Source organism: Centroberyx affinis, unplaced genomic scaffold (genome assembly GCF_046629955.1).
Source record: "Centroberyx affinis isolate AG114_WGS23_722 - 3 ecotype Tasmania unplaced genomic scaffold, CSIRO-AGI_Caff_v1 ptg007379l_1, whole genome shotgun sequence".
In the NCBI taxonomy this organism is placed as follows: Eukaryota; Metazoa; Chordata; class Actinopteri; order Beryciformes; family Berycidae; genus Centroberyx; species Centroberyx affinis.
Genome location: NW_027283722.1, coordinates 1 through 103,641, shown reverse-complemented (window position 1 = coordinate 103,641; position 103,641 = coordinate 1). Strand labels below are relative to the sequence as shown.

The 103,641-nt window shown below is 42.7% G+C and overlaps 12 protein-coding genes across 20 annotated transcripts; 8 read left to right on the top strand and 4 right to left on the bottom strand.

The window, feature by feature from the left end:
- The first annotated feature begins 1,653 nt into the window (after positions 1-1,653).
- slc2a11b (solute carrier family 2 member 11b) lies at positions 1,654-5,657 on the top strand. Its single transcript, XM_071513622.1, has 12 exons — positions 1,654-1,725; positions 1,943-2,041; positions 2,407-2,567; positions 2,661-2,785; positions 2,980-3,109; positions 3,294-3,442; positions 3,823-4,010; positions 4,240-4,350; positions 4,453-4,554; positions 4,821-4,896; positions 5,017-5,144; positions 5,240-5,657. Exons 1-12 carry the CDS (start codon positions 1,654-1,656, stop codon positions 5,432-5,434), a joined length of 1,536 nt encoding a protein of 511 aa, XP_071369723.1. The 3' UTR covers positions 5,435-5,657.
- A 1,112-nt stretch (positions 5,658-6,769) lies between these two features.
- On the top strand, positions 6,770-15,329 carry rbm19 (RNA binding motif protein 19). Of its 2 annotated transcripts, none has more exons than XM_071513600.1 (24): positions 6,770-6,899; positions 6,995-7,177; positions 7,468-7,581; positions 7,878-7,925; positions 8,426-8,645; positions 8,730-8,989; positions 9,127-9,186; positions 9,321-9,399; positions 9,550-9,621; positions 10,187-10,396; positions 10,513-10,643; positions 10,779-10,906; positions 11,041-11,137; positions 11,312-11,422; positions 11,644-11,844; positions 11,936-12,005; positions 12,169-12,296; positions 12,562-12,622; positions 12,846-12,925; positions 13,020-13,075; positions 14,255-14,371; positions 14,478-14,583; positions 14,736-14,856; positions 14,959-15,329. In XM_071513600.1, the coding sequence occupies exons 1-24, from the start codon at positions 6,864-6,866 to the stop codon at positions 15,039-15,041; spliced, it is 2,772 nt and encodes a 923-aa protein (XP_071369701.1). In that variant the 5' UTR covers positions 6,770-6,863; the 3' UTR covers positions 15,042-15,329. The 2 variants fall into 2 exon arrangements, with proteins under 2 accessions (XP_071369701.1, XP_071369702.1); XM_071513601.1 differs by having other exon boundaries at positions 7,468-7,596; positions 8,730-8,953; positions 9,133-9,186.
- Positions 15,330-15,583: 254 nt separating this feature from the next.
- plbd2 (phospholipase B domain containing 2) lies at positions 15,584-20,252 on the top strand. The gene is made up of 12 exons (XM_071513638.1): positions 15,584-15,708; positions 15,933-16,026; positions 16,154-16,312; positions 16,404-16,504; positions 16,616-16,830; positions 17,037-17,131; positions 17,292-17,452; positions 17,893-17,988; positions 18,132-18,203; positions 18,308-18,460; positions 18,637-18,799; positions 18,949-20,252. The coding sequence occupies exons 2-12, from the start codon at positions 15,979-15,981 to the stop codon at positions 19,117-19,119; spliced, it is 1,434 nt and encodes a 477-aa protein (XP_071369739.1). The 5' UTR covers positions 15,584-15,708; positions 15,933-15,978; the 3' UTR covers positions 19,120-20,252.
- An 860-nt stretch (positions 20,253-21,112) lies between these two features.
- Positions 21,113-24,985, top strand: LOC139639539 (transmembrane protein 248). The gene is made up of 7 exons (XM_071513655.1): positions 21,113-21,252; positions 21,571-21,763; positions 22,076-22,346; positions 22,481-22,589; positions 22,804-22,945; positions 23,038-23,178; positions 23,503-24,985. Exons 2-7 carry the CDS (start codon positions 21,590-21,592, stop codon positions 23,521-23,523), a joined length of 858 nt encoding a protein of 285 aa, XP_071369756.1. The 5' UTR covers positions 21,113-21,252; positions 21,571-21,589; the 3' UTR covers positions 23,524-24,985.
- Positions 24,986-25,457: 472 nt separating this feature from the next.
- Positions 25,458-38,581, top strand: morc2 (MORC family CW-type zinc finger 2). 2 transcript variants are annotated; one of them, XM_071513635.1, is made up of 27 exons: positions 25,458-26,369; positions 28,258-28,311; positions 28,443-28,477; positions 28,582-28,650; positions 28,832-28,922; positions 29,034-29,142; positions 29,509-29,668; positions 29,814-29,925; positions 30,090-30,215; positions 30,316-30,395; positions 30,496-30,578; positions 30,925-31,010; positions 31,893-32,033; positions 32,135-32,289; positions 32,480-32,608; positions 32,712-32,817; positions 32,991-33,123; positions 33,207-33,293; positions 33,783-34,034; positions 34,239-34,466; positions 35,453-35,575; positions 35,944-36,001; positions 36,134-36,272; positions 36,373-36,540; positions 36,819-36,912; positions 37,157-37,345; positions 37,554-38,581. In XM_071513635.1, exons 1-27 carry the CDS (start codon positions 26,302-26,304, stop codon positions 37,620-37,622), a joined length of 3,144 nt encoding a protein of 1,047 aa, XP_071369736.1. In that variant the 5' UTR covers positions 25,458-26,301; the 3' UTR covers positions 37,623-38,581. The 2 variants fall into 2 exon arrangements, with proteins under 2 accessions (XP_071369736.1, XP_071369737.1); XM_071513636.1 differs by lacking the exon at positions 35,453-35,575.
- A 475-nt stretch (positions 38,582-39,056) lies between these two features.
- On the top strand, positions 39,057-46,757 carry LOC139639529 (acyl-CoA dehydrogenase family member 11-like). The gene is made up of 15 exons (XM_071513637.1): positions 39,057-39,156; positions 40,659-40,954; positions 41,873-42,096; positions 42,346-42,445; positions 42,557-42,674; positions 43,009-43,151; positions 43,342-43,494; positions 44,452-44,546; positions 44,660-44,759; positions 44,920-45,060; positions 45,160-45,252; positions 45,364-45,477; positions 45,586-45,757; positions 46,124-46,190; positions 46,305-46,757. Exons 2-15 carry the CDS (start codon positions 40,676-40,678, stop codon positions 46,417-46,419), a joined length of 1,914 nt encoding a protein of 637 aa, XP_071369738.1. The 5' UTR covers positions 39,057-39,156; positions 40,659-40,675; the 3' UTR covers positions 46,420-46,757.
- Positions 46,758-47,413: 656 nt separating this feature from the next.
- slc8b1 (solute carrier family 8 member B1) lies at positions 47,414-54,183 on the top strand. Of its 3 annotated transcripts, none has more exons than XM_071513609.1 (15): positions 47,414-47,837; positions 48,462-48,614; positions 49,205-49,257; positions 49,827-49,884; positions 50,090-50,195; positions 50,331-50,498; positions 51,108-51,221; positions 51,319-51,387; positions 51,509-51,639; positions 51,851-51,992; positions 52,146-52,267; positions 52,559-52,712; positions 52,836-52,916; positions 53,048-53,112; positions 53,297-54,183. In XM_071513609.1, the coding sequence occupies exons 1-15, from the start codon at positions 47,679-47,681 to the stop codon at positions 53,486-53,488; spliced, it is 1,767 nt and encodes a 588-aa protein (XP_071369710.1). In that variant the 5' UTR covers positions 47,414-47,678; the 3' UTR covers positions 53,489-54,183. The 3 variants fall into 3 exon arrangements, with proteins under 3 accessions (XP_071369710.1, XP_071369711.1, XP_071369712.1); XM_071513610.1 differs by having other exon boundaries at positions 51,108-51,226; positions 51,312-51,387; XM_071513611.1 differs by having other exon boundaries at positions 51,108-51,230.
- A 128-nt stretch (positions 54,184-54,311) lies between these two features.
- tpcn1 (two pore segment channel 1) lies at positions 54,312-66,620 on the bottom strand. 5 transcript variants are annotated; one of them, XM_071513604.1, is made up of 26 exons: positions 65,908-66,620; positions 62,932-63,065; positions 62,506-62,682; positions 62,252-62,365; positions 61,847-61,977; positions 61,419-61,507; positions 59,908-59,942; positions 59,706-59,764; positions 59,385-59,484; positions 59,022-59,138; positions 58,767-58,891; positions 58,623-58,671; positions 58,460-58,523; positions 58,273-58,317; positions 58,128-58,184; positions 57,994-58,047; positions 57,819-57,891; positions 57,147-57,254; positions 56,880-57,041; positions 56,554-56,669; positions 56,310-56,356; positions 56,131-56,199; positions 55,870-55,966; positions 55,333-55,472; positions 55,154-55,234; positions 54,312-55,059 (listed from the first exon to the last, which is right to left on the bottom strand). In XM_071513604.1, exons 1-26 carry the CDS (start codon positions 65,996-65,998, stop codon positions 54,934-54,936), a joined length of 2,460 nt encoding a protein of 819 aa, XP_071369705.1. In that variant the 5' UTR covers positions 65,999-66,620; the 3' UTR covers positions 54,312-54,933. The 5 variants fall into 5 exon arrangements, with proteins under 5 accessions (XP_071369705.1, XP_071369704.1, XP_071369707.1 ...); XM_071513603.1 differs by lacking the exon at positions 65,908-66,620 and adding an exon at positions 63,278-63,392; XM_071513606.1 differs by lacking the exons at positions 54,312-55,059; positions 55,154-55,234 and having other exon boundaries at positions 55,337-55,472; positions 55,870-55,904.
- A 755-nt stretch (positions 66,621-67,375) lies between these two features.
- On the top strand, positions 67,376-69,576 carry iqcd (IQ motif containing D). Its single transcript, XM_071513667.1, has 4 exons — positions 67,376-67,979; positions 68,162-68,395; positions 68,548-68,619; positions 69,198-69,576. The coding sequence occupies exons 1-4, from the start codon at positions 67,389-67,391 to the stop codon at positions 69,477-69,479; spliced, it is 1,179 nt and encodes a 392-aa protein (XP_071369768.1). The 5' UTR covers positions 67,376-67,388; the 3' UTR covers positions 69,480-69,576.
- A 555-nt stretch (positions 69,577-70,131) lies between these two features.
- cfap73 (cilia and flagella associated protein 73) lies at positions 70,132-72,514 on the bottom strand. Its single transcript, XM_071513598.1, has 7 exons — positions 72,459-72,514; positions 72,204-72,309; positions 71,939-72,043; positions 71,627-71,824; positions 70,567-70,788; positions 70,311-70,469; positions 70,132-70,209 (listed from the first exon to the last, which is right to left on the bottom strand). Exons 1-7 carry the CDS (start codon positions 72,512-72,514, stop codon positions 70,132-70,134), a joined length of 924 nt encoding a protein of 307 aa, XP_071369699.1.
- A 9,732-nt stretch (positions 72,515-82,246) lies between these two features.
- Positions 82,247-92,221, bottom strand: LOC139639534 (T-box transcription factor TBX5-like). The gene is made up of 8 exons (XM_071513649.1): positions 92,072-92,221; positions 91,442-91,536; positions 91,009-91,128; positions 88,792-88,939; positions 87,155-87,307; positions 84,806-84,897; positions 83,337-83,590; positions 82,247-82,836 (listed from the first exon to the last, which is right to left on the bottom strand). The coding sequence occupies exons 1-8, from the start codon at positions 92,210-92,212 to the stop codon at positions 82,247-82,249; spliced, it is 1,593 nt and encodes a 530-aa protein (XP_071369750.1). The 5' UTR covers positions 92,213-92,221.
- A 7,886-nt stretch (positions 92,222-100,107) lies between these two features.
- Positions 100,108-103,577, bottom strand: LOC139639532 (pleckstrin homology domain-containing family A member 2-like; the record flags this gene model as incomplete). The annotated part of the gene is made up of 4 exons (XM_071513644.1): positions 100,108-101,963; positions 102,127-102,204; positions 103,297-103,360; positions 103,507-103,577. Coding segments are annotated over 4 exons (651 nt in total), but the record flags the coding sequence as incomplete, so codon positions are not given.
- Between the last annotated feature and the right edge of the window lie 64 nt (positions 103,578-103,641).

Genomic DNA, 103,641 nt, shown 5'->3' with positions numbered 1-103,641 from the left:
GCTATTGACCAAGCAGTGTGACTCATTCTCCTGTTGGGAGCCCATGAACATCATGCTCCCCATGCAATCATGTTAAGGTCTGACTCACTTTGGGGCCCATCCCAAACATTTACGTTTTGTTTGGTTGCTCTATAGCTTTAAGTCTATAAAAAAAATGACGCCTCACTTCCTATTTGCACATCTTCGTGTTTCACAGTCAGACCCTTTAGTTTCAAATGTCTGTGTAATTGCTGTAATATAGGAAGTCAAAATATTCTGTGTGCAATATTTCGTGGAGATCGGATAAACTTTGTGGGAGAAATAGCGAGAAAGAGGTGTTACAGAAAATGAAAAAAAATATGGACAACTATCAAGGCAGAAATGTATGAAACCAGTATGTGAAATGGATTTAGGTTGAAAAAAAAAAAACATTCTAGGCTATACAGTTCACAAGTTATTGGCCAGCATGTAAAGTGGAGGACAAATTTGAAGACTCTAACATGAAGCAATGGGGATGATGCCTCCCTTCCTGTTTGTGCTAATTGTCGTCTAGCCTACTTTGTGTCATGACCAAACAGTGTATCAAAATTCTGTGAAATAGGCATGAACTATAGGCAGCTCAAATATGCTGTGTGTAAAATTTGGAGTGGACTGAGTTAACTTTGTAGGAGAAAATTAGAAAACATCCTATTGCAAGGTTGGCCTGATGGAGGCGCCATGAAGAACTGTCACGTGGTCTGACACAGAGAGAAATAACCGAGCCGATAGGGATGAGGATCGGATCCAGGAGTTATTTGGCTGAAACGGAAGGTTTATTATTATAGCGCCACCATCTGGCGAGCAGGCCTAGGTGTAACATGCTTGGCTGAGGTGTGGGAGATTTTAAACCATCCACCAAACTTTGTTGATCTGGGACTCTAATAATACTTAGTAGGCTATAATAAAAATTAGACTTTTTGACTGTTTTAGGACTGTTTTAAGGCAGAAAAAGGAGAAGAAGAATCCTACCAAAACAATAGGGTTCCAGCTTAGACCCCTAATAACAACAACAATAACATATTAACAACAATAATAATAATAGTAATAATAGCCTACATTTGTTGTAGTGCAAGTTAAGCCTACGGTATGAAATTTAACATCGAGGCAGTTTATTACATCAGTAAACCCAACCGCATCCTCCGCCTACTGACTGTTTGAGAGACCAGCATCTGTTTTCTACTCTGCATTTACTTTAATTCTTAAAAGCCAAACGAATTTTATAAAGGGGAATCACCACAACTTTTGAACGGGTCGGACCGCGTCACAGATATGGGGCATATTGGACCAGCAGCAGCTGTCTCTATAATCTGAATTATTTTTCTTTCTTACTTCTTCCAGGAAATCAAAAACAGCAAGAAGCATTTGGTTGCGCTAATACGAGCAGAAACCCCGTGCAGTCATGCAGCGGCTGATAAACGTGGAAAAATGTAATTTACACCCCCACGGTCACACTTACACAACAGATCAATTGTTGCCTATTATTGTGCATCGTCTCGTCCTATAAATGTTTCCCGTTGAGATTGAGCATGTTGTGAGGAGAGCGAGCTTTTTACATGTAGGATATCCTCCATGCGAACGAGAATAAGGATTTTTGGATATTAATAATTTTAACCATAGCCTAACATCCTGGACAAAATGCCAAATGAAAATGGAGATGAATATCAGCCCTTGCTTAATAACATCAAAGAATCTAAGAGGAAATTGAAGGTATGTAGTTTAAAATGATAAAACAGTTTTTAGAGAACACAGACATGTCAATAGCCTCTTCATCTGCAGTCTAACGCGTGTGGGGATGACAACTTTCTATCCAAGTCTTACAGTCAGCCAAGCTTACATGCTCATATAGCGATATTGCACGTTGACTGGCTATGAAAACGCTTGTTTTGAATGATGAATCTCTATTGTGTCTCTGTTTTGGTTACAGCTTCCAAACAAATCACTGCTACTGGCTGTTTGTGCTGCCTGTATAGGGGGGACCTTTCAGTATGGCTATAATATTTCCATCATCAATGCACCCACCAAGGTAACAACCACACTACTGGCTGCCAATCTGTGAATGGGATGAACGGTATGTGGGAGAATGCCAGACAATACAGCCCAGCATTTATGTTCCCTTGTAGAAGTACAAAATCGTTTGAATGGTTTTGTGTGTGTGTGTGTGGACAACCTTTTTGTACATTCAGTCAATAGTTCCTGGAAATAAAGGTTTTTTCATCTCCAGCATTCAACTCCACTGCACCTCTGTAATTAAACAATGATGTCTGATGGCCTTCAGAGTTAAAAGTTTAATTCATAGCCTACATTAGATCACGGATTAATTCGTTTTTTAGTTCACTTGTTAAACATGTAGCCTATTTTGTATTGATTTTCTCCCCTTTTTTCCTCTAGTCTGTGCAGAACTTCATCAACCAGACCTGGCTGGAGCGTTATGAAACAAACATCTCAGAGCAAGCGCTCACTCTGCTGTGGTCCACTATCGTATCCATATTCACCTTAGGAGGGCTTATTGGAGCATCTATTGGTGGAACATTGTCTATTAAGTTGGGGAGGTATGGACAAAAAGTTAAATTATTTATAAAATGGTCAGTCTTCTTTTCCATTTTGCTCCTTTGTAATAAAAATGTATATTCTCTCTGCTGCAGGAAAGGGACGTTGTTGGCCAATAATATATTTGCCATATTGGCTGCAGTGCTGATGGGCCTGAGCCAACCTACAGGACTGTTTGAATTGCTCATCATTGGACGTCTTCTCACTGGAATAAATGCAGGTAAATAATTCACAAATACACTTAAAGACCTCATTCCTATCTTAGGTTCTACAGAAACACATCTTTTTATAGATAAGATGGTTATCTTGAAAAGAAGATATCCCACCCCTTTTTCTCAGTGAAGGCTTGGACACTGCATGTAAAAACAATTGAGATGCTTAATCTTGGGTTTAATAATAAATTATTTTTCGCAGGAATTGGCATCTGTGTTCAGCCTCTTTACTTGGGGGAAATAGCTCCAACGCCACTTCGTGGTGCCACGGCAATGGGAACCTCCATTTTCATCACTGGTGGGATCTTGACTGGACAAGTGATGGGTCTCAAGTGAATACTGAACATATTTATTCTCTAACACCACACAACGTTCCTAAACACTTAACCTTTCACCAAAATATGGGTTCAAGGTTTAACATTGCTGCCATTGGAATTATCCCCTTGACTGCTAATTGAATTTCTATATTGTGATTTGAAAATTATGCTGAACAGAGATCTGTGTGTGGCTTTACAGAGAGCTGCTGGGTAAAGAAGAGTACTGGCCCATTCTGCTCTCCACCACCTGTATCCCAGCTATCCTGCAGCTCCTCGTCCTGCCCTGCTTCCCAGAGAGCCCGCGCTACCTGCTGATTGACAGGGGGGACGATGAAGGGTGTAAAAACGGTATGATGAGAGCAAAGCTGCCCTCCTACCACCTTTTGTTTCAGTGCAATGAAGTGAAAATATCACGGACGCTGTTTCGAAACGTATCAAAATCATTGTGGTGTGAACTTTGCCTGACTTCATGTGGTGCACATGACCGCATGGTTGGAAAGGTTGATGATTCCTTTGTTATCTGAGACCACCAGAGGCAGAAACATCAATGGTGGAAGTTTCCTCCATGGATATGAATTCCACCATGTGACCACATTCAAGTCTTATCGCAGTAATGAGCAAGGAGCCGGATTTCAACAGAAAACCTCATGAGATTCCCTGGCAGTGTGTGCAGAACAGTAGGTTGGCCACGTGAGAGTGAGCGTGTGTCTTGTGTCTCCCGTCTGCAGCGCTGAAGCAACTGCACGGCACGGACAACTGCGACAGCGAGAAGGAGGATATGGAGAGGGAGAGGATTATGGCGGCGGGAGTCCAGGCCAAGGAGCCTTGGGAGCTGTTCGCTGACCGCAGTCTGTCCTGGCAGCTTCTCACCATCGTCCTGCTCAACTCCGCACAGCAGCTCAACGGCATTAACGCTGTATGTCCGTTATAAACCTGCTGTCTCACCATGTTGAATCACACTGGTAGTTCCATCAATGCCCACTACACCTAGCCTACTTTAAAGACTTTACATATGATGAAACAAGCACATTTAAGAAGTAAAGCATAAGGAAAAGTTGAGTTTCTTGATTTGAACAGCAGCATAGTCAATATTGTTGCAAGGTGTACACATTTTTATATGGTGTTCTTGTCTGTATTTGCCACAGATTTATTTCTATGCAGGTTACGTGTTTAAACAATCCGGTATTCCCGATGATAAGATACCGTACGTAACTGTCGGCACTGGCGCCTGTGAATGCATCACAGCTTTAACCTGTGTAAGTATCAGTTATTCACCGTATTTTTAAGTGTAATTGCAGTGCTGCAAAAAGCCTTAACGTGTGTTTTTGGTCTGGTGACATGCTGCGTGTGTCTTACAGGGTTTGCTTATTGAAAGTCTGGGAAGGAAAGTGCTCATCACAGGAGGATATGTCCTGATGGGGATCTGCTGCATTTTATTCACTTTGACCCTCACCTTTCAGGTAACTAACAGGCATTGTAAAGAAATAGATACATGCAGCGTTGTGTCATGTATTTTCATATGTAAACTTTGTTGTTTTTTTTATTATTTCCTTAGGTTTACTTGACATTGCTTTTTGTGAATTGCACAATACTTCTTTTCCTTTATCATTTTTTCCCTTGGTATTAAATTGATGTTTTTCCTGCTGTGGAACCATATATAAAATTACTTAAATGAAAAGCTGGTTTGTGTTAACAGAGCTCTTTTATGTGATCTCTTCTCTCTCAGGCTGCCAGCCCACTTGTACCATACTTAAGTATGGCATGTGTTTTTGCTTTTATCCTGAGTTTTGGCTTAGGACCAGGTAACTGACTGAATTAGCCCTAATTCTACTCATCCTCCATTTAAAGCCTATCATCAGGAGCCACTCTGGCACTGTGGTTACATAACAGTGATTTCCTTTGTTGTTTCTTCTACTCTGTAGGTGGCGTGACTAACATCTTGAACACAGAATTATTTACGCAAACCACACGCCCTGCTGCGTACATGATCGCAGGGTCCGTGAACTGGTTCAGCTTCTTCTTCATAGGCATGCTCTTCCCTTTTATTGTGGTAAGTGTGAAGTGATGAGTTATTAGGAAGCAAGACCTAAAAGCTTGGCCGTTTGAGAGAGTTGGTCTGACTAGTTATATGTTCTGCCTCCATAGACCGGGCTGCAGCAATACTGTTTCCTGGTGTTCTTGGTCATCTGCTGCTTGGTGTCAATCTACATCGTCCTGGTTGTTCCTGAAACCAAAAACAAAACTTTCCTGGAAATCCATAATGAGTTCCAGTCCAGAGACAAGAGGAAGGCCTCCGGCAGCGATGGCCCGAGGACAACACTGTTGTCAACTCCCCTATGAAATGTAACTCATGTAGTCTGCCATTAACAACAATGTAAAAACACATTCCACATCTCAAAATATTTGTGTCACAAAGATGAAAATTTGTCATGGAGGATTTTCAGTGCTGTCATTTCCGTGCGTTTTTTATAGTCCAGTAAACACACCAGATACTGTTTCATTGTGCTTATACTCAACACAATAGATCACAATTCTGCATAATAATCAGTCATAGTGTAAATGATGGTGGCCGGCTTGAAGTTCAGAGATTACTGGATAATTCATAATTCATATATTCATAATTATATATTTTGTACTCTATAGTTCATTTGCATGCATAACTTGAAACAATCTCAACAATATGATGTAATATTTTGATAAATGTTATATTTGATAACTTTTGGAATGTACAACTCTTGTAAAGGGCACTATCCAAGACTTTTCAATAAAGATCAATTTATCAAATACATGTTAACAAATATCAAAAGGCTCAAAGTAGGTATTCTACTTTCACAGAGTTCATGCCATTTAGGCCGCCTGACTTTCAATTTTAATTGACAGCCTGTTAGCCTTTCAGAAAGGCATGTGACCTGGGGAACAAAGGGATTATTGAAGGCTGTCAGGAGGAAAAGGCTGGATAGCTGTTTAAGAAAGAAAAAGGGCTACAGAACGATTGATGCATAACTCTTAAGTAGATGTAATGTTTTGGTGCAGATTCCCAAATCGTATAGTTGTTACCTGACCTGAAAACTGTCCTAGACTTTGTAAATTAGTCATGAGGAAAGTGGGATTAGATTTGATTAGATTTGATTTGATTTCTTTCTTTCTTTCTTTCAAATCCTACATTGCCACACCACAATTCAAAACCTAAATTCCTCTGAGTTATTAGCATCTGTGAGGTTAAACTATGTGCCAGATAGTAGGCTAGAGCAACCAAGAGCCTTATTTTGAAGGAAATGACTCTTTGATAAGTACAACACACACCAAGTGGAAGCCATAAAAAATGTTTTAGACATACCAAGATGTATGAAAATTGTCGTCAGGAATTGTAGGTTTGGAGCAAAGCATTTAAATCATGGATTTACCAAGTGGAACATAGGAAAATAACTAAGAAGACTAGCTACAATGAGCCTGATATCCCAACTTGATGCAGCTCCAAAAAGTGAACAATCTACTGCTAAAATCCTATCATTCGTGGATGCTGGGCTTTACAATTCAAACAAACCTTCAGTACCGCTACCTGTTTTAAGGAGGATAAATCAAACGAGCATCATCGTACAGAATGATTTCGTCCGAGACTCTTGCTCCGATTACTCTAGTCTTACCAGTTCCCCGGATGGATCAAGCTCCTCCTACTCAACATGGCGACCTAGAAGAACTCCACGCTTGTTTGTTGACATCCCCCAAAATCCAAATCCTCGTTTATTTTGTGAATTCACAGTCTATAACCATGTCAAGACTCATCGTTAAAAACCTTCCCAACGGGGTAAGTAACACACCGAGATAAACGCAGCGAGGTGTGTGTTGCTGTGGTGAGTTTACAGTATCTGAAAGTGTGTGTGTGTGTGTGTCTGCCTGCAGATGAAGGAGGAGAGGTTCCGGACTATGTTTGCTGCCTTTGGGACCCTGACAGACTGCACCCTGAAGTTTACAAAGGACGGAAAGTTTCGTAAGTTTGGTTTTGTGGGTTTCAAAGCCGAAGAAGATGCGGACAAAGCGCTGAAACATTTTAACAAGAGCTTCGTGGACACTTCCAGAGTGACGGTAAGTAGCTCAGGCCGACCAGGGGGTTTAATGGACTCAGAAAGTTAATGTGGGCTTCACATATTGTTGATAATAACTGTATTATTATTGTCAACACACATACACACACTATACTACACTTTACTTTTCTTATTTAATATTGTGGCACTTGTATTCATGGCACTCTGATTTATCTGTCTACTTGCCCTGTTGATGCTTGAGGAATGTTCTCTTATTTTACTGTTGCACTAACTGTAAATTGCTCTGGATGAGAGCATCTGCTAAATGCCTAAGTTGTAACTTGTGTCCAGGTGGAGATGTGTAAGGCGTTTGGGGACCCGACTAAATCTAAGGCCTGGAGCAAACACACCCAGAGCTCCGGCCCAGGAACAGCCTCTGCTCCAGATGACAAGGACAGCAAGAAGGTAACGCTGCAAAAAGTCTGTAAAACCACAATAACTGCTAGTAAACCTGAGAAAATTACTTAGATGTGTCTGTTCTCTCTCCACTTAATGAGAGATTTTGAATTTAATTTTGAATTACAGACTAGATAGTCAAATAGATGATACACATGACACTTAAGGTATCACAAAATATACAGTGCTTCACTTGCCTTGTTGTTTCTCTCTGCAAAGCTACAGTATGTTCCAGTTGGTTGTCAAGTACCACATCTTTGTTGCTATTTGGAATAAAATATATGTCCTGTTCTTTCTGCCTTTAGAAAAAGAAAGAGAAAGCGAAAAAGGAAACCTCCAGTGTGCTGGGCAATGTAAGTCAGTCTCTTGTTCATGGTAGGATGCAATATGTATCAGTAACAACTGGGTCTTAGTGTATATTGAGCTTAAGTGCACAACATCTGTCTTTGGGGTGAAACAAATGTACCCTCTTCAATTTAAATTGTAGTTTTTGCTGCAGTAAAATGCTTTGCCCCCCACCATTTGAAAATTGAAATTGTGATAATAGGCTAACAGGCAGAGTAAGGTACACAGCATCCAAATTGGTGTTTCAATTTAGAGGCTGTGTTAGTCTTGATTTAAGAGTTGCCAGGTAAAAACAGTGTGTCAGCCAGAAGTTTATGAGGACTGCCACCACTAATTCCTTCCTAGATTTAGTACAATTCCCCAGTGTATGAGCCAGCAGTCTGGCACACTGCAGCAGCCTAGCACAGCCTATTAAGCATAAATAGATGTTATATGATATACAGTAAATGCCATTTGTTGTTTATGTGATGTTTAATCATTTGCATGTGCATGCTTGTGTGTTTGCCAGCTGGAGGAGGACCAGGGTTTCAAGGAGTTTATGTCAGTACATCAGAATCGCAGTCAGGTACCAACCTGGGCCAATGACTCTGTGCAACAATCAGCTGTCCCCGACACTGGAAAGGCAAAGACCCAGGTCAAGAAGAAAGCGGCCTCTGATGATTACCTCAACTTTGACTCAGAGCAGTCAGAAGATGAGGAGGAGGAAGATGGTGATGGTGAAGATGAAGGTAGGTAATGGTAGCCCCTTCGAAGTTTGGGTTGACAGTGTGAGTGTTTGTGCATGTGCAAAAATAGTCTTTTGCTACTTTCAGGTACCACTAAAGAAGCTCTGAAATCCGGCCTGTCGGATATGGAGTACCTGCGATCAAAAGTGGCGCAGACGGGGGACACCATGAGGGAGAGTGGAGAGGAGGATCATGGTGATGAAGATGGTGATGATAAAGACGATGATTGTGTCCCGGTGCATCAGGCAGACAGTGCTTATGAAAGTGGCGACAGAGACAACGTCCCAAAGACCAAAACTTCAATCTCCTCAGTGGATAAGAAGCAGGGCAAAGCTGCCAAGCAGGAGGTGACTGATCAGATAGCTCGGCCTTTTCTCTCTACATGTTCATCATTACTGCTCAATACAGCACAGTACTTGCTTTCAGTTTGTATTGGTTAAAACCCCTCTATCTGTTTCTTCCATCCATCCCCTGCCTTCCCCAGACTGAGCCCACTACAGAATTCACAATCAAACTGCGAGGAGCCCCTTTCAGTGTTAAAGAGGTGAGTGAGCAAGATCTCCTCAGTGTCAGAGGTGAGCTGAAGGGAGAGAAGACATTCCTTTTTGCAAAATGATCAATGTATTTCAGTATCTACATTTAAGACATAATGCCATTTGTTATGTGTGATGTCAATAGCAACAGGTACGAGAGTTCATGACCCCTCTGAAGCCTGCAGCCATCAGAATTGGGAAGAACGAAAGTGGCAATAGAACAGGTATGTGACTGAAAGTATTGGAAGATATACTTTAAGATTTTTTTTTATCAGCATATATATCTGGTGGTACAACAGTATATGTATGTATGTCTATGTATACTGTATTCAGCATATGTATCAGCACAGATATCTGGTGTGTGTATGTTTCAGGTTATATATATGTGGACTTACACTCTGACGAAGAGGTGGAAAAGGCCCTAAAGAAGAACAAAGACTACATGGGTGAGTAAAATATGTCCCATTCTTATTCATGTGCATATTCATGGTTGCTCCTGGGTGTATGTTAGAGGTCGGTGATACGTTTGACGATCTTACATTATCACTCATTAAAATTTTTCACAGGGAGATATGGTTATATTACTATTATCATAACTTTTGCTTTTACTATTTACATTCACTGCTTTCACCTAGCTTCTCAACCAAATCACAGTGCAAGTTTTCTACTAACCTTAAAGCTGAAAATTGTTTCAACAACTTGCCTGAGAGTGCTTTGTTGAGTTATTAATTTTACTAGTGTTTAATAAATTCATTACTACAGGTTTTTTTTGTTTTTTGTTGTTTTTTTGCATATACTTTCTGTAAAGGCTGCAAGTTAAGAACTACTTTTACTATTGTACTGTTCAGTAACTTGCAACCTAGTCTTAGAAAAGCAGAATGAAAAAAATTGTGATGTATATCGTGAATCGTGAAAATACCTGAAAATGTTATGAAGCTGTTTTGACCATATCACCTACACTTAGTGCATGTATGGGTCCTAAAGAGATGAGCCTTCTGTGTGTGTTTTCAGGTGGGCGTTACATTGAGGTATTCCGTGTGGACAGCTGGAGAGGAAAGGATCAGAGAGACAAACGGGGCAAAGAAATTGACAGAAACTTCACCAGGAAGCTGAAGGAGGATGAGGAGGAGGAAGATGTCGCAGAGTCAGGAAGACTCTTCATCAGGAACCTTCCCTACACTTGCACCGAGGAAGAGATCAAAGACCTATTTACTAAACATGGTGCATTAAAACACATGATGCCCACATATACACAAGCAAAAGTGCATGCATGTTTGCCCTCTAAAAAATAAATTCACTCTTATCTATCCAGGTTTATGATTCTATGCTCTCTACAGGTCCCTTATCTGAGGTGCTGTTCCCCATTGACAACCTAACCAAGAAGAGTAAAGGATTTGCTTTTGTAACCTACATGATTCCAGAGAATGCTGTAACAGCTCTGGCTCAGTTAGACGGACACATATTTCAGGTACTTGGATCTCCAACTGATGTTTGAAATGTCACTGTGCAGTACAGCAGCTGTAATGTCTCAAATTTAGTTGATTTAGTTGAACTTGATTTTGGGGAGGCAGATTGCAAACGTTTCTTTCTCACATACTTTCAGGGCAGGATGCTTCACCTCCTTCCCTCCACGTTGAAGAAGGAAAAGACTGAATCCTCAGACTCTGGTGGTGGCGGCTCCTCGACTTACAAACGGCAAAAAGATGCTAAAAATAAAGCTTCAAGTGCCAGGTACACATGCTCACATATTTGTATCTGCACGTGTAAATCCCTTTAAACAATTTCAGTTTCTTATGCTACATTGTGCTATCTCTGCTTATCTGTTTCTAATTTTCTTTGAATTTCCTTATTCTGTTCCTTTCTAGCTCCCACAACTGGAACACCTTGTTTCTGGGTACAAGTGCAGTGGCAGATGCCATCGCTGAGAAGTACAACACCACCAAAAGTCAAGTTCTGGACCATGTGAGCAGCACTCCCCCCTGTTGTCGTCTTGCACATTTATGCATGACCCCCATTTTACACACCAGCACAGCTCATCTATGTCCACTACATACACCTACTAACACATTATGAAGCAATAAGCATATACACATTCAGAAGCACTCTTAAAAATGTACTTGATGTCTTCTCCTGCAGGAGTCGAAGGGTAGTGTTGCAGTGAGGATGGCTCTGGGAGAGACCCAGATTGTCCAGGAGACTCGCCAGTTCCTACAGGACAACAGTGTGTGTCTGGACTCCTTCAGTCAGGTATGTTTGAAACAACTCTTCTTTCATGGTCTTTTCCCCAGAGAGAGGGCCCTTGCCCTTTGTTGCATGTCTCTCTGCCCTCACTTTCCTGTTGATCTCTACTACTACCTATCAATAAAGGCAAAAAGCCACAAAAAAACATTCCAAAATGTTGGTTCCAAAATCTTGGTTAAGGTTGTATATTTCTACTTCATGTCCTGTATGTGACTTCTTGCGTACAGGCAGCAGCAGCGAGGAGTACAACTGTGATCCTGGTGAAGAACCTCCCGACGGAGGTGGCAGTGTCAGAGCTGGAGGAGCTGTTCTCACCCCATGGCTCTTTGGGCCGGGTGCTGCTGCCGCCCTCAGGACTCACTGCCATCATAGAGTTCCTGGAGCCGACCGAAGCTAAACGTGCCTTCACTAGACTGGCCTACAGCAAGGTGACTACAGCTTTTCACCAACAACACTGTACATTCACGGGAGAGCAACTTTAAAGTCTTGTACTTATTACATTTCTCAATTCTTATCTAGTTCCATCACATCCCGCTGTATTTGGAGTGGGCGCCTGTTGGGGTGTTTATGGCAGCCAAACCTGAACCAGGTAAAATCCCACAAACACACTCACAGACATACAGTACTTGACACTCTCGAGTTTATTCTTCAACATTTGAGTTTGGCTTTTCAATTTCTCCAAAAGAAAATCATTTTTTGTAGATATGAAAGGGATTATTTGAATAATCAGAATGTCTTCTGGATCTGTCTAGTATCAGAAAAAGAGGCGGCAGTGGAAGAAGAGGATGAGGAACAAGAGGAGGAAGAGGAGTCTGCTCCGGGTTCCACACTTTTTGTTAAGAATCTTAATTTCAGCACAACAGAGGAGAAACTACATGAGGTGGGTCAAGTTAGGAATAAGACCCTCACTTTCATTGAATAACATTGAACAAGACTAAGAGTCTTACCCTGCGACGTTAAATTTTGTGGAAGCTCCTCTGCCGGGAATCGAACTCCGGTCTCCCGCTTGAGAGTCTGCAGTCTAACTCCCTGCAGGCCACGTGACCATAAAGTGGTGAACAGAGCGAACGACCAACATACCAAAGGGATGATGAATAGAATTGATAGATGTTGCATATCGTTTGTTTTGTTCATTTTTTTTGCAGACATTCTCCAAATGCGGCAAAGTCAAGACCTGCACCATCTCCAAGAAGAAAGATAAAACAGGTACTGAACATTCAGAGTAATATCTATCTCATATTTGAACTGACTTGAACATTCATTTATAGGCTTTTCCTGTCAAAAAGTAATAATTTATTAGAAAATGTATGATTCTGTTGTGAGGGGAAATCAGTATTCCTTGCATGTGTGTTGTCAGGCGTTGTGAGAGCAGTGGGTGAAAATAAGTTTTAGGAGTTAACAACTGTCCTAACTGTTGGTTTGACTCTAGGCAAGCTTTTGTCCATGGGTTACGGTTTTGTCCAGTATCAGACGGCAGAGGCAGCACAGAAGGCCATGAGGCAGCTGCAGGTATTGGACCCATTTCCTCAGGAATACACTTACAGCCCTTCTCCATGATCTTCTTGGTGGAACTTGGCTAATGTGGATTCTCTCTCTCCTCCAGCGCTGTAACGTGGACGACCACCAGTTAGAGCTGAAGGTTTCGGAGAAGGCCACAAGGTAAGATGGGCTTAAGAAGAGGCTTTGGCAGCTTTGATGGTGGTGAGGGACTAAGAAAACATCACTCACTTAAACAGAAGGTGCTGTGTATAAGCCTGAGCCTCACCTACACAGTTAACTCGTAATAAGCCGGTCATGAACAGTGAGTAATGGCATAACAGAATAAAGCAGGAATAGTGTCCATAAATTTACTTCAAAAAGATTCTCAGTATCTCAATATCGGAGTCTGATGAGAATAAAACAAATTGCACTGATTCTGCCATTGTCCCATTCTCTGTTCTCTTTAATTATCATGCAGCATGGAGAGTACACAGCAGCAGCAAATGCAGTTTTCTGACTAGTGAAGCAAAGCAGGAAACATATAAGGGAATAGGGGGGTGAAACAGCTGGGCTACTATCTTTAGAGATACAGGCGTCCTTGACTGTTGCAATGTTCTGGGAGACAAGTTGTATAATGACTGAAATAATAAGGTGAGCATACTAATACAATATATGGCAACTTTCTCCATAGCCTATCTGTAGTGACTGAGTGAAGCCTTGTTGTGCATTAAATTAGGATTTATTTAGGCAAAACTCTTCTGAAGACCTGTGTTACTTTTTATAATCATCCTTAACTCCTTCAAAAGACCTTGAATAATGTTCAACAATACTTGATTTGTGACAATTACATCTTAAACAGTAAAAAGCAAAATCTGTGAAGTCTTCTCCATATACTTCAAGGCCTTAAAACACAAACCTAGCATGAACCTGCTTTGTTCTTTTATTCCCGTTTTGAAGCATTGAGACGCAGGATGCATCCCACAGTGAGAATTATTTGTCTGTGACATTTCTAGAGGTTACAATAAATCCAGAGAGAAGATTTAGTTTAGGTGAGCATAGTCAAGGTAATATGGTGAAGGTTTCCTCCAGGATCTCCAGTGACTGTGACAGTTAGAAGCTCAAATGGGCAGAAAATAAGTCTTCCTTTTCCTTTCCAGTGATACTCAATGAATGCATATTGGACATATAATAAGATGCCTGTTATTGCAGTTAAACTGGGTTTATGTACTGGGGCAGGTTACTTTCCTAATCAAAGGGCTGGATGTAAGGGGGTTATGGTGCAGAATTCAGCTTGCAGGTCAGCAGCTGATCATCACTACCATTGCCACTCACTATTCAGTCCTGTTTCCCTGTGTTTAGGTCGGCTGAAGTGTCGCACAAGAAGAAGCAGGTTGAGAAGAAGCAGACGGGATCCAAGATCCTTGTGCGCAACGTTCCCTTCCAAGCCACTGTCAAGGAAATTCGAGAACTCTTCTGGTAACAACCACACACACATGCCTGTTTTTGTTTAGACTATTTGTGCCAGACATTCAGAGCAGGATAATGTTGATAATAACATGATTTCATCCCTCTGTCCTCACAGCACATTCGGAGAGCTGAAGACAGTCCGTCTTCCAAAGAAAGCAGCTGGGTCAGGGAATCATAGGGGGTTTGGCTTTATTGACTTCCTCACCAAACAGGATGCCAAGGTTAGTGTATGCGTTTTTGTCCATGTGTTTTTCAGATTTTGTGAGGCTTCGGAAGTTGAAGATATTGAAGAAATGTAGAGCCATATAGGCACTAGGTAGCAGTGCTAGAGTATATGTGCCCATGCTGATAAATGTTTCTGTGTCCTCTTCAGAAAGCATTTGCTGCACTGTGCCACAGCACCCATCTGTACGGGAGACGCCTCGTGCTGGAGTGGGCTGATGCTGAGGAAACAGTGGAGACGCTGAGACGGAAAACCGCCGAGCACTTTCACGGTAAATCTACCAACTTCAGCCCCATAATACAAATTGTAATTCACTGAAATAACCACAAATTCACAACCTTCTTTCTTCCCTCTCATTCATTCTGTGTCTCAGTGGCCCCCAAGAAACGACGACAGGCAGAGGTTTTGGAGGGAATTATGGAGAATATGGAAACTGGAGGCGCCCAGGAGGACTGAGATCCCTAAACACCATTACCTCTGTCGAGATCTTCAGACAAGCCTGAACACTGCTCATGTGTTATTCTGTGTTGACTGGACTAAGGACAAAATATGGACTTGAATGGCATATGCAGAAGGAGCAAATTAAATTCAGTTTATCAGCCAGCTGGTCCAAGTTTGACAGAACTTCACCTCTCAATTCCCTCATGTAATTACAAATTTGTAGCATAGAATTGTGCTTCTGAGAGAAAAGATGAGACTGATGTAATTTTTTTTATATATAAAATTTTATTTCATGTTATACAATACAGTATGTTGTGTCTGTTATTGTGTGCGTGTGTTATATATATATATAAGCGCTTTGAGTACCTAGAAAAGCGCTATATAAATGTAAATGGAAGGGGTCTTTTATTTTGAAAAGTCGTGTTCATGTGACTACTGACCCCCTATTGTCATATGACTGGCGTTATTTTGTAAACATGGCGTTCAGGATTCGAAAGGCGTCTGCCACAGTGAGGAATATTTCACTAATTTCGCTCGTTTTGTGCTTTCTGTGTGCGTCGGTCCGAGCTGAAATACGAACTGCCGTGATTGATAAGAAAACCGGACAGCTCTCTGTCCGCGAGGGATATCAAGACGAGTTTGTCGCTTGGGCGAACTTTACCGATGACATCAAAACCTCGGGGTGAGTTGACGTTAGTGTTGGATCTCGAGTCAATTTTGTTATCGATACTGAAGGTTTTCCCCTGATATTTGGTCTGTGTAGCTGTACCGCGCGACAGGAAGTGACAGGAACGTGTTTGTACGCAGAATAAGATGTGTAACGTTACATAAAGCACACAGACTTGCACCCACACACACATATATTTTGCCTCTCATTCATTTCATACACATCTTATCTAATTTCAGCTGGTCTTTCTTGGAGGTCACAACCAGCAGAAAGTACAATAACAGCATGCAGGCCTATGCAGCTGGGGCGGTGGAGGCTGCAGTCACATCCCAGGTCAGACTAGGCCACCAGTCTCCAGTCTGGGTTATACTTAGCTCACCAGGCAGTCTGGGCAAATCTGAATTTTGTTGCCTACACACTTCCCAGTTCAACTAATCTGTAAGATGTGTGTTCGTTTTAGCTCATCTATAAGCACTGGATGAACACTCTGATGAGTTACTGTGGGCCGTACACATTTGAGTCGGACTACTGCCAGCGCCTGAAGGCTTACATCACAACCAATCTGCAGTGGATGTGGGAACAAATAGAGTCGCAGCCAAATTTCCCCTACTGGCACCAGGTACTTCATAGGTGTATGTGGAGTGATATGGCAATACTGAACTCTTCAGGCCCAGAGCTGACACGTGTCTCCGTCTGTCTCTGCTCATCAGGTGCATCTGGCGCTGCTGCAGCTGAAAGGTCTGGAGGACAGTTATAACGACCAGCTGTCATTTCCCAAAGGGCCGTTCTCCATCAACCCATTTGGCTTCCTGTGAGTGATAATTCTGTATGATTCAGATATGTCTTCTCATGGTTTCTCAGACCAGAAACCTTGCCTCTTAACTCCTGTCTCACATTCTCCACCACTACTCTTCCCAACCAGACTTTTCCAAATGGGTGGGGATCTTGAGGACTTGGAGTCGGCTCTGAACAAATCCAGCCAAACTCGGCCCCTGGGATCAGGCTCCTGTTCTGCTCTCATTAAGCTGTTACCGAACAATAAGGAACTGCTGGTGTCACATGACACCTGGAACACATACCAATCCATGCTGCGCATCATGAAGAAATACAACTTTGACTTCAGCATGTCTTCTACAGGTAGTCCATTCCTGAATGCCTATAAGTTCCTTTACCCTCTTTTTTTTTACCTTAACCATAAGACCTACAATTTTTGCAAAAGGATGCCCCCTTTTGCAAAAACAAAACACAATTCGCTCCAAATTTCCAAGCCTCAGCGATGGACTGGCATCACAGTTGTACCGGTTCAACTCGGATAACTTTGTTATGTGGTCTGATGTTCTCAGACAATGATCTGCTTCCTGGAGGAACCCAAGCCTTCTCCTCTTACCCTGGATCCATCTTCTCTGGAGATGACTTCTATATCCTAAGTAGTGGACTGGTGAGAGCCGTTTGTACCTGACATGAGCACACCAGGTTTTATTCATTTGGAAGAATAAGCTGCAATATTTTGAATATGTTCAAAATGTAATCATTGAGAAATACAAAATGAGGAAGGCTGGATGATGTGGTTCCTTGATCTCAGTCTAGCTTGTCTGCAGGTTACCTTGGAAACCACCATTGGCAACAGCAATCCCGCTCTCTGGAAGTTTGTTCAACCCACAGGACAAGTCATGGAGTGGCTGAGGAACATTGCGGCCAATCGAATGGCTGCAACCGGCAAGCAGTGGGCAGAGATCTTCAGCATGTACAACAGTGGAACGTGAGTTTCACACACTGGGGTCTGGCTGCCTTTACTTTATTACTTTATTAACCCCCATTCTGTATCTTTACTATAGCACCATAATGTAATCTTCAGCCTAGGGTCCAGGCTCTGTTGAATTCTGCCTTATTTCTTTGTTTTGTTCAGATTCCCATATGAGGATTAGATTTTAGTGGGTGTAGACCATGAACTGTTCTATGTATGGACAGTAAAGGAGGCAAACAGGACGTATGCAGTCTCTTCTAATCAGCCGTCACATGGGAAGTCGGCCAGGTTACATATCAGTTAAGGGCTAGTCAGCTGACAGGGGTTTTCTTGTGAAATGCTGAGTAAGCTACTTCTACGTTCTTTTTATAGATCTCTCTTAAACTCACTGAAGCTTCATGGGCTAAAGGTTCATTCAGTTTAGACTGAGGTGTGTGTGTGTGTGTGTGTTGCAGATATAACAATCAGTGGATGATTGTGGACTATAACCTCTTCACTCCAGGGAAGACTGATATCGATGAGGGGCTCCTCACTGTGCTGGAGCAGATTCCGTAAGTCTTTGCACCCCCATCTTTAACAGGCTCCAAAACGGGCCCTTTAAATATTTCTGCAGCCTCTGAATGGCCTGCAAGTCCCATCTAATTCACTGATTTATATGTCTAAAATCAGCTTGTCCTATCTCTTAATGCTGCAGGGGACTAGTTATTTACACTGATAAAACTCGTGAATTGCTGGAGAAAGGCTATTGGGCGAGTTACAACATCCCGTAAGTACCCAGCGCTCTGTTTCAGGAACATCAAGTTTCATGTTTTGATTTCATGTGTTCTAATTGTGTAATATGTGTGTGGATATTTTCTTTTGTTCATATAGGTACTATGTGGAGATCTTCAATGCCAGTGGCTGCAATGAGCTGGTTAAGAAGTTTGGCCCGTGGTTCTCTCTCGACCAGAATCCAAGGGCTCAGATTTTCAGACGAAACCAGACAGCAGTTACAGACTTGGATTCAATGGTCCGCCTCATGAGGTAAGATCAGTGTGTTGGAGGAGTTTGAGGTGAACACTCCCGTAAGGTCCTGGACTGGTCCTAGTGATGCAAACACACTTTAATTCAACTTTAACAGAAGATTTTGTGTTGTTACGTGCATGATGATTACAGTTCCATCCATGTTTACGTATGAGGTGCCGTGTGTCTCCTTTCAGGTACAATAACTTTAAGGAAGACCCACTGTCGCGATGTGATGGCTGTAATCCACCTGGTAATGGGGAGAACGCCATCTCTGCCCGGTCAGACCTGAACCCAGCTAACGGCACGTACCCCTTTGGTGCCCTAAGGCAGAGACCCCACGGAGGAACAGACATGAAGGTTTGTATCTTTCTCATTTAATTTCTCGCCCTCGCCCATCTCTCGGTCCGTACTTCTACTTGTCCTCTTCCCTGAATGCTCTCAGTTTTGTGAAAGAGACAAGAGATGCTTCCTAACTCTGACCATGGGTTGTGTGTGTTCCTGTGCAGCTGACCTCCTATGGGATGTTCAGTGAGTTCGGTATGCTGGCAGTGAACGGGCCAACCTGGGACCAGGTGCCGCCCTTCCAGTGGAGCACCTCCCCTTACAAAGACCTGCTGCACATGGGTCACCCTGATACTTGGACATTCAAGCCTATAAAAGTCGCCTGGTCTCCTTAACCACTCTCACACACACTGACATACAGGTGGCTTCATAAGTGTACATACTATCAGCGGTGCTGTTAGCAGTTTTGATAAAAGGGAAATGATGCCTTTAATCCAATGAGACATGACATTAACAACCATGATAGTCATGGGATGTTATCCATCCTCAGTGGCCGTAATGTCCTGGAATCAAAGTATTGCACTATGTATAGTGGAAACGCAGAGGATCGAAGAGAGCTGTGAATGTGAGGCAATATTGCCTGATCTGGCCAAACAAAGAACCCTTGCTGCTAAAGTAGTAGCCTCTAAATTTGATTTATTTTTTATCTTTAGCGATTTTATTTCTTCTATTTGTTTGTTTATTTGTTTGTTTCTCATGCTAAAGGTATGAGAATTTGCCTTTCACTCGTTTCAGTTCTAAACGCCCTTAAATTAACTCATCACTGAAGTTTTAAAATACAGTATTATCAAATGACTGAACTTTTCTTTTTAGAAATCACTGCATACTTGTGTTGATTCAGGTGCAAATTTTCTGTCACAAAGTAAATCTCTTCATCATGAGGTCAAATTTATAATTCTTAGTTATTCATGCATGATGAATTTGTTACTTTTAAAAAGTATTTTTTTAAATAAACAATGTCCTTCTCTGTCTTGTTTTTAAAATAAATTGAAATTCCACACGGATTTATCACTTGGCCAGTTTTTGAAAGTTTTGTAAATTGTTCCAAACGATGCTGCAAATACAAAGGGGAAAAACAAATGACATATTGTTGTCCAAGCCACATGAACAATTGATATTCAAATTAAACTGTTGTAAAACATATTTAACTGGAAATGTTTGAAGTCGTCCTTGCTTTTTCAGATCACCAAAATTAATAGACCAGAAAAGTCTAGCTGGAGGAAAATAATGTTCTGTAATCATATTTTTAATTTGTTTACTATTACATGTATCATTTAAGGTCCTCACATGACTAATGAATATAATTTTCTTCAACTTATTCAATTGGACAATTACGTTGAAAGAATTCTTCACAAAACAACACCATTTTCAAAGCATCCTTGAGAGGAAAGTGCTGTTGAACTGAATATCTTTGTTATTCCATATTAAGTGTCTGTGTGGAGAGAAACTATGTGTATCAGCTAATGTACAAAATAAAACTTATTTATGAAATCTGGCCATGTCAGCTGGGATGTTATTCACTGAATAATAACATTTCAGTAGGTCTTCAAGGTCACCTGCTGTACTATAAAGGTGCTTAGAAATTTTTTTTCTTTTGAGCTTTATTCCTCTAAATGAAACTATAAAACAGGCATTCAGCTTTTTGGATACTTTTGTAGGCCAATTTAATAAAGACAAACTGATCTTGACATCTTTGACTTTTGATAATGGAACCTTTTCTGCAAATATAAATAATTTCAGAACCATATATTAAAACTTTTTTTCATTATATCAATCAATGATGGGAACAAATCACTACATACTTTTTAATCATTAAATATTATATCTAAGACAAGTGCCCTTATTGGAATAGCATTAATGTCCTGGATATTACAATCTTTAAACTGTAGGAGGGCAGACTGATGAACATTAATCTTGAGACCTGACACCACAGAAAAGTAAATACAATGCTCTGTCTTTGAAACATAATTTCTATGCTTTGTTAATAATGTTCTGTCACCTAACATATTCATCATTCCTTATCTAAAATACCTTGACATTGCCTCCTTTTAATATTTATCGCCATATTATGTACATTTATCGACATTCTGTGTACTAATTTCACTGAGGTTTTTGGCACCCATTGTGTTTTCAGCCCAGTCTAAAAGCAATTTCCAAAATGGAAATTCCAAAGATGTCCAAAGATATGTTTGGGGGTGGCGGTTTGTGTGTGTGACGTCACAGGATAAACATCCAATGAGGATGCGAGCTTATAGAACCTCCTTGGCTCTTACATCCAATCAGAGTAGAAGTAGGAAGTAAATTGATAATTCACTCTTCGCTCCCGCAAACAGCTGTTCGGTGTTGTCAGTTTTCTGCTGTTTCAACCTAACTTTAAACTTTTAGATGTTGAGGTCCGACTTACATAAAGCTGTAGTACTTTGTCAGAACTGGCGACGTAGTCGTTGAGGACTGTGCGCAACTCCAAGGTATGTAGTAACCTGCCTATGTCACAGGTTTTACTGATATGATAGACAAGTTACACGTCTCCCAATGGTCTGGACGGCAAACTAGATGCATGTGGCTCTTTTCACAAAGTAGCTATTTGTGTGAGAGAGGGCGTGCTAGTGCAGAGGGTCTTCCGCGGTTGTGTAAATGAAAATTGGCGTTTGATGCCTGTTTGTTGCATTTTCATAATGTCAAAACATTCACCAAGCAGATAGTACCGCCAAACTTGAATTGAACTAAACTTGCAATTGAATTGAACTTGTAATTGAACTGAAGTGGTTTTGTTATGCTGTTCACAGCTCACCGCATCCCAGGTGTATGAAGAGTTTGGTGATGGGTTTCTGGCAGCCAGTGACTAATCTTAGAGACTATGTATCCCAGAATCCTCCAGGGGTGACCTTTTTCCTGTGTTTGTTGACTCTGGCTCTGTCCTTCATCTGCCTCAGCTCTTACAGCCACACTCACACTCTGCCTAACCCTGATACAGCAAAGGTTAGTACTTGTTTATCCAAACTCTTTGGGCAATGGCAGACCAAAGGCACTTTCAAAATGTGAAGCATGCATACACACACACCTGCTCACACACCTGAAATGCACCTGACAGTTTAGTACAGCATGGATCCATTTATTTGCACCAAGCAGGTATGACTGAGGTTAAGTTAATTGTTTTTCTGTGTAATATTATCTTTTGCACAATGGGAAGGAGCATAATGTTGTGCAGGTGTGTGACTGCATATGTACATGTGTTTTGTGTGTATCGATGTGAAATTGATGTGTAAAACATAAACTTTCATCTCCCGTTAGGACTGGAACCACCTCCTGTCATCCTTGGCACAGCTCCAGCTGTGTGTGAAAGCCAATGTCAGTTCAGTAGAGCTGGTCTCTCCCATCACGTCCCCTCTGATGGAGCAGGACATGGGTGGGAAGCCGTCCGTTAACTCTACAAAGAGCCCTCCTCCTGTCACCCAGCTGAATCTGAAGGTCCCACTGGTTGTGTCACCCAGCTCAGCCGGTCGCCCTCTGAAAGGCCTGAGTCTGCACACTAGCTTGGTGGCCAGTCAGCTAGGTCTTGCAGGTTGGCATCGCATGATGGCTTGCATAAAGTTCATAAAGTACTTGGTGCATTGCTGGTATAGGAGTAATTTTGTTGTGAAGCAAAGTACAAGTGTATAGTAACCATTCATTTGATTTTTTTTTTTTACTCCCCAGGCAATGAGACTGTTAATGTGACTCTACATTTATTGTCCCAGCCGAAAGGAAATGACACCTACACCTGCCTCACCGTCAGTGCCCCAACATACCTCCTACCCCTGAGCCTGTGAGTTCACATTATGCATACACAAGTCTGTTTTTAGGCCTCTGATCAAGACCCAATGGAGGCTTATTTAAACAAAAATATATTAGTAGTATTATTATAGTAATTATACATTACAAATAAAATTACAAATTAATTAAATAAAAAAAAAAAAATTTTGTCAACACATGACTGAATCTTTTTTTGTGCTGTTCATGCATATTATCCTTGCATGAAGACTTCCTCCAGATTGTCCAGCAAATGAGAAAATCATTTCACCTATCCACGTGGAAACAAGCAGCGAGTCTCCTACAACGTCACACACCTGCTACAGCCTACAGTCCAAACATGACTCCACACTCACTGTCATGTTAACACAGGTACAATATTACACAGATGAAAACATCATTACTCTACCATACTACAGATACCCTCTTTTTTTCACTTTCTACTTGTTCTTTTCATTCTCTAGGAGCAGCAGGGTGTGGCTGGACGACATCTGTTGGAAGTCAGTGTGTGTCTGCTTGCCGTTTGTTTGATGCTCTGTTTCGCTGCAAGTCTGACAAACTCACTGGCACGCCGCTACCACGGCAACGGACTGGATCCGCACAGTGTAAACAGTTCATTCTTATATTACCATACCATTGACAGTTTTTGTCTGTTTTGTTTTTGTAACTCTGCCTATAGTCACTTGCAGTCTGATTTTGGATGTCTAACCTTGTGGATTATATATAGAGCTAAAATCAGATTTAAAATACATTTATCTAATGATAGAAGGATTCCAGCATTGGCTCATTGTCAGCAAGCTATGGCAGGTTTGAGGATGTTTCTGTGTTCACTACAATTAATAAGTCATTTATTGTGCCCCTGATTCCCATCAAGTTGTGAAATGTGTAGAGACGATTTAACCTAACTGGTTGTTCTCCTTTAATTGCAGGAACCTTTGATAGAGTCCTGAACGTTTTTCATCCACTAGATACTGAAGAAATCAATTGGTGGACAGGAGAGAAGAAGGAATTTATACTTTGTTTATAGGAGACTGAAATAATATATGAAAGACACTTATGGGCTGCTGAGGCTACTGTTGGTGAAGAAATTGGTATCTCTGCCTCTTCTATGGTGGAGTTCTCCCTGTATGATTGTTGAATGTCTTTGCAAAATGGTGAGTCTGGAAAGAAGCCCTTGCTCTTTGATTCTGAGGGACTGACACCAAAACCTGACACTAATGTTTTAGATAGCTGAAGAATCTTCTAATTCCATTGTAGCTACGCCGGAAATATTTCAATGTGATGTCACGTTGTATACATTTGGCCAGTTACCTGCAGGCATAAGAAAAATAGACCACCAAATAAGAAAATGGACCCAGAAATGCAAGGTCACTAATCACCAATAGCTGTTTTTTTTTAACAGTGTTTAAGTGTTGTAGGGTGGATTTTTCCTTAAAGTAGCAGCTCAGGGATCAGGTTGCCCTTTTAATATGGCTTTAATGAATCTATTCCAATACTTTTTTTTTCTACTCTGAGAGTAGTGGTATGATCATGATGATAACAGATTGTTAATCAGTTTCTAGTTTTACTAGACCTGAGAGCTTTGGCTGTGTTAGGCTAGTGTCTGTTTCTTTTACTGCTTTAATTTCCATACCTGAGGTTGAGAGGTCCTTGAAACAAGATGCATCTGTAAGTAATCAAGCATCCAGAGCCTGGCCAATTTCCCAGTCTAAGGGAGAAGAACCGAAATGCCAGGTGCAGTACATTTGAAATTCATATGCCTGTCCTCTGTCCTGTCAATGGCAATAAAGTGGTGCATCAGTCTTCCACCACCAAAACAGTGCTGTATCAGAGGTAGAACGTCTGGTGACTGGGCACTTGCCCTGCAGTGCTGTTGTCATATCATCTTGAAAGAAACAAACTGCAAGTGTGAGTAACTGGTCCCATCCAGGATTGTTCTGCACTTCCACTAATATATCAGAAACCGATGTCTGCAGTGAACAAGATGCCCTCTCTACAACAACAATTCTCATGCTTGCAGCAGGAGGGAAACATTAATGATCGTAGTCTGTGGTGGAAAATAAATGCTGGGTGCCAAATGTTGCCACTTGCCACTTTTGCAAGTAACCAACACCTGTTTCATCTATTGTGATTGGCTAGTTTTGGGATGTGCCACAGCCACTCTGTGGCCTGTGAATAATTTTTTTTTAGTGCACTTCTGTTTAAAGAAGTGGTTGGAATCAATCCATGCATACATTGTGTCTGGACTTGATGCACACATGCCATTGGTAATAAAAAACATTTTCAATTCCAGCAGTTGCTGGTGCCATGAATAATGTCAGAGAACTGTTGTCCAGCAAACTGGAGTAAATAAACTAACTTGGCTCCTACAGTAGGTGTGCAGTGGAACCCAGGGCCAGTGATAGCAGGAGGGGCCAGTGATAGCAGGAGGGACCAGAGTTGTAGAGATGTCCGTCTTTCCCACACAGCAGGAAGGATATAATTTAGCGTTTATAGTTTTAATATTGTGTAACTTATTTTACCACTTTTCAAAAACTGTAACCTGTATGTTTGAATAATTTAATATACACAGATTTGCATTTCCCTTCGTAATACAAGCATTCAACGAGTACAATCTGTTTTCACCGCACCTAACAATGTTTGAGTACTGTGTCATCAACTGCCAAACAACTTCAGGAATCCAGAGGTTCTTCAGCATGTTCTCCAGTCTCGCTTCCCGTTGACACCACCTCGTCCTAAATTGCAGGATTCCTCCTCCAATCAGCGTCAACAATACTCACAGATCGCTTTCCTATAGGCTGTATATCGAAAAATATAGGCGGGTTTTCTCCTTGCTCTCATTGGCGTGTGTGAGCGAGACCAGGGCAAAGTAACCATACCAGCGACTGACTGCTTTCCTCGCGGCCTGCGGCGGATTGTCTCATGTTATCGGAAAAGGAAACGTAACGTTACAAACTCTTTATTCCTCCTCGGACGGATTATTACACTAACGTCAAGCCACCCCAAAGTCACCCTCCTATTAAAACGGTTTGCAAAGTTGGTGAAATTTATTTGACATGGCTAACATTACGTTATGCTACAGTTGTTAGCTAGCAAGCTAACGTTACGTTGCCCTATAAACAGTCAATACAAGACGCTAACATCTGCTAGCTACGTCGCTAAGTTACTTATTGATATAGATGTAGGCTAGGCAGACAAGTCAGAGACGTTAAGTAACGTTTTATATCATATGCTCTCTATGATAACATTATTGGGCATTACTCCCCAGCAACATTGACTGCCCGCTATTCTGTGGAAAATAGAAAAACCTTAACGTTGTTTGTCTAATAACACGATACCAAAAAGACCTCTTTCCTCTCATCCAGAAAATTGAGTTGATCTCAGGCAGGCCTCCCACGTGAGTTTCCTGAATTTGAAGGGGGCTTTTATTTAGAAGTGGGTGTTTACTAGTCACCTAGGCCTTATTGGGAACAGAGCAGTAGTCAGATTATTATAGCAAATATTAGACTAATTTAACGTGTTCATGGAGTCAGTTAATACAGTAAGGCCCTGTCAACAGAATTGTCCGAGAGAAACCTTATAGTTTTCCTCCCTCTACTGTTTTTCAGCCCCTCAATTAGTCGGTTGTTGTGGTTTAGGATGAAAGCTCTGGAGTAGAGCCTTGAGGGTTAAGAAGAGGCCAAAGAGAAGACCAGGAAGAGGACAGCAAATAGCAGTAGTGAGTGGCTATGGCCTACTCAAACTACGGTAGCCTGAACAGGGCTCAGCTCACTTTTGAGTACCTGCACACGAACTCGTAAGTACCATTTTGTTAAACTACAATACATGCCTATGGACTTGGATTACACAGAATTTTGCTGACTAACGCTGTAGAACAATCTAATGGACATACAACATCATACCAACTCATTCTTGCAAACCTTTTTGCTAGGCTCAGATCTTTAATTTTGCATTCACCACAACAGATGAGCTCAAATGTTTTTACAGATATCACACTTTGTACACCCAAACAAACATCTCTTATACATACTGTGGATAAACCAAACCTAGATCAAATTACACAGCAACCATCTTAATCCCGTTGGTCAGGATTTTCCATACCACCAGTATTATTTCACAGATTAACAAAGCATAGTAGGGCATATGATCCCACTTGACTAGTTGCCATTTATGTGACTGGTTTTGATCCAAAACAACAGTAAGTGCTTCTAAAGCCTGCAGAGATCATATTCACTGTTAAATGATGTTATGCCTGCCCAAGTGAGCTTGTGTTAATATAGCAAAAACTTACTAAACGGTTTTCTGTTGCTGCACATTATGTGTGGAATGCAAATTTTCAACTGTCACTTCCAATACAAATGGTGTTCTTCCTGCAGATTGATTCAGACATTATGTTAGAATTGTGCCAGTCATCAAAGTTAAGGAACAAGGCATGCATATCTGTAAATATAATGGAGTTTCAAACTTAATCTGGCATCCTGTAAACAATGGTGTCGATTGGGGTGCCCCGGTGGTTCACCGAGCGCGTACCATGTAAGGCTCAGTCCTTCCCGCAGCGGCCCTGGTTCGAATCTGGCCCGCGGTCATTTGCATGTCCTCCCCTCTCTCTCTCCCATACCTTCCTGTCTTATCTCTCACACTGTCTCTATCTAATAAAGCATTAAAAAAAGCAATGGTGTAGACGCCACTTTGAATTACATATCTGACAACACTAAATGCATTGAACAGTAGTCTAGGTGGGTCTGAGAAAACAGAGATTAAAGAGGAAAAACTGTTTTACTCTACACAATTCAGCCGTGGAGAAATTCCTGCACAGCACAATTAGGCTTTGTATTTAAAACAAGCTATCTTATTCTCAGGGCCAGCTGCAGAATTGAAGATAGGAGAGAAGTTCCTGGCCTCGTCATTGCTAGGAAGCAGAGCAGATAATTTTTTCTGGACTTACCCTGACTGAACTTCTCAGTCAATATTTGAATGCAAACCGTTCAACAATTTTGGAAACATAGAAGATAACCTTGGGCTCAGTCCCAAAGCCACTGGTAAGGTGTTATGTAGAAGTCAGTGAGAGGTATAACCGGTATAAGAGGTATAACAGAAGAGAGTATCAAATACTTTATATAATGTAGCCAAAAGGAAGGCTGTTTCCTTGTATGGGATAAATAAAAACATTGGTGTCAGGTAAGTGGCAGAAAAGATGAGGCTCCAGCGACCACATGAATGAAGGCTGAGCTAGTTGGTAGTTTATTCCCTGAAACACTTGAGTCTGCGGCATCCTTAGGTCAAATCTCTCAAATGGTCATGAGAATTTTCTGCAACTCCAGAATCTGCACAGCAAACCAGCTTATAGACAGGTTAGGGATGACGTGAGAATCAAGTGGTGTACAAGTTATCTAGCTAATCTTTATTACATAGTTATTTGAAAATAGTTTTTGTATTCCTTCCCTCATTTTTCCATTTGGTTTGCGCTGATACACAACACTTTCAGGAGCCTTCCTGGTTAAATACCAGGTTAAATAAATAAATAACACCCACACACCACGTAATACATGGCTTTTAGATCCTGTCAACAAGTATCTCTTATCACTAGGTCCTCATTCCTTTACCAGTTTGCACTTTGAGCTCAGAATGAATCCTTTTTGATAGTGAAGTATTTTGAATGAAAACGATTAGCTGTCTGTTTTCAGGACAACCCACGAGTTCTTATTTGGAGCCTTGGCGGAGCTTGTGGACAATTCCAGGTACCCATAATGATTTGAAACAGAGCCAATGATTATTTACAAGTTAATGTGGTTTGAGAAACCTGATAATAGCCTTATTCCTCTCTTGCCTTAAAGTAAGAAGTCTCACAGTAGGTTTATTTCTTTCACAGAGATGCCAATGCCACGCGAATAGACATCTACACAGGTGCACACCAGACTCACTCACACCCAGTTACACACTGAATTACATACACATTTACAGTCTCATCGTTAACACATTTTCCCCTCAACTTCCTGTTTGTTTGACAGAAAAGAGATCAGAACTGCGGGGCGGCTATATGCTCTGTTTTCTCGACGACGGCACAGGAATGGACCCTAGTGAGTGCCACTCTGACATCATTATAGACATGGCTTCAAGCTAGTGATTAGCTGATTGATTGAGTGATTAATTAAAGGTGTTTTGTGTTGGTCCATTATGAGTGTCTCTAAGGAGTTTTCTGATCATAAATGTACTTTGTGTGTGGAAACATTGGTACTGAACAACTTTTCTCTCTGTTAGATGAGGCAACCCACGTGATTCAGTTTGGAAAGTCTAGCAAGCGGTCGTCCGAGTCCTCTCAGATTGGCCAGTATGGAAATGGACTGAAATCGTAAGACCCTAGCTCAATTCCCAAGTGATTCTGGCACTGTGTGAATATACTTAAGTTTGCGAATCTTCAGAAATAATTAAAACATGCCTATGTATGTGTGTATTTCCACAGGGGCTCTATGCGTATCGGGAAAGACTTCATCTTGTTCACTAAAAAGGGCGGCTCCCTGACTTGCCTTTTCCTCTCAAGGACATTCCATGAAGAGGAGGGACTGGATGAGGTCAGAGTCGAGGGTTAGATAGAGTTGTACAATGGGAGATGTCCTTTTTACAGCCTTATGGATCCCTAGGTTGCCCCTTCTCTCTCTTTCATGATTGTGAATGAGCTTGCCATTGATGGGGTGCATCAGGCTGCCCATTTTTTATAAGTCACCCCGAGGCCACAGTTCTTAGTCCAGACGCTGGGATTTAGCCTGATTCTTTTGAGACTCTTATGGTCATCCAAAACACAGAGGAAGTTTTCTGCAATTCAAAGATATACTGACATACCTTGAAGAGGGAGCCAAGTGGCCTTTTGGGGGACTCATCAGAGTTTCTCAGACATCTATGAACTTCTGTTTTTATGTTGTTTGATCTTCTGTCTTCAGGTGATAGTGCCCCTCCCCACCTGGGATCTGAAGACCAAGGAGCCAGTAGCCACTGACCCAGAGAAGTACGCCACAGAGACAGAGCTTATCTTCAAGTACTCGCCCTTTAAAAATGAACAGCAGCTGATGGAGCAGTTCAACAAAATAGAAAGTAGCAGTGGTAAGTGTGTGCATGTGGACTTGTTTCATGTGTATCTCCATATCAAGAGTTTCATTTCAAGATGAGATATCCATCAATTGAACAAGTTGATGCCTACTATTCCAAAATTATTGCTGACTTGTTTTTATGTGTTTTATATGAAAAGGTACTCTGGTGATCATCTATAATCTGAAGCTGATGGACAATAGAGAACCTGAGCTGGATGTAGAGACCGATCACCAGGACATACTGATGGCCGGGACACCTGCCGAAGGAGTGTGAGTATTTGTGTGATTCTCTGCTCCAAATTACTTTATTAAATCTGTTAACTATGAGATCACTAACCCATATTGATGGGAATTGTTTTTATTAAGCCTACGGTTGATTGTCCTCATCAGAAGTTGTCTGTATGGCGATGGCCGCATCGTTTCCTCTCCCACAGGAAACCAGAGAGGAGGTCGTTCCGAGCGTATGCAGCTGTGTTGTACATCGATCCACGCATGAGGATCTTCATCCAGGGACACAAAGTCAGGACCAAGAGACTGTCCTGCTGTCTTTATAAACCAAGGTAATACATGAATGTGCACACACAAACACAATTGTACTGTGTCTATAACTACCTTATTCCAGGGAACAGATTTCCATGTGTGTTTCTGGTTTGTCAATAGGGTTTATAAATACACATCAACTCGTTTCAAAACTCGGGCTGAGCAGGAAGTGAAGAAGGCAGATCACCTTGCCAAGATTGGTGAGTCCAGTTTAGCCTGATTATATAATTAATTCACGTTTGGCATTGCAGTTTAACCTCGCTGTGGCTGACTTGAGGATTTTGTGTGCATTTGTTTCAGCGGAGGAGAAAGCGCGTGAGGCGGACAGTAAGCGTGTGGCTTTGGAGGCCAAATTAGGAGATGATCTGTCCAAAGAGTCACGGGTAATCCAAACGCTTTGTTGGTGCATCGCTGTCTATCATAACCAAGTCTATTGTAAAAATTATTGTTAGTATGTGGACAAGATATAAAACCAAAACTGGCACCAAAACCTGATTGTACCCCTACCTTAACCCCAACCTTAATCTATAGTAACTCAAGAACGTACGCCTAACCTTTATATAGTGAAAAAATATATAATTTTAACAAGCATTTTCACATTTCACACATTACCCAGACAGCTGTCTTGTTTTTTTACATGTGGCTTAAGTGAAAAAGAACTCTTAAGTGTTACAATGCCTCTATTCACTGATCTCTTACTCTGTAACCTCTATTGACTCTTTTCTCCAGGCAATTCTGAGAAAAACTCAGGACGCAGCCATGATGCTCCGACGGGATGCTGACATGAAGAGGAAGATCCAGGAAACCAAGCAGAGGTATGAGTGACAAAATTGTAAAGCCTTGTTTTTTCACACGGTGGCCTGGTTTCAACCTCATAATTGGTTCATTTTCACTCCTATTTTCTTCTTAACCACATGACAAAATTTTGTCATTCATGGCACTGGCAGAAGTTTTCTCTGAGGATTGAGTTTGAGCTTAATGGCATTAAGCACTTTGAAGTCATCAGTTTTGGGGCTGGTCATATTACCCTGTTATTACTTGCACAGATGCAGTGTCTGAAATTAACTTCATGGTTCACCTGCCAAGGGTGGTAAGCTTTGATACAAAGTCATTGTATTGCTTTGATTTGATTGGCCTGTGGTCAGAGAGAGTGTATGTTGTCAGCAGGGACTAAGTTTGAGAGCAGGCAAAGAAAAAAGACTAGCTTTCAAATATTGTCGTCTCAAACCATTACCACTGTGGCAGGTAACTCTTATCTATTTTTCTGCCACAGACACATTTTACTGCCATTTGGCACTTGGCGGGTGTTGATTTCGGACTCTGTATAGATGTAAGGAAACAAACTCTTTGTAACTTGTGATTGACCAGGAACAGTTTAGGCTGAGGACAGAGATATAATTTATCCAGGCATCATTTTTGGGTAAGCAGCCCCAAAGACAACTGTGCCAGTCACATGAATTGCAAAATGTATTTATTATTTTATTTTTTTTACATAGTGGCTCATGGTTAATGATCAATTGAGTGGAGACAAAAAGGAGCAATTCACAGGGCTTGATCGTGATATAAATATGATGTATTTTTGTTTGCAAAGGAAACAGTAGCTTGCATATTGACAAGACACCAGAGTAAGAGGCTCCATCTTCTCTGTTGGGCTGTTAATTTGTCCTGTTAATCTCCTTTTCCTTCTCCCTCCTCAGAGCATTAAAGGAGCCCAAGGAGCTGAGTTTTATATTTGGGGTGAACATCGAACAGAGGGATCTAGATGGGATGTTTGTGTACAACTGCTCTCGTCTCATCAAGATGTACGAGAAGACAGGGCCCCAGCTGGAGGGAGGCATGTGAGTAACTCACACACACAGACCGTTAAACACAGGAAGGTACAACTGTCAGTTGAATCTAAAAAAAAATGTTTTACGATTATGTGGGTTGTGTGTTTCAGGGCCTGTGGAGGTGTGGTGGGAGTAGTGGATGTGCCATACCTAGTGTTAGAGCCTACTCACAACAAACAGGACTTTGCAGATGCTAAGGAGTATCGACATCTACTGAAATCCATGGGGGAGCATCTAGCTCAGTACTGGAAGGACAGTAATATTGGTGAGTTTTTCTGCATTGCAGTATTTCCCCTGTTGATTCCACAACAGCTGACCTATACTAAAAATTCTAGTTTGCCTACTCCTTGGGGCAGAAATGCCAATACTATTGGCATTTATTGAATAACTATCCTTTATTTGAATAACTAGCCTGTTGCTGTATGAAATTCTATGTATATGTTTGTATTATGCAGCTCAGAAGGGCATAGTGAAGTTCTGGGATGAGTTTGGCTACCTGTCTGCCAGCTGGTCTGCACCCCCTTCATCAGAGCAGAGATACAAGAGACGTCGCGCCATGGAGATACCAATTACCATACAGTGTGGTGAGTTACAGATCTGTGCTGAAACGGCACACAAAACAAACAATCGCAGGCACTCACCCCAACAAACTTACACCCACCCTCTGTTTCTGCCCTCTTTCCTTAGATAAATGTTTAAAGTGGAGAACGCTGCCCTTCCAGATGGATGCAGTGGACAAACGTTACCCAGACAGCTGGGTGTGTCTGATGAACCCCGACAGCACGCAGGACAGGTACACACACAACACCGTTTTGATGGATTTGTCTGCCAAGTCATGATTCAGGATTCAGCATGGGTCGAATTATCTGTATCACTTATGCAGAGTTTGCCAGTGTTAGTTTCCGATTGTTCCCAGATGTTTCCACATATGTATTTATTATGTGATATGTGTATGTTGTGTTTTAGGTGTGATGCTCCTGAACAGAAACAGAACTTCCCATGTGGTGTCCTGAAGAAAGAAAGACAGACAGCTGAAGACAAACAGAGAGAGCTCTCAGAGAAAATCAAACAGCAGCAGGAGAAACTAGAGACCATGCAGGTACATCTCTCTCTCTGTGTGCCTCACTGTCTGTCTCTGTTCTATATACATGAGGATGTAAAGACTATATTTCCTTCTCTCAGAAAATCAGCACCATCAAATCTGCGGCAGATTTGAAGAAGCTACCACTGGAGGTCAGCATGAGACCAACTACAGAGAGCTCCTCTCAGGTACACACTCTCCAGACTGCACTTCTTATAGTGTGCTCTTTCTAGACCTGGGCCATTTTCAAATTTTTCACTTTTAAAAAAAAATCCCTTCTTAAAGGATAACGCTGGTGTTTTTTAATGCATTTCTTACCGTCATCCAATCCTATGAAAATAACAAAATCAGCAATGATTTGTTTTGCCAACAAGTCCCGTCCTTGTAGCCGATGCCCAATGAAGCCATGTCCCAGTAGCCATAGAACTCCATTGTATTAAAAAAAAGAGCCATGCCGTTTCTGGGCAGCATATTTCATCATTGCAATGCACCGGGCCAGCCAACTTTTTCCTCAAACAACTTAATAAGCCGACCGTAAACACGTTTGTGATCTCAGGAAAGTAGTTCCGTAGCACCGAAAATAGTCCCCGTCATAATGAAGAATTTGTTCCCATTTGAATTTGATTTGGTAATAACTACAATAGCCTGACTTTCCGTTTCCCTCTTTGTCCCCCTAGGCAACCAGGTCGTCGGAGAGGTCCTTATCGCGCCCCCGCTCCCCACCTCTTCCATCTCACCTCAAAAACGCCCCCAGTGCCCCCCCAACTCGTACCGGTCCTCAACGCCCCACCCGAACGCCTGCCCCTCCCCCTCCACCTTCCAAAGTTGAGCCATCCAGAGGCAGAGCTGCAGCGAAGCCTGCTCCGTCTGCGGCAAAGCCTGCACCCAAAGCTCCTGCCAAAACCCCCCCACCCACCCGTAGCTCACGGGTAAGTTATAGGTTTTATGGAGGTATTCTGTTGGTACTGCAATGTCAGGAATCATTGGAGAAAGTTGTTAATATGGTTGCATAATGCAAGTTAAAGCTAAAAAGCAGTACTTGTTTACTCTTGTGGCACAGTCTGTCTACTGCTGTCCTATTTGTCAGAGTGGTATTTGGTTACGTAACAATGATGTCTGATCCCTCTCCATAGACACCAGCCAAAGCATCGCCTGCCAAATCAGCACCTGCTAGCCAACGCAAGAGAATTATAGAGCAGGAGGACAGTGAGGAAGAGGAGGAGGAAGAAGAGGAGGATGACAGTGAGGAGAGTGAAGAGGAAGAACCACAGACCAAGAAATCCAAGATGGCTGCAGCAGCTGGTAACCGTGGGAAAGTTGTGGAGAAGGTCCTACCTCCCAAACGTGGCAAGTTGGCAGAGGTATACACACACAATAGATCAAAATTGATAGTGGATAATCCATGGCATTAAGTATTTTCTCTTTATTGAGACAGTAGAATGGTTCAGAGCTAAACAGAGACAGGGACATACAAGAGGAGGTTCTGGTTGAATTAAATCAGCAGCGACAAGGGGTTGCACGTTGTTCCAAATATATGTCTTACTACTACTAATGCACCATCAGAAATGGTATATGTAGTAACTCACAATTTTAAACCCACAGTTTTTTAGTCTACTCAGGATTAATCTGATTCAGGTTCTGCTTTGTTGCTATTTGAACTGAAAATATAACAAACTCTTTCACACATACACAGATGCAAGACAGTAAACTAGGTGCAGAAAGTTCACCAACTAGGGCCGATTTTGAAAAAATATCTAATTGCGATTATTTTGACTGATATTGCAATTGCGATATGATTTGTGATATTAGAGGGAATGACAATTTTTACATCATTATTCTCATTTTCATTGAAAAACTTAAACTTTAACTTAAAATGATTATGGTGTAATGTTTGCGGGGATCTGTACCAAACAAAGATGTTTTCTTAAGTCTGTAGAATATGATGTGTAGGCTAGGACATCTCTGCAGCACGACAATATTTAATTTACAGTGGTATTTTGATACACATTTCGCCTTTAACAAATATTGCGCCTCTTGTGATTTGAAAATTGCTGGAGGCCATATTGCGATTTAAATAAAATTTTGATTAATTGTTCAGCCCTATCACCAACTCTGTGCAAACCATCCAAAAGTTAACCTTGATCTTGTAAATGTGTGTGGTGAATTGTGGAATGGGACTGTAAGGACTGAATGACCTGAAATCCAGGCAGCAGCCATCTTTACGGGTCTTCATCACCAGTAATAACTGCTTCGGATGAAAAGATGGCTACAGATACGTGGCCAGAGGTTTCTTTAAGTAGGTTACTGCAGCTCCAATCAGAGCCCCTCTGTGCTGTTGACCTTGCAGGTCGCCACACCCCCCCAGCCTGAGAAGAAAGGCCTAATTACTCCTACTACACGGCAGCCCCCCACCACTCCCTCCTCTGTCCCCAAAGCCACTCCCACGCAGCAGCATGGGGCTAAGGCCAAGGTAGATTTACCCAGTCGCTCTCTCTACTAACTTGAAATGGAGCTGAGCTGCTTCGGCTCGCACAACTTCTAAATACTAAAAGGGTTTTTTCTCTTCTCTGACCTGGGTGTATGGTTTTCCACAGTGACACTATCGGTCTCTTCCAGCTATCCTCTCTGTGAATAGAAGCAAGCGTGTCCTTCTCTAACAACCTTGTACGAAGCATGTCACTCTCACAACTACTAGAGACCACCCTTGGCCTTTCATCTCTTTTAATCACTGGGACAGGAACCATTTCTGTTTTCCTCTCTCTCTTTCCATCTTTTCAGTGAAAGGAATATAATGTTTTTCTGGCTGCGGTGGCGTTGATGACTGTGTTGTGTTTGCAGGCATCTGAGAAGGCTCCAGAGCAGGAACCAGAGAACGACACAAAGAACGCTCAGAAAGGTGAGACAGGGGACAGGTAGCTTCAAGCACAGGTAATGTGTAGTTGCTGAACTTTGGAGGGGAAAAAAAGAACCATGAGGCCACCATGAGGAGGAATTTGAACAATTGTTTTGTTTTATTTTTACCCTGCAGATAAGGGACTGCTGGTTGAAGTACGGGTGAATAAGGAATGGTATACAGGCAAAGTCATTGCTGTAGAGGCCAACAAGCAGAGTGTTCGCTGGAAAGTAAAGTTTGACTACGTACCCAGATCCACGCCCAAAGACCGCTGGTATGCGTATATGTGTTCTTGGTGTTCGTGTACTCAGCACATTTTGCCATCATGCCCTAGATTGTTTATTTCCCTTACATTTGTGTGTGTGTGTATAAAGGGTGTTCAAGGGTAGTGATGAGGTTCGGTTGATGCGGCCGCCATCTCCGATCACTCAGACCCCTGACACCCAGCAGGAGACGGAGAAGGGGCCGGCCCCCATGGAACCAGACACTACTCAACCAGGAACTAGTCGAGAGGTGACTGACAGCCTGGTCACCATGATGAGGTAAGCTGCCTATATTTAACCAGTGTTGTTATGACAGATTTTGTAAATTATGATCGTCAGGGGAGGAATGGTATATTTTCAGTCAGTTGAGGATGAATATTCATTAAGATCTCACTGTATTATACAACAGAGTACAACTTTTCTGGTTGTGGCCAGCAAATTGTCTTTGGTCTCAAGTACAATACTCATACAATTACATAAAACAATCGCACAGCAAAAAACTCAGGTTTGTTGAGGAGGTGATTATGGTGAATTAACTTTGTGCTTTATCTTTCCAGGACAATGCTGCGTTACTTCTTCCCTCCTGATTTCCGGATTCCGAAGGACGATGTCAACAGCATGACAGCTGAGGAGTTGGTGGCTTTTCCCTTGGTAAGACAGATCTTGGATGATTTTATGGATTGGTCCTCAACTCAGTTTAGCTAAAATTGATAGATGAAAATGTAGTTTTGCACTTTAAGTAATCAAAAGTCTAGAGAATCTGTATCTGCCTGTGACACAGATTATGTCAACGTGTTACACATTGAGATAAGTTTTCAGATCTGTGTGCACGTGTTTGTGTGTCCCTGTTCATAGTAATGACTGTCAATGTATTCATGTGATTCTCCCCATTTAGAAAGAGTATTTCCAGCATTATGAATTGGGTCTCCAGTCGTTGTGTAACTCGTACCAGAGCAGAGCTGATGCCAGGGCCAAAGCTGTGGAGGAGAAGAGCAGCAACGCCGAGGTCAAACTGAAGGAGGCAGACGAGAAACTACAGAAATTACGAACCAACATTGTAGCACTTCTGCAGAAAGTACAGGAGGTAAAGCTGGCTGCTTATTGTTTTATACTCCACATTATTGATAAGCCACTGAACAGAAAGTCTCTAGTAAGTGGGGCAAAATGTAGTTTATCAGTTTGTCTTTCTAGCAAATGTTATGTGTTATTACCGTAAATAAGTGCTGGCTGCAATTACTGTACAGTACATTGCATGTGTATTGCTTAAAAACATGATTTTTTCACGCTTTCAGGACATTGACATAAACACAGACGACGAGCTAGACGCCTACATAGAGGACCTTCTCACCAAGGGCGATTAAAGAAGACAGAGAAGTCAAATAAAGAAAGAGTGGGAAGAGGATACAGTCACTTGCACATAAACAGACTGACTGAACAGCTCTTCATTCTAGCCTAAAGACTCATCCTTGGTTCTTGCTTCTGTTCTGGACATGCAGAGTGGTTTATACTTGCTTAGGCCCCTGACCATATCTGAGGATATTCTCAACCCTTCCAAGTTGTTGGATCACATTATCATCTTAATTTTGGTCTTTTTGTTTCGGTGTTTTAGTTGGCACCAGCATGCTCTTTGAGTTTGGGCAGGTTCTCTGCTGGTCCTACTTTGTTGGTTAGCCTTTTGGCCTGTGGTTTCCTTTTTAGTCCTTTTTTATATACCTGCTTGTGTATGTTAATCTATGTTTAAGCCATCCTATCCTGATTGACCGTTAAAATAACTTGTGTAGGTTTAATACTGTTTCTGCTCCCTTTATGTCGTCAGCTAATGCTTTGACATACTCTGGATGATTCCTCCTGTTGGTCCATCATTAGGTGAGAATTTATTTGAAACGCCAATAACTAATTCAAGACCTGTTCAAGTCGACAGGTTACCTTCTCCACTCTGGCCTGTATTCAAACATGAAGTTTTCTTTTTGTGCACTAAAGGAAAACACTTGTTGATGAGCAACACGTTTCTCATCACCCTCCTACATCCTGGACCTACAGAGGCGACCAGGTTTACCTACCTACCCTGCTGTTGGGTGCTGTGTGACACCCCAAGCAGGAACTACTTACTGGGTTTTATCAGTATGGTTATTCCCTTAAATCCCTCCTACCATTATACTATTACTGTTTTTTGTTTATTTTGAAAAAAAACAACAACAACAACATACTGCAGTTAAATGCAAAAGTTTTGTGTTCATAATTATTCAGTGCCTGTGTTTCCTCCTTTGAACAGATTTTTAACATGTCATGGAAATGTTTTATTAAAAGGTGCATGTTTTCAGTGTTTTTGTTCTGATTGGAACAAAGGATGCTGTATTTTTGACAAATCTTTACATAGAACAATAAACCGGGTTCAATAACGACTCCGAGGCATGCATCGTTGTGATTACTACATTAATTAATAATAACGGTAACGGCTCTTTCTGTTATCTTTGCCCCCTCCCTTGGACAAATATAGTAAGGGTTGAGTGTTAGTATCGAGGCTGACTTGATAAAGCAGAAAAATTAGGGAATGCATCATACATTGTACAGCTGTGTGCTCAAATATTGGTTTTAAAAAAACGAATGATTTTTGGGGGGAGTTTTCTGTAAAAAGAAGCGATTATTGCAAAAAGTAAGAATGAAATCCATCTGTATACCAATTAAAGTTATGGTGGGGCTTTTATTTTGAAGGCACAACGTTGAAGGCGTGGAGAACGAAAACACTTCGGTCTATAACGTAAAGTAAAATCTTTCTGATTATTTCTCTTGCATGTAGCTAAGTTTGACTTGCAGGTGATTAAATGTGATCGATTGAATTACTGATTCAAACGGCTCAACAGCGCCTTGTGATTGTTTGGCCGGGTCCTTACCTCGGTAACGTTAAATGTTTGGCTGTCTTTATAACTTGTCTTTTTATAACTTACCTTACATCGCAGCGTCTTATATTGCAGAGTAAACAAGACTAACAGTTCGTTTGAATTAAACATTTTTGCCAGTATTAGGCTATAACTCAAATAATATGATTTCTGGCCAAAAGTGTGTATTCTCTGGGAGCAAAGAAAGAACAACAGAGGACTCGACTGTTTGACGAACTTTGACCCACATTTGTGATCACAAGCCTGGATAGATAATATTGTGTTCTCAGGCTCGCCTATCCCTATTAGCCTACAGTTTGCTTTTAAAATCTTAGAAATGGGAAGAAAAAAAATCAAGATTTTATTTGTAATGGGCATCACTTTGAATGGGAATCAAAAACAGTAAATTGTCGGTTTGTGCAATGGTAGCCTAATTCTGATTGTGTGGTCATGGACATTTTTATTAAGAAGATCGATTGGATGTGATCTTATGGATCTAATTCAGTTTTTGAAAAGCAGATGATGTGTGCAGATTTTACACAAAAATAATTTACTCCATTGTCCAAATTAAACGTATTTTTATTCAGCAAAATGGTATCTGTGGCTGGAATGAAAACCTGCATACATTCGGCCCCCGTGGGAAAGGGCTGAATGCTGCTGGCCCAGAAGGATATCTTTGACTGGAAATGGGCCGGTGTTGTGAAAACATTATTATCCCCTAAATAATGTGTTTCCCCTGGCGGTGTGTCTTAGTTTTGTTCCCCGGTGTGTGTTGTTCTGCCTCATTTGGAAACATTCATTGTCTCCGGAGCTGCAGATTTTACATGTTGTTGAATGTTGGCTTCAGAAGGGAGTTTATGTCTGTAATTAGATGAGCTCATCAATTAAGCATTATCATTATACCTCTTAAAAAGCCAATTGTGGGTGGAGGATAAAATGATTTGTGGTTCTGGCTGTGACTGTACTGTAGGCTACAGTTCAGTATGCTGTGGTGGTTGAAGGGAAGGGAAGACCTTTCTGGTTCATAGCTGATAACTGTTATATAAAACAAAACGAAATTGTAATATTACATTGTGCTGTTTTTTTTTTATTTGGGAGGGTGTTTATGTTTAAAGATTGTGAATATAGTTATCATGCCAGTTGTGAGTGGAGAGGGATGAAATTATTCTCTGGCTTGTGCCGTCTGCACTGTGAGTCTACAGTATGATATTTGAAATAAATTGAGCAAGACCGCAAGAAAACAAATTTTTAGCACTGATCAATCTCTCTCCCTCACACACATACACACATGTCAAAAGACTTAATATTGTCAATTTGACAGAATTGTTAAAGGAAGAAGTGAGGATTGACTTACAGAAATCTGGTTTAATCAGTTGAAACTGCCCAAGAATAAACTTACAGACAAAGGACGTCCATACAAGAGTGTCCCCCCAGTAAAATCTGTCCATTTCCCTGACTGCCTATACACATCTAAACACTTAATCACAAAACACTGTGTTGACTCCCTTTGTCTCACCTCAGTCTCTAGGTCTTGAGCCATGTCAGTGTGCTCAGCCCTCCTGAGCCGCCATGTAGCAGCAGGCCGTCCCAGGGTGCTGTGCGGGGTGCCAGGGCCGCTCAGACACATCACATCAGCGGGTGCAGCTGCGCCAGGCACAACAAGACCCGATGAAGACCCTCCGTGGGAGGCAGAGGGCCATCCGCTGTTCTCCAGAGCCAGGACAGGGCCGTTCTTCCAGGACAGGCCGCTGCTGAAGAACCCCTTTCTGGAGGACGCCCTGCTGAGAGGATACCTGAGGAGACACCTGCCTCAGGAGGTGAGGAGGGAGCGCCGGGGTGCTTTCAAGTGCTGTCGGAAATGTCAGAATTATGAACTGAATGCACATGAACAACCCAACACTGTGGTAAATACGAAAGTTAGGATCTTTGTATCTCAAGTTGCTGAGACTTATGTTATTTATTTAACCTTTATTTAACCAGGAAGTCCACTTGAGATTCAGAATCTCTTTTGCGAGGGAGGCCTGGCTAAGACAGCCGCAAATAAGGAATAGGAGCAGAAGCAATGGAACATTATACAAGACAATAAAACAAAACAAAACAAAACAATTAGATACATTATAAAAACAATAAACAGTTAAACCATTAAGAGTTAAAACACATAACACATCTAACCCAGCAGAGAGACAGTCACAGAGACAAGGAGCAGTGAGGAAACAACCTATAAAAAGCAAGAACAGAGTCCTATTGACTTGGATACCATGTCTCTCGATCATTTTTCAGCCTGATCCAAGTAGTAGGGCTGACAGAAACAGAGTCGTTTAGTGGCATAGAACAGTGTTTCTCAATGTAGGGTCCGGGAACCACCAGGGGTCCTTGAGGGGGTTCCAGAGGGTCCCCAGCAAACTGATGAATTGTTAAACTTCAGCATTATTTCATTTACAAGAAGTGAACAGAATGACTGTTTTGATCATAGTTTCTCTGTTATCATTCTACCTACAATACCGATTCTGGACAAAATCATATCTAACAATAAAGATATTCTCAGATTTGGGTCCAAGAGACAAAATCTCATCAAATGGGGGTCTGTGGCTCTAATGTGGACTGAATTACGGTCCTAACGTAACAGGTTGAGAATCATTGACGTAGAGCATGGAAGCCATGTCAACAACTGATGGTAATCGAAATATATTTCATTATTTTCTGTTATTGTGAACTTCTGATTGATTGACTCACAGGCAGCATTCTCAGACCTGTGTGCATTTGGAGAGCGGGTGGCGAGCGAGGTGGACGGGTGGGGTCGTGAGTGTGAGGTGACTCCTCCGCGGTTGGTGCACTTTGACCCCTGGGGTCACAGAGTGGACCACATCGTGACCTCGCCGGCCTGGAGACGCATGAAAGACCTGTCAGCGCAGGAAGGGCTGGTTGCCATTGGCTACGAGAGGCCGTTTGGGGAATGGAGGTTAGGAGACCGTTGCTCTTTCTTACTTCACTTCAGCTTATATCTCTTTTATTTCAGTTTGATTTTATAGTTTTTAATATGACTAATTCAAATAGAAATCTCCCTTATTTTCATATCCAATTGTTAGCAGACAAGATTGAGACTCAACATACAAGACCTCATGCTGATGATCTGTGATGTATGTGTGTGTGTGTGTTTTTGTGTGTGTGTGTGTGTGTGTGTGTGTGTGTGTGTGTGTGTGCGTTCCAGCCGTGTGTACCAAATGAGTAAGCTGTACATCTACTCTCCCTCCTCTGGTCTCTACACCTGTCCTCTGGCTATGACTGACGGAGCTGCTAAAGTCATCCAGGTGTGTCAGGAAAAAAACATCATCCGAAGCTGAGTTTTGCAATTAGTGATGCTGAGAATAACAGTGCTGATGTGAATTTAATTTTGAGATTTTCTCTCTGTGTATGTGTAGTCCCTAGGTGTGTCATGGCCAGTAGATGAAGCCTACAGTCGTTTGACCACTCGTCACCCTGAACGCTTCTGGACATCTGGACAGTGGATGACTGAAAGAAGGGGAGGATCTGACGTGGGTCAGTAGTAACACACTTTTTTTTTTATTACCTATTATGAACTCCACCCTGCAAAGGCAAACAGCAGTAGCTACATTTTGTGTTTAAAAGTCTCAAGATAAAGGTTTAGATTTCATAAGAAAAATTCTAGCCATAAATGCTATTAAATGATATACAGTCTGCCTCTGTGTCGACAATACTTTCACTGTCGTTACAGGAGTTAAACTTTGAGGAAATTCTTCTTAGTTTCAGTACTCGCACAGTTGCTGCTCTTTGGCTTTGTAGTGCAGAACTACAGTAGATCCAGGACTGTAATGACTCATTACTTGCCTCTCCCTCTCTTGCATCTCTTCAGCCAGCGGCACAGAGACGGTGGCTGTTCCCCAGGGAGACGGTTCATACAAACTACATGGCTTCAAGTGGTTCACCTCTGCTACAGACGCAGACATGACTCTCACACTGGCCAGAGTGCAGGACAGAGAGGGAGCAACCACACCGGTACTGCTCCCTTTACCTTTGTGGAAGAAAACTCAGTTTGACAGGTTTATTCAATCTGCAGGTTGGGAGCCAAAGAACTCAAAATCTGGATGATTACACAGAGTTTTATAGCGTTGAATATTCATGATTATTTGAATACAGATAGAATATAATAATGTACACTGTATGCGTGCATGTCTCCACTCCACAGGGTAGCAGGGGTTTGTCTCTGTTCTATGCGGAGGTGAGCCGAGACCAGGAGGGCAAGCTGAAGGGTATAGAGGTTCAGAGGCTGAAGGACAAGCTGGGCACCAGACAGATGCCCACAGCTGAGCTGCTGCTGGATGGCCTGCAAGCACATAGGGTCAGTTACATATCATCATTCATCACAATGATGATAAACTGTGGATGTTTTCTCTGGTTCATGTAGATAATTTGTAGTAGTACTGGTTTTAGCATTGCAGTTGGAAATTCCTTTATCACAATATACAAAACAAAGCACAATTGGACACCGCTTGCATAGGCAGAATATTTGGGTAACATACAGAAATATACAGTAAATCACAATGCCTGTGCTACTGGGAAGCCACACTGGGTCAGATGCACCTCACTTGTGTTCATTCTAAAGAATCATTACACTGGGAATAAGCAAAACCTCTCTAGTCATTCTGAGAAGTGTAAAAGTCACAATGGAAAGAAAAATACCTTTTTACCGTTTTGCCAGTTCTCCATATCATAAGATGCACCTATTTCACAATAAAAGCCTCCAGAAATTACAAAATATGTATTTTCTCATATTTTTTATATCAAAATTACTTCCTAGAAAACAGTGTATTTGTAGTGGTTACTTAATGTTGCTCCTTCATTCATATAAAACATGTCACTTGTAATTGATATGAGTGACAACATGATATGGTGGTGGATTTCTGGGTGTTCACGCCCCAAAAATCCTGTTTCTTTTTTCTAAGAGGCATGGCTGTGTCCTGGTGGCTGGAATTTATTCATTTTTAAGTATCTAGAATTTGTGACAGCTCAAGATTATGTGCAAAGCACTTTTGAACTCTTGAGCACTTTTGAACATTCCCTCTCTGTGTTATGTCCTGCCGCAACATCCTGTTTCAAATATGTCAAATTACGGAAGCAAAAGACACAATGCTATTTCCCCAAGACTTAAATTTTCTGCTGAGACAACTCCAGCTGATTTGTTTTCAAAAAATAAGCTTTTTGGGAGATAAGAATTTACCATAGAATAACTTGCTATGTGTATACAAAAAACATGTCATACGCCCTCTCATCTTTATTCCCTCCACTATACACACAGCTCTCAGATGAAGGAAGAGGTGTGGCCTCCATAGCTAACATGCTGACAGTAACCAGGATCCACAACAGTGTCTCTGCAGCAGCAGCCATGAGAAGGCAGGATGTTTATACTACTACTGCACTGAGCATGATGTACTAGTTTGAAAAAGTGTGATCTGATTAAGCTGATTAATAATGTGTGTGTGTGTGTGTGTGTGTGTGTCTGACAGGGTGGTCCATTTGGCTCGTGACTACGCCTCTCGTCGCACAGCCTTTGGAAAGCCTCTTAAAGACCACCCACTCCACATGCAGACCCTTGCTAGGATGGAGGTAAGCTGGCTGCCCGAATTCACTCAACAGATGCCCACTAACTTAACACTCTAAATGTAATGAACATCTAATTGTAGACATTCTAGCCAAAGTCTTATGAAGTCTTTATTTTTTCCATTATCCTCCATCCATGCTTGCTTCTGTCTTCCCTGACTGACAGGTGGAGACTCGTGGAGCCTTCCTGCTGGTGATGGATGTGTGTCGTCTGCTGGGCCGGGAGGAGACTGGCATGGCGACCCAGCTGGATACACACCTCCTGCGCCTGCTCACACCGGTGCTCAAACTCTATACTGGGAAACAGGTGCACGCTTCATACAAACACACTCTGTCATGGTAAACTGTCGACTGGCTGCGGTGATGCTGGTTCTTCCCAGTCGTTACACTTTGTGTTTTGTCTCAGGCGGTTGCTGTGGTGTCCGAGGGTTTGGAGAGCTTTGGTGGGCAGGGCTACATTGAGGACACAGGGTTGCCTGGGTTACTTAGGGATGCACAGGTGAGGTGATACCATAGATGTGAATGACAAGACTGCTATATGCTTGGGAAAAATCTGCCTTATTCCAGGGACCAAGTCTCATGCTAACCCGTCTCTGTTTCCCTCTGTCAGGTGTTGAGTATATGGGAAGGCACAACGAATGTTTTGTCCCTGGACGTGCTGCGCTGTGTGGCTCGCAGCTCAGGAGTGGTTCTTGAGGCTTACTTCACCCATACAAAGGTCAGGGTTCAGGGAAATATCCTCTCAAACCAGTTCAGTGACTATAATGTCATGTTATTCTATGACAGAGTTGCACAGGAATGTGATGCGCACTTGTTTTTCTTCTCCTTGTAGTCCCTGTTGGCAGGCGCCTCCAGGGTTCCCTCGTTGGCCCCGGCTGTGAAAGCAGCAGATGGCGCCCTCTCTGGACTGGGGGAGTTTGTACAAGTAGCAGCTGCCAAACCACCCAGCTACCTACAGCTGGCAGCTAGAGACCTGGCATACAGCCTGGCTCGCATCTACATGGGTAGCTACCGCCATACACACACACACACACACACACACACACATGCACACACACACACACACACACACACACACACACACACAAACCCAGATTCTTTATACCTTCATATGATCATCACACATAATAACAATGAAAGTGAGCCACTAAAATATATAAATGTCCAGAACAACCTTGTTTTTAGCTCAATGGCCAGGCATTTTTCAGTGTATTCAACGTGTTTTGAAAGGGTTTCATGAGCCCAAGGGTCATAGAATTACCTCAACCCATAGAGAAGCATGTAATCTTTTAATTGAAGTTAAAACGATATGTAACTAAATGCACCTCTCTTCCCCACTGTGTTGTGAACTAATTATATGCTTATTTCAGGTGCCCTGCTCATTGACCATGCTTCATGGGAAGGAGCCTCTCCATCTGATACTTATGCTGCTCTCAGGTAAAAAAAAAAAAAAAAAAGCACAGAAATTGCATTCGTAGTCATCAAATCTTTTACTGGTGCCATTATCAAGTCCCCCTGTTTATGTAAATCTTTGTATCACCAACATAACAGGTGGTGTGAACAGGACTTGTGTCCAGTGGTGACCAAAAAGGCTGGAGGCTGGTACAGTCCCAACACTCCACCACTGGATGCTGCGTTGGTGTACGACCAGCCGATCCAAAACTGAATGTCCAATGAACACGGAAAAATGTGTCACTTGATCTGCTGTTGATGAGCCTTCAGTCTAACACGGTTGTAGATGTAGTTATTGTATCATAGCATTGTAAATTTTGTAGAAGATTGAGCCCATCCTTTGTGAAAGATATGGTTCCTTTCTGAATAAGCTTGTGTTTTGTATGTGTTGTAATACAGCCTATCTCATTCTCTCTCTTTTGAAGCATCTATGTGATTTGTTAAGCATGATATTTACTTCTAAATCTAAATATAAAGTCTCTGCATTTCTGTCAGCAACAAAAATGACACTAAGAGTCACAATTTTTGCAGTATACCTACATTTTTATTGGTGGGGCTTGAACAAAGTCAATAAATGAAGTCGATATATTTATCGGGACTCCAGGCTTCTCACATTTATCATCAGGATCGTTCCTCCAGTTATTAGGCTCCTGAAGCAGGAAGAAACCAGAGAAAGACATAGGTCAGTAAGAGACCTGAATGATGCGCATGAAACAGGGGGCGTTTGACATTAATGCTGCCTTCAAGTGCTGTCGGAAAAATAGCTATTACCAGCTGAGCACACATAGACGACCCAACAAAATGGTAAATACAACCTGGAAAGTCGGAGGTTCAGGCTCCCAAGGGCAACATTTCTTTATTTGTTGAGGTGGATTTTGGTTTTGGTTTTGGTTTTGAACCTGCAATGAAGAAAAACTAAAATCGCTAGCCATACTTAGCATTCCAGCATTTCGCTGTTTTGTGAAGCGAAGATAACGCAACAACTGTACAAATGGTTATTATTTACAAATTCAGTAACGCGTCAACATACTGTAATAACTTAGTCATATGTAATTTCTACTTAGATTATTTCACCCATTTTAGGAACAGATCGACTGACAAACGGGATCCAAAAATCCCATGTTGAAGATGTTCATTTTCGCTGAACTTGAAAATCAGTTTACGAGGAGCACTTGAAGGCAGCACAAGTCTTTGAAGGCAAACAGTAGGTGGGGTTTCGATGTAGTGCACTTTTGTGTACAGAATGTACAAGGACACTGGATTTGGACAAGCCGTCATTTAAAGAGGGTGAAAAAACAACAACACACGAGTGGTTTTCGTCAAACAGTCCAGAGGATTTGTCACAGCTGCTCGTTTGGCGCCGTTGAGTTTTGGACAACACGGTCGACAGTCAGGACTAACAGGACTACACTCGCCTGGAATCGCACAGTCCTCCAAAACAGGAATGGAGGTGGCTCCCGGATAAAGTGAATAATGGCATTAGGTGTTTTGCTGTCTGCTCTGCTGGTGTTATCGTGTCACCAGCAGGTTTCTTCAGGCTCCCATGTCCCTACAGCCCGTCCTGGTGTCGGAGTAGCCTGGCTGTACTCTGACACCACACGGGAAAGTATGTCCCAAAGCAGCACCGACCAGGTTTGTGGCATAGCAAATTAGATCATGTGAAGTCATTGGCCTACATTTTAATTTGCGTGTCAGGTGTGCTGTATAAAGAGACTGTCTTAGGAGCTGTTTACTGGCTTGATGTGATACAACATTGCGCAATATCCCTTGAACCTGGCAGGTCGTCAGTTTTTTCCAGCTGTCACATGGTTAGCAACCCACAGTCCAGAGGGTTTACTTTAGGTGGCCATTTAGATCTGCTTTTTTTTTTTTTTTTATGTCAAAGCCCTTCAGTTCAGAAACAGACCCACATTTGATGAAGGCTTTGCTTCAGGGATTCATCTGAGAAGTGTGTTGCTGTCTGTCTATGCTGAAAGTGGGCAGATAAACTCAGGGGCGGAGTGAAACCTCTGATCAGAATAATCTCTCTTACACCATCTCTCATTCTACTGACTTCTAGTGAATGAAGAAACCGTGAAATTTAACTGTTCCTCATTTTGAATAGTTTTGAATAGCAAGAGCATAGAAAAGTAAGTAGGAAAACGTAACACCACTGACATCTTTCTTTCTCCTTTCTTCTTTGTGTGTGTGTGTGTGTGTGTGTGTGTGTGTGTGCGTGTGTGTGTGTGTGTGTGCGTGTGTGTGTGTGTGTTCCAGTGTGACCGTGTGATGAACCTCAGTGCTGCGGAGCGCTGTGCGTTTGTGAAGGACACCCCAGACTGTAGCCTGGTCGATGGCTTCATCAGCTACCTCTATCTGGCCTTCTGCCTGCTTCCTCCAAACCTCACACCTCTCACCATCACTCTCTGTGTAAGCCGCATGTATTTGTGTGCGTGTGTGTGTATATATACGGTATATATATGTGTGTGTTCACAGTTCTCTTGGGGCAGCATAAAATTTAGCTCCAGCAGCCCGTCATGAGGAAGCTGACGGCACTGAGGGAGAATCTGCAGTTGTCAAACTTCTGTTTAATAGGCTCAGTCATTTCCCAGTTTGCTAAATAATGGATTTGCATGGGGATTTACGCTGTGAATTTGCCTCATGGCAACAGAACCAATCAAATGTTCACACTGAAACACTGAAAAATGGGAGTGACTGCAACAAACAGGTTTTTGAGTTGCCTTTTGGCTTGTAAAGCAGATGTAAAAAAAAAAAAAAAAAAAAAAAAAGCCTATATTAAATTGTCTACATCATAGAGTGAGAACAGGACCGACACAGTCTTTATCAGGGTGTTAGCTCCAGTCTGTTTCTTGTTTATTCTGCCTGTTCTGCCAAAGAGCGACTTGTCTGAGTCCGGCAGACTGGAGCAGCACTTCTGTCTTCTATCCAGAGTAGAGTGCGAGTAGAGAGCAGAACAAGAGTCTGTCTGACCCTCTTTGTCTTCCTCTCCCTCCCCACAGATTATATGGCTCTTCTTCTTGTTCATTATTCTTGGACTCACTGCGTCTAAGTTGTAAGTCTCTCTCTTGTTGCCAGTATTTATGTGTGTGCCATAATGACGAATTCTTCTGGTTCCTTTTTCATGTCAGTGAATGCAGCACCTTAATGGCTAGTGTAAATCATCCTTTTACATTGATTACATTCGGCTTAGCCAAGTGTAATGCCACACTCACAGGCCTGCAAGTGCACCAGACACACACACACACACACACACACATAGTGAGTGCAGTCTTTGGGACAGCATTCTAGTCACATGGAGATTGGTCACGTGACCATAGTGAGAGTTTAGTTTTAGTCATTGTTTCACTTGAGTTGTGAGATTTCTACATAAGAAAGCAAAATTAGTTCTGCTTTTTCAGCACCACCCTTCCCCTAGTCCACACACACACACACACACACACACATACAGATACACACAGATAGGCTGAACACTAATGCACAGTAGTTGGTAGGTAAACAGACCCTGTTTTATGTTAAATATAAAATGTTTTGAACTATGAAAATGTTTTTTATCTGGGGGATGCTGTTCAAGGTATTCCTGGTTTAGCTGCTCACTTTGTGCTTTTCTCTGTTTCCCTTCAGTTTCTGTCCCAACCTCTCGGCCATCTCTACTAGTTTGCGACTCACTCACAACGTGGCCGTATCCTTTATCTCTAACCAGAATCAACAGTTCCTCATTTTTATGATTTTTGATAACGTGATACCAGTGCTTCCGCAGCAATCAGCATAAAACAGTAGGTTTGCTGACTGACCAGCATAGTTTCTCTTTCTCTGTCATTCATTATTTTTCATTACATTTTTTTCCTGATTAATTCCTGTTTTCCTTGACTGGTGTGTGTGCTGAGGGTGTGACATTTCTGGCTCTTGGTAATGGAGCTCCTGATATCTTCAGTGCTGTGGCGGCTTTCTCCCACCCACACACTGCTGGTCTGGCTGTTGGAGCACTATTCGGTAGGCACAGACACACACACACACACACACACACACACACACATATTAACACTAATAAACACAACAAACTTTTAAATGTGGATACTTTTTGTCCTTTTTCACTCTCTGATCCATCCTCTCTCTCTCTCTCCATAGGAGCCGGTATATTTGTTACCACGGTAGTCGCAGGCAGCGTGTCATTGGTCAAGCCTTTCACTGTGGCCTCCCGCCCTTTTCTACGTGATGTCATCTTCTACATGGCGGCTGTGTTCTGGACTTTCATCATCCTCTTCAGAGGAACCATATCACTGGGAGAAGCACTGGGTATACACACACACACACACACACACACACACACACACACACACACACACACACACACACAGGGCAAGAAATGAAATTGCATTGCATTTTGGCAAAGTAACACTCAATTTGTATGACCACGATTTTTTTTAATTTTAAATCATAATATACCACATGTCCCACACTTCTTTTCCCCTCTGTCTGACCCCAACCAGTCCATCATTGCAAATTTTTATTTTTTTTCAATACTGGTTCTTGTATGTCTTTTGCCAGAGTAGTTTGTGTGGGGTCGGCATTTTCTTCTCCTGTTGGCTGTGGAAATAATGGCGACATCTACTGCTTTAGGCTGCGTTCGCTGTTTTCTGATTTTAAAAAATACCCAATTTTTCTTGTCCAGAACACACTGGAAAGAATCACCCAGTCACAAGAGGCAAATTATCCTGGGTATTTTTTGCCCCCTCATTTTTAATTTCATGGCCATTCATTTCATCTAATTTCATTTTATCACCTTTCAAGGGCATTGTTGCCCCGAGCCCCTGTTAATTCCTGACCCTGACACACACACACGCACACACACACAGTGACTGCTTAGCATTTTGAGCGTCAGAATGGTGTATTTCCTTCTTCTAGGGTACCTGGGCCTGTATGTGGTGTATGTATTGACTGTTATCATCAGTGCGTACATCTACAACTGGCAGAAACACTCGGCGAATGTGACTGTTCGGAATGCTACACACGTTCCTGGTGAGACACGCACACACACATGCACACAAACACATACACACACACAAAAGATTTGGTGAGCTACTACTACTGTCAGTGATAATATTTTTTCTTACAGAGTTCCAGTCGTCTGACTCAGATGATGAAGTTCCCTGCTTGACCAATGGGACGATCCAGCAGGACTATGGTAGGAATGCTGCACTGCTGTATACTGAACCATATAAATTAATATATGCCAGGATTATTCTGCCTAGTCAGTACTATAACATGTATGTATATGTGTGTGTGTGTGTGTGTGTGTGTTTCAGAGGCAGAGTATCGGCCCCTTCTGCCCTACTCCGAGTCCACTAGTCAGATCCTGCTGAGCTCTCTGAACCCAGTGGACAACAGGAAGTGGAGGAGGAAATCCTGGAGTTGGAGAGTCCTCAAAGTACTGAAGGTGTGTGTGTGGAACAGCTGACTGCAAAGGGGCAGAGAGCAGCGGACGGATACAAGTAGCCTGAGTCCCCGGAGTAGAGATATACACCCTGACAAAGCAGTGAAAAGCCAATCGAAATCTTATGAAATGTTATGAGAATTCAACACACACTGCTGACCTGCTGTGTCTGTGCTGGGTTCGCTGAGCTGCAGTTGTCTCCTCTGTCCACCAGACGCCGCTAGAGGTTCTGTTGCTGCTCTGTATCCCCGTGGTCGACCCTGATAAAGACGACAGGAACTGGAGACGCCCGTTAAACTGCCTCCACCTCGTCACTGCTCCGCTGGTGTGTGTGCTCACCTTCCAGTCTGGAGCATGTAAGTCCAGTCTTCCATTTTGTGTCGGTCACCTGCCTGGTAAAGAGAGTGCAGGTCAGATGACATGTATTGTTAAACCATTACCTCGCCAGAGAAGGCCAGTTATCAGAGGTTTTTTTTTTAATCTCCTCCCCTCTCTCATCCCCTGTCTAGATGGAGATTATAAGATCCAAGGGGAGTTTCCCCTTTGGCTGCTGACTCTTCTCCTGGGCCTTTTCCTGTCTACCATTGTCTTCTGCACCACCACCAATGACTGTCCTCCAACCTATCACCCAGTAAGTATCTGGAAATTAAAGTTTTGTCCCAAAATATGCAAGATATGCACTATTTAGGGTAAAAAAAAAAGTGCCACCTTCAGCCCTTTTCTTACATATCAGCAACATATTAGAGGATTTATATATGATTTTAAAATAATGAGCAATGAACATTAGTCGACATTTTTTAAACTGGATATGCAGTGTTTTGTGAAACCCTTCATGAGTTTCAGCCCTGTGATTATGAAACATGTTCTGTGCAATGTGTACATGATTCTAAGTTTGTCTCATCTCGTGTTTTTCTCTCTCCAGCTGTTTGCTCTGTTGGGTTTCGTGGTGAGTGCGGTGCTGATCAGCACAGCAGCCTCAGAGGTGGTCAGTCTTCTGCACATGCTCGGTGTGGTACTGAGTCTCAGCAACACTGTGCTGGGGCTGACTCTGCTGGCCTGGGGCAACAGCATAGGAGGTGATATGCATGGGCTTAACTCTTTCTTACAGAACCTAAACATATAATAGATTTGCTTATAATTAACTGAAGCAACCCACTGCCAACTTGTTCAAGACAGGTTTTGTATACGCTTGTTTTCAGATTGTTTTTCTGACATCACCATTGCGCGCCAGGGATACCCACGGATGGCCATATCCGCCTGCTTTGGAGGCATCATTTTCAGTATCCTTGTTTTCATATAGGGTGTGTGTGTGTGTGTGTGTGTGTGTCGGCATGAAAATATATCTTCTGGACATGCATTACACTAACTGACTGCATATGACTGTTTATGACCTTGACTGGGTTTCCATCAGACATGTTGTTTGGTGTGGGTCTGGGCTGTCTGATGCAGATGGCTAGGAGCCACTCTGAAGTGCAGGTACTCCTCCACACATACATCACTTTTTTATAATCCACACACTAGACATTAGACAGAATCGGCCAAATGTACAGAAAAACATAAAAGTCACAAATGCTCAAGATGTGTTCATATGAGGTACAGACTGAACTGTATTTGGCACCCATCAATATAATGCATCTTTTTCTTCTTCTCCCCTCCTCAGCTGGAACCAGAGGGTTTGTTGACGTGGATTCTCGCAGGATCTCTGGGTTTGTCTTTGGTTCTGTCCTTCGTGATCGTTCCACTGTGCCGGTTCCACTTGGGTCGGACCTACGGGATCTTCCTCATCGTCTTCTATGCCATTTTCCTTCTCATTGCACTGCTCACAGAGTTTGGCAAGATCCACATTGTATAGACACTGAAAGGCCATTTTGAACTGAGGGACAGACCTCCTACAATACAGATCGCCACACTGGAACAGAGGCTACACTGAGTGGGACACTTTTCAGATGGCACCTTATACAACATTATACTACACTATTCATACTACAATCAACAATACACTTACAGCTCATCTCCACTGCCCAGAGCCATGCTGTGGTTGGTTCCTGGAACCAAGCTGGTTTAATGGAAATCAATGACAAACTATGATTATTTTTTTTCAGGGTACGGCTCAGCAATGTATTAGAAAAAACGTTATTTGTGGAAAAGGGCTCTGATCATTTTTACACGAGTGTGTGGCTTGAAACAGCCAACAAGAATTTTCTCCTCAGGGAGAGTTGAAGCTAATCACACTGTGCCTTTATTCAACTTCTTGTTTGCACTGACTGGAGCTGTGTCGGCCCAGAGTTAAAACACTGGGATGACTGTTCTTAACTACAACAGTCCAGTAACAGAGCAGTGGTGGAAATGGGTGGGGTATATTTAAAATCAGTGTAAATGTGATCAAATGTGCTGTGAATCAAAAGTAATGTTAAAATTGGCTTTGTACAGAGCTGCTTTTGGGGAAAGAAACACGTTTTTGTGTCTCAACATACTGGTATATCTGTGTTGATTAAATAATTTTGGTTCAGTGTTTACATTTGTAGGTCTTAGTTTGACAGATGTTACTGTGTGCGCTATGATATCAATATCACAGTGTGTAGCCTGCTGGTCTTTCCCCACTTTCTCTACCATTGAGGATTATGAGCAAATACGCAATTACCAGTAGTATAGCAAAGGTACATCGATGCACTTGACAAAGTGAACAGTTTATTAAAATTACTCCTTAAGTAGTTCAAATACATTATAATACACTTAGAGAATAACAAGTTATATAAAAGTAAAATTGTCCCTTCATTCTGTTGAGACATTAGTTAAGAGATACACTGTAGCTGTTTGTTGGGTGGAGCTAAGAGGAGTGTATGTTTGTGTACTTTTGGTCTTGGGAGAGCTTATGAATAGTAGTACCTGTGTTAATACTGATCAGATGAGCCATTAAACTAAGGCATCGGGTGTAAGTACTGTACATGATCTACAGAAGGTCACAACAGGCCTACAGTGGTATACATACACGCCATCGTAGAACACGCTCCCTCATAACACTCACTGCTGGAGCAACAGCCTTTGAGAAGGCTAAAGGAGGGCCATGCTCCTGCTTCATTGGTCAAGCAACAGACCTGTACAGCAGTCTGTCTGTGGTGAGGGCTCCAGTAAGGAGAGAGTCACTGGTTACCGCTCTCACCCTCACATCAGTCCAAAAGGCTCAGGGCTGGTTATCTGCCAGGGGGGTTGGGGGTGGGAAAGGCATGGAGTGATGGGCTTTCTCAGCATTTGAAAACTGAGACGGTGGTGTGTATGCAAGTGGTGGCAGAGAGTGTGTTAGTTGATGCTGTGAGGTCCAGTCTGAGAGTTGAGCTGAGGCTCTGGGGAGGGACTGTCCAGCTCCTGATCCAGGCTTTGGTCTGACTGCGGCAGGTTTTCCCTCGAGTACTCCGCATACCACTCCTGGAGGAAAATGCGAAGCAGAAAAGTGAGTTGTCAGGGTGTTGCGATGGTCCAGCTGACTGTCACGGTATTCACGATTACCTCAGTTTCTCACCTGGATCTCCTCCTCGTACATTTTCATGCTGAGGTCGCTCTTAGTTCTTGACCTTCGTCCTAGGTACACCAGAGACGAGTGCTGTACGCAGGAAATGCTAGTTAGTAGGATTCCTTGTAAAAGGTGAGACAAAAGAGTGTCGTGTGTGTCTGCGCGTGTGTGTGTGTGTGTGTACTAACCCCACTCCGGTCCATAGCTTGTAGGACTCCCTGTAGAGAGTTGAGGGAGGACAGTCCTGGGCAGGTCTGTTTGTACAACTCCAGAGTGGCCAAAGCTTCGTCGCGACTCACCTCCGCTTCAAACACTATCCCATTCTCATCTAGAACAACAAACGCAGATGTTAAACTGACAAACAGACCTCAGCTTCAAACACTATACTGTCCTCCTGGAGGTCTTTGTAACACGCTATATTAGAAATATAGAAAGGCCACAAACATCCAAGAATAAATTAAGGGTTCCAAGTATAGAGTTCAAGATATCAAGATCCAAGATATATAACAACTTATGTGAGTTCTGCTTTCATTCATTCATTCATTCATTCATTCATTCCAGAAATAATTTTGTCAGAGTAGGTTTTGTCAAACGGAGGACATCTCCTTTTGAAATGGAACTCTTCATATGCTCTGCTCTTCATATCATAGTTTGCAATTGCTAACAAGTACACACACAGACACACAGAGACACACACAGACACACAGACACACACACAGTCCCACCCTCTGGGTTCTCCAGTGGTTCCCTGTTCTTGCGGCTGTAGTTCATACGGAACACAAACGCATCCAGAATAAAAGCCACAATGATGGTCATCACCACCTGGGGAGGGCAGAGACACATTGTTACACACATGGATGATCACATTCACACACATTAACATTCACAGATAAAGGCAAGAATGCGGTGTATACTTGCAGAATGTAGTACAAACTTCCATGTACGTATCACAGACACTCATGCACGCCTGCCTACGTACGCCTCACCATGGTAACAATGTAAAAGGTCATGAAATAGAGCCGGCTCCAGTGGGTTGTCATGGAGGTCACTCCTTCCTGTGGGAGAGTGGACATAGCAGCAGTCAATCAGCCACACCCACCAATCAATGACAAGGCTAGAGAGTGGTGATAGGCTGATGAAAGACAGATAGATGACATGATCTTACCATGGTGATGTACCAGTTGTTGACCACAGTCAGTTCAAACAGAGTCACTAGACACACAAATGCACACATGTAGACAAAGAGAGAGGCAAGAAATGATTGTCTGAAATTAATTTGGTTAAGCATGGCACTCATGCCACTGGGGGTTCAATTATCAGTGAGGCCATCCATACTAGTAAGGTACTGTAAGGCACTTTGGATAAGATAACACATGTATTTAAAAAAAAAAAAAAAAGCGAGGGTTTACCGAAGCTGCTGAGAATGTTGTTGAAGTTATTGAGATAATAGTAGCCCTCCTCCAGCACTGTTTTGTTGCCAGTGGTGATGTTGATCTGTCTGTAGGAGTCTGCCACTGTGCTGGTGCTGAGAGGTTGATTGAATAAAGAGTACAGTTAGTGGAAATTAACTTAATTTAGAGCTCTTGTGCCTCCGGGTTTAGGGGAAATGGGAAGACAAGGGTTAGTGCAAATAAATCTCATTCAGTCAGTATGTAAAATGAAATAGTACAGAATCAACTCAGATCAATTGATGACTATTGTGGGGTTGCTAACCAGAGAGGAGAACATGACTCACTTGCAGCAGTTGGGGTAGACCACGTCGGCAAAGAACTCCATCCCCACAATGGCAAAGGAGTAGTAGAAGATGATTAAAGTCAACCCCAGACTTGCCATCCTGGGGAAGAGCTCAAACATGGTGTCCAACACATTGCGATACCTCTGCTTTATCTTAAATAACCTGCAAGCAAAACAGAGGGCAGACCAAAAAGACACACCAATAGCGCCATACGTAACAGGAGGACATGATTACAAGATTATCCTAGAAATTGAAATGGAAGCCCACCTGAGTAGCTGAAGTGGTCTGAGCACAACAATAAAGTAGAACGGCTCCATATTGAAGGCAAGAGCAATCAAGCCCAGGAAGGCAAAAACTGTCACAGAGAAGTCAAACCTAGACAGGCAAGCACAGTAAAACAGTTAGCACCCAAACACATCCTGGGTTTGATAAATGTCCACATCCGTCATGATTGTCTATTCACAGAATTGCCATTTTGGGATTACTGTTGAGTAATATAATTGGTGAATTCAAATGTCCCAACTCTCAGACTCATGGGCTGAACCCTCACAGACTATGATTTTACGTAGTCCTAAACTGACTGGAGTGCTCACCATGAATACATGAGTTCACAAGGACGCAGAGCTGCGTGACTGTATAAAAGGGGCTAGTGGGACAGAGCTACGTGACCTGACGTCTTTTATATCTGTAGTGCAATGAACTGTGGGAAGTCTCACTAGTAAAGTCCAGTAGCGGACTCTCTGGAAGCCTGTGTAGAGCTCCTCCAAAAGTCTGCATGACAGCGTTGGACTTAATGAATTTTAACAAGGGGCAGCCCTAACCCCTCTTGGATTCATGGGAGCGCACCACAAAGTCCACAAGTCTGGAGAAGTCCGGATTTTTGGATTCAGCACTCGTCACATATCAGTCAAAGAGGAGAGTTGAGGGGCGATTACTCACAGATTCCACCCAGAGCTGAAATAAGCCATCGGTCCCAACCCTGTTATTTTCAATAACACCTCCACGCCATAAACTGAAAGTTGGGAGAACAGAGACAGAGTTTATGTCAGAATAGGTCACATGAAGATTATTCTGACTTTGTATGTGTGTGGGAGCCAGGAAGTGGCCTACTCACTGGTAAGGAAGACAATGTAACTCCATGGAACAAATTTGGACCAGGAAAATCCACCTGTGGGAAGAGAGGAAGGTGAGAGATCTACAGAACACACTCTTCTTCAATCAAATCAGTGTGACTGAGCAGGATCTTACTATTCAGCGTATACGTCTCCACAAGGATCCACACGCCATTGACAGCCACCACCACATCTGCAGTCACAAATAAAGGTTGAAAGATAAATGACAAGAGAATTTGTCTCTTTATTGCAACTGGGAGCATGTAAATGATGACACTTACACATGGCATATTGGAAGGCCTTTGACTTCACCAGCAGGTTGATGCCTATTAGAAAAGAAAGCAGAGAAATAAGAGAACATTGTAGATAGTGGAACTGAGAACAAGGAATGGAGAAAAGGTTTATGGGCCTGATTGAGGAACAGATTCATTCAGTCTGTGAATTAAAGAAGAAAAAGAGAGAACTTGCCTCTGAAAATGAGGAAGGTCGTGTGTGGAAGGTCATCAAACCAGTATTCTCCACTCCGTCGGGCCTAAATAGCACACAAATATTCATGTACATAACAACAAGGATGCAAAAATAAAAGTGCAATATGTCCAAACAGTAAAAGGTTAATGTCTGGAAAACTTACCTTCCATTTAAGGCCAATAACCTCGTAGAACTTATAAAAGTCCTCTAGACTGTAATAGAGCAGATTCCTGTTAAATTACACTGGATGTCTCTTGAGAAAGATGCACAGATTTTGAGTGGAAAAGTGTGTGTCAGGTAATGTTACCTGAGCATAGGAGCCCCTGAGGTGTTAAGAGCTTTATATGTGAGGAAGCGGTCTCTTGCAGACATCCGTGGTCTGTAAAAACGCATCAGGCCGTCAAACTGCTTCAGAGACACACCCATCGGCCTCTGGAGGGAAAACAGCGGCAACACATAGACAAACACACACAATGAAGTAGTTAGAACAGCTATGAATGCTTTACAAAAGACATCATTTGTACTGATGTAGATTACACTACGTAGAACGGTGAGGGTGTACCTGTCGGCTGACTAACAGCTGGAAGGCGTGGTCAATAGCTGAGCGTTTGTGAAGCAGCAGAGATTTAAACTTCATCTTCTCAACACCATTGAAGGTATCAAACACCACAGCCAGGAGCTGGAGAGGGACAGAGAAAGTGATTGAGTGACAGTGCACTGATGCTGATGATTAATCACAGTCAGTGTCTCAGGACTGATATAAAAGGGTTGACCAGATGTCATATGTTGACTGATGCTGTTTTAATAGGACTAGGAATACAATATTTCTAATTTGCAATTTTGAATGTATGTCAATTATGTAGCTATTGTGCAAATATATCAGACTAGATATTAAAGATGTGGCGAAAGCAAAAGCTATGTGTACCAGGTTCATGATGAAGTAGAGCTCTATGGAGAGGTAAACAATGAAGAAGACACAGGACCAGCGGTTCCTGGAGTATGCTGGCATCATCACGTCCGGGAAACTACAGGAAACAGGGTATAGGGTCATTCTTAACCAGTGAAAAAGAACTACTGAACAGTCATAGGATACAAAAAGAAAACTCTGGAATCGGCACCAAACAGACATGCGGTATAGGCAAACATATTTATGTTGAGCTTTAAAAGTGGGAAGGAGGTTATGTACAGCTTGCATGCCATGTGTGCAAAGGGAACGGAACAATACTACGTGTTCTGTTGTGCTTACTTTGCTGTGGTCAGCAGCACAAATAGACTGACAATGCTGTTCTCCAGAGTGTTGAAGTACTGCGGGGAGAAGAGAGGGCTAAAGTCAGGAAATCTGACCAATACAGACAGAAAACCGCCATCAAGCAAACCGAGTCGCTCAAGTCCCCCAACTTACATAACCCAAACAAATTAATGTCAGCCAGACTAACTACTCCACGTACCGGGTCAGCGGTGTTCGGGGAGAAGAGGCAGAAGCCTGGGAGGAGACAACAGACTAGTCAGACACACAAAATAAGAGAAAACTTTTTTTTTCTTCTAAGGAGAGCAGGGGTCTGTCTCACAAAGCCTGGTGGTGATCCTGGATAACCAGCCTCAGGTAGCTGGTTATCAACTGACTCTGTCAACACAGGATTTACCTATCCAGCTATCCAGTTCACATGAAAGAGGCGGGGTTTGTAACAAACAGCCAATCACATGCAACATGGACAGACTCAAGGCAGTGTATTTAATATGAGATAAGATTAAACTATTGCTCACCGTAATATAAATAAAGTAATATAATTCAGCAGGGAAAAGGAAACATCACATCACATCAGCACTCAACTGGAATATAAAGAGAAGCAATAAAAACGGTAGAAAATAATAAAATAAAAACAATAGACTATAAATAATTGTGAGGTTATGTAAACATGCTGCTGACAATTTCAACACTAATAGATTGTAAAAGTGGGTATAAGAAAGAAATGGATAACATTTGTGAACCCTAACCCTAACCCATCTGTCAAGAACAAACTGTTATAATGAATAAACATGAGCAATACATAAACATTATAACAGTGATAGTAACAGTGTTGCTGCTGCCAAGGCTAGGGAGGACTGCTGGAGGAAAACTGCAAATAGTGTAAATTCTTATCACTGCCCATCATTAAGACACAGTGTTCATTCTTCTCACTGATACAATATTGTGTCTTCACACTGAGGCTGTGAAAGGTTTTATATCCACAAGTCGACCTCACGTTGCCCAGGTCTGCTGTGATGGGAATATGACTGCAGTCTGTCTGTGTTAATCACTGTCAGGAATCCTATGAAAGAATTCCAGTGCACTTAATATGCAACAGTAGGCCTAAATTTCATTCACTATTGATAACTATGGTCAACTAATGTAAGCTACCTGCTGCTTGTTAGATGCCCTGCTGCTTTTATAACCAGAGTGGGCCAATAGCCTGGAAATGCTACAAACATTTATTACGTCTGATGTAGCCTAATAAATATAATATTTCTGATATAATAAATCATCACGGAAAGCAAAGTGGTTCTGCTGGTCTCTAAACACAGTCGCTCTGCTAAAAGCCCTTCTTACTATCTGTTAAGTCAATAGTTCTTTTTTATTTTTTTATTACTTGTCATAATTTCAGGATCCTGTAGGAATGGTGACTCCATGTTTCCAGAGAGCTGATTGGTGTGGAGGCGGGATAGCCTGAACTGAAGCTGCTCCGGAGCAGGTTAGCTGTGCAGCATAGGTTACCATGGTGATCTACCCCAGTTAAAAGTGAGCCATCGTGAGAACAAAAAGCCAAGGTTAAGCCCAAAGTTAGCTTGCTAACCCATTAAGCTTGCTTTGTGAGACAGGCCCCAGATAGTCCACCCTCCACATTTTTATTGGTTTTAGTCGCAGGAGACAAAAAAGAGAAGCAATAGCATATTTTGCATGAAAAGAATAAGTTATTCTTACCCAGGATAGCAAATATAACCATGAAGAAGAGCAGCAGTAGGAGGATGTCAATAAAAGGGGGAAGGGACTGGAAGATCTGACGCAAGTTTCTGATTGGATGAAAGGAACTGTCTGTCAGTGACAAGAAGGTTTAACCATTAAGTTATCAGTGGTGTCTGTATGTACAGGGGTGGACAAAATAATGGAAAAAGCAGGTCAAAGGCCAATGTTAGGAGCACAGAACCTGGAGCCCTGAGCCATGGAAAAAAAGAAATATGGTCTGATGAGTTGTCTTATTTTCTTTTTGAAGAACGGTCCAATATCCCACTAGACACAGTTCAGGAACGGTATGACAGCATCCCACGTAGTTGATATTCATGTATTGTCAGGTGTAGCCATTATTTTGTCCACTCCCCTGTACGTGTGTATTTGATTATGCCATCATGTACCTGCGCACAGCACCACAGTATCTACAGTCCACCAGGAATATGGGTCTGAGAGCTCTGGTCACTCGCAGGTGAGACGTCTGTCTGATCAGAACCACTATGGCCTCCACAAACTGTAGCAGTAACACACACGTCTGCACACAGAGAAGAGACAACTCAGAACAAGAAGTTCAACAACACCCTGCGTCAGTCCAGCCCCTGTGTCAGTAAGCATCTGCCCTGCTGAAATGCCCTTGAGCAAGACACTGAATCCCTACCAGCTCCAGGGGCGCTGCTCTGTAACTGACCCTGACCTCTGACCTCCCTGTGGAGGAGCAAAAAGCAAGCAAAAAGAGAATTTCCAAGTGGGGATCGATACAAGATCATATTATTATGCCATCTGACAGTATCCATCATGTGTCAGTTTACCTTCACCATGGTCCTCTTGTGTCGTATGAAGGTGTGGAAGCCTAGCCACCGTAGTTTCATGCATAGTTCAAACGCCACCATGACCAAAGCCAGCAGCTCCAGAGTGGCATGGACCTGCAGGGGCAGCAAACACACACCTATGTTTATGGCCTCTGGATATGACACATGCATAGCCGTGTGTGAGCACACATAAGCCAGTGTGTGTGTGTGTGTGTGTGTGTGTGTGTGTTGTGTGTGTGTGTGTGTCGACTTACATAGACATCCAGGCGTAGTGAGGGCACAGCGGGAGCCTCACACAGCGACAGCACCATCAGCAGAAGGCCTGTCAACAGCTCCATCATGTAGAACAGGTGGTTGTGGGCAAACAGGTACGCTGCCAGCGCCTTTGGGTTTCGAGGGTGGGTGAAGAACTTATCATTGTTCTCTCCTTCCTGTATAGAAAATGCAAACCAGGCATAGTCAACATTTCTTTTGTGTTTTGCAGTTGCTTACAGCTGAACAGATTTATTGTCACCTGCAGCTGTGCATGAAGCAGAAGCAGCCCATATAAAGAGTACAAGGTTTAGCTGTCTACAAGTAACACAGCTCAGAGGAAGTAATAAAACCATTATATACTCACATGATCTCTAATCTACCACTTACAGTAGTACATTTGATAACGAACAACTGTTTGTGAATACCTGCAGATAAATGGCTGCCTCTTGGTAGTTCATCTCCCAGCTGTGGCGTAATGACGCATTTTGGGCTCTGCAGTTTTGTGGCCCAGGTGTTGGAATCACAGCGTTGTTAACTATATCATAGTTGCCCCCTCCATCTGGAAGAAAAGAACAAAGTGTATTAATATAGCCTATATAAAGGCTATACAAAAAAAACAACACAACAATCTGTAACAAATATTAGGTTATTGCTAAACGTCCCCATCTCATCCTGAGTTTAGTACACACACACATACACACGCACACACATGCGCACGCACACACACACACACACACACACACACACACATACACAGGGGTGTGCCCCTACCAATGCAGTCTAGTTCTAACTGTAAGGTATATGAGGAGACCACAACTGGACTCTCGTCACGGGTGCGATCTTCATGGAAACCAGCTGTCTCTGCCTGCCCAGATAAGCACTCCATTGATCAGCCTGGATTTGTTTGTATGCCTGAGTGTGCGTGAACGTATTAAGGTCCCTGAAGTCCACAGCAGACGTGTGTGTCATTCACAGTCCGCAGGTCCTGTTCCAGCGTCCACACACATCTGGAGATACAGGCAGGCAAACATTCCACTCAGCCCTGATGCAAACTCCAGGGAAAAAGAAAACGGTGTTGCCGGTGACAAGCAGAGTCTTCATGCAAGTCCTCGCATATCCATTAGTGTCAAGGCCGAGCTGGGAGATCAAAGTGACTCTGGAGGAAACCATTCAAAACAATCAACAACGCTAATAAAAAGTTAAATAATACATTGTTTGACAACTGGTTGCTTCTGTTAGAAAACGTCTCTTATAGACAGTATCCTGGATGAGAGGTATTGATACCAGCAACAGTGGAGTGCGACGATAACACCACAACATTAACTGTAATTACCTCCCTGCCTCGGTGGTGGAGTTTGAACTTTGAACACAGTGCTACCTGTAAATATGAAAGTGAGTGTGTGACACACTCTCCACACAGCTGCCCTTTTTTTCTGCTCTGATGTCACACTGCCTATAATGCCTCCTTTCTGCCACAGACAGGACACAGACAGATGAAGTCAGAGTGATCACAGTAGGAACAAGTGCTGCAGGGAGGAAGGAAGAGCAAGTATCTTCACCAGATGGGGAAGAAGTCTAGATGTCTGACTAATAACACGGAAGAGGAAGCATGCCATGGAAGACCTTAAAGCAGAATCAGACAATGACTATCTTTCCAAATAACACAAAGACATAATTTTTTTTTAACTCAGTGTCATCAAAATAAACAATGTAGAAGAAAGTACAACAGAAAAAAATAGATAAACTCAACTCCAGATGAACTCAATATTTTCTAACAACCCTCACCTACAGATTAAAGCAAACCTTATCATAAATATAAGTCACAGTTCACGACGTCTTCAACAAACATTCAGTCCATGTGTCTCTATTGTCTCTACGCAGCTGCATAATTCAATCCTGTGTGAGGCTGTCAGGATCCTCTTCCCACATACGTCACATGTCCCGGCCCCAGGCACGACTCTTTGGAATACAAATGAAAGAGATGCAGCAGTAGTGGAGACCAGATGAGTAGAAATCAGTCTCTGAAGCTCAGTCGCAGAAGTTTCCTGTACACCATGGCAGTGGCAGAATCAGCTGAAGTGTAAAGATCAAACTCCAGTCTGGCGGAGGCCTAGCGGTTACACTGACAGGAGTAAAGCCTGTGTCTGCCGTGTGCCATTCCAACCCCTCATTTGTTTGAGAACAATAACATGTTTGGAGCTCCCGGTCAATAACATGGTGAGGTCAGGCTCGCAGAAACACAAACAGACTCAGCAGTCACGACTGTTTCTCCCAGGGAAAAAAAAAATCTCTCTTTTTTTTGTGCTGCTCTTTAGAGCTTCTGTCCAACAGCAACAAAACTAAACTCCACACTTTTATCCGAGCCTGTGAGCGTCACAGCGGAGATACAACTGTGAACGCAGGCTTCTTTCTCCCGGTGTCCAGGTTCAAATTCCCTCCCTCTCTCCAGAAAACTCCCACAACAGCAACCAGCAGGAACAGTGTGATCTTTCCTCTCTGTCCACCACTCCCAGATATCCTGGAAAAAAGACCTCTCCTCTTCCTGTTCACTTCCAGAGCCAGAAAAAAACCCTCATCTCACTCACACACACACACACACACACACACACACACACACACACACACACGCACACACACACACTGTTGCCCAGAGATGGCCAGAGGCTGCAGACATTCACACACACCACACACACATGCTGCCCATGAGCACTGGGGTGGGGGGTGGGGGGGGGGGGCACTAGCACACAGTCTGCTGAGACTGCAGTTTCTCGTGTGGGTCAGTTTGTAGCTTATATATGAGGGATACAAAGGCAGCAGGATTACTACACAGAGTGGACACATGCAGGCCCATACATGCTGTGCGCGCACACACGTGATCTCAGAGGTGCGGACATCTCTTTTTCTCCTTTATAACAGTGTGGTCTGGACATGCAGCATGTATGCATCTGACAGCCAGCAACAGATCCTCAGAGAAAGCCGCCCAACAACACTGTTTCCAGCCTGCAGAAGTGCACCTCTGGTAAGTAGACAATGATTGATGAAAATGAAAATTTACTGTGATACAAAGTCACAATATGCATCATGGAGCTGAAAATGTAAAATGATTACCAGTTACCTACGACTGAAAAAAAACTGGGTAAAACATCCTACATCCATGTTACAAATGAATGAAAGTCAAGTCTTCCTTGTATACTGAATTACCCGTTTGGAGTAATACACGCACCACCATGTCCTAAACTTCTCTCATAGGAAGCTTTATTGTAAATGTCATTTCTAAGATCATGACAAGAATGTACTGTGTACATGATACAATTTCCATCATCATGGGTGTAGTCATAGCTAGTGGTCTCAAGGGAGCCAGCAGGCTCCGCTGTAAGGATGGGATGCCAATATAAACTTACTTTCATCTCCCCTCTCGGTCTCGTCGCTGAGCAGACCGCTGTTCGCGTCGTCCCAGGTTAAGATGAGCGGCACATCGTCATCAACCTCCATCCTAGCACAGAAAAGGCTGCAAGAAGCCTCGATATTTTCACCTTTCCTATGCAGCTCCCTCGATTTGCTAGGACAGCTAGCTAACGTTAGATGTTATCAACGCTAACCGCTAGCTAGACAAAAACGCAATTTCCTCTGCTAACCGCAAGACAACTTGACATCTTGATCACTCTTTGCTGATAGCTAACGTTAGTTGTGTTAGCTAGCAAGCCAAGTACTTTTTTACTCTTTGATAATTGTTGTTACAGAATGATAGCTAACTACAAGTTAGCAAGAGCTTGCTCTGTTGAGATGTGCCATTCAAGAAGTAGCTCAAGTTGTGTGTCTAGCAGGCGTGCCTGTTGGCTGCAGTTTTGGTCTTTGTCCTGGGAGAGATGACATCTGTCATTGACTCAACTGGCTCACTGTCACTCACGGCGAAGCTAACGAGCCCTCTCCTGCTGTGCCCGTCTATGTCCATCACATCACCGCAAAAAAAGGCTTTTTGGGATCTGGAAAATGCTGCCCGTGTTCTTAAAACATTTAATCGATCGCAAAATACAGCTATCTAACTCCTACCATAAACAATATCATTTCGCACGACACAAACATCGATATCTGACACAAGCCGGAGCATACATCAACAAACTTTTGCGACACTGAAGCAATTCACGGCAGGCTCTGCCCAAATTTTCAAAATAAAAGTCAAAGTTTGGAATCTAAGGCAATGCCGAAAAAACTGTGTTCTACAATGTATCAAATTAATTGATATCAAACATGTACTAATTAAAGTAAAATGTATCTGAAACGCACAATCAAAGATATCTTATTAACACGCGCCAGTTTTTGAAAACGCCCGCATGGTACTGTACGTTAGATGGTATCTTAGCAACTGGGAAAAAGAACTGTCAACAAAACTTGTGTTTGTGGCAGCAGTAAGGATTGAAGAGTCTTTTTTCTGTTTAGGACCAGGCAAACAGTAACGTAAAACTAACGCTACATCTGAATTTGAGCGGCAGGTCTTAAACAGGTGGTGCTTAAACAGGTAGTTCACATTACAGTTGTAGATGTAACGTTATATTCACCTAACTTACAATACTTAACACTGACAGGCATCTAAATGAACACTAGCTAGCTAACGTTAATGTTAGCTAACGTTAACGTTAATTGTGAACCCCACCTAGCTAGATAACTTTAACAGTAGTAGTATTGTATAGACTGAGGTTGGCTAACTTATTGTTGACATAATAAGAAATGTGATGTGATAGCTTAACTTAGTCACTTTTCATCTTCCAATCACAGTATGTCTGCAGAGGTGACAGCCGTGCTGGTGGAGGATGCCAGTCCTCATATGTTGTCTTCGTCTTCCAGTCCCCAGCAAAAGGCCAAGACACGGGAAGACACTCTGAAGATGCTTGAACCTTCAAGGAAGAAGCTGCCTTCCCTTGAGGCACAGCGCATCTCAGGCATATTGGAAAACTGCATCAGCCAGGTTGAGATAGTGGCCATGCTGCCTGCTGTGTTTACCCACTTAGACAGCCAGTCTAATGGTCTTGACAAGGAGTTGAGTGGGGCGCTTAGAGAGCATCGACTCTTAGAGGAGAGACTGGAGAGCTTGGATGGTCTCAAACAGGGGACAGATGGGGGACAGGAGGGAGAACCTGGGGAAGCAAGGGAGAGAGCGAGAGCTCAGCTTGAGAGGGATATCAAGAGCTCCTTCAGGAATGTGTTGAGGCTATTCCGAGCCCATCCTGACGCCATTCTTGCCTTGAGGGCAGAGGTAGATATGGAAGCCGGGGTGAATGAGAGCATGCAGAGTCTAGTTGGAGGACTGAAGAAGTTCCATGGGTTTATGCTAGAGCGGCTGCTGACCAGCTCTGAAGAGGAGCGACAGCAGAGCGTCTACATGGAGGAGGTGTCTTCACGCCATGCCCACAACATGGAGCTGATGGCCTCATTGGAAGCAGAAGTAGCTGCAGCCATCAAGCACAGGGATGCAGAGGTGAGGCACCAAATTACATTACATGTGGATGTCAAATGCGAGATCTTTACTCACAAGGAGGTAGTCTACAATAAGTATCACCTATGTAGCCTTGGAAGAATAAGAGTACTCACTTACACCAATAGATCTGCTCTCAACTTTTCTCCTGTCTCATCTCTCCTATCTTCCTCTTTGCCTCTCAGATTTCTAAGAAGGACGATGTGATCAAGAAGTTGAAGACGTCTCTGCACCACATGGAAAAGATGTCAAAAGACTTTATATTGCGGACGCAGCAGGATGCAGACAAGCAAAGCCAGTCGCATGTCAAGACGTCAGAGATGAAGCAGACCCGCATGCAACAGGAGATCGATCAACTGAATGTTCAGCTCAGCAATCTGATCCTTGAAAACCGAGAGGCAGAGACAGTAATCCGCGAGGTGAGCCTCATTATGCAAGTTTAGTATACCCAACGTTTCACATTAAAAGTGTCACATTTAATTTCCTCCAAAGAGAGGTGGTTTCGTACACACATCAAATTTAACTTCAGTCTAACACTGCGTCAGCCCTTATTGTTTTTCTTCCCTGGCAGAAAAATTACAAGGTGGAGACAGAGATAGAAAACCTGATCCAGAAGTATGATGCTGACATGGAAGAGAAACAGGTACAAACTGAAACCTGCTGTCTTCTCTGCGTGGCAAAAGCCGCTGAGAGAAATACATCTGGTTACATGCACAGAGCACTCTGGATACTAGTTCATATCCTGGTTCATGTTCAGGATAAGGTGTTTATATGCATCCCTATATCCTGGTCACAAATATTCATCTAACTAACAGATTATTCTGAATATTGCCATGGAAATGTAATTTGCAAAACCTAACTGTAAACAGAGTAAGATGTATACATGCCACAGTATCCTGGCTAATATTGTCATATCTACTACTATCATATATGCCTTTCTCTCAGATTTCTAGAACGGGATATGAGCTTTTCCTGGCCATTGTTAATTTTGTTGTTTGGCCATGTTGTTTAGATGTGCCAGCTCTTAAATGTGATTCCCAAATAATGTTGGAATATTAATGTACATACTGTATGTACTCATTGTATGTTTAATAAGATTTAATTTCCCAGTCATTGTTTTGATTGAGCTTTCTCTTTACTGCGAGTATCTTCTTCTTTTCACCATCACCATCTCTTTCTCTCTCCTTTTGATTTCCCCCCCACCACCCTCACCTCCCTCAGGTGGAGCTGGAGGAGATGCAAAAGACTTATGAGGAGGAGGAGGAGGAGCTGAGGAAGCTGGAGGAGGCCTACGCCGTCCTGGAGGTGGAGTACAGCCAGATCCAGGAGGAGCGTCGGCTGGCGGAGGAGAGGAGGGAGGAGGAGAAGAGGGAGCTGGAGTTGAAAACCAGAGCTGCCATTCTCGCCCAGGCCTGGTGGAGAGGCTACTGCACTCGCAAGGCCATGAAGGGCAAGGGCAAAAGCAAGAAGGGCAAGAAGGGAAAAGGCAAGAAGGGCAAATAAACCACCAGCTAATCTCATGACCCTGGTGCTGCAGCGAGACTCTCTAGTTGCAGAGCATGGATCTAGAGCATGGATGTTTATATTTTCTGGAAAAGGGCCTGTTGAGCAAATACTGGTGTTACATTCATCTCAATATGTTTGTCATTTATATATATTATTTTTAATAAGTACATCTCTTAATTAACATCTCTCTTAACACTGTTAACTGCTGTTTCGTGTGCATTTATTATTACCGTCAAGCTGTAATGGAATGTAGCTCTTTCTAGCTCTTCATAAACAGTATTTACTGTGTGAATACAGTTTCTGAAGGTAATGCAAACTAATCAGAAATAATGAAACAGTCAAGGAAAATTAAAAACATTTAATATTTCACATGTAATACTTTTCATGATCAGAAAACGATGGCATATGACATTGTTCAGATTCCTTGGGAATGCCAGTTGCTATTCGCTAATTGGCCACAGAGTGGCAGCACAGGACCTTGTGTTCTGAATCTGTCTGTCTGTCTGTCTATCTATCTATCTATCTATCTATCTGAATAGCCTGTATATACACAGCACAGTATACATAGCACAGTATACTGTATATTCTGCTCCATACAGTCTCCTGTGTGGAGTTGCGTTGCCCTCTTGGTCTTGTCTTGCTCTTCTGTTCAGTCCAGCGTTGTGTCTGTGGGAGGGGGTTTGATGTCTTTCACTATGTCAGTGTGGTTCTGGATGAAAATCTGGATCTGAGAAGAACACACTGTATTAAGTTGATTGTTTCCTGTTGCTGGGCTCTGGCTGTTTGTCTCTGCCATGACAACACTTACATCCCTGTGAGGATACTTACCTTGTCCAGCTGTTCCTCTGTGTCATCAATAGCCACACCTTCCTCTCCTCCTATCTCCCCATCTGTCATTTGGTAGAGGTTAAGGGTTGCCATCTTGATTTGGCCCAGTAGGAGTGTCTCCTTTGCTGCAGTGTTCTGGATGTGGTTCCACTTACTTTCCTGTTTGGAGATAGGGACAATAGAATTTAATGGAACAGGAACTGATCTGGCTCTAGCTTGGATGTCTGAGTTTGACTCGTGTGATTACGCCTGGTACCCATGTGAGAGCTTCTGAGCATGTCTGGTCTAGCTGTGTCTGCAGCTGGGACAGCAGGTTGTTGTTCTGCAGCAGCAGGCAGCTCTGCTGGTCTATGTATGTCTGCAGGGCTCCTCTCTGGCTGTCAGCCTGCTCCTGGACCCCACTCTCCCTCTGACAGAGCTGCTCTCTGGTGATCAGAAGAGTCTCAAAACGACCCAGCAGCTCCCACACCTCCTCAAACTGTAGCACACAGGCGAGCACATACATACACACACACACACACACACACACACATACACACACAAACATTAAAGAAACACCCCAAAATGAAAATTCATTCATTATCTACTCCCAAACTATTGAAGTTATGAGGCCGTCTTTTTACAGATCAAATTTCTCCAAACAACTTGTGCAGCATAATCCCAGTGTTTTGTAGCCAGTTTTGTTTGGAGAGGTTTCCTCTACATTTTATGCTTTTTTTTTGGAGCTGTAAAAAGATGGCCCTGTTAACTTCAATAGTTTTGGATGAGGCTGACATGGAACTACGGGGGATAACTGGCTATATTTGGTGGTCCTTTGAACTTAAGTGAAGTTTCAACTCACATGGGGGCAATGACTGGATTTTCATTTTTATGGTGAACTATTCCTTAAAAAAACAAATTAGTCACAAGTTTGTCTGCCATGTAGTAAATTCCAGGGTATTGTAGATCATGAGTTCCCAAACCTTTTCATTTCAAGGACCCCCGAGACAGGCATGCATCAAACCACACACTTCCATTTGATAAGAGTTTGTCCCACATAGCCTGTTCAGAAGAATTTTGACTTTCCCTAACGACTCTTCATATTATCGTTATGGGAGATAACAGTGGAGAGAGTGAAACCTATAAACCTATGATCATAGTAGTCACTCTTCTACATTCTGTTATAGGCCTAATACTAACTTTTAGAGGATAAAATAACAGTGACATTAAACTTTAGTTTTGCTGAGAACGCTCTATAGGACCCTTTCAAGGACCCATGGGGCGCCCTGGACACCAGTTTGGGAAACACCGCTGCAGATGATGCATACTTACAGTACCTTAGCCATTTTGAGGACCTGTTCCAGGAAGTTCCAATACAGATTGCTCCTTTGCACCCGGCGCTGCAGCTTCTGTTTTATCTCCTCCAATGCAGCGCACTCCTCCTTCAGTCTCTGTATCTCTGCCTCCTTCTGAAGCACAACTTTCCTCTCGTTCTCTGCTTTCTTTGCACCTCTGCTTCTCTTAGCATCATTCTCCTACATTGGGGGGAATGTTGAGGAAGAAAGTCATCTGACGCTCAGCTCCATCCATGCAATTACAATTATTGTATATAATAATGGGGTCGTGGATGAAATGGTCGTCTACTGTACCTTGAGAAATCTATCGAAGTTTAAAAGCGACTCCTTCAGTTTCTCTTCCTTCATGAGCACTTCATCTCTGCGCTGTCGCAAACTCTTCCTTTTCAGCTCGAACTCCTACATAAACACACGCAGAGGGCTGGCAAACATGAACATTTAGGAAGATTTATGATACATGGATATGTGGGGCAATGACCATTAAGAAAAAGAATGAGAGCATGTATATGCATTTTGTTCCTCGCGGGACCACGCATTGAAACGTGAGTAAATTCTGCACCTCTCTGTGCGCCTTGAGCTGTTTATCAACCTCAATAATCTCTCTGCGTTTCTCCAGCATCTGTGTGGCTCCTGTCATCAGATACCTCTCGCCCACAGGCAACTTTCTGCTCACACACAAGTAGAAAGTTATTAACATTGATTACTCTGATTGATTTAGCTGCATGGGCTTCACACACACACATACACACACACACACACACACACACACACACACACACACACACACACAGAAAGAATCACACAACATACTCACATTAAAACCTGTTCCTCATGGATGGTCCTGAAATAATCCTCTAAATTCATGGCCATTTTATCTGATGCATCAAGCCTTTCAGATGGTGTTACACAACTTTTTAAACTTCCTTCTCCTACTTTGCCAACTTTCTCTCAAACAGTCTCTCCTCCAGTGTTGCAGTGCCTCAGTTTCCATGGTAACACCCATACAAAGAGCCTTTACAGCCCCCAGTGGCGCAAACATGCACACCATGACGTATTTCCTCCTCCCATGTGTCCACTGCATAAGGCCTCATCAAATCCTGAAGCATGAGGTTGAAACATCTGATTGGCAGGTGTGATCTTGAGATGTGTGATCTTTTCACTTTAAGCACAAAAATCACACTTAATATCACACCTTTCCTCTCGCCACAGCGCACGCAAGCACGTACACATGTTTACACACCGCACTCATCATTATACAAAGACATACATGTCGACACTTCACTGTAAACACGTTAAGGTACAGTCAGTGACAAAATCAGTCTAGTTGGTACACATTTCTGGTCAAAAGATGAATATGAAGCAAAACTATCTGCTCACATTTTGAAATGGCAGTAGTTGATGTCAGTCCACATACTTTTAGTTGAGCTTAAAAACCAATAAATGGCAATCTACGGTCACTTGGTCACAAACCCCTGAAATTGCTAAATTTGTGCGCCAGCAACATCTGAATCATGATATATTTATCTAATGGATTTGGGCTGATGCACTACCTTTGATGTACACACTGCACCAAAGTATTGTAATGTGTAGTCAATCCTACATCTGAAAACCAGTTTAGATGCAACTTGGAAGAGTTTGCATTTTGGCCTTAACAGAGTCTAAAAAGAAGGTATGAATAATCTGGTGGCATTGGTGGGTCCCAAAATTCATACAGTTATTGTATAATGAGGGTTATGCAACCAAATATCAAATTTAAATGAGTTCATTTTACAATGAGTATTTGTTCAATGCTAATGCACACATGAGGTCAAGGGACTGATCTTAAGATGTTTGCTAACATGTTTTTAAACTTTAAATGTCAGAAGCGGGCAGTCAGTTCTTTTATTTCCTGTTCATCTTTTAATCTGAAAATAAATGTAATAACTACAGAAAAAATATTTCTGTCACTGTGGCAATACGTTCACGACTGAGTTTATATCTAAAATATCTTCAAAGACTTGTTATCACCTCTCAGTGAGAATATCGGAATATAGGATGGAGATAATGCCACTCTGAGGCTACACTGTCACACCAGTAGCACTATTCATTAAAGTGCCACTGGTGACAGAGGATGGTGGCATTAGCACGCATAATGGAAATGCTGTGTGCTGTTATTTTTGCATAATAAATGCCAGGTGTGCCAAGGATGGTGATGCTGACAAGGACAGTAGCAGAACCAGAGAAATGCATCTGCAGATGTAAATGTATAGCGTGTGTACACACACACGGAAAAAAAAATGTGCGTGAGCAGAGACTGAGAGTGGGAGAGAGAGAGAGGCAAGACCAAGAGGCAGTGAAGGGGAAAAACAACAACACAGATAGCTGGAGGCAGAGATGCCGCTGTATCCATTTTTGATGAGTAGATGGCTTGCTGCACATACACACACACACAGACATAGCACTTTATTAATACTAATGGAATGATGCTATTAGAATAAAAGCATGTTGTGTCGGGTGACGGGGGACAGTGTGAGGCTGAGGAGATGGAGACATCACACCCATGTAAACACCAGCAGACCTTTTAAGAGCCAAGGAGCAAGAGGAGAAGAAGATGAGTCAGTCGGAGCCTGTGATGGCAGGCGGACAGCCCACAGGACAATAAGAAATAGCACCATTCATTTTAGTTAAATCCATATAAATGGAGAGGGTGGACAAAATAATGGAAACACCTGACAATATATTAATATCACATACCTGATAAAGAATAGGGTCATCCTTTGTGCTTAGAACAGATCCAGTCCTCCTTGGGATGCTGTTATACAAAACCTGAACTGTGCTTAGCCTTCATCTGGTGTTCATAAAGCCACTGTTGAATTGTTTTGGAAGTGTGTGTAGGGGTATTATTATCTTGGAATATGGGACCATCATGAGGGAACAGTGTTTGCACCATAGGGTGCACCTGGTACCCTAAAATGTATTCCATAGCCATTATACGACCGTGCAGAGCAACCATCGCTTCTAACGACTCCCACAAGATGGCTGCCAATACCACTAAAAATCCACCACCATGTTTAACAGTTGGCATCAGACATTGTGGGTTGAAGGCATCCTTTGCTTTCTCCAAATGTAAACCCATCTGGATGGAGGCAAAATAGTGAACAACAACTCGTTAGACAATATTACTTTTTTCTTTTGCTCGTGGCTCCAGGTTTTGCCTTCCTGACACCAGGTTATGTGTCTCTGTCTTTTGGCCTTGGATTTATGGCAGCCCTGCCATAAATACCAGCTTTATGAAGCTGACCACATATAGTTTTTGTTGAGTCTTTGTCACAGATGTGTTGATTAAATTCTGTGGTAATTTTTGAGGCCATAGCACCGCAGTGGCAACTACTCTGTTAAGTGTGTCTTTCTGTCGGTGAGCTTCGACTTGCAGCCACTGTTCCTCTTTGCCTGACGTGGTTTGTCCGTGTTTGGCATATGTTGTCATAATTTTCCAGACAGTTCCCCCTGCCATATTAAATAAAAAATGCAGTTTTTGTGACTGATGGTTCTGCAATTCAAGCAGTGACTATTTGGCCTCTTTGGAGCTCTGTTAGTTGCCTCATGTTGCTTTGAAAACACACATAAAAGTGGTGTTTGTCAAACCTCATGCAAAGTTGACATACTGCTAATTGGCATTCAGCTTAATATGACTCGCCTTTCCACAGTAGCTGCCTTTGTAATTGTGATTTAGTTATTTCAAAGTTCAGATTCTTTTTCATGTGGTGTTTTCGTTATTTTGTCTAGCCCCTGTATATCCTGCTGTGCATTCAGCTATTCTCCTTAGCTCTAACTTTCATTTCCGTTTCAGCTCTTCTCTCACAGGAATGTTGACTGGACACTTTGACACCTTACGTTTCTTTGCTTGTAATAATGGAAATCTAGGAATGGAAGTTTACTCTACTCTTGAGCTCACTGTCAAGCATAAAAAGTAAAATTCATCAAGCCTAACTTTAAAGTAAAAAACATATTGGTGGGTGTCTTCTGCCTCCTTTATTCCCTCACTCTCTCTTGCTCTCTCTCTCTCAAACACACACACACACACACACACACACACACACGTACACACACTAAGAGACTCTCACACTCGAGTGGACAGGTAACAAACATTTAGGCATCCATTATTAAAGGTCAACAGTGCGGTGCAAACAGATATTGAGAGGAAGTCTATGTTTATGCTAATGCCCTTGTCAGACAGAGGGGCCAGCAGCTCTCTGACACCATCTATTAATAATGAGACAAGATCACAGATATGCACTGGATATGAACAAAACAATGCAGCTTTTGGGAAACAATGGGATCTGATAGGAGGGTGAGTGAGTGCGGTGAAGCCCTCCTTACAGGCGGAGAGCTGCATATGCATGCAGTGCTTGGAAGGGAGGGGGGGGGGGGGGGGGGGGGGGTGTATGAATGCATTTGTTTGTTTATTGATGTTTATGTTTTGTGTTTGTCTCACAGTGGGGGTCTTGTCTGGCCTGTTTGCAAACATCCTTGTACACGAGTAGAGACAAGCCTCCAGGGAAGCCGAGGAGAACCGAAAGGTGCAGAGAGAGAGAGAGAGAGAGAGAGAGAGAGAGAGAGAGATGAAGGCCTGCTAGAGCACATGGGACCTCCTCAACAGGCAACCCACAGACCAGACGGCTAAAAAATAATGTGGTCTGAATACAACAATAAATATGACTTCAATATTCAGAAAACATTGCCTACTTTAAGAAATTCTACCTGTGACAACCCACAAACTCTTGGTTTATCCTAATGTATTAAACATAAGGTACGAGTGTCTCCAAGAGTGATGGAACCTCATTTATAAGCCAGAGACAGCAGATTTAGTACTGAAAGTATTGTTAATGTATCCATTGAAAACCGTTTCAGCTTCAAAATGGGAGACTGTGAGACTGTGAGGGGCCACAGCCGGTCTGTGTGCTGAACAAACAGGAGGAGCTGCAGATTGGTGTTCAGTGAAGTCCTGCTGGTAGTGATATCATTATGCTGTGTGCCCAGTCTGGACAAGGGGACTGGAGTGAGGTCAGGGGCTACGGGGTATAATCTCTATATAGAAAATTTTTGTGTGAGTGAGTGTATTTGTATGTCTATGTGTGTGTGTCTATGTTTTTGTGTATTGGTCTTTGTATGCGCATGTGTCCGTCTGTCTTGCTGTACGTGTGTCTTTGTGTCTGGGTGCGTGAATGTGTGTATGTATGTGTGTGTGTGTGTGTGTGTGTGTGTGTGTGTGTGTGGAGGATTAGCGTGCCTCTCCAGTCCTCTGGCTGTAATCAGACGGGACATTGGCTCCATGACGGCCCACAACCCCCACCGCCACCCACTGCGGGAGCGCCTCTATCCCTTTCACCCTGTCATGCATGTTTGCCTGCCGGTCTTGGGACCACGGACCTTGGAGAACGGCAGTATGTAAAGAGTTAAAACAATTATTCTTGCTCACATCACAGTGTTCTCACATGTTCATCTGTTTCCATAGGCGATTCTTCAACACTGGCCGTGAGTTGTTGAATTTAGGAGAGGTGCAGTGCAAAAGTGAGAGTCTGCCATGAGAGGGGACGATAGGCAGCGGCGTCACCCTGGTGGTACGGGGTCGTCAGATAAACAGCCGTCACTGATCAGGTTAGTCTGAGCCCTCTGACCCTGGACTGGCCTGTCTGCTGTTAGTTTGACCCTCAACCTCGCCCTTTGTCTTGCAGACGCAACGCGCAGAACAACCCAAGTGCACACACTGGTGTACACACACACACACACACGCACACACACACACACACCCCTACTTGGCCTCTTATCCTTGACAGCCCTTATGCTCATATTAAGATCTACTCCAGTGATTTCAGGGCTATTTCAGCCATAAAGTCTCATTTGGGGGGGAAATTAGCTTGGGTCTGAGTCTTGTTACTATACAGTGCTTAATAGCATTACCATTCTTGTGGCTTTTAAATGTTAGGAAGGACTCATGGAATGGACAGAGCCATTCAAATAAATGTAATTGCCAAACATTAATTGTTTTACTGCCATCGTGCCATAATACACAGCCTTCTCTGTGCTATACCGAACTTAGTGATTATAATTACTGATTACAACAATATTGATATAGCCTAAGAAAGAGTGGATTTTTGTTTTATGCCTGCATTTCACCTCAACACCATAAGTATAGGAGGTCTGCATCAGCCAGTTAAGGTTATAGCTGTTTTCCACCTAGTTAACTTTTCAATAGGCAAATTCCAGCTTATGGTCTGATATGGCACTCCAATATTGAGTAAGTTAAGGTAGAACAACTGACATTCACCTGGACAAACTGGAGGAGGAACAATAAAACCCATAGAGAAAAGAGAAAAAAACTCCTACACATTTAGATCCATGCAATTTTAATATTAATTGCTGAACTTTTTAAACAAAAATTGCATGGATCTACGTGTGCAGAAGCTTTCTCTTTTCTCTATGGCACTCCAGTGTCAAAGCTGTTTTACCGGTGTCCTGCTAGTCAGAAAAGGACGATGCTGCCCTCCTCCACTGCCCATGAGACCAGAGAACCATCAGACCGCTGGAGAGGAAAGATAATTAACTTTACCAATTACACTCCATCTCAGACCACTTATTCCCCACAAAATGGCATCACTAATGCTAGAACATCACACAAATGCCTCTCAGTGTCCTGCAAGAGAGTCCAAACTACACATTTATATATTCAAACCAATAGATGCAGCAGTTCAGATTATAATCAAATCAGCTTTGAATCAGTCTCGAATGTCTTTTTAAAAAACAGCTTGTTTTCCTAGAGAAATCGTTCTGCACAGTTGGACAGTTAGTAGCTTTAGAACGCCACCAACATAAAACGGTGCAGAAACACAAGCCCTGTTCCTCTCAAAGAACTTCCTGGTTTAAATAAAGGTTGAGGCGACCTCAGCCCCAGTCCCAGTTTAGGCACTGCATGAAAATTTAGGTCTGCAGGCCAAATGAATGACATTTAAAAATGTCAGTCTGTCTCTCTAAACTTGCGGTGTCTTATGTGCTTATGCACACAACAAAAACAGAAATGTGTGTGTGTGTGTGTGCGCGTGTGTGTGTGTGTGTGTGTATGTGTGTGTGGTTGTCTGTCTGTCTTCCTGTCTGTATTTCTTTCTCTCAGTCTGTGTTAGGAAGCACCATCAACGAGTAAATTAGGGAGGGATGAGAAAAGGAGAATATGGAGCAGGAGGAGGCGGGTGGGGTGGGGTTGGGGGGCTGAGGGGGTGATGGGGGGGTGTTGGGGGGTTTGCGGGGGTGTTGGGGGGTTTGGTGGGGGGGGTCGGGGAGATAACGATAAGCACCACTTAGGCTCTTTGATCACAAAGGATCATCAATCTACTGTCGGACCAGTGTGTCTGAGAAAGTCCTCTACTGATGAATTAAGCTCCTTTATACACACACACACACACTCACACACCACGCACACACATTTGCTGTGTGTTTAATATTACTTTACCACTTTACCAAAAGCTTTATTTTCCCAACTAACTCCCAACCATACAGAAGTCATCACAGAGCGCTGTTACTGTACATGCAAGCATGAAACGATGCAATCCATCTTCAGAGTCGGAGGCCCCTGGGACCTCTCTCTCTCTCTCTCTCTCTCTCTCTCTCTCTCTCTCTCTCTTCTTATCCCCCTTGCTTCTCCCGGCGCTCTGTTTGTCTGGAGACAAAGGGTTAAGGAGGAACAGACCCTCTGAAGAGCTGCCTGCTTAACCTCTGACCTCACGGTGCATGAGAGAGAGAGAAAGGAAAAAAGAGAGAAAAATAGAGGGAGAGAAAGAGAGAGAGAGATCTGACAACTTCTGGCAGACACATAACTAGGCAATAGAATGAAAATACTCTGGATAAATCTGGAAGATGAATGATTAAAATCCCTTGCAAATAAATCTCTGTGGGCTACATTGATTTGTTGTATCAAAATAAGCAGGTGTGAGGAGTGAGAGGTTAGTTTTTACCATGGGAGAAACAGAAACATGAGACGTTGGGAGGGAAAAGGGAGGGCAGGAGCATGTCTGCATGTGTGTATCTGAGTCTGTCCTGGGTAATGGTGGTTTGGGTTGGAGGGGGAGTTAAAGAGAGGAGGGGGGACCACCAACACACCCCACCCCATCCCAGCAGACCCCTCCCCTCTCTGGGCAACAGGTTGTCAGTGAGGGGGTCCAGCTGGTGGAGACTGGAGATGCCAAACAACCTGTCAGAGATAAGACGAGGCGGACAAGGTATGCACAGCACCCCAGCACCCCAGCACCCACAGCACTCGGGGGGTGGGGGGTAGGGGGGGCGGGGGTTCTTCGCTGGGTGGGTGAGAGAAAGGACTCGGATAAGGAGAGGACACAGAGGTCCCTTATACTTGATAAGATGACATAGCACACACTTTTACACATGAAACAACCTAGATCTACAGTGGTGAATGGGATTATTGGACACATTTTGAGTAGAAGTTACGGAAAAGGAGCGGGCTGTCCTGGTTATCAGTTCCTTTATATTGACACATGCACTGAAACTGATAAACAGCACTGCACTTAAGCATTTGCACTCATAAGGTGTTGAATGCACTTTAAATAACCCAGTGGGAATGTCAATTATTTGCCTGTGCTGTGTTTTGCCTAACCACAAAGAAGAACACTACAACAAATTGACTTACTCAAAATTCTCTAAAATTTATTTTCATTTCTGTATATAAATCTGTTTTTATTCCCATAGAACAGAAAATTTTGTTTGTTTATCACAACTATTTATCACCACTTGGAAATGGAGGGTGACATCAGAAACAAACCTTCAATGAGAAACAAATAACTTCAAACAATACTGTCTCGTTTCACAATTTTACAACAAACTAATCTTTACAAATCTAGAGTAATAAATACTATTGGCAGAAACAATACTATAAAACACAAACATTTCCCAAACAAAAGAGAGCTCTTTAGATCCCACTGTTACACACACAAACACACACACACACACACACACACACATACACACACACACACACACACACACACACACACACACACACACACACACACACACACACGCACACACACACACACACGCACACACACACACACACATACAAATCAAATACATATCAAGGAATGATGAGGAACGATTCTACCTCTGCATACTGATGGTTTGTAATGGCTAACTGTTAGAGCACCTTCTCTCATGTTACTGCATATAAAACTCCTGGCCAGAAATAGAAGAAAACAGCTTGATTACACCAAAATAAAGCAAATTCTCAGTTTCTGTTTTGCACAGTAGGAACCACAAACCTTTTTTATAGCTAAGAGGTGGAAGGCAATGTTGCTCAAATCTGTTACATATGCAGGGAAATAAAAATAATAAAATGTTTTACAGGAACAATGCCTTTGGGGCAGGACAGTGGGGCCGATTTAGATTTAAAATAAGCGACCAATATGAGTGTTAAAACCAGTTGAAGCAGCAACATTATCACATTTACAGCAATGTGTTTCTTTGTGTTTGTGTTTTCTGAGCAATCCTCTCATGTCAAGGATCAACACTGGACTTATGAATAATTCATTAACAAACAAAAATGGGCTAGCACAAAAAAAAGTGCTGAATTTCTGGTTCTGACTGGTCAGCTAGGGATGAATGAGAAGGCCGTGCTGATTGGTTGGCCCTCACTGAAAGGAGAATGCTGAATGGTCAGTTGGGGGTGACTGAGAGGACATTGGTGACAGCTGTGTGACGCTGAGTTGTGCAGTTACCCAGAGTGCAGTAGAAATAGTTTTTACAGGTCCCTCAGCCTGTAGCATGGTCTAAACAAACTGTTTATCTCTATGGTGCAGTGCCTGCAGCTACTACTGCCTGTCTCACTGGGAATTAACTCATAGCAGTCTTGAGCTGAGCTGACATAGGCTATACATACACACACACACACACACACACACACACACACACACACACACACACAGACAACTCATGCCTTTCTCCTTCAATGAGACTGAGCAAGGAGCTGTGCTTTGCTCCGCTAAAGAGAAAAATGTCTCCCTCGGGCTCTACTGTGAAAGCTGAGATTATTTTGGTCAGTAAATGTTACTGCTTGTCTGATGGTGGGTCACAATTTACATCCGTCACAATGCAGAGACTGGGAGTCATTGAGACAGGAAAACAGCCCAGTACTTTTCATGGTCTGGCCTGACAGGGCTCACAGTGCAAACATTTGGACGACACCGGTCTTTGGGGTAGGGAAACACGATGAAGTACAGCTTTGATGTTCATTGTGCTGCTTGGAACGGGTTACTCTCCAGCCAACCACGCACCTCTGGGCTATTGTCTTTTTTTAACCTCTGGAGCTGGAGTTTGAATGTCCAAGTCAGTCTGTAACAATCCGCAGCTCCTTCCAACACGGGGGAGAAACATGACTAGCAGAAGAAACCTCTTCACACAGCACAAGATCACACGATTCACAATTATGTTACAATGGTAATATCATATTTAGTCCCTATATGGTGCAGCATCTTTCAGAAGAGCAGAAAGAGGGGTTGTTTGAATTTGAGTCGTAAAATCTCCATCCGCTAATCAGTCTTTCATCGATACACTCTGGTCCAATTAGGAGGCTGCGCTCCACTCTGGGACCCCGCCCCTGATGTGTGTGTGCGTCTCAAGTGTGTGGTAGAGAGGAGGAGACAGGTTGGGGGTGTAGCGAGGATACTCTCTGAGCGGGGGGCTGAGCTGCCTGCTGTGGATGTTTTGGGAGCTCTGACGCGGCGGTCCAGAGCTCTGGCTCTGGTAGGGGTCGTGAGGGATGGGCTCGCCCAGCGGTGGAGAACTCTGGTGGGCTATGGCGCTGAGCCGAGAGCCCTGGGGGCTGGAGCTGTAGGGAGGGTGCGGGGTGTAAGGTGGGTAGGGCTCCATCGGGGTCATGGCAGGGGGCAGAGGGCAGGCGTAGGACCAGGATGTACAGCTGAGGTCATCCAGTCTGGGCTCCGAGCCGGCGAACATGCACGCCTGACGCTGTCCCATGTCTGAGCTGTAGGGGGAATCGGTGAGACCTGGAGGAGGGTTGGGGGGCAGACCGGGTGGAGGGGGAGGGGGGTAGGAGGAGGGGTGGTAGTAAGACTCGCCCTCACTTGGCGAACTCCCAGTGAAGGGTTTCTTGTACGGGTGCTGGCGGTCTGCTGAAGGACAGTTCTCCTCCACTGTAGAGACAGAGCGAGAAAGAGAAGGAGAGAGAGAGAGAGAGACAGAGAGAGAGCGACAGAGACAGAGAGAAAATATAACATTGATTCTCAGCGTGTAGTTGGGTCCCTGGGGGTGTGTGTAACAGTGACAAAATGACTTTGGCTAATCACAAAATGATTTATAAAATAAGAAAATACACATTTATTTCTAATATACAAATCATCCTATTTAATTTTTTTGTGAAATTCTGTTGTGAAAAAATAAGAATAATACATAAATTAAAATAATAATATTTGAAACTTCCAGGCTTCTTCTGGTCAATCAAATAAAATAGCCTGTAGTATGAAAATAAATAGCATCGCCTGGTGTCAGAGTTCACTACTTTGTCTGTGCTGCTGTGTCAGGGAGTTACCAAAAGGCATTCCTTCTTGTTTTTACAGCTTGAGACTGAAACGGTGTATAAGTGTATTTTCGAAGGGTCTCTTAAACAGTGCAGCGGCTCGTGGAGTCACCCTACCTTTTCTCTTGGTGCAGTGGTAAACCTGCGGCGGCTGGCTGTGTTGCAGGTGAGGATGAGGAAGGGCGTAGGCGGCTGGCGGAGCAGTCAGCAGCTCATGGGGACTGCTGCTGCTCAGGCCGTTCTCACAGGCGTAGGGGGAGCCGACAGCCTCGGGGGAGCCCCGCAGACCCCGCCCCTCCCCGCTGAAGGGACTCCCACTGGAGCACACCCTCTGACGGACTGTGCTGCGAGGGACCACTGGGTAGTCCTTACTGAGGAAGGATGAGAGAGAGAGAGACAGCGAGAGAGAGAGAGAGGTGGGTTGAGAACCACAGCAAAGGCAACAGTTGACCATGTGACTCTTGCTTGAGCGGTGGTTTGTCGACTTTGTTATGGCCTCGGGTATTTTGCATATTGTTGCCTTTCCTCACTTTGTATTTCTGTGGGATTCACGTTGGTCTGGTGTATTGTTTTCATTCTCATTTTTTCTTCTTTTTCTTTCAAGTCTACTTAGCCATTCTCCATCCTTTCAATTCTGGACTGTCTCTCTCTCTCTCTGCCTGCACACACTGCCCCCCTGGTGAACTCTGTGGTATGTAGGGGACAGCAGGCCACATCTCTCTGTCTCTCGCTGTGCTAGTGACACATACACACACACACGCACACACACACACGCACACACACACTGTGCTGTTGTGAGATAATTCGCTGCTCTAAAAATAAACATCCAGCCGTATATGTCACTTCAGATAGACTCTCCTCTCCTCTCCTCTCCTCTCCTCTCCTCTCCTCTCCTCTCCTCTCCTCTCCTCTCCTCTCCCTCCTCTCCTCTCCTCATCTCTCCCCTCCTCTCCTCTCCTCTTCTCACCCTCAACAGCCACAACAGCACGATAACACGGGCGAGCTGCTTTAAAACTCCCATCTCTCCCTCCTCCTCCCTCCCCTTTCCCCTGCCCTCCTTTCTGCCTCGCTCAGTAACAGTCTCTCCCATTGGCTCGCCGAAATCCCTAAACTGCCTGACACAACAGCGCTTGAACAGAGATTAGGTTGACACGCAAACAGACACCATGTAGGGCTACCAGCTGATCAGCAGCGACAGCCTAATAGACCAGCAGCAACTTGATATCATCTATCTATCAATTTGCCACAGAAACTGGTGGCTGATGTCTGTGTCTGGTGTTCTGCAGAGCGGGAAAGTGCTGCATGATCAGAATGGGTATTCAGGCTAAGATCAACCTTCAGGTGACAATGGCTGAGATCTCTATACCTCTTGGCTCAGCTCACACACACTCATGTCTTAGACCATATGTACGCCATCATAACAACCCTCCCCCCAGCAAGAGAGAGGGGGGGGGGGGGGGAGAGAAAGAGGGAGGGAGAGAGAGTGAGGAGGGAGAGAGAGAAAAATAGACTTTGTTTCTTACAAACGCCCACACACACGCACTGGACACACACACATGGACACACACGGGCAAAGCTGTGCTCACCCCTGTAGCTTGGCCATGCGGTGCAGTTCCATGTCGTCGCTGCCTCTGAAGCCCTTAGCAAAGGGATTATTCTCTATCTTCAACTGCGTTATCTAAAAAAGGACAAAACATGCCATACCTTTAAGTCAGACATGGGGAGAGACACAAGCATGTGCAGCAAAACACATGCACATGCCCAAACAAACACACACATAAACACACACACACACACACACACACCTGAATGCACTTGTGTGCATTGTTGTTTTCATTGACTTTAAGTCAATGGTTTACTATTTACTACATAGTAAGAGGCACTGCAGGACATTGCAGATGTTGAAAGCAGCCCCACTGCAGCTCTGGACCTCCAACATTCCTCAGCCGCTGACGTTTCTAACGGAGTGGACAGTGTTCTCGCCAGCTGACACAGAATAAACTGTTTACCTAAACAGTCGCCAGGTTTAAGGATTTCAGGCCAAAGCTTTTAGTGGTCCAAAGTTGGAAGCTTTGATGTTAAGTCTTCAAACTTTTCTCAGTGATGTCATGGAGGGAAGCGTTCGTGTTTTGACGGATTTCATTTGGCTAAAGACCACGTCCATCATGCAGCTTGCAAGTGGACTTGAGATCTGACACGAGCTCAGGTCTAAACAAACTTTGAAGGGCCGATGATGCTGACAGCCTTATCAAACCCCTGGCTCAACATTCTTAATTTCTGTGTAGGAATGTTGGAATTAGTGTAGCCTCGCATTACCATATACTATTTGTTATTATGGGATTATTGTGATAGGGGTGCAAAGTTGTTGTTGTTTTTGTTCATACAATAAACACATTTAATTTTGCACAAAAGTAGTATCTAAATAAATTCATAATAATTTTGAAATGCTCCAAAATGTAATTCAATGCTTGTCGTTATTATTATTATTATTATTGTTGTTGTTGTTGTTGTTATAATAATAATAATAATAATAATAATAATAATAATAATAATAATAATAATGCAATTAGTATTATTATAGAATTTTATTTAATTAAGATTACATAACATTACATAACAAAGATAACAATTAAATTAAATTAAATTAAATTAAATTAAATTAAATATTTGTTGATTATATAAACTAATGTTCCATGATGACTGATTGGATGGGAAAAAATACTTTCTCTTTGTTGGGGCTGATATATGATAATTTCTTCACAACTAGCAACACAATAAAGCATTATTAAGACTGTTGTAGATAGTAGACAGTGTGTGGATTTTAGGCCTTTAATCTTGTTCTGAATTAAATGTTTTATGAACAAGACGTCTAAAAAATAAGCATAGCAATTACATAAAACAATTCCAAAACTTGGTAGAAACATTTGGGTTTCACATTATAATTTACTTTTTATTTATTATTCGTTATGAAATGTGATCAAATTGTGCCTGTCTCGAGAAAAGTTAATTAGCGGAGTGGCTTAAGGCTTCAGCAATCTGTCTTTCTGCTAAACGGAAACTACATCAGGGAAGATCAAGGGAAAGAAACAGGTCATTAGACCAACACTCACACACCAACCGACCACTCACACACCACACACACACACGCACACACACGCGCACGCGCACACGCACACACACACACACACACACACACGCACATGCACACACGCACACACACACACTTGGATGATTTATTTTTGTCTATGTTTACAAATACAGAGTAAGGACACATAAACAATGAAGATGCAAATTGACTTTCTGGATACAAAATACAGTCAGTAATACAAACAAAAAGAGAATGTGCATAGCCTACTTGTGTGTGTCCGGTGTGTGTGTGTGTGTGTGTGTGTGTGTGTGTGTGTGCGTGCGTGCGTGCGTGCGTGCGTGCGTGCGTGTGTGGGAGAGAGAGTGAACCGACCAGTTTGACTGTGAGCAGTGACCGAATGAAAACCTTAATAATACACTTATTTAAATGGTCGCGAAGCTGACAGAATAACAGATCTGAATATGCACTCATGGGCATTTGCGAACCATTTCCATAATTGTTAGAGCAACTACGAGGTAGCCAATAATTTCATACTGTCTAAGAGCACTTACACGCTTTCAATTCAAACGCCATTTCTGTGAAGCCAAAATAATATTCCTATAATATAGGGACTTGACCTGTATCTGTTTCTTAGTGAACCTAGTGACCTTGTCGTACTTTATGGCATTTTTAACCTCCTATGGTATCATTACAATAGGATTATTTCCTATAGGCTAATAAGCAGGCCTATTATATAATTCCTATAATAGTCCATAGGAGAGTTTTAGGCCTAGTCTTGCTGTGACACTTGTGTATTGTCCTTCTAAAACTTAGCCTATTATAGGATAGTTTCATGATAATGGCCTACCTTGTGGTTCTGGTAGGATGTTACGGCGATGAAGGCAGTCTCGGAGAAGACGTGGGTGCAGAAAGCGGTGTTTTTCGAGCCAAATCCGTTGTTCTCGTCCGCCTTGACGATATGGAGGCGAGGCTGGTATTTGTGCATGGAGTTCAATATTATCTGCAGGAGAGATTTAGAAGGTGAGACTTGACAGACCTGCGTTGTTTCCAAAAACCCTCCAGCAGATGGGACCCGGACTGGAGACCAGGGACCAAGCGCAGGGTTAACAAACTCAGGTTGCCCACCTTTCAGGCTGACATAAATCTTTGGGACATAAATCTATAGTATAGGCTACATATACGCTATTAGTAAGTAGGATCAAACTGGTTTAAGTTAGTCCTGTACAAAGAAATGGCATTTGAAGGGCAAAAAAACATAAATTAATAAGCCTACTTTTTTTGAAAATAGCTAAAAGGCCTAACTGTTTTTGTTGGCTGTTGTCCTAGCCTATATGTTTAGCTATATTTTTATTTACATCACCGCTGGAGGCTGGATTGGAGACACTTGCTATGAAAAATAATCTGCAGCCCTGTGTTTATAAATTTGATACGTACTCGGTGAGACTCCCACTGATGGCAAAGGCAGCGCACTCACAATAGCCTAACTGAAACTATTTCCCATAATACTGAAAACACAATGGCTTTAATTGGATCACGGTGCGCTGGGTGCGCGCGCGCATGTGTGTACGTGCGCGTGTGTTTATCCAGGGAGCTCAGTTTAATCGTAATGACGTGTCCACCGGTGACATACATTAGCTAATGGTCTCGAGAGTCACTGAAATCATTACCTCTAATTTAACGGACCCAAACAATACAGACAGAGAGCCTGGGAAGACTTTTCTCTGTTTGCTCCTGTGCACACACACACACACACACACACACACACACACACACACACACACACACACACACACACCATACACGCACACCACACAGAAACGCTCACCTGCTCTCGTGCCGTACAGTTCACTGCACCCTTTGAAATACAGCGTGTAAGGATTTAGGCTATTCCCGTGTTCACGTGCGCTGACTGGTGTTGCACCAAGGAAACGTGGGACGGCGGGAATGTCTCCCCGCTCTGTAAAGGCTGTGATGTGTGGCCGTGCTGCCCTGGTGATTTGTGCTGTGTTGTGATGTTTGGTGAGTTATAGTCGCACTGTTGTGATGTATTCAGGAGAGTGAGCTGCACGCGCTGCCAGCTGAAGGCAGAAGTGAATGGGATCCTCGGGTTATGCCTGCCTGATGAAAGCTGGGTAACCATAGTTTGTGTAATCACTCTTCTTAAATGAACAACATCACTCAAGATTATTTATTTAAAATGCATAATATGGCTATTTACTAGCCAATAGACCAATTTCATTTCATTCGCTCTTAACATGGGCGTATATCATCTTTCAAATGAGACAATGTCTGTTTTTATTTCAGAAAAAATAGTCTTATGAATATGGTTTAATACATTTTCAGGAAGTCAGGGTAATTTTAACTTGGGGATTTTCAGTTCAAGTCAGCTGTAGGCCTATAGGCCAAGTACAAGACCTTTTTCTTGTTTTATCCATATAAAGACAAAAATACTCTTCACCAACAATATTAAGGAGTCAAGCTCACATGTCCGAAGGGGTCCAGGTGGTTGTTGGTGAGTTTGAGCTTCTGGAAAGAAACGAGCTGGCGGCTCCAGTGCGCCCCGGTGGCGGGAGAGTCTGGATGGACATAGAGCCTTCCGGGCATCGCAGGCTCTGCCTTTCCCGTTACCGACCTACGGCAAAGAAATGCAACAGTTCGGAAAATGGTCGGACATTGGCACACAATGGGTCACAGGTTCGTCTGACCCGGCCGTGCACTCGTTCCCGGCTCCCCGCGGCGCAGAAGGCCTGCTGCCGCCGGCTGTGGCCTATCTGGCGCTATAATTAGACGGATTCATAATGCACTGTAGTTTTATACAATGTTTTTATACACAGCTGGAGCATGGATGAATCGGCGCACACTAAATTACACATAGCCTAGACTATTAGATATAAACTGGGTCTCATCTAAAATTAAGAAAAAGGCCTAGGTGATTTTAGAAGAGCTAAGAGGCAGGCTATTGTTGTTAGGGAGCATAAAACCCTCTTAGCTGTTGTAAAATTAGCCTACTCTAAATCACGGCCTGGAGTGGCTTATTGAGCTTATGAAACGGCGGTGACACATCACTACAATAACAAGAACAACACAAATGTTCAAGAAATGTTTTATTTATAATTAATAGGCTAATAATTAAATATTAGTTTGTCCGTTCTGAAACAGCAGGAGCTAAAGAAAGTGGCTGCTTGGTGGCACAGAAGAAGAAGGCTAGGCTACCTGTTTCAGTGGTGGTTTCCATTAGCGCATTGATATTTAAATGAACTGTTATGAGGTTACAGGTGTGCGTTTGTGTTCCACCGGCCTCCAACACGTCTAAGCCAAAAAACTGAGGGCCGGAAATATCTGTTTCATAACGTTACAATAGGCTTTAGTGGGATAACATATAGTCCAGAACTAAAGAATGAGGAAAACCTTGCAGTCCTGACATAGCCTGCGCACAGAGGATATGTTATAGGGTTTTATAGGCTATTTCGGCTCTGAGAAGTCTTAAAAACTAGTCTGGCCTGCATTTGGAGACTGAGAGGCGTGAATACCAACTGACGTGACCTGGCAAACAAACATGAAGCTAACAATTATAAAAACTAAAATGACTTAATGACGTTTTATTTAATGGGCTGCCCAGGCCTGTATTTTGACAGACAGGCAACAAATAACTAACCTGTTGTAGAGGAGCACAATCAAAAAATTGAATTTCTTAGCTCTTAAAATTGCGCACCGGCTTGTATTTCTGTCAAAACATCAGAGCGCCTAAATTGCGCACAGACCCAGGACTTTCTGTCAGAGCAGTTTATCCACAGCGCCTGTTTCCAGCCCGTTACATTGTAATACCAAATTTCTGAGGCAGACGTGGGTTGAAAAGGGGGAACATTGATGAATCTCGGTAGGACTACAGTGAGTAGTCTGTTCGGATTTAGGCTTCCTCTCAGTATAACATGCACTTGAATGGGACGCGCTAATCCAGTCTGCACCGTCTGTCCGCCCGGTGAACCCTTCCCACTGAGACTAAACCGGCGGGCAGAGACAGGGGCAAACACGGAGAACTAGGCCATCCCAGGCTCCAAGAAGGACCCCGGCCTCGGCCTCTGAGCATTAGACCTGCTACAAAACTCCTAGGTTTAATGTAAGGACCGCGGTTGGTTTGGATGTAGTGGAGGTTGAACCCACACTAACTGAGTTTACCTATCTTTTATTTGCAGACTAGAGTATAAACCTAAAGGTTATGCTACCCGCATTTTTAGGCTGACATAACCCAAATCTGTCTCATGTAAATTATATACATGCTTCCTATACATCATAGGAAGTGGTATCAAATGGATACAGCCCAAGTGACGAGGATGTGAACTTTTAGATTTTTTTTTTTCTGAAAGCATAATTGTTTTTGTTTTATTTGTGGTTGCGTAATGGAGGTCGTAGTTTCTCCTCCTTTTAATTTAGCATATACCATTCACGTCATACGACTATGCATTCCCTGCTTTGACTTTTACTTTTACAGGGCCGGTTACATCTAATATTAATAATAAACAGAAACAAGAATGTCTACATGAAACAGCTGACCTCCAGTATAGGCCTATAGTCCTAACTGTAATCTTCACCAGTTAAGACCAATTTATACAAGATTTACATTTTGATTCCATAAATTTCAACTGAGCAGGGTATGAGAGTTTGGTATATTCGACATTTTGGCATTTAACTGTATATACGAACCATTTGTTGTCTGCGAATTTGTAGCGGTGGTCATCCCCGGGTACAATGTCCATGAGGAGGATGTACTTTGTTTTAGCGTTGAGTCCTGTGACCTTCACTTTGTAACTGGGGAACATCCTCCTATAGGAACATAGTCAGGGAAAAAGTCAATATTGTCTTTCCAATACACAGAGCTTCAGATTATAAAAAAAAATGCATGGGATAAAAATATAGATCTATGAGTTCCTCTGAGGCAAAACACACCCTGGGGTCTGGCTACATGAAATACTGTAGGAGTAGACCTGCACATTCTTAAATAGCAATTAATCCATTTCATCAAGCAGGTCTTCAAAGACTGCGTGGGACTATGAGACATGGCTTCATTAACACCAAATGAATCAAAACAGCTGCAATCAAAAGTGTATTTAATCAATAATACAAGTTATTCCCTTACCTTCCAGCCTTGGTGATGATCATTTCAGTTCCAACTTCATCAAACTTTGTCCAAAGTTCCCTTTCATGAAGGAAAACTTTGATTCCTTCCATCCCCTGCATCAGAACATATAATAATAAGCACCTAATAAGAACCTAGTAAGCACCAGTGCTTAAGCACCAGTAAGCACCAGTGCTTACTAGAAATGAAGAGGAATTCTTCTTGAAGTAAATGAAGTAAAAATCTAATTATAGGACGCTAACTGTTGGAAAAAAAACCTCCACTATATATATATATATATATGATCAATGATCATATATATAGTACTTTTTTTTTTTTCTTAAATACATTTTATTCAGACCTGGATGCACATTGCACGTCAGTGATTTGTATATTTCAAATGGGAATTAGATAATTTAAAATATAATCAATAGTACATAAAAAAAAACGCAGGACAATTATTAAATAATGACGTGAATATTTTGTCTCTGGTGAGAGTTCCTCTACGGTCCGGATTGCATCAGCAAAGTCCTTGTGAATTAATTCCTGGGGCAAATAAATCTGACTGCTGTGCAAGTTAGATAATTAATTTGAAATCAATAATTCAATATAATAATTTCAGTATGAATTCATAGTGGGCCTGTACTGTACCTGCTGGTTAGACGCTGTCTGTGGTGAAGTTGGAGAGTTTAAGGCTTGTGTGTGATTTTCCTGTTTGGTCTCTTTTGGGGAATCCATGCAGTCCGAGTCCGGGCGCTCTGGAAGGCCGAATGGGTCCCCGCCGTTTGCCATGTCCCACTGACACACACACACACACACACACACACACACACGCGCGCAATGTTACATGGATTTAGTTTATGTGGATAAGGTTTGTCGTGGGCGCATTCCCACAAACACACACACACACAGACGCACAGAGACACACACATAGCCTACACACACACACACACACACACACACACACACACACACACACGCTTTCTGTGTAAAACATTTGATAGGATATTGATTCTTGATTCATAACAATGAGCAGGGCTATTTGACAGCTGGATAGCTGTCAGGGAACATTTCATATCAATTCATGGCACGGAAATGTAATTTATTTTGAAGCATGTAGTTTGTAGTTTGTCTTTGGTGGTTTAGGCAAATAAAAGACAATAAGGGAACTCAGCTCTATGATTAATACACTGATTTAATATTTAAAGAGTTGTAATGGACAGGACAAAACACTGATCTGATGATGTTAACTAAAAAAAAAAAAAGGAATATTGGACAATATTGAGATTTGGTGTGGTATTGTCTTTGTTAGGCTATAGTCTACACAAAGAGGCGGTTTATGTTAGTCTACACTGTGAGCATATGTGCACTTGATAAGGTTTTGGTGAAGAGCGAAACAAACCTTATAGTCTCCACTTTATGCAAATTTACAGATTCACATTATTATAATAAATGTAGACACTTAATTACAGGACTACACTTCCACTGAAAAAGAGATTAAACAGGCAACAGGCATAATGAACTTTAACATTGTTTTACAGCTTACCATTTCATGCCATAGCCAAATTTAATATTTACATTCAAGATTTTAGACTGTTATAACTACAGTGATGTTAGGAAATATTATTGATTACATTAGTATCCTTATTTATTTTTCAAACCGTATGCATATAGAGAATTGAAGTTTCACAGTTGTGTGTCAACAGTTGAAATAGTGCAGTTTGGTGTTATTAGTAGGCTATATATGAAAATTGAAGCAGTTCCCTCTTCCATGTTGCTGACATCAAAAGAAGCAAATCAAAGCCTGTGGCTGTTGTCCGTGTGTTGGTTTGTTTCGGATGGTCTCTCCACAGGCCTTTACCTCAAATACGCTGCGCTGTTCTCCCTGCAGAAAGCACGGTCATCCTGCTGCGCGCGCGCGTGTGTGTGTGTGTGTTCAGTATCGGGTGGCCGAGCGTGTTTTTGTAGCTTGCTTTAAAAAAAAAAAAAATCCAACTATCCAAATGATCCAGTATCGGCTTTCAAAGATCCACCATGCTGCCTGTGTAACGGTGAAGCATCATCGGCTTGTTTGCGCTCCGCTGTTTCCCCGCTTGCTGTCCAGAGAGACCGGAGAGAGAGAGACAGAGAGCGGCTCGTCGCTCCGCTCCCTCCCGTCTCCACCGGGAAGCTGTCGGCTACAGTAAGGCTGAGATCCTCTCAAAGCAGCTGTATTTTTTTCCTCATTTACTCCAGTCCTGTCCTTATTATCCTCTCAGACTCAGCGCCAACCCTGATCTGAACCCCACTCATCAGATTCTTCATTACAAATGGAGTCAAGTCCGCCTCGGATACTCCCCTCCCCCTTCCCCTCCCTCCTCTCCTCTTATAGGCCTGCACGGTGCGTCGGTATCTGGAGCCCAAATGATAGCCGTGATACTGGCCAATCACACACACGCACGCGTGCGCTCACACACTCTCTCTCACACACGTTGGATGATTTATTTTTCTAAACTACTATTATTGTTTTACTTGGGTTATTTGTCCCTGCAGCAACAATCCCTTACACTTCTCATCAACGTGATATTAGGATTTTTTTTCTGTTACACCCAAAACTTGCCTCCTCCTATACCTTCAAACACAGAGTTCCCTCTCCACTCCCTCTCCAATGTTTTTGTCATCCTTTTGCTTGATAAAATCAGAGTAGTGGGAATATTTACACCCAGATTAAGAAAACTCTTCTGCCATTTCTCATCTAAGTAAACTTAGTGGGAGAGGAAGACTAGGCCAAATTATGATGAAAATGAATAGGGGTGGAATATATAGTTTTGGGATAATTCAACTCTAATCTGATATTTATGAATGATAGCAAAAGTAACGTCTTATTTTTATTGACAAGTGTAATGTTATTACTGAAACTGAAATAGTGATTCCTTGCACCACTCCTTTCTGGGTAAGTAATAACACAACTGTAATGCGTTATAACGCGTTACCACCCAACACTGACACGCACAGTACAGCCTAATGTGGATTTGGTTTATCGTGCATTCCATAAGGCATGCAAGCCCATAATCTCACATCAGGGCCACTATAGGTTATTGGTGAACGCGCGCCACACACACACACACACACACACACACACACACACACTATGTTATCGGTTCAGGCACCGGAGGCCTACAACAACACCGGCGTGAGCGCGCGTCGCTTTGACTGGATTATAGTAGATCCAGATAACCGGAGGCGCGCAGTCATCCGGAGTTGAAAGTTGAAGAGGTCACAGCGAGGTCAGCACGCCGGATCCCTCCGTTAGGCTACCGATTTCTGTTTCTACAGTCGTCATGTCCTCTCGTTTCCCCGCTAGTTCATTCATGCTGCCACAGCAGCTAAATCCAAGACTGTGCCGTGGCAAAGCCAGCAGCCTAAAAAAACATTCTTATTATTTTAATTTAATCTACACGATATGGGTCTGGGTTGAATATTACATTGCATATCGGCTCGCGTAGTTTATCGGAGATGAATTTAGCAGGTGTATGATCTGAAATGTTGTCGGAAAAAAATGTAGCAATCTGTAGGTATTGAACTGAAACATAACCGTAGATATTAGACCTGAAATACTGTATCGATACATATGGATTTTAAAATTGTAGTCTATTGCCCTATCTGTAATGAAATATTGTATCTTGGGAATAGTTGTGCGTAAAATGCGCCGTGTTCCGTGCAAGAATGTATCGTTGTCTGCGCATCTGTATGAGCCTATCCCCAGTCTCATAAATCAAACTTATTTGCAGGACTTACCGTATTTAAATGTTAAATCATCCGTTGACAGACCTCCGGTTGTCGGACCGGGAGCGCAGCGCGCAGCCTCTCCTGCAGAGCAAAGCACCGATTACAGCAAGACAACTGAGTGTTGCAGTGAGGGCGCGCTGCCACTGGGAGAATGGAGTTGTGCCGGTGTGTGTGTGTGTGTGTGTGTGTGTGTGTATGTGTGTGTGTGTGTGTGTGTGTGTGTGTGTGTGTGAGAGAGAGAGAGAGTGAGAGAGAGAGAGAGAGAGAGAGAGAGAGAGAGAGAGAGTGTGTGTGTGTGTGTGCGTGCGAAAGTGTGTGAGAGTGACGCATCAAATGGCATCGCAAAATACACCCATGAAGTTTCCGACCTCCTCTGATACAAACAGGCCTACAAAGGTATGCTCACTTCCACACACGCACACACACAAACACGCTCTCTCTCTCTTTCTCTCTCGCTCTCTCTCTCTCTCTCTCTCTCTCACACACACACACACACACACACACACACACACACACACACAAAAGTTAAAGCAGGTATGTGTCCCCAATAATCTGCCGTCTTTAAGGCGATATCTTAAAATACACAGAGAGAGAGAGTGAGGGAGGTTGGGTAACGCAATTCAAAAATGTAGCCTAATTAATCAAGTTAATTTCCAATTATTTAGCCTACTGTTTGTCTTTTTTGAAACGATCTCAATCAGGCATATTAGAAGTTCATTAGTTGCAGAAATGCACAGATCTATTTGAACAACACGTCAAAACGTGGACTTTGTTGAACCGAAAGTTTTTGCTAAGTAATTAGCCTAACTATTGAAAATACAGGAAAATAATATTGTGAATTGTTGTAAAAGCTAATAAAGTCAATGTAGGTCTATTTAACAATGTCGATAGACTTCGCTACCAGTTTACCAGGATTACATTTTGTTTATCACATAAATTACATTTGTTTAAAGTAGCCTAGGTTTTGTTGGACTATAGCTTAGGCCTACTCGAGCCGTTTTATGGCCTATACAGTTCAGTGACTTGATTCTTTCCATTAACAAACAAACAGTAACAAACAGACGGGACCTAAAGCATATTTTATTCTACAAAGGATGGCTAAAGACAACTTCGCAGATTAAAAAATCTGTAATCATATATGCCTTCATAGAGCCATATATGCCAAATATGAGCCATCCCAGCGAACAAAACCTGTATTACGTTTTGCTCAACATTTTTTATGTCGGCTATTTCTCAGAATTGCAAATCCCGATTCTCTAGTAAAAAAAACAAAAACAATATAGCATACATTAAAGTGTTGTCTAAAATTTCTCTAAACTTTATCAGCCTACAGTTTGCTTTAGTGGGGCATATTTTCACAGTTCGAGTAAATTGCCACTGGGAGACAAACTGCGCCTTTGAGAAATAAACAAAATAACTAGTTTAGAAGGGTTCCATGTGTAAATCAAAATTATTATTCTGAAATAAAAACCGAGTTGGAGTCAGTCTCGTCAGGCTGCACCTTCATACCGGGCAGCGCTAACCCGTGGCTCAGAAAAAATCAGTGATTCCTTGACAATGATTACTTCTCTACACAGATGAAAGTTAATGTAAAGCTGATATGAAGATGTTATGATCACTTTTCGTATTCTCTAAAATATATTTTTTTATGTAGCCTACATCCAAATGACAGTCTATAGAGTGATATTACACGTTGTCCAGTTCCCGAAAAAGATACAATTTTAGGTTCAGCACAGAAACGTCGGTTTGTGTTGTTATGCAATATTTCTGAAAAATTCAATAAAAAGTTTAAGATTTCCAAATGTTTAGTCTAAAATAATAAGCCTATGTTGCCTGCATGCCGCACAATTCACCTGATTTCTTCTACCAAACATTAACAACAAAAATGCCAAGATTTAAAATTTTTTCATTTTGGGAATCAAAAGCACCAAATTGTCGTCATCAAAGAGTCGATTGATCTGGGCTTTTGACCCAACATCGGTAGCCTGGCAAACAATTAGGCCTATATTATTTGACTTTTTGCTCTAAATGTTTTCGTTTCAGAGTTATTGCCCCTGAGGAAATTTTCCCATGCGACACCTAGCCCGTCCTCCCCTCGTGCTCAATAATAACAAAAATATATTGAAGAAAGCGACTGATTTTAACTCTGATTCTGAATGGGCTTGTCCTTGTTTCACGTGAGGTTACAATTCTGACATCCGACCACCTCCCTGCTGTTCACCACAGAAAGATAGACACCTTGATTATATTGTATCAACCAACACAATGTTAGTAATTCATCATATAACCATTCAACGATTTTCATGTGGAAGGTAAGGCAGGCTAGGTAAAATAATTCTGTAGAATACTTTGTAAAAAAAAAAAATCATACCAATATATACCATAAATATGATTTGAGTGTTTATTTGCCTTATAGTTGAGTTACATGGGCTTATCCTTGAATTATATGAAAATCTTCATTCCAAAATGAGGCATATGAAATTTGAAAACAGGACACTTTTACTCAAAATTATATCTGGCATCAAGGTAACAAACACGATGGAATTATTATTCAGGTTAGTGTTTATCTGAAGACTTTTACTTGCAAAAAAGTAAGATTTTTGAGGATATAATCATCTGCATCTTGACATATTGAGTAATGAAGATCATTCCCAAAAAGGGTATAGCTTTTTGTAATGAAACTCCTCATATGGCCTTATCCTTCAGTTGTATGGCTTATAGGGAGAATAGTACAAAAAAAGTGAGAGGCGAAGGTTTTAATAATACCTGAAATGAGGTGGCTGTGGCTGGACTGCTCATTATTGTCCCATCCTGGCTTCAGCTGACTGGTTCCTCTGTTCTCTGTCTGGAGGAAGTGGTGAAGGGGTCCCAGACCTCCTGCACTCAGCAGGTCTGTCTCACACACCTTCAGCCTGACCAGAATGAGTGTGTGCGTGTGTGTGTGGCATTAGAGGGCAAGGTCAACCCATTTCTCTGCAAACAATCACATCACACAGGGCAAAATACATTCCAACCCCCCCGCCTCCAGTTTGTAACGTGGTCTGATGTGGGAACACAGAGGTTGGGGGGTTTGGCAGTGGTCCAGACAGGGCCTCCGAGTCCAGATGAAGGAAAACCTGCTCCACATTAATATGACTTCATATTACACATGTTAGGGAGACTCAGTACTTTCTAGAGGCTTGGAGCAATGTTATGCTCTTCTTTAAAATCAATGCTCAGTGTATTTAATGTTGTGAATTCTTCCTTCCTTCTGGTTTAGTGGTAATTGAGGAGGTTTATATACTATAGTACCTCCCTATACACATCAATGGCAATTTGGCTGAAAGGTGAGCATTCTCTTTATGCCCTATAGAGTTGAGTGTATAATTTATACAAGCATATACATTGAACTCTTCCATGCCCTTGATGCACTGTCTTCACACTGACACACAGAGTGGCACAGTGGGCCGACTTGTGCCGAGTCTTGCAGCTCCCTCTAGTGGTTTTCTTCAGCAAGCAAGCAAATAACAGCAACAATGAGAACAGAGCAATGAAGTCAATGTAGTAAAGTCCTCCAAAAGAGAAAAACAAACCATGCCATGTGTATGCCCAAGCCCATACGCATTTTGTATGGCAAGAAAAGGACGTACAACTGGCTCCTCGGGCATGACTATTTCTTGGGGTTACATTTTAAACCATGAGAGTGCAATGCCATCAGAAACAGCCACTGAGGGTTAGAACAGCCTGGTGCAAAGGCATCCATGTGGGAACATTAACATTTAGGGGACCGGCCTTTCGCTGTCTGCCCTCGGAGCAGCCTGTCACTCACAGGCATCAAACTGAGGTGTTATTTAATAGGTGACCTTTACATCCTCAATATGATGTATGTGCAGACACACAGACAGAAAAAGCAACCTTGAAGGCTTATACGCTTTCCCCCTCTTTTAGACTCTTCCTCTTTAGCCATTTTACACATGCATCTCTGTGCACAGACACACACACAGCCTGAGAAACTCCAGCTACAGTCGATCATAAGTCCATCACACTGGCTAATTTTGAAAGGAGGCTTCAGATCAGTGTGCCAAAGCCTCACAAGTTTAGCGAGTTTTATTTGCACGCACCATGGCCAAAAGTGCTCAATGTGGAGTTTGTTTGGTGCAAATACATCTGGTTCCCCATGGGCCTGCCGCCCATATAGATCATTGTTTTCTCTTTCCTTAACCTCACCCCCCTCCAAAATTTCCTCTCTCCCCCTCTCCATTCCCACTGGTCCAGCCACGTGTTTCTGCTTGGATTCCTCTCAGTACCTAGAGGAGCTCTGTCTTTAACAGACTGAAAACTCATTTCAGCACAGCTGACATTTCATGGGCACTAAGGGCCTTTTACCGACCCACACAGTTTAAACTGTTCTGTAGAGACCTTTTGCTCTAGCTGGTCCTGCAGCCACACAGCTGCACTGGGAGGCAGACCGGGAAGTGGACGGAGGTCAGGACAGAGTTTAAGGCACTTTCCCTAATGGACCTTTGCATCGGACGTGTGAAACACTTCGCTTAACACAACCTCTGGGCACTAGATGGGCGTTTGTGTTTGTGTGTGCACGCACGCTTGTGTTTGTGTGTACACAGTGTGCATGCGTTTAGGGGTGGCAGTATTAAAGGCCAAATAGGTTGGCCTTGACCCTCCGCCTGCCTCCCAGTAAGCCATTTTGCCCTTTAGAGAAAAAAGGTGATAAAAACCTGAACGTCTTAATTCATCACTTCCATCAAAAGATTACTTTGAAAACTCTCCAAACTTCATTTTGTGGACTGCGTTCTGTTAAGTGAGGCTTGACTGACACGCCACTAGATGGCGTGAAGCTCTACTGCACAGTTATTACTGGAAAAAGAAAGGAACTTTAAAATTTCTCCAAAAGAACCCAAACAAGACAGCTAAAAAGCATCATTTAATGTACAAGAAAGCAAATTAAAATTGTATGCAGGCAGGCAAGTGCAGATAGCTTGAGAAAACGGAAGTTAAGCATGGAACATGGTACCACATCAATGAAGTGTTGAGGTGAACCTGAGACGAGTAAGATTACTGGTGTAACAGCCTAAGGTATCGGAGGTGTTTCAGAGGAACCTGTAATATCTGTTGTGAAACAGCTGTGATGTACCACACAAAAAAACACGCAAGTAAAAATGAGAAAAGCAAAGTGCGAAATTACAATAAAATACCACAAAGCAATTAAGACACGTTTTCCCACAAAATGCTGCAACAACAGATCATAATCACATTTACAAACCTGTCAACCAGCTGATGAGCTGTTCCATTACTTTGATACTGGTAGTACATTCTACAGTGGCACCATCTAAACACTGTTGTATTGTTATGGTACCTGTTACTAGCCAAGAGAGGAGTCACAGTTTACTGATGATTGATCTCCAAGCCAAGCTTTATAAGCTCCTATCTAAAACATTGTGAGAACATAAATGCATGACGTTACTGCTGATTCATCTCTATCTGTACCGGCTATAACAACAGAGGAGCCTTCAGTCAGTTGGCATGTGAGTGCATTTACCGTTTGTTCCTCCTGGTTCAACCTGAGACCTACAGGCGCTACAGCTATTGCTCCAGCCCTTTCCCCCAGACATCTGATTAGATTGTGGTAATAAAATGCTTGTTAAATATTAATAAAAGGTGTGCTGATGTTAGGCTGGAAGAACAGCTTTCACATCATGTGCGTCTCCAGGAGCAGGAGTGAAAAACACTGGGGGGGATTAGGATTCTCTACAGAGGCAGGCGGACACTGAACCTAAATTTGCATTAAAAAAAAATCATTCAAATGTACCTTGTGAACATAAGCTATAATATAATAACCTATCTGTGCTAATGTGAACAAATGCTTTGAAATACTTCTAGCAGAAGTAAACCCTCAGTACCCTCTGTTGATGTTTTTGATGTCATGAGATTAATCGCTCATAGGAGCCAAGTGTGTGCACAGTGGACATAGATTTTAGGGCATGTACCATAAATTGTGAGTCTGCAAGAACAACCGACTAATTACTAATCAACATCAAGATCATTCAAGTTTTCATAGGAAGTTGCACAAAAAAACCCCACCTTCATAGCCTTTCACAGTCTTGTCAAACACTTAACACTGTTGTCCTCTTGATCCACTTCCAACTGGACCATTCCTCACCTGCAACACAGCGATGAGGCCAGCAGTTACCCTATGCGCCCAGCAGGGGGCCCCAATAGCAGGTCATGGCATTGAGGTTGGTGGTCACATTGTCACTTCATTGGGAGGAAATACTATTCTTACCAGTCACATTCATCTTAAAAAGCAGATGCCAACGGTTTCAGACAGACTTCATTGCACCTAGACGTCTGTGGTGCGGATGCCGTCATCATCCAGGCTGAAGGGGAAGCTGCAGTCCGTGTGGGGCTGCGGCTGGGAGCGGTGCCTCCGACGCACGCTGGCCGTCAAGACGCCTAGGCCGCCGGTTGAAGGTGGAGGGGGCACGCTAGGGCAAGGAGTCGGGGCAGAGAGGGAGTTGGAGGAGGAAGAGGTGGAGGACGAGGTGGATGAGGAGGAGAGAGAAGGCAGGGTGGGCAAGGAGCTGAAAGGGCTATCTTCATCCTCTGTGTCCAGGAGAGAGGCCTCGCGTTGGGGCACAGGGGTCCAAGGCTGCCAGCCTGGAGCCACGGAGCAGGACTTGACCAGCGTTGGTCTCCGCTCATCGGCCTGTTGGCCGCGGGATGCAGAGCAGGCATTCTGACTTCGGTAGAGGGAGGATGCACGTTTAAATGGAAAACCCTGCAATAAGAGAGAGAAATGGAAAGAGAGAGAATGACATGGAGCTTTCACTTCTCCTTCAAGAAAGTGTAGTCAGAAGATAGCTAGGGAATAAAGTTGGTGGTTCGTTCACGATAAAGTTGGTGCCTTAGCAGAGAAGAAAGAGGAAGGACTGCAGGTTTACCTTAGAAGGGCCTCTGAAGTCCTGGATCTTCATCTCAATGTCCCTGATCCAGCCATGCATCTCCTCCGGAGAGTCTGTCTGTAGAGGCAAGGTTACCAGGAGGATAAAGCCCAGCAGGCTGGCATGTATGCAAACATTTTTGCAGGCACATCAGCTATTATAGTCTTACATTTTCTATTATTTATTTTATATTCAAGTTTGTTTATTTAAAAAAAAAAAATGGCAGCAGTTTTTCATTCAGCATGTTCAGCAGGACATTCGGTCTTACGCATTCCATTGATACAGAAATGAGCCTTATATATGGCCTAGAAAAGGCAATATCCACAGGATATAATGGTTTACAATAATAGTATATTATACTGTATATGTATAGGCATTACAACTCTAGAATTACAAAAATATTAGTTAATAAGTTAATAAGTATACAGGTATTGTACAAATGTAGGCATTAACTATGATCATTTCTATAATTTCTAATCATATTTTAAATTTTGATTTCAATTTCACTTTAGTTTCAGTTAATTTTCAGACTGGTTTCCTACTCTACTTGCATTATGGCACAGATTCTTTCATCTCTGTTTTTTCTGGGGTTTTTTTTGGTATAACTGTTATTTTTTTCAGTTGCCATGCTTCCTTTTAGTCTTTCTTTCATGCATGGACATAAACACATGTATGCATACCCACACTCACACACACACACTCACACACACTCTCTCCCGCTCTCGCTCTCCCTCTCAGCACTTCCCATCTGATCTGACCCCAGTCTTCTCAGTCAGCTGTTCTCCCAGGGGAAGGAACAGGATGTTATTGTTGTTATGGTAACAGATGGCTTTGCCCATTTCACAAAAACAACCGTTTTGTGCTCCTAAAAATGAGCCAGTGCCACACATCAGCAACAGAGCATTGAGAGAAAACATCTGAAACATAAGGAAACATACACCAACACACACACACTTCTCTGGTCTCACTGCCTTCCATTTAGCAAACTACCTTGTATTTAATCAATGTTCGCACTCACTTGAGCTCATGTATCAAAAAATACTTGAGTGCTATGACCATGGGCAAGAGGGCATTCCCCCCATTAAGGCTACGTTCTATCAGTACAGCTTTTGAAACTCATGATGAACGAAGCCTCTGATTGGTTGGCATGACAGGAGGGAGGGATTGTACCTGAACATAGAAGGTTCGGGAGCTGGTGATGATCTCAAAGAGGTTGTCTCTCATCAACAGATCCCTGATGGACACAGATAGTGGATTATTATACATCTGAAACACACAGGTGACTACGGGGAGGGCTAAAGAGGGAGATAGATGGAGGAAGGTTGAGAGATAACTAGAGAGGTAGAGAGAGATAGAATTTGAGAGGCGAGTTGGACTCACCCAGATTTGACCAGACATTCATGGACTTTCTGAATGTCCCGCAGTGGAATGGCTCTGAGAGGCTCCTTATCCTGCCACATACACAGGCACAAAGGTATGATTCAGACATGGGACGTGTTTAACACATTCGGCAAG

Coding starts and splice junctions, on each gene's coding strand:
- tpcn1 (XM_071513603.1), bottom strand. CDS start 63,392: ATGGAGTGCTTATCTGGGCAGGCAGAGACAGCTGGTTTCCATGAAGAT. Junction 57,255..57,818: donor TTCAGCTCTGGGTGGAATCT/GTGAGTAATCGC, acceptor TTGCCTGTCTAG/GTTTGACTTCTCTGTGACAG. Junction 55,967..56,130: donor CCTTTTACATTGTTACCATG/GTGAGGCGTACG, acceptor TGCCCTCCCCAG/GTGGTGATGACCATCATTGT.
- LOC139639534 (XM_071513649.1), bottom strand. CDS start 92,212: ATGGCAAACGGCGGGGACCCATTCGGCCTTCCAGAGCGCCCGGACTCG. Junction 88,940..91,008: donor AAATTCGCAGACAACAAATG/GTTCGTATATAC, acceptor TCTTTGCCGTAG/GTCGGTAACGGGAAAGGCAG. Junction 82,837..83,336: donor CCACTGCACCAAGAGAAAAG/GTAGGGTGACTC, acceptor CTGTCTCTACAG/TGGAGGAGAACTGTCCTTCA.
- LOC139639539 (XM_071513655.1), top strand. CDS start 21,590: ATGAAGAGTTTGGTGATGGGTTTCTGGCAGCCAGTGACTAATCTTAGA. Junction 22,946..23,037: donor TCACTGTCATGTTAACACAG/GTACAATATTAC, acceptor TTCATTCTCTAG/GAGCAGCAGGGTGTGGCTGG. Junction 23,179..23,502: donor ACGGACTGGATCCGCACAGT/GTAAACAGTTCA, acceptor CTTTAATTGCAG/GAACCTTTGATAGAGTCCTG.
- plbd2 (XM_071513638.1), top strand. CDS start 15,979: ATGCAGGCCTATGCAGCTGGGGCGGTGGAGGCTGCAGTCACATCCCAG. Junction 16,313..16,403: donor ATTTCCCCTACTGGCACCAG/GTACTTCATAGG, acceptor TCTGCTCATCAG/GTGCATCTGGCGCTGCTGCA. Junction 17,453..17,892: donor AGCATGTACAACAGTGGAAC/GTGAGTTTCACA, acceptor TGTGTGTTGCAG/ATATAACAATCAGTGGATGA.
- rbm19 (XM_071513600.1), top strand. CDS start 6,864: ATGTCAAGACTCATCGTTAAAAACCTTCCCAACGGG. Junction 13,076..14,254: donor GTTTCGGAGAAGGCCACAAG/GTAAGATGGGCT, acceptor CCCTGTGTTTAG/GTCGGCTGAAGTGTCGCACA. Junction 14,372..14,477: donor GAAATTCGAGAACTCTTCTG/GTAACAACCACA, acceptor CTGTCCTCACAG/CACATTCGGAGAGCTGAAGA.
- LOC139639529 (XM_071513637.1), top strand. CDS start 40,676: ATGTCAGTGTGCTCAGCCCTCCTGAGCCGCCATGTAGCAGCAGGCCGT. Junction 42,097..42,345: donor AGGCCGTTTGGGGAATGGAG/GTTAGGAGACCG, acceptor TGTGCGTTCCAG/CCGTGTGTACCAAATGAGTA. Junction 42,675..43,008: donor AAGGGGAGGATCTGACGTGG/GTCAGTAGTAAC, acceptor GCATCTCTTCAG/CCAGCGGCACAGAGACGGTG.
- slc2a11b (XM_071513622.1), top strand. CDS start 1,654: ATGCCAAATGAAAATGGAGATGAATATCAGCCCTTGCTTAATAACATC. Junction 3,443..3,822: donor CGATGAAGGGTGTAAAAACG/GTATGATGAGAG, acceptor TCCCGTCTGCAG/CGCTGAAGCAACTGCACGGC. Junction 4,011..4,239: donor AGCTCAACGGCATTAACGCT/GTATGTCCGTTA, acceptor TATTTGCCACAG/ATTTATTTCTATGCAGGTTA.
- cfap73 (XM_071513598.1), bottom strand. CDS start 72,514: ATGGCCATGAATTTAGAGGATTATTTCAGGACCATCCATGAGGAACAG. Junction 71,825..71,938: donor ACTTCGATAGATTTCTCAAG/GTACAGTAGACG, acceptor CCCCCAATGTAG/GAGAATGATGCTAAGAGAAG. Junction 70,470..70,566: donor GCTCAGAAGCTCTCACATGG/GTACCAGGCGTA, acceptor ATCTCCAAACAG/GAAAGTAAGTGGAACCACAT.
- iqcd (XM_071513667.1), top strand. CDS start 67,389: ATGCTTGAACCTTCAAGGAAGAAGCTGCCTTCCCTTGAGGCACAGCGC. Junction 67,980..68,161: donor TCAAGCACAGGGATGCAGAG/GTGAGGCACCAA, acceptor TTTGCCTCTCAG/ATTTCTAAGAAGGACGATGT. Junction 68,396..68,547: donor CAGAGACAGTAATCCGCGAG/GTGAGCCTCATT, acceptor CTTCCCTGGCAG/AAAAATTACAAGGTGGAGAC.
- morc2 (XM_071513635.1), top strand. CDS start 26,302: ATGGCCTACTCAAACTACGGTAGCCTGAACAGGGCTCAGCTCACTTTT. Junction 30,396..30,495: donor AGATCACCTTGCCAAGATTG/GTGAGTCCAGTT, acceptor CATTTGTTTCAG/CGGAGGAGAAAGCGCGTGAG. Junction 34,467..35,452: donor AACGTGGCAAGTTGGCAGAG/GTATACACACAC, acceptor TTGACCTTGCAG/GTCGCCACACCCCCCCAGCC.
- slc8b1 (XM_071513610.1), top strand. CDS start 47,679: ATGGCATTAGGTGTTTTGCTGTCTGCTCTGCTGGTGTTATCGTGTCAC. Junction 51,993..52,145: donor CACCTTCCAGTCTGGAGCAT/GTAAGTCCAGTC, acceptor TCCCCTGTCTAG/ATGGAGATTATAAGATCCAA. Junction 53,113..53,296: donor GGAGCCACTCTGAAGTGCAG/GTACTCCTCCAC, acceptor TCCCCTCCTCAG/CTGGAACCAGAGGGTTTGTT.